The 137,894-nt window shown below is 47.6% G+C and overlaps 10 protein-coding genes and 1 long non-coding RNA gene across 22 annotated transcripts in view; 3 read left to right on the top strand and 8 right to left on the bottom strand.

The window, feature by feature from the left end:
* The window catches only part of Rpp25l (ribonuclease P/MRP subunit p25 like), a 1,593-nt gene extending 1,277 nt beyond the window's left edge, over positions 1-316 (bottom strand). Inside the window, exon 1 of the mRNA XM_034501867.2 lies at positions 1-316. This exon is cut by the window's left edge and continues 27 nt beyond it. Within this exon, the coding sequence (XP_034357758.2) occupies positions 1-228 (228 nt within the window). The 5' untranslated portion in view covers positions 229-316.
* Positions 317-1,305: 989 nt separating this feature from the next.
* Dctn3 (dynactin subunit 3) lies at positions 1,306-9,141 on the bottom strand. The gene is made up of 7 exons (XM_034501866.2): positions 8,954-9,141; positions 7,122-7,206; positions 6,156-6,242; positions 3,576-3,659; positions 2,616-2,674; positions 1,778-1,837; positions 1,306-1,619 (listed from the first exon to the last, which is right to left on the bottom strand). Exons 1-7 carry the CDS (start codon positions 9,047-9,049, stop codon positions 1,530-1,532), a joined length of 561 nt encoding a protein of 186 aa, XP_034357757.1. The 5' UTR covers positions 9,050-9,141; the 3' UTR covers positions 1,306-1,529.
* A 461-nt stretch (positions 9,142-9,602) lies between these two features.
* Positions 9,603-16,964, bottom strand: Arid3c (AT-rich interaction domain 3C). 2 transcript variants are annotated; one of them, XM_034501862.2, is made up of 8 exons: positions 16,830-16,964; positions 15,679-16,059; positions 13,892-13,964; positions 12,011-12,194; positions 11,624-11,913; positions 10,880-11,062; positions 10,597-10,686; positions 9,603-10,214 (listed from the first exon to the last, which is right to left on the bottom strand). In XM_034501862.2, exons 2-8 carry the CDS (start codon positions 15,985-15,987, stop codon positions 10,114-10,116), a joined length of 1,230 nt encoding a protein of 409 aa, XP_034357753.1. In that variant the 5' UTR covers positions 15,988-16,059; positions 16,830-16,964; the 3' UTR covers positions 9,603-10,113. The 2 variants fall into 2 exon arrangements, with proteins under 2 accessions (XP_034357753.1, XP_034357754.1); XM_034501863.2 differs by lacking the exon at positions 10,597-10,686 and having other exon boundaries at positions 9,611-10,214.
* An 8,304-nt stretch (positions 16,965-25,268) lies between these two features.
* On the bottom strand, positions 25,269-28,256 carry Sigmar1 (sigma non-opioid intracellular receptor 1). The gene is made up of 4 exons (XM_034501861.2): positions 27,944-28,256; positions 27,607-27,807; positions 27,381-27,473; positions 25,269-26,345 (listed from the first exon to the last, which is right to left on the bottom strand). The coding sequence occupies exons 1-4, from the start codon at positions 28,092-28,094 to the stop codon at positions 26,119-26,121; spliced, it is 672 nt and encodes a 223-aa protein (XP_034357752.1). The 5' UTR covers positions 28,095-28,256; the 3' UTR covers positions 25,269-26,118.
* A 13,017-nt stretch (positions 28,257-41,273) lies between these two features.
* Galt (galactose-1-phosphate uridylyltransferase) lies at positions 41,274-44,624 on the top strand. 6 transcript variants are annotated; one of them, XM_034501849.2, is made up of 11 exons: positions 41,274-41,439; positions 41,752-41,921; positions 42,139-42,214; positions 42,305-42,353; positions 42,477-42,606; positions 42,730-42,786; positions 42,946-43,068; positions 43,278-43,410; positions 43,512-43,595; positions 44,028-44,182; positions 44,448-44,624. In XM_034501849.2, the coding sequence occupies exons 1-11, from the start codon at positions 41,358-41,360 to the stop codon at positions 44,523-44,525; spliced, it is 1,137 nt and encodes a 378-aa protein (XP_034357740.1). In that variant the 5' UTR covers positions 41,274-41,357; the 3' UTR covers positions 44,526-44,624. The 6 variants fall into 6 exon arrangements, with proteins under 6 accessions (XP_034357740.1, XP_034357741.1, XP_076791263.1 ...); XM_034501850.2 differs by lacking the exon at positions 44,448-44,624 and adding an exon at positions 44,288-44,441; XM_076935148.1 differs by having other exon boundaries at positions 41,277-41,469.
* Positions 44,625-44,778: 154 nt separating this feature from the next.
* Positions 44,779-55,991, top strand: Il11ra (interleukin 11 receptor subunit alpha). Of its 2 annotated transcripts, none has more exons than XM_034501844.2 (13): positions 44,779-46,714; positions 49,864-49,963; positions 50,104-50,164; positions 50,968-51,137; positions 51,264-51,378; positions 51,536-51,568; positions 51,645-51,811; positions 52,373-52,536; positions 53,871-54,012; positions 54,353-54,475; positions 54,586-54,682; positions 54,906-54,988; positions 55,621-55,991. In XM_034501844.2, the coding sequence occupies exons 1-13, from the start codon at positions 46,568-46,570 to the stop codon at positions 55,659-55,661; spliced, it is 1,443 nt and encodes a 480-aa protein (XP_034357735.2). In that variant the 5' UTR covers positions 44,779-46,567; the 3' UTR covers positions 55,662-55,991. The 2 variants fall into 2 exon arrangements, with proteins under 2 accessions (XP_034357735.2, XP_034357737.1); XM_034501846.2 differs by lacking the exon at positions 44,779-46,714 and adding an exon at positions 48,579-48,670.
* Positions 55,992-55,993: 2 nt separating this feature from the next.
* On the bottom strand, positions 55,994-60,686 carry LOC117708314 (C-C motif chemokine 27). Of its 5 annotated transcripts, XM_034501855.2 has the most exons (6): positions 60,617-60,686; positions 60,257-60,324; positions 59,987-60,046; positions 57,631-57,728; positions 56,365-56,497; positions 55,994-56,171 (listed from the first exon to the last, which is right to left on the bottom strand). In XM_034501855.2, the coding sequence occupies exons 2-6, from the start codon at positions 60,301-60,303 to the stop codon at positions 56,015-56,017; spliced, it is 495 nt and encodes a 164-aa protein (XP_034357746.1). In that variant the 5' UTR covers positions 60,304-60,324; positions 60,617-60,686; the 3' UTR covers positions 55,994-56,014. The 5 variants fall into 5 exon arrangements, 4 of the variants coding, with proteins under 4 accessions (XP_034357746.1, XP_076791264.1, XP_034357751.1 ...); XR_013110712.1 differs by lacking the exon at positions 60,617-60,686 and having other exon boundaries at positions 57,631-59,872; positions 60,257-60,610; XM_076935149.1 differs by lacking the exon at positions 60,617-60,686 and having other exon boundaries at positions 60,257-60,610.
* Positions 60,294-116,405, top strand: LOC143442469 (uncharacterized). Its single transcript, XR_013110713.1, has 4 exons — positions 60,294-60,410; positions 84,017-84,146; positions 109,339-109,583; positions 115,858-116,405. It is a non-coding gene; the product is annotated as an uncharacterized LOC143442469 (long non-coding RNA).
* Ccl19 (C-C motif chemokine ligand 19) lies at positions 77,533-79,478 on the bottom strand. Its single transcript, XM_034503601.2, has 4 exons — positions 79,173-79,478; positions 78,128-78,260; positions 77,865-77,958; positions 77,533-77,777 (listed from the first exon to the last, which is right to left on the bottom strand). The coding sequence occupies exons 1-4, from the start codon at positions 79,231-79,233 to the stop codon at positions 77,739-77,741; spliced, it is 327 nt and encodes a 108-aa protein (XP_034359492.1). The 5' UTR covers positions 79,234-79,478; the 3' UTR covers positions 77,533-77,738.
* Positions 95,607-96,765, bottom strand: Ccl21 (C-C motif chemokine ligand 21). The gene is made up of 4 exons (XM_034502702.2): positions 96,602-96,765; positions 96,392-96,512; positions 96,116-96,298; positions 95,607-96,032 (listed from the first exon to the last, which is right to left on the bottom strand). Exons 1-4 carry the CDS (start codon positions 96,666-96,668, stop codon positions 96,002-96,004), a joined length of 402 nt encoding a protein of 133 aa, XP_034358593.1. The 5' UTR covers positions 96,669-96,765; the 3' UTR covers positions 95,607-96,001.
* On the bottom strand, positions 113,210-119,759 carry LOC117708786 (spermatogenesis-associated protein 31F1B-like). The gene is made up of 4 exons (XM_034502642.2): positions 119,531-119,759; positions 118,897-118,942; positions 117,606-117,666; positions 113,210-116,943 (listed from the first exon to the last, which is right to left on the bottom strand). Exons 1-4 carry the CDS (start codon positions 119,672-119,674, stop codon positions 113,376-113,378), a joined length of 3,819 nt encoding a protein of 1,272 aa, XP_034358533.1. The 5' UTR covers positions 119,675-119,759; the 3' UTR covers positions 113,210-113,375.
* Positions 119,760-137,894: the final 18,135 nt, after the last annotated feature.

Below are 137,894 nucleotides of genomic sequence, written 5' to 3'. Positions count from 1 at the left end.
CGCGGAGTAGTCAAGATGGCGCGCAGACCGAGTGCGCGCGGAGCCGCGGGGCCGCGCACGCAGGGGGCGGGGCTTGAGGGAACCTGGGCTGCGGTTCGGCTCTGCGGAGTGAATGCTGGCAATTGGCTTGCCTCGAGCGATCGGCGCGACGATCCCGGAGCATCCCGGTACCTTGAGGGTCCACCCGGGAGAGGAACAGCTATCAGAGGAGCCCTGCGCCTGAAGCATGTAGATTTGTGCCTTTAAAAGATGTATGCCGTGCGTCACCTGTTGATACGCCGCAGCAGCGAAGGCGAAGCCCCTGGTGCACACAAGCAGGCGAGACCCTTAAGTTACAGAGTTCTGAGCTTTATTCTCATCCTGGGACACTGGACAACCCCGGCGGTTTGCAGTAGGGTCTACGGCATGGCTTGTGCATAACTTATTGGCCACAGAGAGTTGGCGTATAAGCTGGGTGGATCCGGTAGTGGGGACAATAGATACTGGTGACCCTGGGAAGGGGCTGTACTCAACATCACTGTAGCGAATCGGCCGCGGGGCTGTGCCCACAGAGCCTAGACCAGTATCCAGAGTAAAATAGGCCCTCCAATATTTGTCTAATGATATGTTAACCACCAAGAAGAATTGAGAAGTGGTAGAACACTTGATAAAAACTCGTATGAAGTTTTGGGGAAGAGTGGGTAACTATTCGGGTAGAATAGTCTAGGATGACTGCTAGTTTCAGATCAGTTTGGACATGCTGCAGTTTGGATGCCAGCAACTCTACAGGTTAAGTGCTGTAAAGGTAGTTGAAGGAGCTAAGGCACTCCCTCAGACCACAAGGGGGCAGCATACACTTGGTGGAGCGCGGTACTTAACCGTTTCCACCTTTCTCATCTAGATACCCTGATCTTCCTTCCCTCCCTAACATTTCCTATATCCAAACCTCCTGGCCTCCCGCTCTGACTACTGGTATTATGTAGACACAAGGCTGTGTTGCCTTGGCTCTGAACATCCCTGCCTGCTCCCCCATGGCCTCTGACATGTGGGCCTACCTGGTCTTCCTCAAACTTTGTGTAGAGGAGTACCTACCTGTGACCCCCTTACTTACCATAGGATATGATATTTAGAGGGTAACTGGCGAATATGGGATAAGTAAATATACAATGCCCCGATGTACCAGTCAAATGATGTGAGAACTCTCTCTCTCAGCAAACCAGATCAAGGGTATAGCTCCTGGTCCCACCTCGTGGGGTTGACAGCTCTCCCCTTCTCCACCCAGATCCTCATGCAAGCCCATCCTACATCAGCAAGCCAACACACTCCTTTTGTGGTCTCTGCAGTTTACTGTCACTGGAATAAATACATTGACAGGGAGTACAAATCATGACTCTAAGGTAAACATGACCTCTGACCTCAGAGCCCCCAGTTGAACACAGACAGGTAGTAGTTGAATTCAGAGACTTGCTGTCTCTGCCTTATAAAGACAGGCTGGTGCGAGGCCCTGGAGCCTGCCTGCCTTCCCCTGGTGGGGACATGGGGAACAGCTGTCATTCTTCTGCTGGCTTCACTTGCTTGGCAGCCTCTAGCTGGCAGAGTAGCTCATCCCACTGCACAAACTGCTTGGAGAGCAGCATTGTCTGGAGACAAGTCAAGGTGACAAAAGGAGTGTGAAGGAAGAAGCGGAGACATTGCATGTGTCCAGAGGGGTGGGGGCAGGGGAAGAGCCTGGGACGAATGTGTGTGAGGGTGGGGGTGGGGGGGGTACCCATTAAGGAGCACAAAGCACAAAAGATACAGTCTTGTTATACTCCTCCAGGAGAGCCTTGGACTCCTCAGTGATCTCCACACACTGGTCCTGTAAGCCAAAGTATAGCTGAGGAGTTGAGTAAAGGCCCACGTCCCACTGAACTTCCTGCCTCATTATTCCCTCCAAACCTAGAAGAGATGGCACTTGAATAACCTAGAGTAAAAGGGGGCAACTACAAAACAGGCGCTCTCCATCCTAGGCCTGGTCCCAACACAGCCGCCCAAAGACTGACGGGGGGGGGTGCTTCCACACATTAACACCCACCCCTCTTCTGTCCCTATGTTTTTAAGGCTTTATTATTTATATTTTATGTGTATAGGTATTTTGCCTGTTTGTGGGCGCACCATGTATATGCAGTACTCAGAGATGACAGAAGGAGGCATCAGACCCTCTGGAATCACAGCTACAGAGGAAGGTTGGTAGTGGCCATGTGGGTATTGGGGACTGAACCCATACCCTAAGGGCTGAGCCATCTCTCCAGCACCTCAGTCTCTATTTCTAAAGTCTTTGAACTTGAGAAAAGATATTTCACCCGCAGTCAAAAACAGATCCCCGGCACGACTGCCTTCCTCTCAACTTCAACCTTCTAGCATCTCAGAAAAACTGTTCTGGAAGGCAGGAGACCTGCGGGTGGCTCCAGGCAAGTCCTTCCCCCTCCCTGAAGGCATTTGGAAATAGAGGATAGACCTCCATGGACAACACAAAGGTCTAGAGTCTTGGTGTGGGTGACAGTGGGCAGAGGGTGTGTGACAGTGGACGGTGGGGGAGGGGACAGAGATGACAGGATGTCTCATCATGTCTCCCTTCTCTTCCAGTCTTTCCATACCTGCTGTTGGATGTGGATCTGCGCCAAGCGCTGCAGGCGGGCAGCGTGCTCAGGAACGGCTGTAAAATACAACGCACACGCCTGATGATGCCTGTGCCCTCCCCCGGGACTGCTCAATAGTCTATTAGGTCGTCTGCAGGATTAGAGTATTGAGTGGAGAAGCTAAACAAACGCCAGGCTTCATCGACCGCTGTAGCTGGAGGGGGTGGTCCCTACCTGCCCCAGCTTTACTCTGAGACCTATGAGGGGGGTGGAAGTGGGGGTGGGGGTGGGTAGACCAGGTGCCCAGAAGACAACCTTAAGGTCCTCAGTACTGCTTGCTATAAGGAGGGCCAAGTGAAGAGACTTTACTTATTACAGGCCCTGCCCCTTTGCTGTTAGCCCAGCAGGGCTAGCTTCCTAGCCTAATGGATAGGGAGCTTGGGTGGGCCAGAAATGAATCCCAGGTCCTACACTGGGCCCTTGGACTCCCCCACACTGACAGCCTTGCCTGAAGCTTTAGGCTGTCAGATACTCAAGCGGGTAGCTGATCAGGGAAGGGACGGGAGCTGAGAGAAATACCTAGAGACAGACAAGATGGATATCTGGATTCAATTAAAGCCACTGCCTGCTTGTCAAAGCCCAGGCCCAGGGACTCTTAGCAGTGCAGCAGGAAAGCGTCACAGGCCTGGCAGGAGTTCTGACGGTAAGATGTGGGCTCTGAAGCACCCTGAGAGACGAGGAGGGCGGGAGAAAGCAACAGGGGTATCTGGGGTTGGGACTGCCAGAGCTTATGCTTGTGTCTTAGGCCAAACTGCCTGAGTTCCTGGATCTAGGCTCTTACTTGGGAACTGTAACCATTCAGGTAGTGGGTTCCCACAGGGTAGAGTTATAAGGAACAGATCCAGCATTAGTACAGGGAAGCCTTGGCCCCACCCACCCTTCCCCCAGCACTAGTGAAACGCAGCCCCGCCGGGGTACCTTTGATAGAAGCGCTGTCCAGTACGGGCACCAAGGTGTTCACCTGTTCCAAGAGTGCCACCTGGGAGAGGATGAACTGTTCCTCTGAAGCACAAAGATAAGATGACAGCAGGGAAGCAACCACGGGCATTGCTACACCTATGTGTGGAGCTATGCACCAGCAGGTAGAAGGCTGGGCCGGGGAGCTGAGCAGCCGTGTCCCACTGGTCCCCTTCCCTAGGTATTCATTCCCACCCTACCCCACCTTTCCCGGATGCTTCTGCCTGACTCATCCTGAGCCTGAGGAGCATCTTGGTCTCTACAAATCCCCGCCCTTAAGTTTTAACTCCATAGCCTCCTTTTCCACGCTTGTCAATAACTCAGCAAGTGTTCCTGGTCCACAAGAGACAGAGTACTTCAGACTTGGCTTCCCTAAGCCAAGGGCCCCAGGAACAATCTGAGAGGAGACATGTGGCAGACTGTATCAGGCAGGTTCTGCTCACTGGCTCTCAGAGGCACAGGTAATTACAAATGACAGGGGAGCTGACACAGAATGGGAGAGGCCAGTGTGGACAGAAGCAGGATCTGGGTTCTCCATATACAAGGGGTTCCAGTGTATTAAGATCTACAGAGTGGAAGGTGTTCAGGAACAAGGCTGTAGTGTGCAAACAGAGGAAGGGATACTTGTCAGTCAGAATTCACTGAGCTGTAGGGGAGGGCAGGGCCCAGGAGACTGAGGCTAAAGTGTTAGGATCTTATCCTAGGAAGGAGAAGACACTGGGGCTCCTAAGTAGGCCAAGATATGGAAATGCCTGCAAAGATGTGGTGTGCAGAAAGGAAGGGCTGATCTGAGTGTATGACTGTCTCTGTGTAAGTGGATGCATGCTTCCTGAGGCAGAGCACAGGAAGGGGCGGGGAGGCTGCAAGAGTCCTTGAACTTGGCGTGTGAGCTATGGCCATGATCTAGGAGCCCTTTGGGAACTCTGATAGCTCCTCTGAGCAGGAGCTGTCCCTCCTCCCCAGTCCTCAGTGTCACACAGTCATCATTCTCTCAGTAGGTGACAAGCTCAGATTCCTAAAGCAGGGACAACTACCTGTACTTGTGTTCATAAGGTCAAAGACTTTCTGGTTCACCACTGTATGACTTGTGCCCAGAATAAAGCCAGGTTCACAGTATATGATCAAGTATTTCCTGTTTCACTTTATAATTTTTTTTCCTTTCTTATCCTTTTTTGAGATGGGATCATGTTATATTGACCCAGGTTAGCCTTGAGTTTGTAATCCTCTTCCTCAGTCTCCCAAGTTCTTATGACTCTAGGCACATGGCCACTGTGCCTAGCTTGGTTTCTACTGGGTGAATGCATAGACAGAGGAGGTCAGAAAACTCCGCCTGCAGAATGTCAGACTGACTAGAATGCTGGAGTCCCAGCGATCTCTCCCGGAAGAGAGAGACGCTGAGCTCTCAGTGAGAGCCACCATCTTCATAATCTGCCACAATGGCAAACACAAAAGGGAAAAGGAAAGGAACCTGCAGTATGTTCTCTATAGAAAGCAAGCACAGGGGCCGGAGAGGTGGCTCAGCCGGCGGGAAGGGCATCCTGTGCTTCTAGAGGCCCCTGTTCAGCTTCCAGCACCCATGCTGAGTGGCTTGCAACTACCGTTAACCCCAGCTCTGGGGTGATCTGATGATTCCGACTTCTTCCTCTGTGGGCAACACACTCATGTGTGCATGCCTTTCCTCAAACACACAGGTACACATGGTTACTCAATAATAAACCTTAAAAAAAAAAAAAAAAAAAGACCCCACTGATAAGTTGTTCCTTTGGCCACATATATGTGAGTCTGTACGGGTGACATTGTAGACATCGGGGGAACAGGTACAGTTCAAAAAGGAATACCCTGTGTTATGGCAAAACAGGCCACAGTGCCTCTCCACACTACTGGCGTTGTCGTGGACAGTTAAGGGCAAAGTTCTTAAGGAAGAGAATCAACATGTGACCCACATACGTCGTACTCTTAAGAGCTGAGTCAGGTTCCTGAAATGAGTAAAGGGAGAGGATCTTAAAAAAAAGGCCCCTGTGTGAGTGGAAGCACCAGGCTGCCCCACCCAGGGAAGCTCACTCATGAGAGCAAGAAAGGAGAGCCAGAGCAGCTAAAGCCGGTTCCCCATAAATGTATTGTGACTTAATGTACAAAAAGAAAAGATATGGACCATGAAAAACAAAGGATGACTCTCATGCCAGTATTCTCCCTTCTCCAGGATGGTAATGCTCTTTGTGCCTGCCCCTTCTGGGAAGGTCCTCTGCCCAGTGAGCACTGAGGAAGAGTCTAAAGGAAAACCCCAGGGAGGGGCCTCGGATAGAACATTGAAGTAGTGTCGATATGCCTGGCACTATGGTGTGTAGCTGGCCCAGAGGTATATACTACTACGCCCAGTGCTGACTACAAAACCCATGCCGTGCCTCAGTCCAGAGCCAGGCCAGAACAAGAAGGTAGTTGACAGGCTATATGTATATCACAATAGCAGTGGGGAGCCATCACTGTGCCCGACTCCTCCACCCCTGACATCCACAGTGCTTGTGCACCGAGGTCTAGCATTACCTGCTAAGATGAACTGCAACTTGGAGGCCTCAGGTATGGCAATGCGATCAATGTACTCAGGATCCAGGTATTTGATCAGGTCTTCAACTACCAAAGAAGCAAGAAAGGAAAAAAAAAAAAAAAAAAAAAAAAAAAAGACTTAGAAATGGAACCTTATTTTATAAAGGAAGCTTGGAGGCTGGCAAAATGGCTGAACGGGTAAATGTAATTGCTCACAAGTCTGATGACCTGAGTTTGATCTCTGGGACCTACATGATGTAAGGAGAACTGAGTCCCACAGACTGCCCTCTATCCATACATACACAAACACATACATGCACACACACTAAATAAATGAATGGTAAATGACGTCTGGGGAGTATTAATCCTTGAATTATGAGCTGACCACACAGTGCCGGCCGGCGCAGCAGCATCCACTGGTCCCCTACTCCCCAGATTATTCAGTTATCATCATCTGCTGGTTGATCTCATGTTTTGGGGCCTAAAACCCAAGTGGTGCCACCACTCTGCCCTGCCCCACCTCCAGCATTCCCACTAACCTATTTTCACCAAGGTAGAAGGTACCTTTCTATTCAATGCCATATGACAAGCTAAGGTCTTGTCTAATATCTAATTAGTTACTAGCTTTGATAATTTAAAATGTTTAGCTAAACCAACACTGGGGCTCTGAGTGATTAATTCCCTTCTCAAGCTTGCCTAGAGAAATGTCATACCCTATCCCTCAAGGGGATACCCTATCCACCAAGGGAAGCTTTGAAGAAAAAGTTTTAGCCTCCAACTCTGGACAATAGGCATAAGCTTAGGATTTAGCTGCAAGAAAGCACACCCAATTTACCACATCAGCAGTAATATGCCTTCAATCCTTAAGGGGCTATTCTACTGACATACTGGCTGACAGGCGGGGATGGGCTTCAGGGGTACAGACATGGGAGGCAGTGCAATCAGACACCTAACAGAAGCACTTACTCTTTTTGTAGAGAATCTTCACCCTCTCCCTCTTACTGGCAATGTTCCCTAAAGCCACCTGCACCTTGACCAGACCATCAGCCACCTGAAAGGAAGCAGAGGTTAATTCCAAGGTATACCACTTGGCTTAAGACTTAAAAGAACTTGGATGTAGTGCCACATGCCTTTAATCCCAGTACTCTGGAGGCAGATGCAGGGAGATCTCTGTGTGATTTAGAGGCCATCCTGGTTTACATGACAAGTTTCAGGACAGCCAAGGCTATTTAATAAAGATTGTGTCTAAGAAAAGAAAGAAAGAAAGAGAGAGAGAGAGAGAAAGAAAGAAGAGAGAAAGAAAAAGAAAGACCTGGAAAAAAGAATCCTTGTGTCTCTCTAAACTTTCAAGCCTTTGAAGGTCTCCCTTCTCTTACAACAGAAACAGTCTCAAATTTAGGTACCCATTAATGTGAGAGGGAATGAATCATGTTCCCCTTTGCAGGATGGGGGTGTAGGTATTTGTCTGCTTAGGGAGTTAATGAACTGATTTAGGCTTTAATGGGACACCCTTACATTCTATGTATTTCCTGGTTCCTAACCCCTATATTTGGGCATGAAATATGCAAATGCCCTCACCCAGATCTCTCTTAGCTCAAGGTTGGAGAACAGACTGGTTGGCCTACTTCTAGCCCCATACCTGCCATATCAAGTCTAGTATAGAAGAAGGAACACTCTCTAGGATCCCAAAGACAGTACAATCCCCATCGTAGAAAATACAGGGAAAAAAATCAGTTTAGAGGCAGAGGCAGAATACAGCTAAGAGCTTAAGGGTTTGAGCTTGAGATGTCTGTGGGATATCCCGGTGGAGGAGACCAGCAGGCAAAGCTCAATCGGGTTCTCAGATAGAAAGTCTGGAACAGAGATACACACTGGAGACATAGGATGTGAAATGAGTCACTGAAATCATGGCAGTGAATGAGCCTGCCTAGGACTTAGTACAATATTCTACCAGTCAAGAGTCAGCTGGAGGGGGAGGCTGAGGAAATGAATGACTTCACTCAAGGCTTTTGTAAAAGGTGAATACTAATATTTAAGGGACTAATATGCAAGGAAAGGCACACAAATAGATGCTAAAGGGGGAGAGTGTTTCGAAAAGTTGGTTCTCAAATTGGAACAGAATGTGCTGGTGACAATTTTACAAAAAGTACACAGACACATCGTTACCTTTGATGTCCTTAGTTCCAGAACATTCCTAACACCACCGGAAGTGCTCAAGTAAATGGTTTTCACATCGTATAAAGGGATTTTAGGGCACCTAAAGTGTCTGTCAAAATTCAGACACGATGTTCGCCCACATCTGAACACCTAGGGTTCAATTACTAACCTTCCTTATCTGGGCCTGCTCAGACCTCACCGTTCACCCCCTGGAGCCTTTATCCACCTGTGTTCTGCCTCCTCTAGGGCTCCTGTCCCCGCTCAATTCATTTAGCAATTAATTTTGCAGGGCTCTAGAAAGACACTCCGCTGCGGGCTTCAGCTCTTGCTGAAACGTCCATTAATCTGTTTTTAAATGCGTCTGGTCTCCTTAGTACACCTGTGAGCGCAAGGGTGAAGTTTTTGTGAAAGTTGTCACTGAACCCATCTCAAAAAGGCTTAAGTATCCACCCCACATCCCAAACCCCTTAGGAACGGATCTCGAGGGTCCGATTCATACCAGGAGGTTCAAGATCTTTGTTATTTCAAAGCCTGGGCTGGGGACATGACAGAAGTGGTAGCATCAGACCCTAGGGCAGGGTCAGTGGACCGCTCCTGTCCTGCCCTCACCCAGAAACGGATCAATAGACCAAACCTCTCACCTTCCTAGAACCTCGGGTCCCGCCCGGCCCGTACACCCAGCGCTCCAGCTCCTCCACTCGAGACTGTAGCCGCTGCACATCGGTCAGAGCCGCCATCGTTTCCCCCGCCTGCCCACAGCAGCCCGGAACAGCCTGAGGGTGGGACGTCCGCCCAAATAAGAAGACTGGCCAATCCGAGAGCACTGTCGAGCCCTGTAGGAAGTGGCGTCACTATTTAGTCTTTGGATGTCGGAAGTAACCGATGTCAAAGCAATCTGGTTACCTAGGTAACGTCCGGGGATCCTAACCCTACCTGGTTTCCAGGACCTGGTTGTCAAGACTTTTGGGTTCTAAGTCCAGGATACAAAGAGATTTTCCTCCCACCCTGTCCCTGAGGGTGAGCGTATAAATAGACCTATTATTCCAAGATTGGTTCATACCCACAGATCTGTAGGCAGCTTCCTGAGGGAGACACCATAAATTTTTTAAATCTTTTAAAGATCAAGTGAATTGCACCTAAGCCTCTTATTGTCAGGATTTACTTCCAAAACAGTTTGACTTGAGACAGTGCTCTGGGTGGCACTAGGAGAGAAAGGAGAGACAGGAGGATGACTAAGTTTGAGGCCAGCATGCTTTACACAGTGAATTCAAGACCAGTCAGGGAACAACACAGAGAAAGCTTGCTTCCCTCCCAAAAAAGTGCTCTTCTATTCTCACGGCGCTTTGCTCTTGTTTTCCACTTGGACAGCTCAGGGTAGTCTGTGTATCCCCCACCTCCCGGACCCAAGCAAGAGGAGGAGGCACGGGAGACACAGGAGGTACAACTTTATTTTCCAGATGCAACCCAAGGGTCATCTTCACATTCAAATCCAATCCTTCCCCTGCTTTCTGAAAAGGAACAGAATTGACTCAAAGAGGTGGGGTACCGGAGGTGACATCAACATAGGGGTCACATGAGGGGATGATAGGGGTAATTGGGGGGAAAGCTCTTTGGTAAATGCTGCTGGAATTAGCTAGGGAGGCAGTGTCCTCCTTTTACCGTGAGGTAGATGGAACGTAATAATAAATCCCTTTGGTGTGGAGGTGGCATGCTGACATCTCCCGGGACTGGATCCCAGAGTAGAATAAAGATAGGAGGGTGCCTTCTCCCCCCACCCCCCATTAGTTCTTGGTAGCTGCTTTCAGGGCAAGGTGCTGGAAGGGGGCCCTGTAGAAGGTGGAGGTGGAGGATTGGATGGACCCAAGGAAGCTGGCACAGGCTGGCGTCGAGCAAAGAGGATACCTGATAAAGGGTTGAAGAGATGTAAAATTCAAAAATAAACGAGAAAATGTAGGAACCCCACAAACCACTGACGACAAGTCCCCTCTGTTCATTGAGAAACTCCCATGCCAACGCGGATAGCTTGAAGTGGGTGCACAATAAATACTAACGCTCACAGAACCATGACAAAGCAGATAGCCCATGGCAAACGTGTTGCACAGACCATGCTGGGGCCCCATGCCGTGTAGACATTCTCTTGAACTCATTTTAATGTAACAATACTCTAATCCCTCATGCATGTTCAGATACCCCTGGACCTCATGCTAGCAGAGAAAATTTAAAATCCCCATGCCAATGTAACCCCCAACTTCATGCCAATATAGACAGCCTATAATTCCCATACCAGTGTAGACCACCCCATTGATCTCTAGCGCCATGTTGATACTGCTGATGCCACTGCCTGCCAGATTGAGGGGCCCATCCAACCGCTCTTCTGTCCAGAAGAAGGCAGGGAAGTCACATTTGGGGGAATCGGATTTCACACTTAGACTCTTTCCGTATTCCTGCACTTGAACCCCATACTATAATTACGTGTCTGTCTACAAAGGGATCTGTCTGTACCCTCCAACATCCATCTTCCCTCAGCACACTAGCCCAAAGCCCTTCACTAGCAAGCTCTCCCTCACCCCTTAGGGGAGCCTTGCCACGGGGCAGGAAACTGGGGGGTGCTCCCAATCGAGCTGGGTCCACGGGGCTCATCAGCACAGCCTTCTTTTCTGGAGGCTCTTCCGGTGCCAACTTCTCCCGTGCAGCCTCCAAGGCTAAGCCCACAGGTAGCGCCAGACGAGGGGGTGGGATTCCACTCTCCTCTGGAAAAAAACAAAACAAAACAAACCAAACAAACAAACAAACAAAACAGGCCACTCTGGTCCAATCAACCCGTATTTGATTAGATTCTTCCCTAGACCTGGGACCAATAGAGGTCGTACAGGCTGATAAACCAGGTTCAGTCTCTCCTCCCATCCAAAGACTCTGGCCTAGAGACTGAAGATGTGGAGGAAAAAGGGCCAGCATATAGGTCTTTGCTGGTTTAGATCAGAGAATGTGTAAGTTTTCTTTGCTCTTTGCTGTTAAATAAATCACAGAGGTTGCAAAACTACATCCAAATGGGACCCCTATATGGGCAGCTGTGCAATAAAGCTGCTGTGGATGAAGGGCCTTTTCCTGGATTTGAGACTCCACAGGTTTCTTGACCTCAAGGCTCAGGATCACTAACTTAGGGTTCCAAACCCCCTGAGCCTCATCAGATCTTGCTGCTTTCATATCGCAATGCCTCTCACATCTGAGTCCCTACATTTTGAAATTCCCTATGCACAGATCTCAGAGACGCCATGCCCCAAAATCCGCCCCCTATCCCCCACCCCCCGCACCTTTCTTTACTGGGCTCGGGCTCAGTTGAGCGCAAGCGCGCGCTGGTAAGCCAGAAGCAGAACCCTGGGTGGGCCCGGGGCAGTTCGGGGTTGCGGTCGGGGCGGGGCCATGACTCGAGGCGGGACCAGGAGCGCCCCGAGGTGTGGGCCCTGCTAAGTTGAAGAGCGGGACCGCGGTGTAAGCCTGGCGACGGCCCTCACGCCGGTTGCTGTCTATGGCAGCCTGGAGCTCCCCTGGGGAACTGAGTGCCCGCGTCTCGCACTCGTATGGGTACAAATACTTCATGTACCTAGGGGAGGATGGATGGGCGGTGGGAGGCTGGACCCAGAGGATCATCCCACCCCCTCCCCTCCCTTCACACCCCTCTGGTCCTTTGCTGTCCTCACTGGGTACGTAGTGTGAAGGCGGCAGAGGTGATGGTGGTGGGCAAACTGAGGCCACGTGTGACTTCTCGCCACACTTTTCGGTTGATGACTTCCACCAGACCTCCCTTGGCTGTCACCAAGCGAAACAACGCATACAAATCCAGCACCTGTTTGGCCATGATGGGTACCCGGTTCACTGGCGTCCCTGGTGTGAAGTGGGTAGAAAGTCAGAACAATAAGATTAGGCCTCTGAGGACATCTTAGGTATGTCCTTGGGTAAGGACGGGTCTCATAAGAGGACTGCGGAGGAAGGGTAGGATTACAGGCTAAGGACCCCCCCACCCCCCAGCAGGAAGGACTGGAGACTAAGACAAGTAATCAGCGTGGTTTTCCTGTAAAGGGCCAGAAGGTAAATATTTAGACTTTTTGGGCCAAAGAGTACCTGTTACAAATACCCAGCTCTGCAACTGTATCCGAGAACAGTCTTAGATGATATCTAAGAGGATGCACGTGGCTATTCGCCAATGAAACTTTATTCACAGGCGCTGAGATTAGACTCTCACAGCCTGGAAATGTTATGTCTGTTTTAACTCTGTTTTCCAGATATGTACAAAGGAAAAGCCATTCTAATCTACCAGACAGCCAGATTCGCCTGGAAGCTTTAGTTTGCTGGGCTGACTGGAGGAAAGACTTCCGTATGTGTTGAAGAGCTATACTCCCCAAATCGGCAACCCCAAAAGGCTGCAGGCAGCCAAGAGACAGCAGGTGCAGAAGAATCAGATCCTGCCTGGGCCAGCCAACCCCTCAGCCTAGCCACCCCCGCCAGCCAGTCCTGACAAAGGGGCCTGTCGGAGCTGAGCGATGGGACCCAGTTAATTCCTTACCGATCCCAGCCCCTTCCACCAGCGCCTTTGGACCCGAACAATTAGCTGCGGCCTGATTAATGGGGGGAAATTATCGGCCCCGCGAGACCTCCTCCCCCTGCAGCTGAGCAGAGGGAGGCAGAGCTCGGGATGTGGGCTGTGCTGTCAGACCACGCCACCCCATTACCAAGAGAAAGAAGGTCCCAGGAAGGTGCAGAGAAGAAACACTGGGGTTACCATGATTAGATCTCCTTGGGGAGCAAGAAAACCTGGGGGTCCTCACCCAAGGCTCTTGGGAAAGAAGGGACCAGAAAACATTGCTGAGCGTTGTGCTGGGGACTGGGGAGACTTGGGCCAGAAGCTGTCCTGGGAGGGGGCAGTGCAGCCAGTTAATTAGCAGCTTATCAGGCTGTGCTCTGAGTGAGTTAATTAGCTTTGTAGAGAGAGATAATGAGTCAGTGTTCAGACCCATGAATCTGGGGAGAAGCGGAAGTGATGGACTGCTGCCCGCCCTCGTCCCCCCTGGACCCCTTCTGTATGCTCTCAACACTGAGCTTTTCTGGAGAGAAATCCCTTCTCTGCTACCCGATTCACATGGCCACAGCCCATCCTTTAGGAAAGCCTTCCTTCAGTCTAACTCTATTCCGTCCTGTTGCAGTGTAGGTAGGAAGTGCCCTGGGCTAACGCAAAAGGAAATGGAGAAGAAAGGAAGCTGGAAGAAGGGTGCACTGTATACATCCAAGGCATTCCTGGGACCCTCCTGTCTCAAACCAGTCCTGACCAGTCTCCCTCCCACCTTCCTAATTGATCTCACACTCATTAACCTGCCTGTGGGTCCACCACTAATTAATCCCTGGTGGAGAAGGGGGGCAGGGTCAGAGGTTAAAGATGCTATTGAGGGGCCAAAGGAGAGGTCCCACCAACCTCAGGACTCTACAGGGAGGACCTCACCTGGGGACTACATCCTGAGGTCTTCCTTCCTCAAAACCTAGTCAGGAGAAGAAATGTCTGGGTATTTCCCCCACATTCCTTTGCTTACCCCTCTTCTGCATGAAGCTAAACAGGTCATCCAGAAATTCCTTCCTCTTGGGGTCCGCGTCGAGTTCATACAGCTGGGGAAGGACCAAGGTTATTCTCCAGCTCCACTGCCCCCCTTACCCCTGGCGCCCCAATTTGGGTAGTACTCCGGGCAAGAGTATTTGGTGAAAGTGTGAATGGAGTTTGAATGTGAATCCTCTGGCACCGGGCCTATCCCCAGGGGCAGGCAGGGCGCCTTTATCTACTACATCTAGAGACCTATCCCAGCTATCGATGCCTCTAGGCAGTTTAAACCTTGCGTGTGGCAGATACAGGGAGAGAAGAAGCAGGAAGGTGCTTCCATGGCTCAGCCTGCTCTTCAAGACAGAGTCTTGACTATCCTGAGGATGGACATTCAGAGCCGCAGGAGAGAAGGCAGGCTGGGGCTGTGCTCCACACTGAAACTGATGAATACTTATTCGTTCCCTTTAATCTGTATAAGGGCTTCATGCAATTCATATCCTTGTGGGCCAGGACATGAACTAGGGTGAGTTCAGGCAGGCAGGGTGCTGGGGAACTCCTTATAGGAGCCATCTTGTCTGATCTCCTTCCAGGGGTGGTTACAGTGTCTACTACAGAAGCTATCACACAGGCACTGGCCACACAACACAGAACCCGAGATGTCAGAACACTAGGCATCTGTTGGTCACCCCCCCCCCCTCCAACATTGCCTCCCAAGTCTAAAACGAACAGTTCCAGAATAATGGAGTCATTGACCCAGAGTAACAGACTCTCAGCCTCAGCTTGCTATGAGTCACACTTATAAGTAACACTCCATCCCTCAATAAGAACCTTGTAAAATCCTCCCATGGGCATCAAACCCCCAGAGACCCAGCTTTGGAGCCACACACACATGACCCAGAGTTCTAAGTCTCACGTGGGTATCTACAATGATACCCACACTTTGTCAGTCATAAGCCCAGAGCAGTGCCCTGGAGAAACAGTCCCTAGAGCTGAATCTCCAGAGTGACAAGACCCTGAATGACATTCATGGTCTTACACAGAACGCTAGCTACATATTAGCACTTCTAAAAAACACCCCAAACCAACACCCTATGAGTAATACCACTAGAATGCCACGGCTGGAGATCACAGCCCCGAGTAACAACATGGTGACAGCCTGGTCTCCTGTCCCTAGTCGGGAAGGGTTTGGATCAAGATCATGTACATAAAGACGCAGTTTGCACAGAGAGGTGGTGGGCCCTCAGGTACACTGCCGCTGAAGTAGCCAGCACAAGCTGGGAACCGACACTCGTGACATTTAGGCCAGGTGAGAACACTGGATGGCAGAGCACTGTGGCAGGAAAGGGGATGCATGTAGCAGCAAAAGGAGCTGCAACCTCTATCCCCCCCCCCCCAAAGGCCGTAGCCAGCCCGAGACACTCCCTTTGGTACATGTGACTTGATACGTGAGAGGGTAGATGGGGTAGTGTTGCTATGGGGTCCTTGGATTCTGGATCCCCTTCTCTCAAAGACCCTTACGCCCTTTCAGGCTCATCAATGGCCTCCTATGGTGACCAATGGTCAGTTCCTGTTTGGAGGATCTCGGCTACCTCTTAATGAATTCCTGTGTACTTTCTACATATCTGGGTGTCTCTGCTGACTCATCACTATCCTTCTTTCAGTCTTCCTCTCTCTCTCTAGGTCTCTGTTTTTACATCCTGCAGAGGGTGGTAGGGACGTGTAGACAAGTTTTGCCAGAGGGAGGTAGGAGGGACAGCCTGGCAGTGATGGAGAGAGGGTTCCTACCTGCTTGAACTGTTCCTCGTACGTCCACTCGTGTGGTTGGATTCCAGGGGACTGGCTGGAAGGTGAATTGGAACATCGGGCTCCTGGATGGCTCTGCTCTGCTGTCTCCTCTTCTGCTAAGGGTGTCTCTCCCTCCTCATCTTCAGCATCCTCCTCTTCTTCAGCCCCAACCACTCCTAAGGCCCCCTCAGGAGCCTGTAGGGTCCGGGCGCCAAGCAGAGGAGGCTGTGGAAGCGGTAGGCGTGGAGGGGCCAAGGGCCCCACCCCTTGGGCCAGCCGTGCTGCCTGCTGCCTCTGCAGGGCCTCCATTACAGCTTCCAGGCGCAGTCCCCCTGCTGGGGGGCCTCCTGGTACCAGGCGAGGGCCCGAGGAAAGGGCCGTCTGTGGGGGAAGGAATTATGGGTGCAGGGCCTTGCTGCACCCACACCCTACAACACAAGGGGAGATGCTCATGGACATACATGCTCAGGGACATACATGGAGTTATAAGGGAAGGATTAATAGATCAAGAAAACAGAAACAGAGGGATAGAGGGAGCGAAAGAGACAGAGACTATACATAGCGAGTCAGAAACGGTGGCCAGGGAATGAGGATAGGGAGAGGCCAAGCAAAATGGAAAGAGTGACAGATACCAAGAAAGAGTGGCGCAGGAAGATGTGACACACAAGTACACACAGAGACAACGACAACGGCAGGGAGATAGAGAGACAGAGACTGGAAGAGAGACAGGAGCAGGGACATAGAGACTGAGGAGGACCAGGATGGAGAGGGACAGAGGGAGGGAGAAAGAAAGGGAGGGAGAAAGGGAGGGAGGAAGGGAAGGAGGGAGGGAGGGAGAAAAAGAGAGAGAGAGCATACCTATGAGAGAGGGACAGACAGACACCTGCAAAGAGACAGCAAGAAGGGTTGAGAGAGACGCTGGAAGACAGCCGCAGAAGGAGAGAGAAAAGACTAGAAAGAGACAGAAAATTGAGGGCACTGTTGTAAAAGCCGGGTAAAAATATAAAAAAGATAAGAATCAGGAATTCAAGAGGTCCGGGAAAGAGGGTAGCAGTGTCTGGGTCTGGGACAGGAACAGGACCAGATGGGCATGAAGTGGCAGGTCACTGAGCCTGGATCCCGGGCTCTGGGTCCCCTGCAGCTACACTCACCTGCCTGGCACCGCCCGAGGCCCCGGGTCTCTCCACGGCGGTCCGTTTGCTCTACCGCCTTTCAGGCGGCTCCGGTCTCAGCTGGGTTCCCTGCGCAGGGTCCCCGCTGCGCGCTCTTGCCGCCCTGCGCTCTTCTGACCGCGGTGCGCTCACTGGCGGTCGCTTGGCTGCCTGCGGTCCCGGGGGCGGGACCCGAGCCCTGCTGGGCGGGCGCGGGCGGGAGGGCGCAGCGGAAGAGGCTGGGGTGGGCTCGGCTCCTCTTAACCTCCCAACAGGTGTCTCCCACCTTCCTTACAGCCAGATTCGAGGGAGGGGGCGCCGGAGAGCTATGGGGAAATCACACGTGGGAGAAAAAGGAGACCACAGCCAGCCTTACAAGTCGCGTCCCCCAAACCCACACTCAGAGCCCGCCGTTCACACATTAGCACACCTTGTCACAAGTTCGGGCCCAATTTTACATATTCCGTTTAAAGGTCACTCGAGGGGTCAAGAGCCTGAACAAGCTGTGGTCACACTGGAATCACTGTGCAGAATGGTGGGATGAATTCGGAACACCTGGCCAGAACAGGGCTTTGCCTTCATGCCTTGCCCACATGCTATCTCCATCTGCACATGTGTGTCAGTTTATGTACAGGTATGTACACGCCAGTGGCTTCATGTCTCTGCATTTACATACACAGAGGTCTCTGAGTCTCCTTCATGCACAACGTATGAGAGATACAGGCATGCGCACCTCTTTTATTTTGTTTTTTGAGTCAGGGTTTCTCTGTATAGCCCTGGCTGTCCTAGAACTCACTCTGTAGACCAGGCTGGCCTCAAACTCAGAAATCCGTCTGCCTCTGCCTCCCAAGTGCTGGGATTAAAGGGGTGCACCACCACTGCCCAGCTGCACCTCTCTTTTTTTTAAAAAAAAAAAAAAAACCTCATTTGACGTTTGTTCTTTTAAGGATTTCTAAGTATATGTGACAGAGTGAAGAGCATAGTGACTCCTGGCTTCTGTTTGTCCATCCACGTTCACGTACATTCTCCATCCATGCGCCCTGACTTCCAAATTTGTGTGTCCAGAACTCCTTGAGCCAACTGGGCCTATCTATACCACCAATGCCCTGATGCTGTTTCTGTTTTGGGAGTCCTGATTAGCAGGCCAGTTTCTCCTCTGAGTAGCCTGACCCCATTCCTCTCAGGTGCCCCATATGTTCCAAGCCTCTCTTTGTGGTCAAGGAGACCTACTTGCCAAAAGCATGAGGACCGTCATAAGCTAGGTGAGCAGCAGGTGTCTGTAGGGGTGACATGTGCATGGTTACACCAAACCCCTTGCACCCAGTGGGACACATATGCTTCAGGACAAATATGTCCCTACATGGCAGGAGTCTGGGCATGACCTTTGTCTTCTCCCTCATCCTCCTCTGGTTCATTAGCTCCTCCTAGTCTCAGCTTGCCCTGGGCTAGACCACATGTTCTGGTGCCACCCCTGATCCCCTGCCTTTTCCCTCCACCCCACTCTGAAATCCAGATTCTGCTGCTGCTGCTGGACCTAGCACCTGTTCTCTGTGGCGATCCCTGGATGGCCTGGTGTTCACCATTGTCTGTCCTCAACCTTTCCTCTTCCGTATCAGATCTCGTAGCCAGTCACAACCCCTTCCAACTCCTTCAATCCTTGATGATCCACTCATCTTCAGTACTGAGATGCCCTCATTCCATACTCACAGATGTCTGAGGATGCACACTCTCTTCCTGCAGAGCTCACCCGCCCAACCCCGCCATGCTAGGATCACAGAGCGGTGAGTTAGTGGAACTAATAATGCATGCACAGGGGCAGACGGTCATGTCCTGGAGTGTTGTGGATCCCTGGAGGCTAAAGGGTAGAGGTGTAGGTACAGAACTCTGTGGTCCAGCTTGCTCCTGTCTCTCCTAGCTGCCACTGGCTGTTTGGAGGTACCCGGAGAGAGTGATGTACGATTCCTCCAGGGAAGTAGGTATACTGACTGACCTTTGGGATCTGGGCCAGAAGAGTACAGCGAGGAAGCAGTGAAGGAGGGGCTAAGGATGACTGGAACCTGGCTTTAAAGGAAGGCTGTCCCTTATCTCTCCATTTGACCTAGACCTTCAGAAATGGACACACACTTATTGAATGCGTTATGGCAGGCACTGTAGGCCACAGGCCCAGATACAACAGTGCCACGGTTATATGGTGTTATTCTAGTGGAGGAAATATAAACTGTGTCAGATGCAGGTATTTGTCATGGAAAAATGCAATTGGAGCTGGGTGGACCTGGTGGCACAGACGTGCAGCCCCAGCTACTTGAGAGGCTAAGGCAGGAGGAACACCAAGCTAAAGGCCTGTCTGGGTAACAGGGAGTTCAAGGCCAGCCTGAGCAACTTGGCAAGATCTGTTTGGAGATAAAAGGAAAAAGAAGACTGGAGGTGTAGGTCGGTGGTACTTTGCTAACATACTAAGGTTCTAGGTTAAATCTCAAGTATCAGGAGGGAAAAAATTAGTGCTTGCATTTGAAGACTAGGAAGGGAAGGTGTTACCTATGTGTCGTATAGGAGAGTATCATTCCAGTTTAGAAACGAAACAAGAAGTGGTTGTCTTCTTATATTTTTGTGGACAGGGATTCAAGAATGGTTTAGCAGGCAGGGAGTTGTAACTCGTTGCTTATGAAGTTATTTTATTATTTTATTTTATGTTTATGGGTGTTTTGCCTGCATGCCTGTCTATGTACCACATACGTGCCTGATCTCTAGGGGGCCAGAGAGGACATCAGATCCTCTGGAACTGGAGTTACAGACAGTTGTGAGCTTCCATATGGGTGCTGGAAATGGAACCTGGGTCCTGTGGAAGAGAAGGCAGGGCTCTTAACTTTCCAGTCATCTCTCCGGCTGCCTTGTGAGGTTCTTATTAGTTATCTTCTTGGTTACTGTGACAAATACCTGATAAAAGCTTCTCAAGGGAAGGGTTTGTTTGGCTTTCCCTGAAAAGGTCCAGTCCATCACAGCAGGGAAGTTACGGGGTGAGTGTGTGGCAGCTGGTCACACTGTGTCCTCAGTGAAGAAACAGAGATGAGGAGCCAGAGAGATGGCTCAGCTGTTAAGAACACTGGCCATTCTTGCAGAAGACCAATGGTGGATTCTCAGCACCCACATAGCAGCTAGGGGAACTGAGAATCACCATGGAAACATACCTTTGAGTGTGCTAATGAGGGTTCCCAGAAAGGTTTAACAGACCATCAGAACATACAAGACCAACCATGAAGGTAGCCGCCATTCCATGACCTGGGGCTCCAGACTGAATGAAAGAGGAAAAATAAGCTGAATAAGCATTTGTATCTGCTGCTGATTCTTTTTAAATTTTAAGTTTATTTTTACTTTATGTGCGTGAGTATTTATGTATGCTGTGATTGTTTGAATATGCTTGACCCAAGGGGAGTGGTACTATTAGGAGCTGAGGCCTTATTGGAAGAGGTGTAGCCTTGTTTGAGGAAGTGAGTCACTGTGAAGGCAGGGCTTTGAAGTCTGATATATAATGCTCAAGTCTGGCCAGTGTGATCTAGAGCCTCTTCGAAGCTGCCCGTGGAAGACAGTCCCCTTCTGCTGCTTTCAGATTGAGAGGCAGAGTTTCTGACTCCTCTAGCACCAAGTCTGCCTGCACGTTGCGGCTGCCGTGATGACAATGAGCTAAACCTCTGAAACTACAAGCCAACTCCCATTAAGTGTTTTCCTTTAGAAGAGTTGCCTTGGGATGCTGGAGAGATGGCTCAGTGATTAAGAGCACAGACTGCTCTTCCAGAGGTCCTGAGTTCAATTCCCAGCAACCACATAGTGGCTCACAACCATCTGTAATGGATTCTTGGTCATGTTGTCTTTTCACAACGATAAAGCACAAACTGCATGCATGTACTGCATTCGTGCCTGATACCCTCAGAGTCCAGAAGAGGGCATCAGGTCCCTGGTGTGGGTGCTGAGAACAGCTCATGTCCTCTTCAAGAGCAGAAAGCACTCTTAATCATGAAGCCAGCTCTCCAGCCTTTAGGCTTTAGCTCTTGAAGGAGGAAGTGTCAAGAATTATTCTCAGAGGGTGAGAAGCTAGGGAGAAGCGAGCACTGCAGAAGCATGAGGACCAGAGTTCAGTCTCCAGAACCCAAATGTGTTGGTAACCCAGGAGTGTTGGTACATGCCTGTAATCCCAGCCTAGTGGGCAGGGGCTGTGGGTGGGGTCAGACAGGAGGATTCCTGGGACTTTCTGGCCAATAAGTCTGGCTGAATTGGTAAGCTCCAGGTTCAGTGAGAGGCTTTGCCTCAGAAAATAGAGACTGACTGAAAAGCCATCCAAAGTAGACCTCTGACCTAAATACACACACACACACACACACACACACACACACACACACACACACGCGCGCGCGCACGCACGCGCACAGACAGACACTCAGATGTACACCCATATTTATAAATATATACCTCTCTCCCATCATGCAGACTTTTACTGAGGGAGCTGGAGGTGCACCTCAGTGGTACAGAATTTGCCTAGCATACTTGAGTTCAACCTTTAACACTGTACACACACACACACACACACACACACACACACACACACACGTGCGCATGCACACACATGTGCTGAAGTATTTGGAACCCACCACAGGAAGGATGTTACATATTGCCATGTGTTAAAGGAAAGACTCTCTGGGAGAACTTGAGGGAAGGAAAGATGTGTGACCATCTAAGTAAGAGCTTCAACATTAGAATAGCCACTGCAGATATGCTGAAGTGGAAGGGTGTTTGATGTATTGAAAGAAAACACCCCAGAGGCCATGGGGTAGCTGAGGGTGAGCAGTTGAGTGTTTGGTCACAGGTCACTTGGGCCTTGGAATAGATTTCGGGAAGGAAAGGACCCAGTGATGTGGAAAGCCAGTGAAAACACGTGAGAGTGAATGTCTGCTTCTGGGTTTTGTGGGCGCCTCCACTAAAGAGGCAAACACGACTGATGGATGACGGTGCTCTGAGCCAGACTGTAACAACAGCAGAGGCAAGAGATGCTTAGAACCTAGACAGTTTTATTGTTGTTTGAAGACAGGGTTTTTCTACACATCCCACCACAGCTCAGAATTCACTGTGTAGGCCACGCAAGACCTGAACCCACACGTCTGCTGGGATTACAGGCTTCTGCATGACCACCATGTGCCACCATGCCCGGTAAAATCTGGATACATTTTCAAGATAAAACTGAGGACTTGTGGATGGATTGAATGTGAGACCATTAGGTGTATAAGAATCTCAAAGTGTAGTCCAAGACGGTAAAGACTGCGTGGTGGTGGGGTCATGTAGCTTGGGAAATAAACCAGTTTGCTTTGGACATTTTAAATTTGAGACACCTATACCTATTAAATAACCAGGCAGAGATCTTGAGGAGTAAGGTATCCAAGGCTAAATCCTGGGGAAGAGATTTATTTATTTATTTATTTATTTATTTTTAAAATATTTATTTATTTATTTATTTATTTATTTATTTATTTAATGTATATGAATACACTATAGCTCTCCTCAGACACACCAGAAGAAGGCATCAGGTCCCATTACAAATGGTTGTGACCCACCATGTGGTTGCTGGGAATTGAACTCAGGACCTCTGGAAGAACAGTCAGTGCTCTTAACCACTGAGCCATCTCTCCAGCCTGAAGAGATTTATACTAACTCATATTTAGGAATCAAGATATGTAGGTGTAGTTCAGAGAACCTCTCGGAAGAGGGAGACGAAGGAGTGTAGGAGCCAGAAGGGTCAAGGACACCAGGAGAACATGGCCCACAGAATCAACCAAGCAGGTTCATAGGGGCTCCCAGAGACTGAAGTGACAATCTCAGAGCCTGTATGGGTCTGTGCTGGGTCCTCTGCATACACATTATGGTTGTGTGACTTGATGCTCTTGTGCAACTCTTAGCGGGAGGTGGGGGCTCTCTTTGACTCTCCTGCCTGCTCTTGGGACTGAAAACATCCTACTAGGTGCCCTTGTCCAGACTAGATATGAGGGCTTGTGTCTAGTCTTATTGCATCTTGTTATGCTGCATTTGGTTGGTATCTCTGGGAGGCCTGTTCTTTTCTGGAGGGAAACAGAGGAGGAGTGGATCTGGGGGAGAGGGGAGGGGGGGGAGGCTACTGGGAGGACTGGAGAGAGGGGAAACTGCTGTCGGGATGTGTTTATTGTATAAGAGAAAAACAAACAAACAAAAAGGAAAAAAGATATGTAGCTGGGCAGTGGTGGCGTAAGCCTTTAATCCCAACACTCAGGAGACACAGGCAGCCTGGTCTACAGAGTGAATTACAGGACAGCCAGGGCTACAGAGAAACCCTGTCTCAACAAAAACAACAACAAACAAACAAAAAGATATGTAGATACTACTTATTTTGAGTGTATGTTGTACACACCTATGCTGAAGCCAGTGGAAGACCAGGGGTCCTGCTCCAACACTTTCCGCCGTATTTCCTTGAGACAGGGTGCCTCGCTGAACCTGAAAGTAGGCCATGGACTAGCAAACCCCAGCAACCCCCATCTACACCCTGCAAATCACTGGGGTTATAGGCACATAGGTGGTACTGCTTAGCCTTTTACATGGGTTCTGGGATCTGACTTCTGGGTCTCATGTTTGGTAGCATATACTTTTACCTATTGACCCATCATCCTGTCATCCCTGTAGATGGCATTTAAAGTTACAAAGACATAAGGATCTGAGAGTGAGGAAATAAAAGAAATAAAGAGGCAAAGTATTAATAAAGAAAAAAAGAATTGGGGGCTAGTGGTTAAGAGCACTGACTGCTCTTCCAGAGGTCCCGAGTTCAACCACATGGTGGCTCACAACCATCTGTAATGAGATCCAAAGCCCTCTTCTGGTGTGTCTGAAGACAGCTACAGTGTACTCATATATAAGTAAAACAAAGAAAAAAAAAAAAAGAGTGCTGAAGCCCAAATTTGTTTTAGGAGATATTATCTGTATCAAAACAAAGTCGAGGGCCATGGGACTAGATCAGTTGTTGAACACATGCTTAGAGTGTACAAGACTTCAGATTTGAGCCCCAGTACCAACAATGAAAGTTAAAAACTATGGAATGTCCACTGGCTTTAACAGAAGAGATGGGGGCATGGAGGATAGTCCTTTATAAAGTGGGTGATGGGACATTTGGGCATCCCTGATATACACATGTCCCTGGACTAGAGGTAGAGCTGGGTACCATGGAGAAGTCATCTATAAAGATCAAGAGGCTTCAGCTAGGGCTTGTCACAGCCAACACGGTGGTACTGAGGGCTCGGGAAGGTATCAGGATGGCTAGTTTTCCTGGGTTTCAAATTGTTCATGCTTTTTGTTGTTGGAGACAGAGTCTCATCCTATAGTCCTGGCTGGTCTACACTTACTACATACACTTGGCTGGCGTGGAACTTGCACAGATCCTTTTGCCTCTACTTCAGAAATGCCGAGATTATAAGCATGAGCCACTATGCCTGGCTAGACCTTTGATGTCATTGTCAGATAAGGCTATGCATTTAGTCTTTTGTATTTGTGTTCGTTAGAATGTTTAACTAGATAACCTTGTTTTTTTTTTCCAATATTAGTTTAACAACTCCAAGAAATAGGAGTGGTCTGGACCTTATTCAACCTAAGTAGAACCAGGATGAAGATGGTGTGACTTGGTGACTAGTGGGCAAAAAAGCCATGAGCAAGGTCCTTTAGAATGAGGGCACTTTTGACTCTATCTGCCTTGTGCACCATGCCTGGTCCTGCCCCAGGCAGGAGCTCCTCAATAAGTGCTGGGTCAAAAGCAAACCAGAGCAGAACTCCTGTTCCAGTGAGTGGTGTATTCTATACTCTGTGAGCTCCTAAGAAAAGCCAGCTGAGAATGTTTCAGCACAAATGTGGGAGCACAGCGCCACCTCATGGCCGTGTGCAGTTAAAGTCTCAGGACCACCATTAGGATAGAGCTAGCAAAGTAGACAGACATACAGGTCTCAATTTCTCATATTCAAAAACGTATCTCTATAGGTGCAATCCAGCCAGCCAGAGACTCAGACGCCTTCTAAGGGTGTGGTTAGCATAGCGCTTGCCCAGACTGCACAAAGCTCTGGCCTTAGTTATTAGCCCTAGGAAGTGGGGGCAGGAGTATCTCAAGGTGAATTTCAGCATTACATAGAAAATTCTAGGTCAGCCTTATATTGGGAAAAAATCTGGGTGTGGTGGTGGTCACCTCTAGCCCCAACACTCAGAAGGCAATGGCAGGCAGACCTGAATCTAGCCAAGGTTTTACCATCACTACCCCTAGAAGGCTGACTCCAAAGTAATTGTTAAACACACTCCCTTCTGTCTAAAACTAGTCTTACAACCTGGATTGTACAGGCCTTGAAGTGCCCCAGGAGCCAGCAGCCTTCCCTGCTGTTTAGACACACAAGGAAATGGAACTCTTTAATATGTTTTTATTAACAGAGAGAGACAGGAAGACAGAGATTGCAACAGAAATGTCTGGAAACTGATAGGGTGTGCACAGACACACACACACTAAAGGCTTCTTTTGGAATGGGGTGGCTCCTTGGACCCAGGCTTATTTCCCCAGGTCCTCTCCTTGGGAACTGGCCCTGGGGCATAAGCCAGCTTTCCCATTACAACCCCAACCAGGGTCTCCGTGATGGAGGATCTTCCTTCCCTTCATCCTCTACATTCCTCTGCTTTCCCAGCTGGTTGCTGGGGGCATGGAGGACAAGCCACATGGGCGCTTGCATAGCAGGGGAGTGGAATGGCAATAAGGCATATGGTGAGGAAAGGGATGAAGGGAAGGGCATCACAGCTGTAGGTGAAGGGGGCCTCCGAAGGGCAGCTCCTCTTTCCCTTCACCAGAGATTACTATTGGAATGAGGCATCAGAGTGAGGCAGAGTGTGTAAATTCTACCTCAGTCTATTCCCAGAGCCCTGAATGCCAGCAGGAAGCTCTAGAAAAGCCTGAGTCAAGCTCATGGTATGTGTTCAAACATGACTGGCCCCCTGGAGTATATGTAGGGGACCCTCTATGGATGGATGTGAGTGCATGATCTTATAGTACATACAAGTCTTAGCATCTCTGTGTCTCATTTGCTCCCCAAGAGCCACGTCTGGATGTATAAGTATGTATGTCCTTCCTCAGACAGGAGGAACTTAGTATCTGCATGGTATATACGCTGCTGTCAGTGAACATGAGTTCCAGCGAGTAGAGAAATGGATGTGGTCCTGCCCGCTCCTGTCCATCCACAGGTCTTCCTTCAGGCCTGGATGGTCAGGAGTTCTGGCCAAAGAGGTAGGTGGTGAGCTCAAGCCGGAGGCCCCGGGCATAGGCTCGAAGGGTGTAGAAGAGGGTGAGGAAGTCCTGGGTGCTGAAGACAGTGTCGCTAAGTGCAAACGCCAGCGTAGACGGAATCACACCGCGGCCGTACTCCACCATCCACGTGTTCGGTCCCCACTCCACAGCCGCTGCCTCTCCAGGTCCATGCACAACTGTCTCTCCTGGGGGACAGACAGGGTAAGAAGCCTCATGAGGAGCCCAGCTCTGCCCTGGCTTTCCACACTGCATTTTCCAGGCCTATGGGCTCTCTAATGTAGAGGAGGGGAATGAAAAGACAGTTTCAAGAACAGAAACGGTTCTACCCCACTGGCCTAGCTGTTTGATCAGAGGACAATGACCAAAATGCTTATATATTTTATGGCATTACCTGGCCCCTGGAAGGCTACCCATCCCAGCTACAGGCTAATGTATAGAATTCATGGCATCTGCATTTCCAAGCCTCAATCCTATCTAGCGGAAATTTTGTGTGGTTACAAGGCTTGCTAGGCTGAGAAATGGGCCTGTTCAATCACAAAGATTGCTGCTTAACCTTACACCAGCAAGTCCGAACTTTTTCTTTTAAATGGATCCAAAGGTCCGTTAAAAAAAAAAAAAAAAAAAAAAAAACAAACACCTCAGGAGCTCCCTAGCTAGATGGCTCCGTTGTTAAGAGCCCTGGCTCCTACTCCAGAGGACCCAGGTTCATTTCCCAGCACCCACATAACAGGTTCACAACAGTCTCAGGGATCAGATGCCCTCTTCTGGCCTTTAAGGTACCAGGTACTGAAGTAAGTGGTTGGTGTTTGTGTGTAGGCAAAACACCCAGACGCATAAAAACAAATAAAAAAATCGAAAACGACAACAAAAATATAGAAATACAAAAATACAACCCTCCCCCAACTGCCTCACTATTTTAAAAACGATGGGAAACAAACGTCTGTCTTAACTTTTGGATATGACTGTCTCCCAAACAACTGCTGGAATAACGGCTGGGTTAAAGAAGCTGATAAAATCAGCTCTCTATGACCGGAAACTGCCATGTTCTGTTTCCCTTAACAGTCGAAAGCATCAGAGTTCCTCAGCTCGACCCTAACCAAACACCTGTGGCACCAGGGAGAGAAGGAACTCACCGGTAGGTCTTCTAAACACACCCTATCCACATCTTATGCCCTTCGCTAGCTAGAGGGCGCCCCTTCGGACAGAACTTCCATACTCACCTGGATAGTAGACCTCACTTTTCGTGGTGCCCTCTCTCCACTGGTGGAAAGTGCCAGAGATGATGGTGTCAGAAATCTCAGCCCAGTATCGTCCTGATTGACAGTAAAATAGACACGGACCATCAGGGAATCCTTGTCAACACACGGCCCAGCCAAACCTCGGAATGGAGGGCACCGGCACTCGAACAGTCCCAGCCTCCCAATCCGGCCCACCGCCAACACTGACCCGAATGGCCATGGGAGCCCAGGGCGGTGCCGAAGAGCAGCACGTACTCAGACAGCGAGGCGTGCAGAAGACACATGGCGCCCATCCAGCCGCCCGCGTTCACAAACACCCACTGCAGCTCCTCATCAGGCAGCACGTGGCCTGGGTGCAGCCTCCGCAGCTCCACGATCAGCCGAGAGAAGGCCAGTTCATGATCCAGCCCTGGTGCAAAAAGGAGAGACGTGGGTGAGACCAGATCGCGGTCCGAGCTTGGGGAGGAAGGCGCCCTCGGAAAGCGCAGCTCCGCTCGGCTCCGCTCCGTATCGGCCCACCCCTCTCCCCGCCCTCACCGGCTCACCCGCGTACTGTCGAGCAATCTGCGCTATTTCTTCTCTCTGGAAGACGAAGCTCTGAGGACCCAGCCACAACCAGACGACCTGGATCAGAACCGCGATAATAGTCAGAAGCAGGGTGATCCATGCCCACCGTCGGCCCACGGCCCACGGCATCCCAGCGGGCAGCCTGGCACCACCAACGTAAGACCGAACTAGGGCCACAGGCTGTGGGTTCAGAGACTCAAAAGCCGCTGCCCACAGTCGCCCCCGCCACCGTGGTACGGCTCGCCCGGGCCAATCGGGACGTCCGGGTCACCTAGCACCGCCCTCTGGATTGAACCATTTTCTAGAGGGGAGAGCATAGGGTTTGGTGGCGCGGTCCATAGGAGAGATGAGAGGCGGGGCCTCGCCTTCTGGATGCCACCTTGGAGTGTTCAGTCCTGGTGTCCCCAGGCCAGGAGACCCAGAATGGACTGGCCCACCTGAGCTGGCACAGAAGCGTGTTGAAAATAGTGCCACTGGGAACCTTAGGGAAGGCCTTTCAGAAGCGGTGATATTTGAAGTGTCCATGAGAGAGGAGAGCTGATGGGAACCCATTCCAGAAGTCAAAGAGCAGAGGAGTGTGAGACAGCATACGTGTATATATATAAAATACTTTAGACAAGGTTTCACTATGTAGCTGGCCTATAGATTAGGGTGGCCTCAAACTCACCGAGATCCTCCTGCCTCTCCAATACTAGGATCACAGGCATGCACCACCATGCTTGTTTAGCATAGTGTTTTCTCTGATCCTACGGTTCATTCTGTGTTCTGAAGCACAAAAATGTGAAGACCTTGAAACCCAATAGATTTATCCACTGGGGAGCTATGGGATTAGATTTTGCCACAGAGTGTTTCTGGGCTACATAGAGGAGTGGAGCAAAATTGGACTAAGATCTAAGGAAGAGAGCCCATATGTGTCAGCATTTAAGAATATGTATTGATAGATTTATCTATAACATAGAATAAAATTGAAAAAGTATCTGCTTCATTATGTATGGTTAACAGTAAATGAATTAAGTAGTGCCTGTCACATGGTTAGGATCATATCTGTTAGTTAGAAAAAGACATCATCTGCCAGGCAGTGGTGGCGCACGCCTTTAATCCCAGCACTTGGGAGGCAGAGGCAGGGGGATTTCTGAGTTCAAGGCCAACCTGGTCTACAGAGTGAGTTCCAGGACAGCCAGGGCTACACAGAGAAACCCTGTCTCGAAAAAGAAAAGAAGAGAAAAGAAAGGAAAAGAAAAGAAAAAGACAACATAAAACATTTGTTGCTTGTAATTCTGGAATGTGGGAAGTAAAGGCACAAGGATCAGTAGTTCAAGGTCACTTCAGCTATAGTCAGCATGGGCCACAGGAGACCATGTATGTCTAAAGCAACAACAACAACCAAACCCATAAAGGAACTAGAAGAAACTAGCTTTACACACAGAACTGATGGAGTGAAATCCATCAGTCAAATGTAAGCAAGGGACTCACAAAACATGGGGCCATTAGGTTTTTCAGTAGGCGTCTTTTTATGTGGCAGAGACATTTCCTTTTGCTTTTGAGGGATCAAAGTACATTCCATAATCTCTGTAGATGGGGCCATGTACCCATTCTGGACAATAAAATGAAAACAGAAATGCCATATGACATTTTCAGGTCTAGTTTCTTTCTTTCTTTTTTTTTTGTTTTTTGTTTTTCGAGACAGGGTTTCTCTGTGTAGTTCTGGCTGTCCTGGAATTCACTCTGTAGACCAGGCTGGCCTCGAACTCTTCAGAAATCCGCCTGCCTCTGCCTCCCAAGTGCTGGGATTAAAGGCGTGCGCCACCACCGCCCGGCTCAGGTCTAGTTTCTAAACTATGTGAAATCTTGGGGCTGGAGAGATGCCTCTGTGGTTAAGAGCTGCTCTTCTGCTCTCCCAGAGGACCCTGATTTGATTCCTAGCATGTATACAATGGCTCATGACTGTTTGTAGCTCAGATCCAGTTGGTTTGACTCCTAACCTCTGTGGGAACTGTACACACATGGTACACTGTCATACATGCAGGCAAAACACCAGTACACGAATTAAAATTTTAAAAAAGGAGTCTATCCCCTCTCTTTTCACCTTTCCCAATTACAGAAGACTTTTTGTTGTGTGACAAAATGTTTCCTGAGGAGACACAGCACACATCAGATAGGGAACCCATGGCAATCTAAAGTACGTGTGCCACCAAAATCCAATTTGGTGAACCAATGAGTTTTACTGGGGTTACTTGCTGGACTGTGGGTGAGGGGTTACTTATAAGAGCAGAAATCAGAGTCAAAGACAGCTGCGTTACCAAAGCCCAGCCCAGCATGGGTGACAGCTCACAAAAGCTGGGAACCTGGAGCACTCTGCACAGCCTGAACGCAGCTCTACAGGTTTGGAGAGTGTCCTTTCCAAGAGACCCTAGTTCAAACCTCTTCCAAGCAGCTTGGCTGGTCTCTGTTTCTTCTGAACAGCTGGTCTGGTCTCAAGAGACTTTTTTGCAGTTTGGCTTCACTTTGTCTGAAAAGGACTCTTAGCATTTATTGTTTACTATGGCAGGGATGGACTTAGTAAGTTTGGTCAGTTTCAGGTACTTCCTGAAGCTGTTTTGAGTTGTTTACCTTCTTGCTCATGGAGTTTCTTTCAGGATAGGATGTTTCAATCCTAGGAGGATAATGTAATGGCTCTTCTTGGTTGTCAACTGGACTACATCTGAAACTAACTAAAACCCAAATGACTTGGCACACTTGGATTATTTTTTTTTTCTTAATTAAATCATTTGATGTGGGGAGACCTATTTCCAAGCCAGATCTTTGAGATAGGAAGATACATTGTTCATTTGGACCACACTTTCTGCTGGCAGCCTATATAAGGGACATGAAAGTAGGAAGCTTGCCTTCTCTTTGCTGGCTTGCCTTTGCTCTTGATGGCAAGTCCATTCCTTCACTAGCATTAGAGCCTACTTCTTTGGGATTCCAGCATATACTGAAGACGAGCTGAGATATTCAGCCTCATGGACTGAACAACTACTGAATTCTTGGACCTTCCATTGGTAGGCAGCCATTGTTGGACTAGCTGGACCACAGCCTGTGAGCTGTTCTAATAAGTCCTTGCTCTGCTGCCTTTCATTTGCCCATGTTGCAATATATTGTACAGCAGAGAGCAGAGGCCGGGGAGATGGACTGTTGTGTCTTTGTTTGTTTTGAGTAATCTAGTGGTGTGTGAAAAGTTGAGGAAACATGTTTTGAAACAGTGGCTGGCTTTTATGTCATCCCTAAGTTGACAATTTTCTAAAACCACTGAGACCCCTCTAGTTCAATCCTCTTTCATATTCCATCATAAACAAAGTTTCTCATAAATAAATAATCCCATCCTCTCAGCCTCAACCATTAGCTGCATGATAGTAATATGGCTCCAGTCTATACGAGTATGTAATCTTAGTTGCTGTAGCAACTCCTCCTGAAATGCAAACAATACCCAGAACTCAGAGGGCCTTTCTGAGGCAGGCTTCTGCCTCTCCACACAGAAACATTTTTCTGAGAAGCCCATCTCTGATCTTTCAGCCACCTCCTCAAACACAGTCCAAAAAAAAAAAAATCCTATGGCTTTGAGTGATTCCAGGAGGGAACTAGGGGCATGAGAATAACAGCCATCTTGTTCAGTTGTCACAGCAGAGGTCCTATATCTGGGGTCTGGGAGGAGGAGCACCAGGTTGGCCCTATCTAGACCGTTCTTCTCTTCCCCCGACAAAGACACAGAGAAAGAAGAGAAATGTCTCCCGAAGGGCATCAGGAGTCGGCATGATCTAGGGAGTGACAGTGAAGTATGGGTGTCCCTGCAGAGATGCAGTACCACAGTCTACTCACTGAAAGACAGCAGTGAGGACTGTCTGTCCTGCTGTCCTGCCCTCATTCTCTGCTGTACTTTGAGCAGCTACCCCATTGCTAAAACTAATATTTCAGTTCCTACTCTTTGCCCTCACCTAACGGCCTCTTCAGATTTCAGCCTGAGGATTCTAGGGCAGAGATCAATGACCAATGACCTAATTTTTGTAGCTTATCTGCCAGTGTGCCTGGCTCCGCTTAGCCTGCAAAAATAGAATGGTGATACCTACCTATAATACCAACAGTCGGGAGATGTAAGCAGGGAGCTTAGAGGTCTAAACTTGTCCTTTTACACAGAGTTCAAGGCCAGTCTGGAGACATATGACCCTGTCTCAAAAGGAAAGGAAATAACAATGCCAAAAAAATCACCCTCCTAAACAAGAAAAACCCACCTCCACCTCCCACAAAACCTTCTTAAGAAAATATTTCTGAGGGGTCCTGGAAAGATGGCTCAGTGGTTAAGGGCATTTATTTTTCTTGCAGAGAATCTGGGTTCAATTCTCAGCACCCACATGATGGCCCACAACCATCAGTTAACTCCAGTTCAAGGATGCACGGACATAGATGCTAGAAAAACATTCTCACACACACCACACACAAGAAAATAAATCATAAAAAGAGAAAATACACATGATGCCTTCCAGATAGAGGCTACTTTACAGTCTAGGGATCACCACATTCATTTATTTATTTATTATTTATTTATTTATTTCTCCTTTTGTTTGAGACAGGGTCTCTCCTAAGAAGTTTTAGCTGCCTAGTGTTGTGGTAAATATTTAATATTAATTTGGGGGTTTCTTCCCGCCTTGGATCATTTAGTCCCCAGATATGTTGCCTGTGCCCTGGACTACTTGCTGCCTGACCTTACTCTTGGGAGGTGGGTGTGAGGTGGTGCAGAGTCAACGTCACAAACTCCGAGAGCAGTTAAGAGCTGCAGCAAGCTCTCTGAACACTGCTGCAAGCTCCTTTAATACTCTCCACCTACGCCCCATTGATCCCAAGAAAGCATCTCTTCTAAACAGCAGTTCCTGATTGGCTGGCATTGTCTGCACCAGCAATCCTGTCCTCAGGATCTCCTAATTGAGGCAGTCCTCAATTAGGAGATGCTTTTTTTTTTTTTTTGCTGCACAGCCCCCAGCATTTACATAGAGGCAGCCCTGCTGTTCCTGCTACATATCCATCCTTTTGATTTTAGATTTTTACAGTCTAGTAGAAGCCGAGGTGTCTTTGCCTTGACATTGTTGACCCCACCTCAGAGGATTCCCAGTATAGTGGACTGTGTCTGTCTTAGGTTGTCCTGTCTTACAGGATTTTACCCATCATGGACTGCCAGCCCTCAAAGAGCTCACTCTGGAGGCATGTCCCAAAAGAGGGAGATGAGGAGCAGTCTATGTAGTGGTCTCACAGATCTCTGCCATCCATGCTTTGATCACTTTCTTTAAGAGGGCACAAAAATCAGGATTTTTGAGAGCCATCAGCACCTAGAGGGTTGCCTTATTTATGGAGTGCTGCCTGGAGATGTGTAGTGAGCCGCTGTTTCAGTGGCTACACACGTGCGTTTTCCAACATGGCGCTGGCCACATGTTTTCCCAGCAGTAAACAATCATTCTGCGCAGCTGCTAGGCAGAAAGAGCGCCAAGCCACTGGCCTATCCCGAGGCGTAATATTGGGTAGTGAGTGAACAGCCATTCAGAAGTGAATACGTCACTCTAGGGTGTATTTAAGGGACCCTCTTCCGGTTTCTTGGGTCTTTCCGCTTTATTGTATGGAGCAGTAAAAAGTTCCTCGTGGCAGTAAACCCGACTACCGCCTCCTGTCTTTATTCGCGGGCGAAAAGGGATTTTGGGGGCGTTCATTACAGAGATGTGCTGTGCGAGACACTTAAACAAAATAATTATAAGTATGACAATTCCTCCTATCATAGCATACTGGCTATCCATGAGGGGTCAAATAGCATCTTAATATTGTCCTACATTTTTTCCCAAGAATCCGGCTTCTAGGGGGAGCACAGATACCCTGATCACATTGAGGTTGGCTATGTTCTCCATTATTGGCACAGAGTAGTTAAGGAATTTGTCTGACCAGATACCATTAAGATACTGAGCCAATGGTTTTAAGGCTTCAGTGGTGTTATGTACCTGGTAAGGGGTTATGCAGATTGAGTGAAACTTGGGGTCACATGCCAATAGAGACATGTTCCTAACAAAGGCCAGTGTCTTGTCTTCTGCCAGTAAGTCAATCTGTTGTAAAATGTGATGGCTTGATAAAGATGCTGATTTAGTACCTCCTGTGCTTGCAGCGCCTCAGCTGACTTAGAGAGTACAGCATTAATAGTCTCTACCATAGTGGCTGTCAGGGTCAAGGTAACAGCAGCTGTTGTTACCCCAGCAATGCCTGCAATGATGGCCGCAGTGAAGGTAGCTATAATACCAAAATCCCTCTTCCCCCCAGTGTAGGGGTTGTAAATGAGTCTGGGTCATCAGAGTGACAGCATGAAAGTGGGTGGTATTTAACATAGGCATCCAAATGGAGGCTGGATTCTTGGGAGAAGGACAACTTGTACTGCATACTGGCTATCTGAGAAGATATTAACTGGCTCCTGTTGGCAGCACTCAAACATTTTCAGGACTCCACATAATTCACCTAGTTGCACTGAGCCAAGATTTGGGAGAATGTGAGTTGTGTCCTCCCCCTGACACCCCCTCCCCCGTCTATAAATAAGAACCCCATATCTGGCTTTATTAGTATCAGAAAAGGCCATAGTTGTATTGGGAATGGGGCGAGAGCTAGATATGCTATGGGGTTTAACTGTAATTGGCAGCTGAGACAAAGCAGTAAGACGCTTGTCTGGTGGCATGTGATTATCCAACGAGCCTGTGAACTCCACTACCATTTCCTGAAAGCTGATGGAATCTGCCAATAATGATTGAGAATATCGTAAGGAGAATGGTAGAATTGTTTTGTCTGGTTCCCTGATATAAGTTCTCCTTGCTAAGCCTCTTGCCTTAAAGACAAGGCAGAAGGCAATGTCAAACTTTGAGGTAACCTTAAGTAGATCAGAATGGGCCTGGTGCAACCACATGAAGGTCTCATTCTGCCATAACACTTCTAGGACCCTCTCAAAGGAGCACGGAATTATGGTCAGGAGGGGTTTCCATGGATCATGCCTTTCCAGAGTTGATAGAGAAAGGAGTGCCATAACATTCAGTAGTAGGTTACTAGCCCCAGATGTTAGTTTAACTCCGGTGGAGGGGCTGCTAGACCCCCCAACACAAGAGAAAAAAGAAGTGCCTCATCTCCTGGTCTGGAATAGACAGGAAATGTTTGAGCCAGTTAACAGTTCACACAATTGTCGTAGTTCCACAAGGGAGTAGGATTCTTTTGCTATGATGGAGAAGGTCAGGGGCTTAATAATCCTGTCAGAGATAGAAAAGCCCAGAAAGGCATATGGGGGAACTCTCTAAATCTTTTCAGAAGCAACCTTCAAGTTGAGTTTTTCCAAGTTGAGAGGACACCCTTTTAAGATAAGTCAGGCTAAGATGTGCAAGCATAATATCATCCATGTAACGAACTACAAAGACATCCCAAGGACTCCCTGTATGGCTTTAACCACATATAGCTGACAAATGGGCAGGCTATCTTTCATGCCCTGAGGCAGGACTGTCCTCTGATATCTTTTAGCTTATTTATTCATATTAGGCTCCCGTACTGTGAAGGCAAAACAGCATCTCTCCTGGGGAGCCAGAGGGACCTGGAAAAAGCAATCCTTAATATCTAGGATCACCACATGGTATTTGGGTGGGATAGCACTAGGACGAGGTAGTCCTACTTGAGTGTTCCCCATTTTTAAAATATGTTCATTAATGGCTCTCAGATCCTGTAGAATTCTATATTTCCCTGACTTTTTAATAACAAAAATGGGAGTATTATGTCTGTTGGTTGAGGGTGCCACATGACCCAAAGCTAGTTCCAAAACCAGTTCCTTGAGAGCAGAAAGCTTAGGTTACAAAATGGGCCATTGGTCCACCCAGATATCTGCTCCAGACAGCTAAGCCAACGGTATAGGGTTAGGTACCTTGATGTCAATTGGCACTGGGTGGGCAGTGGTCAATAGAATTGGGGGTGATCCCCAACTTTGTGACCTGTGAAGTCTAGTGGGTCAAGTTGCATAATGTCATCAAAAAAGGTATGACCATCTCTAGTAAGGACGGCACCCATGTCTTCCAGAATATCTCTTCCCCAAAGGTTTCGGAGAACATCAGCTACAACAGGTATAAAAGAGCCCTGATTGCCATCCAAGTCCTGCCAATGGACAAGTCAGTTAGTCATTTGGTGGACTGGTGGCTTCCAACTCCCATAATGGAGGGACCAGACCAGAATCTCCAATAGGGGAACCCCAATGATTCTTCTTTTGTTATTATAGTGACATTTGCCCCTGTGTCAGCCAGTCCTTTAATAGGTAGACCATCTAAGTGTACAGTTATCATCTGGGAGTGAGGAAACACAGGCAAAGTCCAAAAGACTCCTGGCTGAGCAGGGCTCCCTCTTACTGGTGGGGCTGAGGGGTGCCCCTTTTGGAGTTTAAATTGTCTTCCTGTTTTTGAGAATGACGATCCTTAGCCCGATGGAAACCTTTGTTATAACAAGGACATAAGATCTTGGGCCTAGCTGAGGGGCAGTCCCGTCTGAGGTGACCAGGCTTGCCACAGCCCCAACAGGTGCGATCAGGGGGCCCTTCAGGGGAAGGGTGTATCCTCTGTACATGCTCCATGGCCAAGGCATCAATGGAAGCAGTCAGGGCTGCAATGGGGCCCACACCAGGGTCCAAATCACCAAGGGCAACAACCCTTTTATGAATATCATCATTCTTTACAGCTGCCACAGTATTGCTAGTCGGAGCATTAAGGCATTCCCATGCAAGCCGCTTGAGCATTTCTCTGGTTGGGCCAGCATCAACTCATCTTTCCACTGCCCAAGTCACATGGGACAGGAAGTCCGTGAAGGATTCCCCAGACTGCTAGACAAGATTGAGAAAGTAAGCAGATGGATCCCAAGGGGTGCAGGCCTTAAAGCAACCTGGTTAAAGTAAGCATGCAGTCCAATAGTGGCCTGAGCGACAGGATTAATGCATGCCCCGTGGCCAGTTAGCATATCGAAAGTAATGCTAAGGTTATGTTCCAAATTAATCCTAGCCTGATTCTCAGCCAAGTCATGATATGCAGCCCTCCAATTGAGAAACACAGTGGGGTTGAGCACTGCCTTAAGGAGATTATACTAATCGTAATAGGTCTGGAGGTGCATGGCCCATTGCTTCAGTGCTTGTTCAGACTAAGGGGAATCTGGGCCAGAATTGTTGGCAGCTTTTGTGATTAGTGCCAAGTCTGCCAGAGGAGTGGGAATCCAAGGCCTAGTCAACACATCAGGGCCAAAAGTGACAGGGAAAGCCTCATGATATACCTGAGGAGAACGAGGCCCCCAGGGGAGAGGCAGTCCAGCATGAGGGATGGGCATCTCAAAAGCAACCACACCAGGAGTAACTGATGGAAGACAAAGTCCCCCTAAGTCAAGACAGGCATAAGCTGGGGGTACCTCTGATGGAGCAGGAGTGGGAGGGCCCATGAATAAGGGACCTGGGACAGTGGGGCTAGCGGACAGCTTGGAGTCTGAGGGCTGGAGGACTGGAGCAGAGGCATCAGTAACGGAAAGGTGAATATGAGCCTGATCCTGGCAGTGTTTGTTATGGGCAGCCACCACTTCTCTGGGGAAGAATTCTCAAGACTGGCAACGACTGCAAGGAGGATGGGGACAAAGAACAAGGGAGGGGTAATCCCACACTGTACTTCATGCTTGTGGGCGAGGAAGAGAACATTCATCCAGAGGTCAGGATCCCACATGGTTCTCTGGGGATATCCAGGGGGCCAAAATAGCAGCTTTTTTCCCCAAAATTGGTCCAGGTTGTGAGTCTTAACCTTAAGACCATGAGTAACCAGAAGGATTTTCAGAGCCCTAATCTGGGTTCCTTGATGGTAGAGGGGACGAGCACAAAGGAAAAAAGCATGATGACGAGCACAAAGGAAACAAACGATGAACAGATGTGACAAATATGACAGAAGAAGCGACAAAAGTCACAGTGTATTAAGCAGGGGACTCCCTCAGGTATTGTAGCTCAAAGGCCTTATGTCTGGATGGTGTACCTGGGATGGAAAAGGCATTCGAGAGCCAATCCCTGCTACCACTACCTGGGAAACCAACCCCTGTGTCAGGTACCAGGATGGATCCAGACCAAAAGTGAAAATAAGCAGACGAAGACAAAGAAGACAGAAAATACTGTCCGCTGCACGCTCACCACAGCATGTTTACCCAAAGACAAAGAAAAGCGAAGAGATGGCCGCTGAAAGCTCGCCTTTGAATTGAACCGAGATCAAAAGCTAGGTCAATGAGATGGACACAAGAAAAGACAAAGAAGGCAGAAATGAGGTCCAAGTGCTCACCTTCTCAAGATCCACAACATAAAACACTAAGGGGCCAACTCATTGAAGAAGCAACCAAAGGGGACACCACAGCAGCATCGTGAGGTCGGACCACCAGCACAGTCCTTGCAGCGGCAGACAAAATCAAGCCTCAGGAAAAGGAGGTTCCCAAGCAGCCACAAAATGAGGATGATGAAGTCGTCCATCGACCACGCTGGGTGCCAGATGTTTCCCGTGCCCTGGACTACTCACCGCCTCACCCGACCTGCCCTTGGGGGTTGGAAGTGAGGTGGCGCAGAGTCAACAAAACAGATTCCAGGAGCAGGTGAGAAACGCTGCAGCAAGCTCTCTGAAAACTGCTGCAAGCTCCTTAGTACCCTCCACCCATGACCCATTGATCCCAAGAAAGCGTCTCTTCTAAACAGCAGTTCCTGATTGGCTGGCATTGTCTGCACCAGCAATCCTTGGTCTCTCAGGCAGTCCTCAATTAGGTCCTCCTGCAGGAGGTGCTTTTCCAGCTGCACACCCTCCTGCACTCCACCCCCCACCATTTTCCTGCCATACAGATAAAAAAAACACTAAACCTTTATATTTGCAATAAGCCAAATATAGCAGTAGAGCTGGGCAGATATCAACCCTCTGTGGCTATTTTGTCTAAATTCAGGGATATGACTTGCTATGTTCTATTTGGGCTGCTCTTAGTCCAACTGGCCTGACCTCATGGCCAGTTCTCAGGATCCCTTACCCCATAGTGTCTTTCCCTCTCTCCACCCTCTCTCTCCCTTGTGGTCTCTGCCACATATCCCCAAGGAACTGAAGTCCTGTCTACTTCTCTTCTGCCCAGCCATAGGCTGTAGGCATCTTTATTAACCAATCAGGGATAAGGAGGGGCAAGGTTCCATAGCATCACTTGGTGTACATGAGCATCTCCTTGTCCCCGGGGGCGGCCAGGCCTTGGGAGCCAGTATTTAGTATCACAGTGCATAGCAGCAGACCACACCTCAGCAGCCTAGAGCTCTATGTAGCCAGAACTCTCTGTAGCCAGGCTACTGCTCATTGAGACACCTGTCTCTGCTTTTCAGACACTGATGGCCTATTGCTTGTTTTTGAGATTAGCTTCACTATATTGGCCAGGATGGTCTAGAACTTGTGGGCTCAAATGATCTTCTGCTTCGGCTTCTAGAATAGCTGAGGCTATGGGCAAACACACCACCGTGCACACACACGGTTTACTTATTTATAGATTGATTCTTGCTATGTAGAACTGCGCAGACTGAACTTGAACTTGTAACTTTACTATCTCTGTCTCTGGAGTGCTGGGATTACAGGTGTATACCACCACCACACCCCATACCACCACACCCCATACTTACTCGGTTCTTTTTTTTTTTTTTTTTTTTTAAGATTTATTTATTTATTTTATGTATATGAGTATAATTATAGCTGTCTTCAGACACACCAGAAGAGGGCCTCGGATCCCACTACAGATGGTTGTGAGTCACCATGTGGTTGCTGGGAATTGAACTCAGCATCTCTGGAAGAGCAGTCAGTGCTCTTAACCGCTGAGCCATCTCTCCAGCCCTACTCAGTTCTTTTTATCTAAGCTTATTTTTGCTGATGAGGATAGAGGCATAGTTACAGTAAAGTACTCACACCTCCAGGCTGCAGGCCTCATCTATAGTATGATCAAGCCTGCCCTCTGCCCCGCACCCCCCCCCCCCCAACTTGCATCTTCACCACAGCTGTTCTGCAGGTGACCCAGGTCATTATGAGTACAGAATGCTGTTATTCTCTGCACAGGACAACTCTATGCTCCAAACAGAACCTAAGTGCCTGGCATACGGTTAAGATGCTCAGTTGAACGATATCTTCTGAACATGACGGCCATTGCACACATGAACTTACTGCACCTGTGGTTACCTGCACAAAACTTGAGGATGGACCCATTAAGGTTTCATATCGGATTGGGGCAGTGGGGGAAGGACTCACGAGGCTCCCCCCTTTCTGAGGGACTATTGGCAGATAAAGATTCCTGGCAGGAGTGTCCTTGAGTGATGAAGCTGATATGTTGCCCATGCTCCAATAAATAGCCTTAAGCTCATGCAAGCAACCCTAAAATGGACACGAAAGTAGGGGTGCTTATGTGAGAACAAAATTTGAAAGCAGCATTGTAACAATAACAAAAATTCATGGTCAGCAAAGACCACCAACAATTTGTTAAATATAGTCATAATAAAAATATTAAGCTCCTGCAGGGGCAGGGTGACAAAAAAATAAAGGCATGCAAGGGCGTGCCCAGACAAGTCCAAACAAGCCCAACTGAGTAATGGGCTATCTGGTGTTTACTTCTCTCTCCCTCCCTTTTCTGGGAGGTCCGAGTTTCTACAAGTTCTGCCAGTTCTGCAAGTTGCTGATGTTTGAAATATCCAATCATGTGTAAGCGCGCGAAAATGCCTTCCTCCCCCCACCCCATGCTATAAAAGACCCTTTAACCCACCACACGTGGCCAAAAACCCTGCTCTTGGAGCTAAAGAGCATGTCGTTTTTGACCGCCGGCTCCTCCCCTAATAAACCTCTGCTGATTGCATCCAGGTATGGTTTCTTGTGATTTTGGGGGGGTCGCGATTCCGGAGGCTTGAGGAAGGGTCTCCCGAGTATGGGGCTCTTCACTTACTGGGACGAAAGGTTTCGGCGGATGAAAAGGAGATAGTAACAAAGGAGGGTGGCTATGACCAAAAGTCATTATCTACGCGTATGAAATTTTCGCTTCCCCTCCAGTATATATCTGCTGAATCCGTGGCCGGACGAATGGATTCAGCAACCAGTTTTCACAGATGCTCTATAGACAAGTGACTCCAATCCAGGGAGCAGGAGAATCATCTTAACAACCTGGTGAGGTATGTGGCGATCCGGAGTCCCGCCCTCAAGTGGCAGGCTGTCGTCACGTGTTGGCGGCCAGCCAATCAGCCAGGGTGGGCGGGGGAACTGGAATGGTGAGCTTAGCCCTGTGTACCATTTTTATTGACCTTAGGTCAATTCGTGTGGCCTTATGTCGCACAGCGGAGCCGATCCTGAGCAGCGCCAGCAGGCTTCAGAGACGGACGCCATGGCAGCGACCTTCCGGGCAAGCGGTAATTGCTGGGCGGCCTGGACCCACTGCGGTGCGGAGCCGAGCCTTCCTTTTCCGTAGGAAGTTCTAGTTCCAGCGTCAAGGTCGGCACTCCTACCCGAGGCCAGGGTGGCGGGCGAGGGAAGGAAGGACTTGCAGGACATGTGGCACTGAAAGCGTTTAACCCTTTAATTCCCCTCCGCCAGCCTTTAGCTTCTAGAAACACTGCTCAGACCGAGCGTCCCTGAACTTGGGCCTGCTAGGGCAATAGAACCATTCCGGGAAGAGGGAGACAGGGAGTTTTGCTGACTGATCCTTGATTGACTGTCCCCAGAACACCAGCATATTCGCTACAACCCGCTCCAGGATGAGTGGGTGTTAGTGTCAGCCCATCGCATGAAGCGACCCTGGCAAGGACAAGTGGAGCCCCAGCTTCTGAAGACGGTGCCCCGCCATGACCCACTCAACCCTCTGTGTCCCGGGGCCACACGAGCTAATGGGGAGGTAAGCCCGAATACACAGCCACCAAGTGGAATAGGAGGAAATAGTTCTTTCTTATTACTGCCCTTCGTCCACAAGAGGGAGCAGTGCGCCTCCTTTTGGGTCATTTCCCGTCAAGCGATTTTGATCCTTAGAGTGGGCCTTCCTCGCCCCCCTTGCAGCCCCGGTAACCCTTGAATTCCGTCAGGTGGTAGTATTTCTAGCCTATTCTTGTCAGTAGGTGAACCCCCCCTATGATGGCACCTTCCTGTTTGACAATGACTTCCCAGCTCTGCAGCCAGATGCTCCAGATCCAGGTACCCTCAATTTAACCACTGTTGGAGAGAAGGGAGACTGCATCTGACCGGGGAACCTGTGCTGCAGAGAGTAATACTCCTTTATTCCAGGACCCAGTGACCACCCTCTCTTCCGAGCAGAGGCCGCCAGAGGAGTTTGGTAACTATGGCTTTCCCCTCTTACAGCCTCCAGCCCCGGGCTGAAGACTAAGGCCTGGGCTTGGGCCCTGCCCTTAGCACCCATTCCCTACATCTCTCTGTCATTTCTGTCCTCACTACCTAGTAAGGTCATGTGCTTCCACCCCTGGTCGGATGTGACGCTGCCACTCATGTCTGTCCCTGAGATCCGAGCTGTCATCGATGCATGGGCCTCAGTCACAGAGGAGCTGGGTGCCCAGTACCCTTGGGTGCAGGTCTGTGAGGGGGAGCTGTACCTTTGGTTTGGGGAGGGGTAGCAGTACTGCTTCCACAGGGTATGGTGAGGAGGGGTTGACTTGATGTCTGTGTGACTAGTGAATCTCTCTCATACCCAATAGATCTTTGAAAACAAAGGCGCCATGATGGGCTGTTCTAACCCCCACCCCCACTGCCAGGCAAGTATGCGACAGGCTGTAATGGCTTTCTTGGCTGAGTGCACTGACATCGTGGACAGGATAACTAGATTAAGGGATAGGTCAAAAGAAATGCATTGGTTTGCAGAGGCTTAGAGATAATGGACTCACCTGTTCTTCTCTGTGCTCGCCCCTTGACAGGTTTGGGCTAGCAGTTTCCTGCCAGATATTGCCCAGCGTGAAGAGCGATCCCAACAGACCTATCACAGCCAGCATGGAAAGCCTTTATTATTGGAATATGGTCACCAAGAGCTCCTCAGAAAGGTGGGAGAGAGCCAGGCCTTGTGTCCCCAGGGAGTCTCTAGCCCTTTCACCCTCCCAGCGAGACATGCTTTAAAGGGGGATAGGACATTAGCAGCCATGCCAATATTAGAGAAGGGTGGGAGTGCAAGTGGAGAGACTCAGAATCTTCCGCTTTCCTGCCGCTTGCCCCCTTTCCCATGCATACTTTACTTTCCATTCTGTGCGTTCAGGAACGTCTGGTCCTGACCAGTGAGCACTGGATAGTTCTGGTCCCCTTCTGGGCAGTGTGGCCTTTCCAGACACTATTGCTGCCCCGGCGGCACGTGCAGCGGCTACCCGAGCTGACCCCCGCTGAGCGTGATGGTGAGTCTCCTGGGTAGGACCATGGGACTGGGTGCTGGATAGAATAGCCCTGATGGGACCAGCATCTATTATCCGGGGTGAAACTCAGGCTCTGATTCCAGATCTAGCCTCCATCATGAAGAAGCTCTTGACCAAATATGACAACCTATTTGAGACATCCTTTCCCTACTCCATGGGCTGGCATGGTAAGGCTTTTGGTGTTGGGGTAGCCCCAACAGTATTTCTGGGCTCTTAGATTCTGGCTTAGGGAACTATAATCTCTACAAGGCCTTAAAGCACTTTTTGGCCTTAAAACAACTGTCCAGGCAGGGCAGTGGTGGCGCATGCCTTTAATCCCAGCACTTGGGAGGCAGAGGCAGGCCTGGTCTACAGAGTAAGTTCCAGGACAGCCAGGGCTACACAGAGAAACCCTGTCTTGAAAAAAAAAAAATTGTCCAGTACTGGGACTGAGAGAAGAGAGATTTGGTGACACTGTTTCTGATTGCTCCCTGATGCTTGAGCTCCCTGGGAAAATACCAGGAGATGTAATATTCGGGTACCTGGCCTAGCTTAGAGGAGGGGCTAGACTGAAGGCTGACAAAGGGCCTCCCAGATCATCTCTGTCTTCTTGTTGTCAGGGGCTCCCACGGGATTAAAGACTGGAGCCACCTGTGACCACTGGCAGCTCCATGCTCACTACTACCCCCCACTCCTGCGGTCTGCTACTGTCCGGAAGTTCATGGTTGGCTATGAAATGCTTGCCCAGGCCCAGCGTGACCTTACTCCTGAACAGGTCAGGACTCACATCCTGGGTCGTCATATCCTTTCACCTCATTTCCTCACGGGATCTCAGCAGTCATGACCTTGAAGAGCCTCATAAAAACCTCTGCATTCCTAGAACTCAGAGTCGCTGCTCGACTCCACCCCCTGGTGACTCCAGCTATCTTGAACTAATCTTCCCATCCCATAAGCCCTCCTCCGTATTTCCTGGGCCAGACCTCGTCTGCATAATTCCAGGTGACCCTTACTCTCCTTGATTGCTTATTGTCCCCTCATAGGCTGCAGAAAGATTAAGGGTGCTTCCTGAGGTACACTATTGCCTGGTGCAGGACAAGGAAACAGCAGCCATCGCTTGACTGGGATCACAGCCGGGCCTTCAGTCTTTGTACGTGACAGACCTGGGACCTGGAGTTCCAGCAGATGTGACATCAATAAAACTGCGACTCATATTTTAACCATGTTTTCTGACACCAGAGGGGTGTGGACTCTTACATTCTGGAGTTTGGGTAAAGGCTAAGTGTGACTCCAAACACTCTTACCTATGGATTTTCAAAAATTAGATGCAAGAATCCCCTTCACGAAGCCAGACATGATGCTGCATGCCTGTAATTCCACCACATTGGAGGCTGGACTAGGATTCTGAGTTTGAGGCCAGTGTGGGTTACGTAGCAAGACCTAGTCTCTGAAACCAAAGCCAAGCTGGACCTCATGTTGCAGGTCTGTAATCCTGGCTACCCAGGACCTTGATTGCAAATTCAAGGCTAGCCTGGGTAGCTTGGTGAGACTGTCTGGTACAAAGGACCCAAGAAATAGGTCAGTGATAGAGTGTGTGTCTGACACGTGTAAGACCCTGTGTTCAGCCCTAAGTCTAGAGAAGAAATTCTACCTCTGCTCTCTGAACAATATTCAGTATTGTTTCACGTGTGATATAAACAGCATGCTAACTTAGGAAGATATTTTAAAATCTTGTGTCCTTAGCTTGGCAGAGTCTTCTGGAAGGCCAGGGCCCTTTGTATTTATTACTGAGCCTGTTGTCAGCTCACCAAGCCTGAGTCTCAAAGTTTGGTAGGGAGAGGGTGAGCAGAATCCTAGTCCCAGTGGTCACCCCAGACACTGGGCTGCTGGCCAGAACCCTGGTTTTGTGAGTGGCCACAGTTAGACGCTGCTCCAGACCACAGGGGCTAAAGGGGCGGGTTGGGAGCGTGCATGTGGCTTTGTGTTCTTGGATTCCTCGATTTCTTTGTGCAGCAGATGTAGCTTCAGTACCGTACGTATGCTGCAGAAACTGCGTGGAGCAGAAAACACTGCTAAGCTTGGCAAGGACAGCCAGAGATAGCCGCAGGGCCTAGAATGTTGTTGTTGTTTTTTGGGTTTTTTGTTTGTTTGTTTTGTTTTTGTTTTTTGAGACAGGGTTTCTCTGTGTAGCCCTGGCTGTCCTGGAACTCACTCTGTAGACCAGGCTGGCCTTGAACTCATAAATCCGCCTGCCTTTGCCTCCCAAGTGCTGGGATTAAAGGCTTTCGCCACCACCGCCCTGCCGCAGGGCCTAGAATGATCGTGTGTCTAGCTTCCCCCTGATCTGTTTTTCCCTGTGATAGTAGTGGAGGAACTACAGGGCATTTGATATTTGAGACCAGATACCACTCGGTGGTCTCCGAAGTCTGAGGCAAATGTAAGAGCTGTGACAGACATTTCAGGATGGTTAGAATGTTTTTCATCCATTCTTTTTCAGGGGAACTGAGTCTTAGGGTTGAGAAGTCACACTAAGCCTGGACTAGTGACTGGGTCTGACTGAGAAAATCTTGCTTTCTCTTCTTGCCATCCAACCTGGGGCCATTCTTCTTGAGACCTTGGAAAGGGGATGGGTGCCTGGGATTGGGAATTGCCTGGGGTCAGAGTAGGCACTGACCTTGCCACCTAGGTAGGTGGTTGGTTTCTTAGGGCATACATAAACACACACACACACCCTAATCTTGCCAAATTTTGGAAATGCCTGGAAGTTTTCAAAACAGCACAGGAATCTAGATGCAAGGAGAAGAGATTCTGCTTTCACTGGCATGGGATGCGACCTGACTGTTTTAAGGGTATAAGAGAACTAGACCAATCTTCCAGCTTCCTATCTTATCTAGAGTCAGGGGCACCTTCATTGAATACAGTCAGCAAGCGGGCTCCAGTGGTTCAGTAGGAACCTGAGGCTGTGTGGACGGCAGGGAGAGGAAGGGCCTGGGCACTTCCAGGCCTGCTGTCCCTGGGAAGCCAGGCCTTCCTTCAGGAGAGGTTCGAGGAATGCAGTTTCAGGTTTTGTCCTCGGAATCCTACTCTGACACCCTCCTCTAAGTTCCAGACGGGACAGGAAGTGTCCAGAGGAGGTGGAAATGATTGGCAGTTGGAGGCTCCAATGGGCCGAGAGTCCCCCTTGCTTCACTTCTCTCGTTCTATTGGCGCTGGGAGGAGCCGCCCCCATTGCCGGAGCTCAGCACTGGAGGGAGTAGAGGCCGGGGCAGAGGGTGAGGGCGGAGGGCGCTGGCGGCGGCTGCCGCAGAAGGTGAGGCCTGCTGGGACCCGGGTGTTGACTCCCAAGTCCTGCCAAGAGGGGGCGGGGCAGGGTGGTGTGTGATCTGAAAGGCTGGGAGTAACTGATGGACTATGAGTGTGTCTCTGTGTGTGTCGATGTCAGTGTGTGTGAGGCTCTGAAACTGGTGTCCTCTGGCGTGTCTGTCAGTGCAACTGCGTTTGAGAGTGTGATTCCAGCTGTGTCTGCTGGTGGTACAGCAGCTGGGGAGATGCGTCTGTCAATGGGTAATTTTTCTTTAGGTGTTTGTTTGGGACAAGGGCTGTGGCCACACCAGGGAATGTGTTTTGGGAAGCTTCTGTGAGGTCTAGATTTTGTCTGCCAATGTGGCTGGGTTTTTTGTGTACTAATGTGTGACTTCAGTAGTAGAGCAACAGTGAGACTTGTGACCGTGATGTGTCCTGTGTCCTAGCCTAGACTGTGTGGGAGTGAAGCTGTGTTCCTGTATTCGGGAACTACTTAAGTTGTCGAGGGAGACTGGCATTCTACCCAGCCTGCATCAGTAGACAGATCCACCCCTCAAGACACATGGCTTTCCCTCTTCCCCTGTTCAAGAGCTGATGGGGACTGAGAATGGTCAGTGATAGAGCACTTGCCCCGGGTGAGCCAGGGCCTGGGTTCCATCTCCAGGTCTGAGACAGTAAGTCCCATCACTGGGCCACATGTATCCTAAGCCTCTGGATTCCTGGGGTTGCAGATGTGGCACATCTGTTTTTATATGTTGCTGGGCATCAAAACTAGGGCTTTGTGCATGTTAGGTGAGCTCTCCCAGCTGAGCTATATCCCCAAGTCCCTGATCTTCTGGTGTTTCTGTTTTCATGCCTGATTCCGTGTCTTTACATTTCTTTCTCTGTTCCCATGACTATCTTCCTGGGGAGGTTTTTTTTTTTTTTTTTTTGTCTTTTCACAGCTTTTCCCCCTTAGCTGTCTCATGTTTCTGCTTCTCTAGTTCTGTCTACAAGCTGTCTGTCTCTCAGTGTCCCTCTGTCTGAGTTCCCTGCTTACTCTTTGTTTCTGGCCACACAAGGACTTGTAGCCTTGATAGAATGTTGATCTGTCTTTACTAAGAGCTCCTGTGAGCTCCTCATGGCGAGGAGCTGCTTTCAGGGATTATAGAGTAACCCCCCCCCCCCCCCCACATACATACATAAAGTGCATGTCTCTGTGTCAGTAGGACCTCTAGTAGGCTAAGCTGTTTAAATGTGTCTGAGTGTGTGTATCTGTGTGTGACTCTATCTGAAAACACGAGTCTGAGGGTAACTGTGTGTCTTGTATATCTGACACCAAGGGATCAAAGGCATTTCCTGGTGCTGAGGCCCAACCGGTGGAGGGGGAAAATAGAAATAACTGGGACTTCCAGGGAATGGGGGAACTGCCTTTCCTTATATTCTCCAGTGTAAAGTCTGTTTTCCCCCTGGAAACACAGCCAGCTGTGCCCCAAGGAAACATTGTTGGAGAGTGGAAAGAACAGGAAGGAGTGCGTCTGTGTGTTAATTCTCTTTATTATGTCCACATGTGTTCAAGTGAATATCTTTGTGTTAGTTAACTACCTAGTGAGGCCCTGAGTAAATAGGCTTTGGTGACTTTGTGAAAACAAAGGAAATCTAGCCACAGCAAGGAGCAGACGCTGTCCTCCTCTCCTTGCTGGTCCTGGCTGTGTCTCTGGCTTCCTTTCCAGCCTAAGGGGGGAGGCCTCTTTCCTTCCCAGGCCCTAGGGTGGGAGGGAATGAGAGAGGGAAGAGGGAAGAGGGAAGAGGAAGAGGTGGAGGAGGGGGCCTGCTCAGCCCCAAGGCCCAGAGGGGGCGGGGCTCGACATGGGAAGGAGGGGATGGTTCTGGGGTCCCACAATTCAGTGGAGCAGGAGACAGTTCTTAGCCTGTAGGAGGAAGTCTTGGAGGCCATGGGCACTCAGTCACTGTGATTATCAAGGTAGAGTGGGACTAACCAGGGTAAATGGGGCTGGGACCCGGTGTGGGGGGCAATAAGACAGTCAGTTCTGTCCTTCTCTGGAGAGGTCTTGTGGCACTTTGAGGGCTTGTCATCTGTCCCTTTCTGACTCCCTTCAGTCTGCTGCTGCTCTTCTCCACCTCAGCCCGTCCTCCTGGCACCCCACGCCTTCCCTATATGTTCATTTCTCAAACTTTGAGTCCCTGCTGCACCGATCCAGACCTCTTGCATATTGGCCTCAACTCCATTGCCTTTGGTCCTGAACACTTTTCTTTCCCCGCATTTGGTGCTGTGGCCCCCACATCAGGCGCCTGCTCCTGCAGGCTCCCAGCTCCCCTCCCTGCTCAGCCACCCCGTCTCCATCTCCATCTGCTGGCTCCTCGCCCGCTCCCAGCCTCTGGCAGGAGCTAGGGCATCTGGATCCGCTTAATTCTGCAGCCCCAGCCTGCACCCTAACTCCTTCCAGCCTCACAGGCTTGAGACCAACGAGATTTCAAGCCAGGCCCATATAAGTGGCCCAAGTACGAGAGTACGAAGGCAGGCCTAGGCCAGAGGCTTGGCAGCCAGAGCAGAGCTGGGCCTCATTGGGATTATAGGGGGTATTTGGACCCATCATGCCAGCTCCCTATCTAAGGGTGATGAGGTTTGTTGTATGTTGGCCAGAGGCAATAATTAGCCTTGGTCAGGTTGTGGGTGAATGCCAGAATTCTCAAGCATTCTGAATCGTATGGGTTAATGGGAGTGGCTGAGCTAGTGCCAATCTTTGGTGCCAGGGGTGGGCGCCAAGGATGGTGTGTTGTGTTGTGGGGTGGGGGTGGGGCGTGAATGCTAGCACAGTCTGTTGCCTCTGGCTTTTGTTCTGGGCCCTAAGCCCAGGACTGGGATGAACGTGTGTGTGTGTGTGTGTGTGTGTGTGTGTGTGTGTGTGTGTGTGTGTGTGTGCTTGTGTGTGGACACATACACAGGACAAATACAGCATTGGGTATAAGGTGGGAAAGGGGAGTTCAGGTTAGATTCCTCGGTCATTTCCAGTAGCTTCATTTCTCTTGATGCTTCAGTTTTCCTTAAGGAAGTCCCTTAAGGAAAGTTTCCTTAAGGAAGTCCCAGCTTTGGAGAGGGTAAGCTAAGCTTCAGGTCATGGCTGGGTAAGTTCTAAGCATCCTCTTTCTCCACAGATGAGCAGCAGCTGCTCGGGGCTGACCAGGGTCCTGGTGGCCGTGGCTATAGCCCTGGTGTCTTCCTCCTCCCCCTGCCCCCAAGCTTGGGGCCCTCCAGGTAAGAAAATGCCTCTCTGGCTCCCAAGTATAGCTTCCTGCTTTGACACAGTGACCCCCACCCAGAGCTTGGAAGCCTGCTCCTCTGTCGTTCTCATAAATGGGAAGGGGTATGAAAGAAGTAAAGTCTACCTTTTACAGGGGTCCAGTATGGGCAGCCTGGCAGGCCCGTGATACTGTGCTGTCCTGGAGTGAATGCTGGGTAAGTGTTCATCTACCTATTAATCTCATACCCACAGCCCTATCCTGACCCTGCACAGACCTTATGTTCCCTCCTATACTCGATTCTTCTGGTTGTAATCCTTGCTTGCGTGTCCTAACCCTCCAAATGTACTTATTCAATAGAAAATGCAGCCAATGTTGGGATGTAGCTTGGTGTACAAAGCCTTGGGTTTGATACCTAGTAACAAAAGTCATCAGTCAACTAGCCTGTATGTTTAAGTACCTGCTAAGTGCTGGGTTTATCGTAGGCTCGGAGATACCGCAAGATGTGTGTCTTCAAGTGCTTTCATCCTAGTGGGGAAGGCAGGAGGCAGCAAACATACAAGAAATGGTCAAAAAGGAGCTCAGTGCACAGGTTAGAGTAGATACACTCCTGACGGAGGCAGCAGCTTGTGAAAATGCCCTGAGGTGGGAATGACCTCAGTGCTAAGGAACAGAAAGAAGAGAATGCAGCCTGTGCAGAAGGAAGTTGGGATGATAAAGGAAAAGAAGGCAACAGTAGACCACAAGGGACTGTGTGAAGGGAATTTGGGTTTGGGTTTAGTCTCCTTTCTTGTTTTTATTTTATTTATGTATTTATCTTGGTGCCTAGGAATGGCCTGGAACTCACTATGTAGCTTCAACTGGCCCCAAACTCATGAACCTCCTTCTTATGATTCTTATGCACCACCATACCAGGCACCAAATCGTGCTTTGATTGCATGTGTGCTTAGATGCTCTCAGAGAACAGTTGCATAGCCTGACCTCGTCTCTCCCTGCTTTATCTCCTCACCTCTCCTCCAGGACTCCAGTGTCCTGGTTTCGAGATGGGGACTCAAAGCTGCTCCAGGGACCTGATGCTGGACTAGGACACAGACTGGTCTTGGCCCAGGTGGACAGCCCTGACGAAGGCACTTACGTCTGCCAGACCCTGGATGGTGTATTTGTGGGCATGGTGACCCTGAAGCTGGGCTGTGAGTTAGGGAAGATGGCTGTGAGGGACCATGAGATTCCCAAGGGGACCTGGGATCCGAGCAAGCCCTCTGGGATAGGATGGAGCTAGGGATGTCTTGATCTCCAGCTGTGCCCTCTGTCTCCAGTCCCCCCAGCTCGTCCAGAGGTCTCCTGCCAAGCAGTAGACTATGAAAACTTCTCCTGTACTTGGAGTCCAGGGCAGGTCAGCGGTTTGCCCACCCGCTACCTTACTTCCTACAGGTATGTGTGGGTGTATCTGGCATATGTGCCTATGCAATTGGGGTTGCTGATGTGATATGGGTATGGGTGGCAGGGAGAGGTTCTGACAAATTCTCAAAGAAGGTAGGGGCCCTTTTTCTTCCTGACTTCAGCTGGCATTCTTCCCCCCCCCCCCCAGGAAGAAGACCCTGCCAGGAGCTGAGAGTGAGAGGTAGGACATGAGAGAGAGTCTGGGGACTCTAAGTTGTGACCTATTTCCAAACCCAAGATAATATCCTCCCTTCTAGGGAAAGTCCATCCACCGGGCCTTGGCCATGTCCACAGGACCCTTTGGAGGCTTCCCGATGTGTGGTCCATGGGGCAGAGTTCTGGAGTGAGTACCGGATCAATGTGACCGAGGTGAACCCACTGGGTGCCAGCACGTGCCTACTGGATGTGAGATTACAGAGCATCTGTGAGTACCCCAGGCTCCTTCCAGACCCAGAGACTCCACACAGACTTACACTCCCCTTGCCCCAACTTCCAACTGGTCCTCTCCTTTTCATAAAGACGTAGTAGTCACAGATGAGTTCTGTATGTACCCTAGAGGCTCCTGTCATTACCCACGTGTCCAGCCCACCTGCCTAGCTCACTCCTGCTTCTGGACTCTATGCTGAAGGCAGCCCATTCTCATGCTCTCCCTGCCTAGGGGAAAGACTTGGTCCCTTTTCTTTTTTATTTTGACCTGAGTGTGGGAAGGGAGAAGGCAGTAAACTTAGGTTGGAATTTGGGTCAGTGAATCTTCTGTGGATGGAAAGAAAAATCCGATTATCACTCAAAGCTATCAAAGTTCTGTTTTTGGATTGCTACTTGTCTTATAATAAGGACAGACAGGACCTGAGGCTCAATGAGTGATCAAATTTAACATTTCCCCTCCTTCCTGGGATGTATCTGACTAAAGCACCTTTACATACACACTGTGGGAAGGGATGAGTATCCATCACTTACCTTGAACTTTGTGTCTGGCCACCCCTAGTGCGTCCTGATCCACCCCAAGGACTGCGGGTAGAATCAGTACCTGGTTACCCAAGACGCCTGCATGCCAGCTGGACATATCCTACCTCCTGGCGTCGCCAACCCCACTTCCTGCTCAAGTTCCGGTTGCAATACCGGCCAGCACAGCATCCAGCCTGGTCCACGGTGAGATCTGCAGTGTGTTTCAGTCTTGATCTTCTGGTGCTGTCTCTGGTTTTGAGAGCTCAAACATTCTGTGTTGCTTCTAGGCACTGGCAGGTCTCAGAAGACCTGATTCTCTCTCTAGATAAGCGTTCCCAAGGTGTTGAGCTGGGTGCTGGAGTTGTAGCTGGTAGGACTCCTATCCTGGGTAACTAACCGTAATGCAAGCCTGTCTGTGGAAGGCGGAGATGGCTTTTTAAAAAACCCACTTCTAGGGGTTGGGAAACTGGCTCAGTGTATAGACAATTGTTGTCTAAGCACCGGGACCTGAGTTAGAATCCTCAGCATCCACATAAAGCCAGGTGAGATAGCATAGTTAGTCACCCGAGGGCTCCAATAGCAAGAGGGGAGTGGAGGCAGGAGAATGAATACCTAGAAGTTCTTGGGCTAGCCAGGCTGCTATGCAGCTGAGAGCAGCAAAGAACCTGTTTCAAACAAGGTAGAAGACAGAAAAACTTACTCCTGAGTTCGTCCTCTGACCACCACATGTATGCTGGGACACACTTCATCATATGCATGCACCCATACCCACCCACACACACCCACACACACATGCATGTGCACACGCACACACATCACACACACACACACACACACCACATCACCACCACCACATACACACACATCATACACACACACACACACACCACATCACCACCACCACATACACACACATCATACACACAACACACACACTCCCCACCACACATACAACCACCACACCCGAGAGAGAGAGAGAGAGAGAGAGAGAGAGAGAGAGAGAGAGAGAATAACTTCTAGGAAAGGGTGTACCTTCCCCCCACCCCCACCCCCAGGACCCTCCATATACACACTCCTGTGTCTAGGTGAAAATAGTTTACCTCCACATCCAGAAATGCCAAAGATTGGTTGGCATCTGTCCTGGGAAGCCGCCCCTTTAGTTCATAATCTGCATTCGGGGCTGTTTGTCTGCAGAGTACCTCAATACACATTTGACATGCTAACTCTGTCAGGTATAGTCACTCCTATTTTGTACAGGTGAGGAAGCTGAGACATAGAGGGTTCCACAGTCCATTCAGCAAGCCACTCAAAGTTTTGAACACAGACTTCCCGACACCATAGACCCTCTAAGTAGCCTCTACATGCTTCCATTTTCCAAATCCAGACATAGATTTTGTCCCATCAGCCACCTAACATGGGGCCTAGACCCTCTTTGCCAGGTCAATAGGGATGGCAGCATGGGAGAGGACTACTCTTCACTGGCCAGGGCTGGGCAGGTTCTCTACCCATGGCTTTGAACACACCATCTTTCCCTCCAGGTGGAGCCCATTGGCTTGGAGGAGGTGATAACTGATGCTGTGGCTGGGCTGCCCCATGCGGTGCGAGTCAGTGCCAGGGACTTTCTGGATGCTGGCACCTGGAGTGCCTGGAGCCCAGAGGCCTGGGGTACTCCTAGCATTGGTGAGAGACAAAAACAAAGACAAAGGGCGGGGCCCTCACCCCAAAGCCACCATCTACTAGACAGTTTTACACATCCCCTTTAGGGGCTTTCAGCACTGCTGTGCTGTCCTATTCGATAGCCTTGCTGGCCTGCAGCCCTACCCTGACTTTAGTCTCTCGCCTCCACCCCTGCACATATAGACCATATGTCTGCAAGTGGACAAGCCAGATCCCCAGAAGCTGACCACACCCTTTGAAACTGCCTCCTAGGCTCCTACCTTAGACTTAGGTTCTAGCCCTGCCCCTGCCTTAGAAAGGCAGAAGCTTCTACGTACACCTCTCGGGTGTCATCCTTCTTCAGGTCCCCTGCAGGATGAGACACCTGATGGGAGCCAGGGACACGAACAGCAGCTAGAGACAGTAGCTCAGGAGGACAGCCCCACTCCTCCAAGGCCTTCCTTGCAGCCAGACCCAAGGCCACTTGGTAAGTTTGATGGACGGTCAAAGCATGTGGAGGATGAAAGTCCTAGACAGAAGGCGGCCTCAAGAATGGCCAACATTGCTCTCCCAGTGACATGTGGCCTTTTCTTTCAGATCATAGAGACCCCTTGGAGCAAGTGGCTGTGTTAGCATCTCTAGGAATCTTCTCTTTCCTTGGCCTGGCTGTTGGAGCCTTGGCACTAGGGCTCTGGTGAGTGCCATTGGTTCCTTAGCTGTGACCCCTATCAGCTGCTTTGATGCCCAGGGACCACGACCATCCCCATCCTCTGCTGATTGCCTGCTGAACCTGCGGGATTTTGGAATCACTTCTCCCCACCTGGCTGTCCTCTCTGTTATGATTCCTCATGCTTTGCTAATAAATCCTCTTGGAGGAGACATGGTACCAGGGAGACAGCTGCCCTTTTATGCTTCAGGCTGAGGCTGAGACGGAGTGGGAAAGATGGACCTCAAAAACCTGGGTTCTTGGCACCAATGATTCCAGCGGAAAAGCTTCCAGGTGAGTAGCACTTGGTAATCTAAGTGCTTGATTGGGTGTCTGACTTAAGAACCGGATGCCCTATTCATTTTGTGGGTTCAGGGAATCACTGGAGTTGGGTCTTCTTTTATATCTAGGCAAGGGGTAGAGCAGGTTAGACCTTTCATTTCCGAGTCCCTGTTTTCAGAAATGGGTCTCTTCCCTTAGAGTATTGAGAATTACAGTAGCCCCCTTTATTTTCAAGGTGTCAGAACTATTATTACCCCCTCCCCCTCCCTTAAATGTCTTGGATCAATGCTTGCTTTTCTCCCTGATTTGAAACATTAAATCGTATTACTGTTGTGTGGTTTGTGTGTGCATGCTATGTGTATGCAGGCACACGTGTCATAGCATGCATTTGGAGTGGTTCTACCTTTGCATGGGTTCCGGGACTGAACACAGGTCATTAGGCTTGCTTGGCTCCGAGCATCTTGCCACCCTACCCGTTGGTCCAGAGCTATATCTACTTCCTTATCTTTAGGGTGTTAGGGCTCCTTCAAAAAACGGGCTCCTCTGTTCCACCTTAGAGTGCTTGGCTTGGAAATGTCCCCCTTTGTTTTCGGGATGTCTGGATCCAGTCCTCCTGTCTCTTGATATGCTCCCTGTTCTTTTAGGAATTCCAAACCTGCAGAGGACCCCGGAGAACTTCAGCTGATTTCATCTGTAACCCTGTCAGACTTGGGTGGTTAAATGGACAGGCAGAAAAAGGCAGGGCAGTGGATCCTATGGATGGAGGCGTCAGCTGGGATGTGGAGCCCCTTTCTTTGACATCTATACTCCAGACTTGCTGCCGGCTGAATGCTCTCTGGACCTCTGATGTCGTCCTTGAGGTGGAAGTCCACCTGAGGAGTGTGTATAGAAGTCTGTGTTCCTGTGACCGTGTGTGTGTGTGTGTGTGTACAGATGATTGAAGAGAGTGCGGTCTTTGGCTTGGCCCTTCTGGGGAGTGTGAAGAGGTGAAATAAAAGAGACGGAAGTTTTTGGACATTATTGTCTAATGTTGCTTTATTAGTTCTGCTGTTGGGGGCTGGAGTACATTTTCTTTTGTAGTATCGGATTGAAACTGGGTACGGTGACCTGGAGCCTTTTCCCTTTGCGCTCTAACCACCGAGCCAGGCTGCGGTTCTCGGGATGAACACAAACACTGCGCCGAGCCAGGTGAAGCCTGGAAGGGAAAAGTCCAAAGCTAGGCTCATATGTGGGGGATGAGTTCAGGTAGGGTTCAGGGGTTAGGGGTAAAAGCCAGACGAAAATCCAAGTAGGTATTAGAATTAGTAATGGGGCTAAGGTTGGGATGAACATCAGAGGTTTGGACTGAGAGTGGAGTTAGAGGGATCAAGGTGGGGGGCAGAGCTCACACAACAGCCTGAAGGTGACAGTCCCCATCGGCCTCCTGCAGTTCCACACGGACGATCCTCCTCAGCAGCCGGTTTGGGAGTGGTTGTCTATAGAGCTGAGTACAGCAGCTAGTGCTGGAGGGCAGTGGCAAGGCTGGAGAACAGGGCAGCCTTCAGAAAGGTCTAGACCCACAGCTGCTCTAATTAGATAGCTAGAGGTCCAACTTTCTGAGCCCTGTTCCTTCTGGTCTGTTCAGCATTCTATGCCCTCTGAGAACTTACCTGTGTCAGGAGCTGGGCTCAGAAGCAACAATATCAGCGGGAGGCTGCCGGTGGGGGAGAGCCCCTCCATGCTGCTCAGCCTAGAGGTTTCCTCCTTTCTTTCTCCTCTGCTCCCCCAGCTTTTATCTAGCTGTGCTTTGCCTCAGGCACTAGGTGAGTCAGACCCAGGTGGTGATGCCTGGCTTATCTTGTGATGCTGGGCTTTCTAACCCTTGGCCTGTTGCCAGCGACCTTATCCCCTTCCAGGACTGCCATTTCCCCCACGGGCTTCTAAGCCCCAACAGAGAAGATGGGAGAGAGCTAGTGAATGATGTAGGGGGCTGAGGTTACAGAAGCTCAGGACAGCCATGATCCACGGTGGCATCTCCTGATAGTCAGTTGCACTCATACCCATTCACAGTCATACGTTGGTCATGTAACCTCATACAAGTCACACCCATGAATGTATACTCACAGACAAAAATTACACAGATCCAGTTATACCCAAAAGCCCCCACTGTAATACATTTGCATTTCCACAGTCATCCCACTGCAGCGTATTAGTACATCCGCACTTCTGAGGGAAGCTTGTGAGTAGGTAGGAACAGAAGGCAGACCAGCACTGACCTGCCTTCATCTTCTCCTCCCTACTCCCTGCCCTGCCCTGCATTTTCTAATCAGGAGAAGTTGATCAGACTGGGACCCTAGAACAGACTCTTCTTGGCTAATAGGGAGTCGTTTACCATGAAGGAGGGAAACTGAGGCAGATGAGGAAGAGAAATAAAAGTTCTTTGGTGGGTGCCAGGTTGCTGGTGTTAAAACAGGTGAAAAGTGGGTGGGCATATGGTGGCACGTCTTTATGGCCAGCATTCGGCAGGCAGAGGCAAACCAATCTCTAAGTTTGAGACTAGTCTGGTCTACACAGTGAGTTCCAGGCCAGCCTGAGCTACCTAGCGAGATCCTGCCTCAACAAACAAACAAATCAACACAACTCCCAGAAGACAAAGCCCCTCTCCCAAATCTCACCTTCTTGCTTCTGCTTAGTCTTGTTCCACGGATGCCAGCTTGTCAGCGGGAGCCTGGGGGGTTCCAGACTTAGCCTCTGGCTTGTTGGAGACATCGGACTCAAGAACAAAATTAGGTCGTCTCTTTTGATTCAAATTCTATCGTCTTTCCATTCTGGGCTTGAGGGAATATACCCTTCCCAACCCAGTTTCAGAAACACCCATTTTCCCAAACTCAAAGCACCTGCATCCCGTCCTATGCTTCCTTCCATCAGAAATTACGCATGTACTGATATGATTCAGTGGGAAGATTGTGGAAATCCAAATCTACTACAGTGGGGCTTTGGGGTATAACTGGATCTGATGCAAAATCCCTACTCATCTTGAGTCAATGCTTTCTGGAAAGTTGTAAACTGCCTAGGGTGGGGCGTGTTTATTGGGCTAATGGCCTAGACTCCTAATTGGGGCATTTCAATTCTCAAGTTCTGCTCTGGATTTAAAATATAAACTGAGTCATAACATCAAGAATCCATCCCTTATCTGGATATTGAATTTCCTGCTCCGAGGCCCGTCATCCTCTGTGGAGTAGAGATCTTGGGATAGGGCTTCCACTACTCTGAGAAGCTTCTTCGGCTATAACTATACTGAAAACCTAAGCCCTGCTTCCTCCTGACCAGGGTAGGACCCATAGGCCCCTTCTGGACATTTTCTCAGATGTCTTATGACAGTATGGGAAGATGTGGACCCAGGGCTAGTCAAAGCATTTGAAGGGGTCTTTGATGTAAACATTGTTACAAAAAGGCTAAAAGTTTGTACACTTGAAGGTAACCCACAAGCCGGACACCACCCATCCTGAATTTTTGGTACCAGAAGCTTCAGGGCACCTCTCTTACTACCAGTCTAGATCTTTGTCTCGGGGCTTGGGTGTTTCACCAAAAAAGAAATTCTAAGGAAATGCACCTCGCCCGGCCCGCTCACCCAGTTCCATCATCCTGTCTATGTGCTCTCTGCTGGTTGCTTGCCATTTGTGAGCTCTCCTGCACTTGTCAATCCAGAGATCTTTGGAAGGCAGAAACTTTTTCCTGGCTCTGTACCTTTCTCTCTCTTTTTGGCTTCTCCAAAGATATGGAGGCCAAGTCTTCTTTCCCAGCACAGTGTGCTATGGCAAGGGCAGTGCCAGGCTGAAAGTCAGCTTTGGGCTCAGCCAGGATCCAGTCTGTCTCCGAAACGTAATCCTCAGGTACCTGTTCTGGAGTGGCAGTCAGTGTCTATGTGGTGGTGCTGATGACAGTCTGACTCTCAGTCACTGTAAGGGTTAACTGGTTCCAGAGTGATTTGGGTGGACCAGGTAAACACAGGGGGTAGCAGGGTTCTTAGCAAACTGCTAGTTCTTGCTGATGCCAAGGACTTTTAAAACTGTGATGGGGCTGGTGGGATGGCCACTGGTGCCAAGCCTGAGACCCTGAGTTCCATCCCTGGAGCCCATATGGTAGAAAGAGAAAACCAACCCTTACAAGCTGGCCTTTGACCTCCACATGCACATGCATTGTGCTGGGCACACACATACAAACACACACATAATAAAAATATTAAATAAAAAAAAAACAAACAAAAAATTGAGATCAGACTGGGGGAGCCAGTTTGGGGTTTTAGCTATAGGAAGGACCTTGGACCCTCAACCCTTGTCACTCTCCTGGGGTACACTGATGAAGGCAGCTTCTAGGAACTGGTCCTTCCTCTCACCGACAGCTGACTCTGTAACTTTGGCTAAAATGTTTTAGATCCACTCCTAGGAAAAGAAATTTTTCCAGACATCTGGCAAAGTTACAGCTAGAGGAAGGTGGTAACAGCTGAACTTGTGGGGACACTGGTAAGTGGGGAAAAGATGTGGCCTACTCTCAGTGTTGGTGCTTTTGGGGAGGGTGTGGCAGGGAACCGGTCACCGATAGTAATTGCGAGTCGGACCCTTAGGAGCAATGGAGGCCTAGACATGCAAGGGCTTCCTACCGGGGAGGGATGCCCTGTGGGTTAAGAAACAGCAGGTGTGGAGATTCCCAGCACCAAAGGCGGCTGCGGCGGTAAAGTCAGGAAGGCAGTGGGCGTGACTTTAAATCTTTAATGCACCGGCTGTCTGTGCAGCAGCGGTGGGGGTGCGACAGAGGAGACCACGACCTGAGCGCTGGGGAGCAGGCCTCAGGCCGCTCGACAAACAGCTCATTAGGCCCCGCAGAGGCTCCAGCTTCTGCTCCCGGGGGTGCGCCGAGCTGTAGGGCGACCCGACAATGACATGAGGCGGGGCAGGGGCGCCTGGACTCCCCCACATCCGTCCACCGACACCGAACCTCGTTCATGCCCCCAAGAGATCGCAGCCCCCTCACCTCCGCTCCCTGCGCCACATTCGCAGCCAAGGAAAAAAGTAGAAGCAACCCCAGTAGATCCTGCAAAGACAAGGCAGAGCGGGACCGGGAGGGGCGGGGCTGACCCACAGACCCCACCTCTGGAACCTAGCCCTCAAGAAAGCCCCGCCCCCAAGGGCTGGACAGCAGCAGCCCACGCCCCTCGAGGGCCCGCTCCGCCCGCCCCGGGACGTCCACCTTCCCCCACCCCCGGCCTCACATCCCTCCTCCGCATCTCCCGCCTCCACTCACTCCTCCTCTGCTTCCAGCGCCACCTCGTATCTCCTCAATCGCGACATGTCCCGGGCTCCGAACGGTTCCTGGGGAGCAGCATGATAGGAACACTTATTTCCAGTCGCAAGTCCCTTTCTCCATCATTCCCAGGACGAGTCTGAATAGTCCTCAGGTACACTGAGGCAGGTGGGCCCCCGGAAGCCAACTGTCACATCGGGATAGGATGGGATGGATGATATGGAAATCACTAGAAGTTACAGCGTTAGGAGGACGGTTATCTAGGGACCAGAACGTGGAGTCACCAAGGAGAGAGGTCTAGCGGCAGGGAAGCTGGGACGTTTAGGCCCTGGATGGAGATTTTAGAGGGGCTGGAGTCACCTGTAGGGGGGCTCAGGGGTCGACACAGCCTAAACTCCCCGCCCTCCCTGGCTCCACCCCGGAAACGGACCGTTAACAATTACATCACAGGGATACCTTCGCACTCTATGGGTGGGGCTTGCGTATCACCCGGAAGGGGAGGAACCAGGTTTTCGTCAGAGGAGGTGGGATCAAAATGTGACGTTAAGAAGTGGTATTGTATTTTTGTTGCTTAAGGGGAGCAGTCGGTGTTTATTCAGATGCCAGACACGCAGGACCCTCTTTTCTGTGATGGAGTCAGATTTTAGAGTTACACAGGTTGGTAGACTGTGACCTTGTCTCGAGACAGCAGTAAAAAGTGCTTTGGGATTCTCTTCACAGTGCCTCTCTCCCCTGCGCCCTCACTTGTCTGATTTTTACCTTGTCAATTGTTTTCTTGCTTGCCCAGTTCTTGAATGACCTCAGACGAGAAGGAATAGGCCACCAGCGAGAACACAGCCTAGAACAGGCTACAGTATGAATGTATTTCTTGGCTCAGTGGCCTTGGCCAAGTCATATAATTATTTTTACGCCCCATTATTATTGAATGTCAAGGAAATGCCGTGCCCACCTTCTTTATATCAGATTTTTAGCTCGTTGAACAGGGTCTTGGGAACACTTCTTGTCCCCTTAAATCTATGAAGCCTGAGGCTGTGAGTGCAACTGCCGGGTATGAATGCACTAAGAGCTGGTAACCATCTTTCATTGGGTGCATTTCCCACTTTCTTCCTGTTTTGGGGGGAAGGGTCCCTTTTAAACTTCTTTAGAAAACTTTATTTTATGTATATGAATACACTATAGCTGTCTTCAGACACACCAGAAGAGGGCAGTGGATCCCATTATAGATGGTTGTAAGCCATCATGTGGTTTCTGGGAATTGAACTCGGGACCTTTGGAAGATCAGTCAGTGCTCTTAACCACTGAGCCATCTCTCCAGCCTCCTCTTAAACTTCTTAGTAGCAGCATTAGTTCTTGCTTGGTTTCTGTTCTGACAACCACAGCAGTCAGGAGTTTGGTTAAGAGGTATGGTGGGAAAGTTGGCTTAGCCTCTTGTAGAGGGCCAGAACTTGGTTCCCAGCACCCACATTGGTGGCTCACAACCATCTGTAACCCTAGCTTCAGGAGGAGCTGACGCCTCTGGCCTCCAAGGGCACTCGCTGTCATGTGCACATGCCACCTCATAATTAAAAATAAAATCTTTTATAAAAAATTGTCATTCTCAAGGGTAGGAGTCAGGGTAACCTTCAGCTGCCTTCACTTGCTGTCATGACAGACAGCCTGTGCCTTGAGCTGTGAGCTAAAATAAACCCTTTCTCCCTTGAGTTACTTCTGTCAGAATATTTTATGACAGCAACAGAAAAGAAGCTCAGATCTTGCCTCTTCCCTGTAGCTTTGAGTTCTGTGAGAGTTGGAGGAGGAGGGAAGATACAGCCCCTCATATTCTGGGGGCACAGTCACAGGGGCAGGGCAAGGCTAGAGGAAGTCACTTCTCAGATTCCCCCACTGTCTGCCCACACTCACTGCAGGGCCTGCACAGCCATCCTCTGAGCACCACTCCTGCGGCTTAGCAGAGTCAACAGAACGCTCTTTCAAAGTCAGATCTCACCCTTATGTCTTGCATTTCTGGTTGCCAAGATTTTTCCTCCTGGCCTGGCCATTCCTACCCTTCTCCTGCATTAGATCCATTTTTCTGTCCTGTAGCTCCCAGAATATCGAGAGATAAAAACAGTCCCAAGCACCCCTTTCTGCCACCCCTTTCTCCCTTTCTTGAGGATTGAGGGATTTTTGAGGCAGGATGTTGGTCAGTTCACAGAGAAGCCAGGGAAGTAGGTATGAGAGACCTGGGAAGCAGGTCCAGGATGCAACTTGTCCGAGCCTACTGAGAAAAATGTATAAAAACTATGTAACTCGATTTATTAGAAATAGAGATAGATAGAAAGGGGCCATGGAAGCCTGGGTTTGCTATGAACCAGGTCCCCAAGGCTGCCCTTGCCTAGGACATTAAGGTTTCTTGTCTCGTACTGCATTTATATGGCAGTTGAGAGGCCAAAGAAGGAAAGCCACTCTGAATTTTATACTGAGGTGATGTAATTTGCCATGCCATAGCGTGAAAGGCTTTCTTTCCTGTTTCTGGAGGTGACTGTTTCTGGTCTGCTTGTCTCAAGATATCTCATTCCTAGCATGAGGAGTGGAAAGCATGCAAGGCTGAGGAGGGGAGGCATGCTGTGAAATGCAGTGTTCTGACCACAAATGATGTGTCTAGCCTACTCATGAATGCACAGAAACTATGATTATCTACATAAGACCTCCACAAGATCAGCTAGCTAAGACTCCGTTATCGACGGGGTGGGTGATCTCTCGGGCTGCCCCTTACTGAGCAGCTGTTGGCAGCTGACAGCTGTGAGGTATTGGTGGTGGTGGTGGATCATTGTTTTTGGAGGGTGTGGCTACTGGCTGGTTTCTCAGGCTCCAATGGATGGCCCCACACCCATGTACATATGGGCAGCACTAACTAGACTTAATGGGTTATAAGAAAGAAAGAAAGAAAGAAAGAAAGAAAGAAAGAAAGAAAGAAAGAAAGAGAGAGAGAGAAAGAGAGAGGGGGAGGGAGGGAGAGAGACAAAGAAGAAAGTTGGGAGGGTGATGTGTTGGAAGGATATGGGGGAGTTGGAAGAAGGAAATGGGGATAGATATGATCACATTTCATGGTATGCCTATTTGGAAGTCTCAAAAATAAAGAGAAATAAAAACAAATAGGGGAGTTAGAGAGATGACTCCAGTGTACTGCTCATGCAGAGGACCTGAGTTTGGTTTTCAGCATCCATGTCTGATGGGGCTCACAACTGCTTGCAGCTGCAGCTGCAGCTGCAGCTCTAAGTAACCCATCACCTCTGACCTCTGAAGGCATCAGAACACATGTCCATAATGCCCTGTACACACAATTAGAAATAAGAACAAAACTAGATCTAAAATAACCCTTTAGACCTCAGGTGTCTAGTGGCCACGTTTGCTGCTACTCAGAGATCAGTAAATGACAAGAACATCCTACCATAAGAATAAGACTCAGTGCACAGAAGGCATTAGCGAGGAATGGCAGTAGGCTGCAGAGGTGAGAACACTTGAATCCTTATATTACTGGTGGTCAAGGTCTGGGCTGGGTCCTTCCAGGTCCTTGACTTCTTTTTTTGTTTGTTTGTTTTTGTTTGTTTGTTTGTTTGTTTTTGTTTTTGTTTTTCGAGACAGGGTTTCTCTGTGTAGCCCTGGCTGTCCTGGAACTCACTCTGTAGACCAGGCTGGTCTCGAACTCAGAAATCCACCTGCCTCTGCCTCCCAAGTGCTGGGATTAAAGGCGTGTGCCACCACTGCCCGGCCGGTCCTTGACTCCTTATCCAAAGAATTGAAAGTGGGCACTCACCCAGATTTGTACAAGTAGCCCATATTCAGAACAAAGCAGTCGAGAGGATTCAAACACACTGCAAGAGGGAGCCAGCCATGTGAGGGAAGATCCGAAAGGCCCCAGGTTTCTTCTCACATACATTGCATCCTGGACACACTTTCCCTCCATCCCTTCATCCAGTCTCTCCCCCCATTCCTCCTGTCCCCTGGATGCACCCTGTTCTGTCTCTCCTCAGGAAAGAGCATATCTTCTAGAGACATCCACCAAACAAGGCATAGCAAGCTACAGTAAGACCAGGCACATTCATCTCATCAAGGCAGGACGAGGCAACCCAGTAGGAGGAAAAGGACCCCACGAGTAGGCAAGAGAGTCAGGAACTGTTAGGATTGAGTAGCTTGGTGTTCTTGAAGGGTCTCAGTTTTTATTTGCACTTCTTTTTATGGGGTTAAAGAGGAGTTTGGTCACAAGCAGTGTAGTGGGGAGGTTTTCTGTTGTTACTGATAGATTAGGCTATATGATCATTTTCCTTATATACATATACCCTTTCCATAACGCCCCAACTTTAATCATGTGCACATCCCATTGCACACAGGAAGAAGATGGTAAGTAGGGCATTCTCCCTCAGAGTTTACTTGAAGACAAGGTTTGAATTATTCCATATACTCCCCAGATTGATTCAGGCTAGATCAGCCTTTCTATCTTTAAACTGGATACATTGGAGATACAGTTGAATGGATAGGAACCATCTAAATTTGATTGTTACCAGGAGCTGAGACATCTGTTGTTCAGAGAGGGAGGTGTACTGGTGGATCTCTGAGGGTGTTCTGTAGTTGCTAAGTGCATTGTTTGGAGAGGGCATACGTGTACAGTACACACAGGTAAAGGAGCTAAGGTGCCAAGTACATTATTACTGGGGGTGGGGGTGGGGGGTGAGGAGGCGATGAATAATCCAAATTGAGTCCCAGCTTACTAAATTATTTCCTATGTTTGCCTGGCTCACCTGGATTCTATCAGGATTGAAGGCCATCTTGTTCCTTTCTGAGATTTATTCTTAAAAATTGGTTTGTGTGTGTGTGTGTGTGTGTGTGTGTGTGTGTGTGTGTGTGTCCCAGATACTATATCAGATCCCCTGGAGGTGTAGTTACAGGCGGTTGTGAGTCACTTGACCTGGATGCTAAAATTGAACTCAGATCCTCTGCAAGAGAAGTACGTACTCTTAACCACAGAGCCAGCCTCCAGTTCTGAAGACAACATTTTGATCCTCCTGACTCTGCTTCCCGAGTGCTTGGAACTGCCCATCACCGAGCCCCTGGCTCATGTCTGTAGTTTTAAATATTACTACTTCAGTGCCTGCCCAGTACGCGTGAAGTCCTGGTTTCGGTTCCCACCACCACACAAGTCAGGCATGGCAGCTTGTAGCCCCAGTGCTTGGGAGTGGAGAAACAGGAGAATCTGGAGTTCAGTTTCATTCTCAGATTCGTAGTGAGTTCCAGGTTTGTCTGGTCTATGTAAGATCCTGTCTCAAAAACCAACCAAACAACAAAGACAACAATAATAACCAGAGCAAAAAACCTTCTACCGCAATCTTTTTTTTTTTTTTTTTTTTTTTTTTTTTTTTTTTTGGTTTTTTGAGACAGGGTTTCTCTGTATAGCCTTGGCTGTCCTGGAACTCACTCGGTAGACCAGGCTGGCCTCGAACTCAGAAATCCGCCTGCCTCTGCCTCCCAAGTGCTGGGATTAAAGGCGTGCGCCACCACCGCCCGGCCGCAATCTTTTTTTAAAGGATGTATTTTTATTTTATGTACATGAATGTTTTGATTCATGTGTATAAGTGTACCACATGCACGCTGTACCCGTGGAGGACAGAAAAAGGGTATCAGAACCCCAAGAACTGGAGTTACAGATGGTATGAGCCACCATGTAGATGCTGGGACACAAACCAGAGTCCTCTGCAAGAGGAGTAAATGCTTTTAGTCTCTGAGCCATCTATTTCAATTCTTATCTGCACTGTCCCAAACCTAAAACCAGGTGAGTACTGAGCAAAACAAAGGGCTTTCCAGCCAATAGGCTCCATTAGACTGCCCCGCTTATTAAGTCAGTACCTCACTGTGCTTTCCAAGTAGATTCGCACAATATTTCTCCAAGTATTCCTCTTAGGAAAAGAGAATTATGGTTGTGTGTGCAAATCGTGTACATGTCTGTTTAAGTCTGTAGTGTGACAATGCATTTATACATCTCTGGCATTTTCTCAAATGAATACATACATATTTATGTACATATATACAGTATCTATCTATATATATATAGTGAATACAGACATATATATTGTGAATATATGTATATATATATATATATATATATATATATATATATATATATATATACACAGTAAATATATACATTGTGAATGTGTATCTACGTATGTATGGAACATATTAGGGTCCTTTGAAGGTGTCGACACTTTTTCTGGAGGCTTTTTTTCCTTTCATTTCTCTCTCTCTCTGTCTCTGTCTCTCCCCCCCCCCCCCATCAGCGTCTTGCTATCCTGAAGTTCATTATAGAGTCCTGAGCAGTTTCTAACAGTTCTAGCTCTCCTGCCTTATTCTCCTAAGCGTGGAGATTACGGACGTGCACCACCTCACTGGCCTCCTCTTTTCTATGCTTAGTTTACTACAACTCAAATGAATGTGATAGAGTTCACTGTGATGAATCTTCCACATGTACACGCTGGGACCTGATCACGCCCACCTCACTTCTCTGTGAGGCTAATTTCTCTTCTCTGCTCTTTTCCTAGCACCCTTCCAAGTCCTTAAATAATCTTAATTTCCTCCCATTCTCCTTTCTCCACCCCTAGTGACCAACACTGCAAGGATTTTAAAAAAAGATTTATTTATTATGTATACAGCATTCTGCCTACATGTATGTATGTATGTCTGAAGGCCAGAAGAGGGCACCAAATCTCATTACAGATGGTTGTGAGCCACCATATGATTGCTGGGAATTGAACTCAGGACCTCTGGAAGAACAACCAGTGCTCTTAACCGCTGAGCCATCTCTTCAGCCCAAGAATTTCTTTATTTTGTTTGTTTGTTTGTTTGTTTGTTTGTTTTTTAGATAAATGTCTCACTCTGTAGCCAGGCTGGTCTGTAACTCATTATGTAGCCCAGGATAGGCTCAAAGTTACAATTCTCTTGCCTCAGCTCCTAAGTGCTGGTATTATAGATATGTGCCTATCCTGTACTTCTACACAATTGCAGTTTTCAGAGCTGAGTGAGAAAAACTGGGATTTGTTTTTCTGTTCCTGGCTGTCTCTTGAGAGAAAATCTGAGGATGCTCTTTTTCACTTCATTCTTTTGTGGAACTCAACTTCACAGGGCCTGCAGGGGACGTTCTATGCCTAGGAAAAGGACACAGGGCTGGCTTAAGATGCAACTCTGAGGCCTGCAGAGGGAGTCAACTGATTAAGCTAAATGAGGTGTGAGGCTCCAGGCCCTGTGGGACATTGGGTTCTGGCTGTCCGAGGATGTAATATTCCAGGACGAACTCAGCAGGAAAGCAAGTGACTCACTCAGCTTCTGAAAGTCCCCGGCCCTGGGGAGGGGTCCATTTCACTTCCCATGCTTTTCCAAATCTGATCATGTCCAGAGGGTCTTGGAGCAGACCCAGGGGCAGAGCTTGGCCCTGCAGGCCCTGAGTGGGTGGACTAGAGCTGGAGTTCCAGGAGTGCCCGGACACCAGGATGGGGGAAGTCTTGAGCAACAGCACAGCCCTCCTTCCCTGTCTCCATCCCTCTGGAACCTGAAGTGGTTTCATGGCCAGAATTTTGTTTCTTAATTTCTTCCTCCTTCAGTACTTGTTGTCTAAGCTACTCAGAGCCCCGAGGTGTATGAGCTTGGACTGAGCTCGTTCGGGAGAAAGTCAGAAAACTGGGGCTCCTGGGAACAAAGCAGAAATGATCCAGGCAGCTAGCGAGGTGTTTGCTGGAGGACTAGAGAGAGGTAGGGGATGGAGGGAGCTTTGAAAATGAGTGGGGCGCCAGGAAGATGGTCTAGGAAGGTTGAATAGCAAGCACCAAGACTCAGAGACACAAAGGAATTGTAGTTATCCCAACGTGGGCAAGTATCGGGAGGGGCAGTGGAGACAGAGGCTGCGGGAGATGGGGGCCGAGGGAGCTATTTCTGGTCACATTCCTGAGGGTGAAGCCAGGGGATGGCTGATCCAACGCCAGTGTGCAGCCCTGGATGCTAGGCTGAAAAGCAAGTGCCTGGACTACTGGGCTTTTAAACGGGCAGTAAATTCAGTGCTGCAACTGCCCTGCAAAGGCCGGGGGGGGGGGGGGGGGGGGGGGGATGGAGGGGAAGTGGGGTGGAGTTGGGGGGCGCACGGCTGGAGGCAGGGACACACTCAGGGGTTGGAGAGGCTGTGCAGACCCTGGAGACAAGTTAAGAGTAAGAAACCCATGACTTCAGCCAACTGCAGAGGAAGAAACAGATGGATGAACCGGGGGAACAGAGATCCACTTCTGGCTTCCAGGTTGTGGCGCCAACTGCCTATTTGGGTTTTCTACTTGGCATTCTGACAGAAGTCTAATTCCAAAACGTCTAGATTTGCAACTCTTTCCTCCCAGCTTGTCTCCTCCCCCAGTCACCCAACTCTGAGAATGTCACCACCATCCATCCCTCCAGTGACTCCGGCCTGAAGCCTGCTGTCATCCTGGGTTTTCCTTTTCCTTTATGCTTCATAAATAGAACCTCTCCGCTCAATCTGTTGCTCCGTTTCATACGTATGTCTCTTTTCCAACTGTTCCTCCTGGCTTAGGACAGGATCAGCTCCTTCCAGGCCATGACTCTGACTTCTTCACTTGTTTCTATATTATCCATTTTCCAGGCCACCAAGAGGGGCTTTTAAAACTTTAAATATGATCATATTACTCCTTGGCTGGAATCTTCCATAGTGCTTAAAATCCCCCTTCCTTCCTTCCTGTCGCCTGTAAAGCCATGGATCACGTGTCTCTGGCTTCCTAGGCTCACCTCATTTTATATGCTCTCCTTCTTCCTTCTCCTAGACCTTATCCATACCAGTCACTCCCCCCCACCTCTCTCTCTCTCTCTCTCTCTCTCTCTCTCTCTCTCTCTCTCTCTCTCTCTCTCTCCCTCTCCCTCTCCCTCCCCCTCCCCCCTTTTCCTTTAGGCAATAGCTTAAAATTCTCCTCACAGAGGGGTCCCACAAGGCGTTTTATTTTAATGGTAATAGTAAAATTGGTGACAGTGCCCCTGTCTCGGCCCTTGAACTCAGAAGTGCTCAAAGTGTCTGTGCCAAGTGCCACACAATAAAAGGTTAACAGAAGAAGAGAATAGCAAACACCAACTAAACCCTAGGACCAGCTTCGAACTCATGATTATAGATAGCTTTTCTTTTTAAAGAGACAGAGTCTTAGTATGTAGTTCTGGCTGACCTGGAACTTGCTCTGTAGATCAGTCTGTCCTTGAATTCTCAGATATCTGCCTGCCCCTTCCTCATGCGTGCTGGGATTAAAGGTGTGTGCCACCTCATCCCACCTCATCTGTGCTTGCTGGCTTCCCCTTCTCTTTCACCCTCCTTTGGTCCGCCCTTGATTGTAGCTTATTATGGCACAATTATTCCTCCCACCAAGATTCAAATTTAGTCCTTTCCTGGGAGTTTGCTCTTGAAGTCATGTGACCTGCTTCTGCTAAAACAAACATGAACAGAAGTGGCACATGTCACTTGCTGTCACTTGCAATCAAAAACATTTAGGGAAGTGTTCTCTCTTGCTGGCTTCCGTGCCTTCCTTGATTGATCATGGGATGTGTGTTAAGATGGTGTGGGTGGGGGGATGTGTGTGTGCCAAGAGATCAAAGCAGCTGGGAATGCGCTGCCACATGGGGCACAGATGTGTTAAGCGCTTGCCCAGACCGGACCCAGTGCTGCCCAGAGTTTGTGTGGGAGCAGAATTTTGTGTTAAAGTGCTTGGATTTTGGTGTCACTTGTGAGCACAGTGTAACTCAACCTATCCTGCCAATCAGAGGCAGGTTAGTGATTACAGAATAGAGAGATAAGATCATAAGAAAGCAAGCCAGAGGAAAGAATGACACCCTGAGATCTTGGAGTTGGATATTATTGTAGACCGAATGAATCATGGCCCCCTGAATTCATATGATAGAGTCTTGTTTGCAGTGCAACCATATCTAAAGACAGGATTTTAAGCACCTCCATTCAAGAGGTGGAGACAGGAGGATTAGGAGTTCAAGGCCATCCTCAGCTATATAATGAGTTTGGGGTGATTCTGGGCAAATGAGACCTTGTCTTAAAGACAAAAAAGAGTTAAATGAAATCATAAAAATGGGAGCTTTAATACAATGGGAGTGTGGCCTATAAGAAAGTATTCTCTCTCTTTTTACACACACACACACACACACACACACACACACACACACACACACACACACGAATGAAAACGATACCAGGATAAAGAGCCCTCACCAGAAACTATATTAGTACCCTGATAGTGGATTTTCAGACTCTAGTATTGTGAAAAAATAAATTTCTATTGTTTAATTTGCCTCGTCTATTCTATTGTGTATGTTTTAGTGATAACCTGAGCTTAACAGATGTGCTAGTTGCTAGGGTTTTGAGTTGGCTGTCTTGGGGAAGGTTTTTTTTTTTTTTTTTTTTTTTTTGGTTTTTCAAGCAAAGGTGATACTATGTTAAATTTTTAAGTCAAGGGATGAAGAAGATAGGGATGTATGCCCATGTTGGATCGCTGACTGTTGAGACATTACTCTGCCTCACTGCCCACACACTTCACCCTTTTGATGTTTGAGGAATGTCCTCCTTTGTTAGCCTTGGTTACTGCTACAGCTTGTTTTGCACCATAGAACCCAAAGGTCATGCACTTGTTTCTCCAGCTCCATCTGAAGCAGAGACACAGACACAACACAGGCTTTGCTAATCAGAAGTACCTTCCAAGGCCCACAAATAGGAAGCTAGACCCAGTGAATAATAGCAGGGTTGTCAGGGTATCTGCTTTGTAGGTGGTAGAAGTGATGACAGAAATAATGTCTATCTTGCAGGGCAATCAAAGCTGTCATAACAGAGGTGACAGATGGTAGGCTGGCTATCTGTACTAGTGAAGGATCTGTTTGTCTAATCTGTCATCTGTATATCACTGGGGATCTATATATCACGTGTACTACCTCTGAGCTATTGCCCTGGTCTGTCTATTTAAAAATACCACACCAAGTGACTTCTTCTCTTGAAAAAATATGCTTTCAGAACAAGCTGAAGGCCAAATTTGAGTTTGGACTCTGCATCTTAGAAGTCCCACGATGAAATGAGTGTCAGTTCGCTCTCTGTGGCTGATAACACACTGTCACACACTGGTTACCTTATGAAGAAAGGAAGTTTTTTTCGTGGCTTATGGTTCTCGTCCCAGGCTAATGGTCCTCATCTGGCAATGACTTTCTGTCTACAAGAGTCCTGTGGTGATAGCAAGGTATCACTCAGCAACAGAAGTGGACCCCTCTGGTCCCTCTACCTCTTACAGTTCAATCATAGGATTCGACCTTGATGACCTTCCCCAGCCCTAATCACTTCACAAGGACCTCACCTCTTAACACTGTAGCTTGGTTGTTTCTGCCTTCTCATCTGTCCGTGAGGATTACATTTCTACACACATTTCATAGGAAACCATTCTCAAGCCATTGAGAGGAGAAGGGAAGGGCCATTTCCCCCTGATCCTTGTTCCTTTCCTTTCCCTACTCGAATTCCTATCTTATTCTGGTAAAGGGTCTTATAAGGGCAAGCATTCCAGTCCCATACTTAAGCACAAGGTCCACATTCCTTACATAGAGCTACCTCTCGGCCACCCTCTGGACCTACTATATCATCAGTGACCTGGTCCATCCTAGGAAGAACAGAAGAAGAGGCCCATGTGGGTAGTCCTGGAAGCTCCTTCCAGTGGGCAGAGAAGTCACTGGATTTTAGTGCTTTGAATATAGATCAAGAATAAAACACATGAGATGTGAGTGGGCATCCATGTTCACCCCGGGGACTCTATCTTTTGTCTAAAACTATGACTGGAGAAGGGTCAAGGCACCATGTTGTCTTGTCTGTATTCGTCCTAGCTGTATGGCATGACTGGAGAGTGGTCCTTCTGTGTCCCCTCATCTTGCTGGTTTCTGCATCTTCCCAGGGCCTCCATGGAGAGTCTCTGACCCTCAACACTGTCACACTGGGAGGTGTCACTAAGTAGGCTCTGAAGTGATGGCCCTGGAGTGGAACAGAGTTTCTGTCCTTTCTTGTCTAGCTTGTGTATTTCTGAGGGAAGTGGTGGCCTGGTGACCATGATAAGAACTTGATGTTAATGATGGTGCTGTCACTGATGAGGTTACAATAGAAGCTGGGTCTTCTTGTCATGGTGGGGTGTTTTTTTTTTTGTTTTTTTTTTTTTGTTTTTTTTTTTTGTTTGTTTTTTTTTTTTTTTTTTTTTGGTTTTTTTGAGACAGGGTTTCTCTGTATAGCCTTGGCTGTCCTGGAACGCACTTGGTAGACCAGACTGGCCTCGAACTCAGAAATCCGCCTGCCTCTGCCTCCCAAGTGCTGGGATTAAAGGCGTGCGCCACCACTGCCCGGCAAGGTTGGGTGTTCTTACATTGCTGAGATCTTTACAGCGTTGGGATCCTGAAAAGAGAGGCTGACTCTCTTTTGGGGAGGATGCTTGAAATGATTGCCTGGTGGGCATGAGATTATAGAGACAGGGTGTTGATAGAAATAGACTCAGACTTCCAGGTATGGAGAGTCTGAAATCCAAAGCTCTGGGGGTCTAAGTGACCTGGAACTCTGACATCACTGCATCTGGTCTTAAAGATTTCCCTCTGCTACCAGATCAGAGGCCAGGAATGGCTCATGTTCTCTCCCACTGGGGTCAAAGGATAGAGTTCAAGGTCCTAGACACAGAAACAGCACAAGGTCTCCCTGGTCCTCAGAGGTATTTCCTGCATCCTGCCCTCTGCCTGCCTGCTTGAAACCCTTCAGGAAGTAGAAATGGTCCTGCAAGGACCATGTCATCCAGGAGACATTACCAGTCCACTGACAACAAGTACTTTGTCCTTTAAATCAGGTCCTGTCAGGTTAGCACAGAGGCGCTCAGCTCCCTGTCCAGTGAGTGGGCTGCCCTGCCCCTTTCTAGAAACCGCACACATGGAACCCCTAGTCCTCCGGATCCCCAGTCCTGCTCTTCCATTTTCCTCTCCCCTTAGCTTCTGCAGGTCCTGCCTGGCCTTGGGAATAAGGAGAGGGCAAGCACCGCATTCTAGTCCCGCATTCCATTGTGCTGACGTCAGGAAGGCTGAAGCCTGAGCCTGTTTCCTTCCTCTTTGAAGCTCTGGAGAATCTCACTGCCCTTCAGCTGGAGAGTGTCAAGAGGCTGGATGCTCTCCAGAGGCCATTTCTATTTCTGAGTTCAAGCACTGCCTGGATCTTCCAGACTCACTTCTTCTTGTTTTCTCCACTTCAGGTCTTCCTAGCAAAGCCAAGGCCTTCCACCCTAACTAGACACCAATCATAACCCTCTGGCCCTTGGTTCAAGTACTGCTGAACAGGCCCACGTGGCCTTCAATCTCGGCCTGCTGCTTTTTGTGGACTTGAGAGGGCACGGCCCCTCCTCTGTCTCACAACCTTGTAAGTAAAATGACAGAAGTGATCCCTACCTCGTGGGTTATTTGAGGGTGCAATGATATCAGATGGGCAGATGAAGGCCTGGACCTGGGGACTGTTGCACGCTCACCCTGTGAAGTAGTGGTTAGACCTTCAGATCTGGCCTCGTCCTGCTGTGCTCTGTTTTTATCTTGGGGATGGGCCAATTCAGAAAGGCGGTATGTGTTGTGGTGCTCTGGAGCCAACTGCCCTGCAGGAACCCTAGTTCTGACATTTTCCTAGCTGTCTGGCTTGGGCAACTCACCTCTCTTCTGTGCCTCATTTTCCCCATCTACCGCATGAGATTGGTCCCAGTGCTTACAGCAGTGCCCAGCACCTAGAAAGCGCCCATAGAGAATTAGCTATTACTATAGAGCTGCATTCATCCACATAGACAAAGTCTGGGGGAGAGGGCATCTAGAAACGTTGGTGTCTAGAGAAATGCCTGCTTTTGGAGGAAACTCCTCAGTTGGAAAGCTTGCTCCTTTGTGAGACCATTTCCAAGACTTTCTGCTGATTCTGAATTTCCCGGAGGGTAGAAGGGGGTGGCATGGGGTGGGGGCTTGCCGAGAAGTTGAAATCAGATTATCAAAACCTTATGGAGCTGACTCTAGCCAAATACTCCCCGACTGCCTTGAGAACTGGATGTGTGCTCTATGTTCTGTGTGTTGTTTCTCTCTCTCTCTCTCTCTCTCTCTCTCTCTCTCTCTCTCTCTCTCTTTCTCTGTGTGTGTGTGCATGCACATGCGTTGGGAAAAGACTATTCTCGATTTGTTTTGTTTTTTTTTTTCTCTTAACTACATGTTGGGTCTTATTCTGTGCCAGCCATGCAAAGCAATACTGGCAGTGTGGGTGGATAAGGCCCAATCTCTTCCCCCTGGGAATTCTCAGCAGACGTTAATGGCAACAAACTTGTCTGAAAAGGCTGGAGCTCCCTGAGCAGGGATAGTAAGGAGATATTAGCTTCAGGGACCATGGACCTTCAAGGACCATGAGTCTTTAAGACAGTAGATATCAATCCATGTGTGCCGTGTGCCCAGGGAGAAAGGGTCCATGTAGAGGTATACAGTAAGCCTCCTAGCCTGTCTGGGGAGTTAGGAGTCCATGCTACCTGTCAGAGAACTAGCATCTTCGCCATTGTCAGAGACAGACAAGCAGAACTTGGGATAAATGGAGACGTAATCTTTGTCAGTGAGTTCTAGAGAGACTGGAGACAGCCGGACCCACTGTGCCGAGGAAGCTTGAGCTGGAGGAGGCGAGCCCCCGGTTGCTAGAGAGATAAGAGAGTAAGACCCAGTGCTAAGCGGGGAGGTCACTGCAGCTTGGGCGTAGGAAGCAGAAGACGCTAATGACTAGGGGAGGGTAGTTGTATACATATTTCTAATGGGGTGTCCATTCCCTATATTTCTAATTTCCTAGGCTACATTTCTAATTCTCCTAGTCAAGCAGGACTAGGTATAAGGTATGTATGGTATAAGGTGTGCCATTGGCTCCTAGATTTTTTTTTTCCTTAGCAGTAGCCTTCCCTTTGTTTCCAGAGGGTAGCCCCTGGGGAGCTAAGAATCGGAGCATTTTTGGATATGTTGGATGTTGGGGGAGCCTGGACAAGGCTGGAGGCTTAGTCTGAGATCTGAAGATCCAGGAGTTACGTCTTTGGAAGGACTCAAAAGTCACCCCTTTCCTGCTATCAGACACATGGCACAGAAATCCTGGGCTGGAGAATGTTGAAGGAACTTGTCCAGAGTCACTCAGTGATAGGGTGGAGATTGGGTTGTGACACAGGTCCCGACACTGGGATCAAGACTTGCCACGGAGATAATAATGTCCCAGGGCCTCTGTCCTGCTAGTACCTTGGGCAGGGATCCCATGCTTGCCCCTTCTACTCTTTATATTTCTCTGAGACTGGAGGCACCAGAAGGAGGATTTATGTCTGCTTCGAAAGCAAGTTGACTTCTTGGTTCCCCTGAGACCTGAGCAGGATCTGAGGCAACATCCCTCTCCCCTGCCCCCATGTGTCTTAATCTTTTGTCTGTGGGAGGCAGAGTTGTCCATGGCTGGGTTACTTTACACATGGATTAATGGGTTGGTATAGGGAAGGGGGTATGGGGGTGGTGGGTGGATGGAGGTCAGCCGGCTAAGTGCATGCGTGGATGCATGAATGGGTGGGTAATTTCCCACAAGCGGTGGAAACAATTTTCTAGCCGTAGCAACTGTTCTGGGAAACTATCCCCATCCATCCCACCCTTTGTGACCCTGAGATTTGAGATACTTGAGGTTTTGAACACCTGTCTGTAGGAGAAGAGGAAGAGGCTGCCACAATTCCCATAGCTCTAGGCGCTCTGCCCCTCCTCTTCATTCCTTTGTGACTCCCCCCTGCCACCTCTCCCACTGACACTTGAGCTCTCAGACACCTGGATGTTTGAACACCTGTCTGGGACAGCAAAGACAGGGAGGCCTGAGACCTGGGGAGGGATGGGAGAGCACAGTCCCCCTACAACTTCCTTTTAAAGGCTTGTCCAGACAGGCCTGGCTTGGTTACTGGCTGATGTATATAGGACATAATGATGGCTTCTCTTCCCAGACAAGGGAAAAAGAATCTGTCCTTCTAGCTGACCTTAGCAACTCAGACTTGACACTCCCACCGGACAGGCCCTTGGAGGTCACACCCAGGAAGCTTCCCAAAGCACAGACCATTGCTGTGGACTGTTCCAAGACCCACAGGGCTTTGCCCTCCAGACCCAGGAGACTCATTCCTTAAGACTCAGTGTTGTCTGTAGTCCCAGAGCCTGTGTGTACTGAAGGCATTTCCATGGTGAACTGTGCAAGCCTCCCCCGCTGTTCTTTGTTCTACCCTGAGGGCCTGTCTTCCTTCTCTGATCCCTGACTCCCCGTCAGTATCTTATTAGGTCTGGCGCTACGATTGCTCTAATAGGGCTGAACCCTGCTCAGTCTGAGATGGGGAACTGCTCTAGAATGGATTTAGGATGGACAGTATAGAAGATGGGTCTATCCCACGGCTGCTGATCTCTTTCTCACATATTTGTTCATTCTCTAAGCAAATATTTATTGACTCCCTATCTTGAGCCAGGTGATCTGCTGGAAACCAACACAGATATGACCCTTGTCCAGGGAGAAGGACAAATGAGCAAAAATAGGTTACTGTAATGAAAGCTGTGTGTGTGTGTGTGTGTGTGTGTGTGTGTGTGTGTGTGTGTGTGCTGTAGGTAGGCGGTATGTAGGAGAGAAAAATGTGCAGAGCCATAGGAATCTGGGAGGAAGCAAAGCTACCTAACCCAGTCTGAGCCAAGAATGAGCCAGACTCGGAAAGGAAGCCAGTAGGACACAGGATGGAGAAGAGGGTGAGAGGGAGCAACTTGGGAATGAGGGTGGGGTGAGTGGGGAGTGTGGGGGAATTGAGAACTTCTCCTGGAGAGTGGAGCCATGCCTTCTGCCCACCCATCCTCACAGGAGCTTCCCTACTCCTCATCCCCCAGATACCTAGCTGCTTATATGCCTGACTAGGTGGCAAAGACAGAAAGGTCTGAGGCTTCTTATGAACTTTGCAAACCGATGCAAGCTTTGTGTGGCTGAATAGAGTGTGAGGAGCATGGGCCTGGGCCAGATCCTTAATTGTGGGACTGGTTCTGGGAGCATCAGGGTGTTAGGTGGAGGCTGGGGAACAGATTGCTCAGAACTCAGGGTGGGAATATATCCCGCCATTCCACCTCCTCCTTTCCTATTCCTGTCCTCCTGGGGCGAGAGAGAACAGACAGCCAACAGACAGATCCATGGTACCAAGCGGCTTTATTGGAAGCACTGCAGTCTAGCCATGGAGAGGCCTGCTCTAGCACACAAACTCTGTTTACACTCACATTCACATCGACTCTCTAGGCACAGACTTGGCTGGATTAGATCTGTGGCAGAGCATCAGAAGGCCTGATCCTCTCTTCTGGTCCTTGGTTTCCTGGGCCAGAGGGATTTACATCTCTTTACTCAAGACACAGGGCTCCTTCTGGTGCGGTTGCCTTTGTTCTAAGGGGAGGGAAGAGAGGCAGGGTCATGGGCTGGAATCTCAGGGGTTTGGAGGGTGGCGGCAGGGCTAAGGAGGGTCAGGCTTGCCTTGGCAGAAGATTTCTTCAGTCTTCGGATGATACGTTCCACCCAGGGCTGGTCCAGGGGTGCACAGAGTTGGTAGCCCCTTAGTGTGGTGAACCTGTAGCCAGAGGTCACAGAGAATAAAAGCCTTGAAACCCAGTTTCCTAGAAGGCTCTAGAGTAAGGGGCTTCCATGAAAAGTGGGCTTGGCCGTGAGTCCAGGGTTAACTGGTATCAGCAAGGACTCATGGGGAATGGGGCCAGACATTCTTTCCAGGAGCAACTCACACAACAGCAGGCACCCTGCAGCCATCTTGGATAAGAAGGTAGCGGAAGGCTTTCACGATGTTCCCAGGGATGGGACGCTGGGTCACAGACAGGCAGCAGTCTTCCGCATCATTAGCACCCCCCAGAGCTGGAGCTGAGATAGGAGAAAGAAGGGGAGAAGACATGGAGACCATGAGGAAGGGAGGCCACAGCTCTACGTGGCTTTAACAGCATCTCTCTGTGTGTGATTGCTGGACCTGATATTCATTCAGCCTTGTGTGCCACTGTGGCTTTATCGGCTGCGGAACATATTGTAGTCTCCTCAGTTTTTACAGTGTTTCAGCAAATGGAGAGTTAGCAGTAGTTAGGGTGCTGGGTCAGGGGAGGCTTGCCTCAGCTAAGAAGTCCTCAGGCTTAAAAACTACTACAGCAGATGGCTGCCTTGTCCCAGCTACCAGGAGGGAAGCTGAGACTCAAGATCATATGAGCCTAGGAGATTGAGGCTAGCCTGGGTAACATGGTCAGAAAAACCAAACTAAACCAAACCAAACCAAACCAAATCAAACCGAGGCCCCTAAAAAAGCAACACCAAAAAGGGGAACAAGTTACCAAGCATGTCTTCAGTGTTTCTTGTTGTTTCAGACTGAAGCAAATACACAGCAAAGCTTTAACCCCCAACAACCCCAGTGGTGAGATTGAAACCAGGGTTTCACACAGGTGAGGCAAGCACATCGCCCACTTAATTATAGCTTTAGGTCCCTCAAGGAAGAGGTACTGTTCCTTCCTTCTGCTTCCTGGAAGCTGAGGTATCAGGACATGGAACCCACAGAGAGGGGAACAGCTATAAGCCCCAGGATATGCCAGAGTTGAACCACATCAGAATTCATGGATACCAGCATGCTCGTATTGACGGGCATACACAGAAGGTACAGGGAGCCCCTAGATCCACTGACTCTGAACTTGCAGAACTTGCAAGGTCTTTCATGACCATTGTAACAGTCCGAGATCTAGACATTGTCCACAGGTCACTGTGACCCCCCCACCTTAGTCATCTCCCAAGCCTTACCTGGGAAGGTCCAGAGAACCAGTAGGCTGAAGGCCAGTAGTGGGATCACACGGAGTGCCATGGCAGGCGATCTGAGGCAGGCCACAGAGAGTGAGTGAGCCTGAGAGACTGTGTGCAAGAATCTGAGAGGCTGAGGCTCTGACGGCTTTTCAGGGGAGTGATGGGACACTCAGACGTCCTCGTGTGGAGTGGAGGGGTTCAGGAGCCAGAGCAAGTGAGATTGTGTGAGCCAGTGTGAGCCTGTGTAAGGCTGCCACCAGCTCCAATTTATCCCTTGAGCTTTCACTTTCTGCCCAGAAATTCCCCCTCAATGGCCCATTCTGGGTCTTCCCCTTTACCCCTCTCTGCCCCCTTTTTTTTTTCTGGCAAAACATGACCTTGGCTTCCTCCCCCTCTCCCCCCAGAGTCTTCATCCTCTGCTTTCTTTGGCTTTAGCTCTGAGAACTGCAACAGTCTGGGAAGAAAAAAAAAATCTGTGTCCTGTCAGTTCCAGAGAGGGGTTGCGTTGTCCTCTGGGCGGTGGCATTAGCTGGGATAGAGTTAGAGCCGACTGGGCTTCTCTACAGCCTCACTACTTTCTTCTTTCTTATGAAGCCAGTTTTGAAGCCAGCTCCATGGCACATTCAGAACAAGCGTGAGAGCCTGGACAGCATCTCCTTGTCCTCACAGTGCCTTCCAACACACCATCTGGGGGCCAGTCTCTCTCTTGGAACAGGCCCAGCTAGAAGAGAAGGTTCCTAAGGAGAGGGCCCAGGACCCCTGCCCACAACTCAGGTCCCTGCATCTGCAGGCTTTGTTCATTTTCTCAAACCTAGTGCCTAGGTCAGAGGAACAGCTGGAGGGAGCATGGTCTGGAATGACCCCCTCCATCTTTCCCTTCTCTCAATCCTGGGAACCCAGAGGGGATTTCTAAGGAGAGGGGCTGGCCAGCTCCTTCTGAGACAAATCCCTAAATTTCAAGGAATTGACAGATCGGGAAGGAATAAATGATTTCCCATCCTTGTGAGAAAGACCAGAAGAGAAGACTGCAAAAGAACAGCTAATATATGGGGTACCCACCCAGCCCTCTGTACCCATGCTCGGGGTCCTCCGTTGTGTGTGTTGGACGGAAACAACCATGTTCATGTACACGCCATGTAGAGGCCAGAGGCTGATATCAGGTGCCTCTCCCATGACTCTACACCTTAGTTTTGTAGACAGGGTCTCTCACCAAACCTGGAGCTCACTGATTTGCCAATACCAGCTGTGATCAGCTATGAACTTCAGGCTCCCTTTTTGTCTCTGCTTCCCCAAGCATAAAGATTACAGGTGTGTGCCACTGTGTGCCTACTTTTTGAGGTAGGTTCTGGGGATCCAAATTCAGACCCCCATGCTTCATACCAGCCCCTTCACTGCCAGAGCCATCTCCCAAGCCATTGGCTCCTCTTTCTCACCAGGGAAGGCAAATGTGTTTTTACATCCCTGACCTAAAAATAGCTTAAAATTACACCTATTTTTTTGTGTGCATGGGAAGGGGTGAGTACATGTCACAGCACAGGAGTGGAGGTCAGAGGTTAACTCTTGAGGGCATTGGTTATCTCCTACGGCTGTGGAGATTCCAGGGATCAAACTCAAGTCATCAGGTGTGATGGTTTGTATATTCTTGGCCCAGGAAGTGGCACTATTAGGAGATATGGCTTTGTTGGGGTAGGTGTGTCACTGTAGGCGCATGGACTTTAATACCCTTGTCCTAGCTGCCTGGAAGCAAGTCTTCTAGCTTCCTTCAGAACAAAATGTGGAATTCTCAGCTCCTCCAGGCCTACGTATGGCTGGATGCTTGTGGGGCAGAAATCTCGCAGGCTGGGGCAAGGGGGGAGTCCAGCGACAGAGTCTCAGTCCGACACCAGGGCTTCCCGCGCCGCCAGCGGAGGATCCCACATTCACGCAGCTGTCGGTGGGCGGGCCAGCGGCTGCATCGGCAAGGTTCCAGGGTTCCAAAAGCTGGGAATTCGGCGGAGAGACCATGGACACGTGGAGTCCGGTTTTCCAAAGCTTTTATTGTTCATAGCATGGTGAATGGGCGCAACTGATACGCGCTTCCCCCGCCAAAGGCAAGGGGACTCTCATTTTATAGGGAAGGAAAAAGAGGAGGGAATAACTTAATTAGCTACGCCCCTGGCCTTTTGATAATTCATTAATATTTAAATCTCTGGAGGTAGAGACTTGTTAATCACGCCCCCTACCTGTGCCTTATGTGACTGAAGGTAACAGGTTAAATGGAGTTACCTCGTTCAAGGCCCAACAGATGCTGCCATGCTCCTATCTTGATGATAATGGACTGAACCTCTGAACCTTTAAGCCAGCCCCAAATAAATGTCGGCCTTATAAGACTTGCCTTGGTCATGGTTTCTGTTCACAGCAGTAAAACCCTAACTAAGATACCAGGCTTGACAGTGAGTACCTTTACCTACTAAGCTGACTCTGCATTTCTGCATTTATCAGTTTTCATTCATTAATAATAATAATAACAATAGCATTCTGACTGTCTTCTGTGCTCTGGATCGATCCCTCTGCCAGTCATATCTTGCATACTGTTCCCAGGCATCCTATGACACATGCTTGTTGTATTGTGATTCTTGTTTTACACATACAGAGAAGGAGGCTCAGAGAACACAATCACACAGCTAGTACTACATGCCCACCGTGCCTGTGCCAACTATCTACTAGGCATAGCATGCAGTACAGGGTATGTAGCACATGATGGCGGTGGAAATCAGCACCATCCCCCTGCTGTGTGGCCAGGAAAGTAATGATCCTCACCATAGTCAGACCTAGTGCTGCCAGATTATCCCACCAGAATTTTAAATCCGGATTTCACTACCTCTCAAATGGAAGTTTTATTAAAATCCCTTTTATTATTTTTAATTTTTAAAGACAGGGTCTCTTATGTAGTCCTCACTATTCTGGAACACTCTATGTAGACCAGGCTGGCCTTGAACTCGGTGTGCACAACCACATGTAGCTTTGTGAACCATCTTTTGAAATATAAATTTGGGACTGGAGAGATGGCTTGGTGGTTAAGAGCATGTATTATCCTTGAAAAGGACCTGAGTTTGATTCTCAGCGTCTACATCATAACAACCCGTAACTCCAGCTCCAGAGGGTCTCACCCCTCTGACCTCTGCAGACACACACACACACACACATACACGAGTAATAACAAAATAGTTTTAAAGATTGTTCTTTCTGTTTCCCCCTCTCCACCAGCAAATAGTTACTAAAATCTTTGAACTCTCTATAGTAATGTGAGTCTTTTATACTGCTGAGAAGGGATAAAAGGGCTGGAAATACCAGCCCCCTTTACCCAAGAGAGACCAGAGGCAGGATAAATTGATAAACCTATAGCAATAATGTCATCAGTTATGACCACATAGTGAAACTTCAAAAGGACCAAATTAAGTTTCTGAATAGCTGAGGAGAGTGGAGGTTCCTGGAAAGGGAGCAGAAGCTTTGTGCTCCTTCTCACACACCTGTGAAGGTCTCTTTCAAGACTTTCTCTGTAGCCCTTTGTGGTAGTTTGAATAAGAATGATCCCCATGGGCTCATATATTTGAATGCTTAGTCAACAGGGAGTGACACTACTTGAGAGGGATTGGGAGGTGTGGTCTTGTTGGAGGAAGTGTATCACTGTGAGTGGGCTTTGAGGTTTCAAAAGCCCGAGCCAGGCCTAATGTCACAGTCTCTCTCTGTTTATGGATCAGGATACAGCTCCCGACTACTGCTCCAGTGTCTGCCTGCAGGCTGCCGTGCTTCCCATCATGATGATCATGGATTAAACCTCTGAAACTTTAGTCATGCTCCCAATGAAATGTGTTCTTTTATAAGACTTCCCTTGGTCATGGTGTCCCTTCTCAGCATTAGATCAATAACTACATTCTCTCTGTAACATCCTTTATCATGAACAGTAAACGTGTTTTCCTAAGTTTTATGAGTTGTTCTAGCAAATTAATTCAGCCATATGAGAGGCAGGATGTAAAGCCAGAGAAAACTAAGGGATGTAAAGCAGGGAAAGGAGCCCGTTACCCCACAGTCTAGCTTGCCTGTCCTGCTGGCTGAGTGAAGAAACTTTAGCATAACCAATAAAGCAGAGATTGCCTGCAGAGATAGGGTTGCTCAGGACAGGGTCAAAGCAACAAATGAACTCGCTCAAAATGTTTGTGTTAGCATTCTTCTCTCACCCCCAAGTCTAAACATCTAAACGCACACCTGATAGAACCACCTCACGTTTGCGTCTACAGAAGGAAGTTCTTGTAAGAAAATAAATCTGCACATACAATCTTACTTACATTTTAAACTTTGCTTAATCTTTGACCATTATTGTAAATTACATCTTTTTTTTTAAGAATGCGATTAGGACCACACATGAACATATAGGAACACACACACACACCACACACACACACACACCACACCACACACATACACACACACACCACACACACACACCACACACACACACACCACACACACACACCACACACACAGAGACAAGCACTCATGCACACATGCACATACATACTGGAAAGACACCTAAGAGTGACTTTCAAAATCCCACATCCCTTGGGGTGTGTTCTGTTCTTTTCTATTACTACTCTGATGAAAAAGGAGCAGGGAGCTTGTCAGGAGGCGGGAAAGAGAGTAGGGTTCTGCTTCTTGTCTCCACCACCGACTCTGTCTTTGCCAGAAGGCAGAAATGTCCTTAGTTCTGTGGGAAGTTCTGGCTTAGCCAAAGGCCAGAAATGACAGGAAGGTTTAGGTGCTGGTTTGTGCTCTGGTTTCTTATTGTCCTTCTCTTCCTTTTACAGAGCAACCTAATGGGTATAGCCACCTGGATTCTATTCATGATCAGAGATTTCATTGGCTTTGAATCTGTCTCCAAAACTCCAGTTCAGCCATGAGGATGCAGAGGTGCATGGTCATCAACCATCAGTCCAGGTAGACCAGCTGGACCAGCCAACGTGCTTCCCTATGCTTCAGCTCAGCAGAGTCTTATCGCCCTTTAGACAAGGGCCTCGGTGCTGACCCTCCTGCTGTGCGGGAGCGCCCGTGCCTTCTTCCCCTTGAGCCCTCTTCTATAACAACAGTCCCTTCTAAAAACTCACCATTTGCTTCCCCTGAAATCTTTTCTTCCAGTTCTGGAGACAAAGGATCTAGAAGCTTTGGTGGCTGTTGATTGTCAGGGACTCTAGTCTCTGGAGTTATGCTCCATCTAGGTGAGAAAGCCTTTACATCACATGCAAAGAACCCCTGCTTTTTCCAATTCTGTCCTTTGCCTAAGTACTTGATAAGCTCCAGTTTTGCTAAGTTCTAATTTTGGGTCACTTATCCATTCTGGAATTCCTTGCAGTACACTCTGATGGAGGTTCCTGTGGGGAAGGGAACCCTTTGGGCCACAAGGGGCTGTGTTGAGCTGTGGCTTCCTGGTGCCCCTGGCATCACCACCTGCGGCCCCTCAGTTGAAGACAGCATTATTCCAACAGTTGTAAGACTCAGACCCCAAAGATTGCTTCCAGGTTCAGATGCCTGTTACAGGCACGGGTTGTGACTTGTGCTTCTGACCAGTGGGCTCCATATGCAGGGGCTCCTATGTCCCTTTTATCAGTCTGCAGCTGCAAGACCTACCCAGCACTGCCACCAACAGCCTGGGGTAGCAAGAGTCTCCATGTATGGTAATCAGAGGTTGTCCAAGCCCTGAGTAGTGAGTGGAGAGTGGGGAATATGTAACTTTCCTATATCCTTACAATGTGCCACCCATTTTCTGTCAGAATCTCCATATACTGTAAACTTTACCAGAAGAGACTGCAGAAAGTAGATCCCCCCAAACAAATCCCAATCCTGGGATTGGTTGCTTGTATATATGAATACATAGGCAATCTCTCTGTGTGGAGAGAGAGGACCCAGGACACTGGGAGGATGCACAAGTGTCACAGTCACTCTGAATAGTGACACACAGGATGGGACTTGACACCAGGATCTCAGTATTTATTTATTTATTTATTTATTTATTTATAAAAAGATTTATTTATTTATTTATTTATTTAATGCATATGAGTACACCACCATTGCTGTCTTCAGACATACCAGAAGAGGCACCAGATCCCATTACAGATGGTTGTGAGCCACCATGTGGTTGCTGGGAATTGAACTCAGGACCTTTGGAAGAGCAGTCAGTGCTCTTAACCACTGAGCTGTCTCTCTAGCCCCAGGATCTCAGTTTTAAACCTTCCCTTCTCCCCAGTCCCTGCACTCTCTCTTGAAGGAAGTCCCAGGAGACACGGACAGAGAATAGCAGATAGGCAGAGGTTATTGCCGAGTAGAAGCTCAAAGGGGACAGCAGACTGGGCAGAGACCATTGCTCCTATCTATGTTGTGGGCAGGTCTTAAACTGTTTTCTAAGGACTCTATCATAAACAGGCTTTCCCAAGGGACTTGGTCCTATCTACACGACTGAAGCCCTGATTGTTCTCTATCAGAAAGCCTCTTGCTGTCTTAAAAGACTGGGAGTTTCTAGAGCCTGGTTTGGATATTTTTCCACTGACAATCTTTTAGTCAGCTCAGGATGTCACATCTCTTCCCAGGGCCAGAGAGATGAGTTTGTCTAGTTCTTCTCACTGACTCTTAAAGTTTTACTCTCTCAGTCCTTGGTTTCATGGATGTCTGCCTATGAAGGAAGGAGCAGCCTGGATGGGGCCGGAAAGATGGCCAGTTAAGAGTGCATGCTGCTGTTGCAGAGGACCTGGGTTCTGTTTGCTGTACCCATATTGGGAGGCTCACAACCACCTGGAACCCAAGCTCCAGGGGAGCTGGCACCCTCTTCTGGCTTCTAAAGCACCTGTACACACACACACACACACACACACACACACACACACACACTCACACACCCATTCATATACACACTTAAATAAAAACAAACAAGCAAACAAACAAGAAAAAAACAAAAAAAACCAAACCAAACAAAGCCCAAACAAATCAAATCAAACCAAACAGCTCTTTGCCCCAGGGCCCTGGTAGGAAATCTGGACTGTAGTTCCCCAGTGACAATGTGACCTAAAGGTCTTGTCTATTCTACAGCACCACCCCTAACTGGATGTGCACACAACATGCACATGTAAGAGAACAGAAGTTGAGGGGGGAAAGCACAGGAAGGGGGCTTGGCCTTTAGCTTGTTAAGTTTTGCATCTTTCTCTGATCATAAGCTTCATGGAGACATTCTCTAGAGTTGAAAAATAGAGAGAAATGAATGGTCTTCATTTTCAGGTGGACCTCTAAGATATACAGGCACCAGAGGAACTGGCTGCCTACAGCTGCAGGAGTGGCCTTCAGGATGATAAAGATGTGAAATCCTTTCAAATGGGCAACATTTTCAGGCAGTACCTTTAGTGTGTACTTTGTCCAGCAGAGAAGGCCCAAAGTTTGGAGCTATGCTAGTTTATGTGCAGTGGCTGTCTGCCCTCGCCTCAGTAAAGGTGCAGCCATAAATCCATTCTCACTAAGCCTTTTTGAGTATGCCTTTGCCTCCTGCCAAGGTCCTAGTCACACAACAGTACAGTGCAAAGCTGACATGACTTTCAATTATTTCATTACCATCTGCCTTGAGTGCCTGTTGGGAATGATCCCAAGAATCAGCGGGAAAGAGTGCAATAATTCAGAAACAGCATTCAGGGCATCTGTACCACATTCACATAGTGAGTATATATTGAGTCCTCCTCTATGCCCGGCTGTTCTTCAAATCTGGGGAACAGTAGCAAAGCAGAAGCCTTCATGTTGTTGCAGCGTTTCTGTTCTAGTGAAGGGGACAGACAATAAGCAAACAACAAAATCTATAGTCAGATGGCAACAACTGCCATGAAGAAAAATAAAAAGGTCAAGAGTGGGTAACTGGAGGGATGGCCCAGCAGTTAAGAGCACTTGCTCTTCTCCCAGAGGACCAGAGGTCTGGGCCCAACACACACATCAGGTGGCTTACAACTGCCTATAACTCCAGCTCCAGGGGATCTGACTCCCTCTTCTGGCCTCCCTAGGTAACTTCACATGCATGTGCATACACATACATATATGCAGACATTCAAATAAAAATAAAAAGTTATTTTAAAAAAAGAAGGCAAGAGGCTAGATGTGGTGGCACATGCCTTTGATCCCAGCACTTTAATCCCAGTAAGAAGAGCCAGGGGCACCTAGTTCCAGGGCGGACAGGGCTGCATGGTGAGATCCCAACCCCCATCCCCCAAAGGCAAAGATGGTAGCAAGTGCAGGGTGTGTGTTATTTCAAATCAGGCAGCCAGAGGAGCCTTTAATGATATAAAAGCAGAGAGCTGACACAAAGAAAGAAAGAAAGAAAGAAAGAAAGAAAGAAAGAAAGAAAGAAAGAAAGAAAGAGAGAGAGAAAGGAAGAAAGAAAGAGCCACACAGAGACCTGGGAGAAATGTTCTTGGTAGGGAAAACAACAGATTCAAAGGCCATGAAGCAAGAGTGTGAGGAATAGCCTAGAGGCCAAAAGAGCAGAGCACAGCAGACAGACAATAAGGGATGTCAGGGGATGGTTGTCAGCCATTGTAGGTTTCTACTTCACCGAGTGACTTGAGGAGCCATTAGTGGGATGAACAGAGCCCTGACACAATCCGACTTAATGTTCAAAAGATTTCATATAGCTGTTAAATATAGACTAAACCAAAGTAGCGTGGAGCAGGGGGGTTGTGGCTGAAGGCTATTGCAGTAATTCAGGGGACACCAGTGGTGTTTGGAGCTGCTGAGACATGCTCAGATCTGGAAAGAATGTAGAGCCAGAGGACCCGGGCTCAGCAGAGGGCACGAGAGAAAGCAGAGGCAAGAATCCCACAGGCTGGAAGAAATCAGTGGCTGGGACAGCTATTGAGATGTGGATGGTTGCAAAGAAGACGGTTTGTGGGGGATCAGGAGCTGGGTTCTGACTGGTAACATTGAAGCTGCACTCTGGATACATAAATGGAAATGTTAAGTAGGTAGTTGGCATGTGTCTGGAGTTCAGGGGGAAGATGTTATCTGAAGACACATATTTGGAAGCATACGGATGGTATTTAAGGCCTGAAGACAATGAGATCACCAAGAGAGGGGGCGTAGGTAGAAGAGGTCCCAAGTTCCAAGTCTCGAGGCTTGCCAGCATTAAAAGACCCAAGGTGGGGGAAGCTGGTGAGATGGTTCAGTTGGGAAAGTGCTTGCTGGGCAAGCATGAAGACATATGTTTGCACGCCCAGCACCCACACAACAGGCAGGCATAGTAGTATGATGCTGGAGTCCCAGCATTGTGAAGGCAGGGACAGCTGAATCCTTTGTGCTTGCTAGCTAGCCAGTCTAGACGAGTCAATGAATTGCAGGGATAGTGGGAGATCTTGTTTCAGAAAATAAGATGGTAGCTTAGTGGATATGAATGTTTGTTGCTGTTGTGGAAGACGAGTTCAGTTCTCAGCACGTACGTTAATTGGCTCACAACTGTTTGCAACTCCATATGGAGGGTATCTGACAGCCTCTTCTACCTTCCCAGAGTACTTACACACTCTGTCTCTCTGTCTCTCTGTCTCTCTGTCTCTCTGTCTCTGTCTCTGTCTGTCTCTCTCTCTCTCTCTCTCTCTCTCTCTCTCTCTCTCTCTCTCTGTCTCTCTCTCACATACACAATTTTGACGTAATATAAGGTGGCAAGTGGCTGAAGAAGATAGCCATTGTTGGCTTCTGGCTTCCACACACACATGCACAAGTGACACACAACCAGATACACAGGTGCAAATGCACACATACAATTGGAGAGGTGAAGAGGAATCAGAGAAGGAAGGGGTAAGTGGGGATGGATAGAAACTGCCCACTATTATGTCAAAGAGAGAAAGGACACAGGCGCTGTGATGGTTCATCTTGACTGGATGTGGACTCTACTTTGAGATAAGCCTCTGTGTATACCTATGAGGGTTTTCTGGGTTAGACTTATTGAGCTGAAAAGACCCAGTCTAACTGTGGGCAGACAGCTTCTTCTGTTGCCGGGTCAGATCCCAGGAGGACCCTGGGAAAAGCTTTTATAAGAAGCCTGCTTGCCTATGGGCCGCAATGCTGAGTTCATCTACCTGGATGCTGCCATATTACCCTGTGGCCAGAGAACTCAGCTTCTTCAGCCTTCCCCTAGTATGGCAGCTCTCTAGGAATTTCCCAGCTCTTTATTGCCAGGCAGAGGCTGCAGAAGCACCCAACCTGGTCCACTGAGCAGTTAGCTCAGCTGGTTCTCAGTGTGAAGACAACATTGCTGGCCTCCCCTGACGATCTTATGCAAGCGGATGTATATTAGCCACTTTTTTCATCCATACTCAGCCATTGCTTTGGATTCCATTTAGAGTGTGGGTGAAGGCAGGGGCACAGAGGCCTGAAGATCACAGAGGTAGGCTTGAAATGTTTCTGACTGTATGCCTGGAGCCTGTGCACTACCACCTCAGTAAGCTCAGCCTCGACCAAGCCAAGTTGCCTTTGTGAGGCTCCTGGTTCAGGACGAGTCCTAGGAAAGTTGTCCTAGATTAGGAGACTTCAGTTGGGTTTAGCTCAGCTTCCTACTCACCAGGGAACCCCCACGGTCTTCATGCATCCTACTCTGACCAAATCCTTGTACCAGAGCTGGGAGAATCGGAAGAGGGGGCCTTTGTATTTGGGATAAGAAACTCTCCACTCTTCCTTGAGTTTGGGAAGTCAAAGTTTGTTGTGGAACTGGGGATGCAAGGGGGTGAATGGGAGAGGACCCAGGCTGGATGTTTGAATGAGTGTGTGTCCTGGAGTTGTGACACTGTGTGCTATTAGCCTGTGCGTGGGATGGTTTAAGTTGGCTGATGTAATCAGTATCTCTACTCCCAGGCCTGCAGGGGGCGCGCCGAGCCTGGAAAGGATGGCTTTAGACGCCTAGGTCCAAGCTGATTAGCTGAGGCTGCGCAAGCCGAATAGCCAAGCCTCCAAGGTCTTCTGTCGCCTCCCAGCTCCTCGACTAGGGCTCACTGAACGCCTCCGGGGACTGGGTGGTTAGGCAGAGGGTGGAGCTCGCATTCTAGCATGGGCTCCTGTGCCGAAAGTCCTAGTGCCAGATCCCTCATCCAGGCCTTTGAGGTCTACGAGTATACAACTAGGCGAGAGAGTGGCAGTGAATAGAAGGCGTTTATCTCCATGGTCCGCACCCAAACACCCTCCCTGGTGTACCCGAATCCATGGCGCCAAATGTTGACACGAAATAACTAGTATTTGACTTAAAGGCTGAAGGAAGTTCACATCACCTCCAGCGTCCTAAATGACTTAGCAGCCGAACCCACTCTAAGAAAACGTTTATTTCCCCAGAAATTTCCCGAGAGACTAAATGCCGCTCTGTGCCTGGTGAAAGGCTTGAACTTGACGAGCGGAAAAGAAATTTGTTCTATTCTTAAATGGAAACAGATAAATGAGTAACATTTTTTCTAACACGATACACGTCAAATAATAAAAACAAATTAGTTCCACAAAAATGAAGCGCGCAAACCAGGGCTGTTTCTTCTTTAGTCTACCTAGGACCGCGGTGATGATGCTGCCCCCTGGTGGCGGGCCCAGAGGCGTGCCCCTCCCCTCGCCCGTGGCAGGGAGTGTCCAGACAGAAACCACTCTGTATGGTTTTGAACCATACAGAGGTTCAAAAGAGGTGTGTCTGCTTAGTCTCTTAATATTGAATTGATTTATGTTATTACGCTATTATCACAACCAATGTATCTAAAGCAAAATTAATAGTATCAACAGAGTTCTGGGCGTTTCAGTTGGCCACTAGATCCTAGTACCCATGTAACTAAGCTGGGCACCTCATGTTTATCTGTAACCGCAGCTCTAAGGGAGAGGAACACGGGAAATTGTTCGGGATGACTTCCAGCCTGGCCAAGAAAACATGAGCGCTAGGTTCAGGGAGAAACCTTACCTCAAAGAAATAGGTGGAGATTGATTAAAAACCAAAACCAAAAAGGACATTTGATGTCCGGTTTCTACCCTCACTGTGTGTGTTGAGGCTCATGCACCTGCGCATGCGCATGTACACACACACACACACACACACACACACACACACACACACGTGGCGTGCGCGTGCAAATGAATTAAAAAATACAAAAAGCATTAAATGTTTTTTTTAAGCCAACTACGATGACCTATACCTATAATCCTAACATTCAGAAGACTGTGACAGTGTGTGGTAGTGAGCTCAGGCAAGCTTAGGCTTCATGGTGAGTTTACGTCTGGCCTGGGCTACATAGGAAAACCTCATCTAAAATTTACAGCAACAAATGGGTCCAGTAGGATGGATCATTAAGGAAAGATTTTTACTGTCAAACTTGAAGACCTGGTTTGGCACCTGCAACACATGTGTCAGAGAGAGAGAACTTTCTTGCAAGTTGTCTTCTGTCCTTCACATGCATGTCATGCCATCCGTACCCAAGTGCTTGTGTGCGCGTGTACACATACACATTAAATAAATACATATAAACAAACAAACAAATCAATAAGGTGCTTTAGTATTTCAGAGCTAAAATGACAACACAAGATTCCAGAGATTACAAAGTTCTCATGGTTAGAGGACAATTCTGTAAAGTTTAGAGAAAATTTAGTGATTGTTTTCCCTTTTATATTTTCTGTTGCCCATTGGCACAGTGTTCAGTAAAGTAAGTACAGTTGTTGTATACAAGAAGAAGCCATGAGAAACCCTTCAGATTTATAATTTCCTTTCATGGTTTGTGAATACCTCTTTGCTGAAGTGTTTCCTTTTCTAACCAGCAGTTTAGTGTTGCCTGTAAAAATAACTTTTATTCTCCTGGTAGTAACTGTCCTCTCTGAGGCTTCCTGCCTCCCTCTGCTAACCTAGGCCTCATCCTGGAAGCATCTAACCTCTGTACAATCTAATCTAGGCCTAAAAGGTTTTCAGCCTCTGAGACTTACTGCTGAGTAAGCTCACCCTTCCCAGTTCTTTCTGAACTCTGACTGGCTCAAACTCATCTTCAAACTGTCTGATTCAATCTGCCTTCTCTCCCAGCCTCTCTTGAATTGCTCTGCTTGGCCTCAAACTAACTCTGGCAATCTGTTCTAATCTTTTGGCTCTTTTCTCACCTCTGGCTCATTCTGTCTTCACCTGTGTCTAGCCTGTTCTCTCGCTGCACAGTTGTCTCAGTAAACTTGTCCCCTTCTCCCTCTCGGGGCTGCTCTACTCTCCCTCTCAACTCTACTGCCCTGATCTCTGCAAGCTCAATTGTATTCCTGTACTGTACTCTCTTTCTGTGCAGTCTGTCTCTCCCTTAAGTAGCTTCCTTTCCTCTCTCTTTTGGTGAGAGCTGGGTATATCCTATTCTGTCAAATCTTTCTCTGATTTGTCATTTTGTCTGCCACTAAATTACACATCACTTTCAACCATGGGTGCTTCCTTCTATAAATTAATTTTACCTTCATGTTTGAGGTTAAAGGTGTGTACTAAGGGTGTGTCTGTATTCCAGCCAGAGGGATTAAAGCTAAGGGCTGAGCCACACCACAACTAGAAACAGGTTCAAGTATCTTGTAACACTCATCTTTAAAAGAAGATATATTTTTTAATGTATGCATTTTTGTGTATGCGTCTGTGTGTATATGTGTGTGTATGTGTGTGTGTGTGTGTATGTGTGTCTGTGTGAGTTATGTCCCACATGTGCAGGTGGCCCATGGAGGCCAGAAGAACACTATAAGAAGCTCACAACTGCCTGTAACTTCAGCTCAGGGGGTAATGTCCTTTTTTTGGCCTTCTTGAGCACTGTATGTGTGCACATAAATGCACACACACTAAATTGAAAGCAGATTTAAATTTTTCTGATGAGTATGTACACTGTAGCTGTCTTTAGACACACCAGAAGAGGGCATTGAATCCCATTACAGATGATTGTGAGCCACCATGTGGTTGCTGGGAATTGAACTCAGGACCTCTGGAAGAGCAGTCAGTGCTCTTAACTGCTGAGTCATCTCTCCAGCCCCAAATTTAAATCTTAAGTAAAAGAAAAACAAAAAGCCAGAAGTGGGGTGGAAGAGTATTATTGTGACGGGCACTTGGCCAGAATGTCTGAGGTCCTGGTTCAGTCCCCCAAACAGCTGGAAAAGGCATAAAGAGAAGGGAAAACTGAGTGAGAGAAGAGGGGTAAGAAGTAAGTACAGGTCACTCCTTGTTTCTCAGTGAGCGGATGTCTGCACAATCCTAGGAATGTAAACAGACCGTGGTGTGGCATTCCACAGCAGCGGCATGGCAGAGAATTAGTGAGAGAGTTAAATCTTCACTTTTAGTGAAGTCTATTGGTGACACTCAGCATGTGTCAACCAATAGTTACAAGAATTTGGAGAAGTGAAGCAGACTCCCAGAAGAAATGTCTGAAGAGTTAAAAGTTGTGGGGGAAAAGATACTGTTTAGGACAAGACTCTGACACTTTCTTGTAAGGAAAAAAAGTGGTTAAAATTCTTTTTAAAGCCATGAGTACATTTGTGTGATTGAAGAAATATTTTATGAGAGTAAGGGAGAACTGGACAAAATTGTTAAAGAAATAGACACATGGCCCCTTGTTCCCTGAAGGGGGAAAAAAAAAAAAAAAAGGAAGGGTTGCATGTTAATTGATAGCGGGTCGAGGTGGGCACCAGTCACGTGGCTATGGCAAGTCACTTAGCTTCTACTCTTTTCTCCTCCTCTTTTTCTTCAGTATTAGATATTAAGTCCAGGGCTTCTCTTATTCTAAACACACATTCTACAACTCAGCTAAATCCCCAGCCCTGTATTTTCCTTAAAAAAATTTCTTTTAAAAAGTTGGGCAGTGTTTCCTAGGCTAACCTTGAACTTAACTCGCAACCAAGCAGGCTGTTACTGTGTCATCATCCCAAAGAGCTGGGGTTACAGTCCTGGAACAACAGCCTGGCTAGGTTTTGCTTCTGCCTGATTTTCCTCTCGCTTTAGAGCAGACTTGAGTTTGGACAGGGCTGGGAATAAAGGGTTCTAGATATGAAAGGCCCCTTTGCCTTTTGTAAATGTCTGACTCTAAAGTAAACCTGGGGAAGAGGGAGTAACCTGGAAGTTCGGGAGAGGAAGGGGCTTCTCCAGACTGCGGAGGCGACTGTCCTGCAGGTCCAGTCACTGTGGATACTGGGCTCTAATTCCTGGCAGCCAGGGAAGTGACAGGCAGATGGCTTCAGGGGTGTGGGGAGGCACTCAGGTCAAAGTTCAATGGCTCTAGTGTCAGAATTCCCACATCTCAAATTTGGCAAATATCTGAAAAGGCGTAACTTGTGGGATCCACAGGGGTCAGAGTTCTTCTTGGCTGTGTCCCAAGATGGCATGGCCATGGGGTTGATGGGTGCAAGTAGGAGGTCTCACCTGGGGTTCAGTGTTCTAGGAACTCCACACAGCCTCTGATCGAGGGATTCCCTCATGAGTGAGAATCTGGTGTCAAGTTTTTTGCTATCTTTCAAGTATAGGGGCTTGGAGTAGGAATCACACCAATTAAAGAGCCATTTTATAATGTACTTTATAATGTATGGCATTTTATAATATGTTGTGCACATCTGAGTTTGTAGGCTAAGATCACCCATGATTGCACCAAGACTAGTAGGGTCCCTTGTCTTCACCATTCCCACGAGGAGTGAGGGGTATATGCAGATGCTTTGATGACTTTGTAAGTGATAATGCTGTGGCCAACTTGGGCTATGTGGAGAACATGAGCTTCATCCATTGCTAGCTCCCCAGGCCCCTGCCTTTCTTGTCCATCCTCCAGAATCTGCCTCCCGATTTCCCACATTGTCATGGCTCACCAGTGGTTTTCTTTGCCCCTGCCTGGGGATAAGTGTGTCTCCTCTCTAAGAAGAGGTAGAGGGAAGCCTGGCTGGAGTCTTCTTGAAGGGAAGATGGATTTGTGTCTGAATCTTGAGCTTTCAAGGACCTGTCCCTGGAGACTTGTCCTTGGCTTTGAGAAACTAGAGGAGAGGGTTGAGGAGATGACTCAGGGGATAAGAACACTTGCTGTGAAATCAAAAGGACCTGGGTTCAAATCCCTAATACCCTGGATTTTAGGATTACAGGGTAGAGACAGTTGGATCCTAGCAGCTTGCTGGCTACCCAACTTATCGAAATGTGAACCCCAGCTTCAAATGAGGAAAAGTCTTTTAAAAAACAAAGTTGAGAGCCAAAGAGGAAGACTCCTGATATCCTCCTCTGGCCTCTTCATGTCCCCCCACAAATGTGAATATAACACACATATGCGCACACGCATGCACACATGCACTCTCGCACACACACGTGCAGATACTCATATACACACCCGCGCGCGCGCGCACACGCGCGCGCACACACACACACACACACACACACACACACACACCAGCAACTGAGGAATTCGGTTTGAGGCTGGAACAGTTTTTTATTCAGTTAAGTATAAATCATAGGTGCAAGGAAAAGGGTAGGTGCCATGGAGAGCAAGTGCAGGTCTTGGGACCTGTGTGACCTCCTAGAAGGGACAGTCCTGCTGTCTCCTTCTTCATTCCCTGGGAGACACTCCTTCTTCTGACCCTCTAGGTCTATCCCAGGGAAGGCAACTCTGCCATATAAGAAAGGGATGGCCATGCAGATGTGCTGGCTGAAGCAGGACAAGGGTGTGACGAGGCCAGCGTGAGGAGGCTGTTCAGGGCCCCTGAGTCTTTCTGTTTTCCAGCTCCCTCTTTGCTGTGAGTTGGACTGTGAAGAACTCAGCTTGAAGTTCGTGGAGGATCTCCTGGGCTCCAGGCAGGTCACTGGGCTACCCTCTTGTAGTCTGTGTCTGTTCAGTCCTGGGAGCACAGAAGGGAAGTGTTAGAGGCAGGTGCAGGGAGGCTCCTCTTTGTTCCCCTTCCCATCCCTTTAGCAGCCTCACCCCCTGCAGCCTTTGGAGCCCTTTCCTTTCTTTCCAGACTTAGAGGCTCCTCGGTTCTTCCTGCAGCCCTGGCTTTGTTTCCCTGGGGTCGGAGGCTGGTCCAGACGTCGCATCAGCTTCTGCACCCAGCCTTCCGCAGGGTTTGCGCATAGCTCAGGCTGAGAGAGCTTCTGGGGTGAGAACCTGAGGGTTGGAAGGCAGCAAGCTTTCTTAGTCTGGCCCATCACACCTTTCCAACTAACCACCATCCTGTACCCACCCCTTCGGTGCACTTACAATATTGCGGGGATGGGGCAGCCTAAGCTTGGTTCCTGCTTCCTGTAGCCTCGGACAATATTGTAGGGGATCTTCTTCTGGCTGTACTTAAGGCAGCAGTCCTGACCCCCTCCGTCACTGCCTGCAAGGTAGGTGCACAGACCCAGCGGGCGGCTTATAAGGTGTCTCTATGGTCCCCTTCCCCAGCTAAAGCCTCTCCCTCCTTGGTACCTTGGGTCCAGGGGATGCAGAGAGCCAGGACCAGGCTAAGGAGGCTCAGAGCCAGTATCTGAGCCATGGTTGTGGTTGAGTTGAGGATGAGACCAGAGCTGTAGGTGAGATGGACAGCCGCAAGTTGGGGTCTGTGTGTGGGCTGCGACTGGCTTGCTGCCTATTTATGCAGTCTGAGACTTTCGCTTCCCTCGCTCCCCCTCCTTTTCCTGAGTTGGATCGGATGGCATTACTGTGAGCTTCTCTTAGCTTACAGTCAGCTCCTAGCTGTTGCGCCTCATCTCTCCCTGATCCTTCCAGCCACTGTCCCCAAAGCATGGGGCCTCCTCACTGCCCTTCAGGCTCCACACATCTCCTCTCCTTTCAGCAAGTAATCACCCAGCTGATGATTAAGAGTTCTTTATCTCTCCCTGACAATAGGCCTTAATTTAGACACACGATATGCGGATGTATCTTCTCATCCTATGGATTTCCTGATAGTGGTGCACAAAATTTAAAAGTTTTATGAAGTCCAACTTCCCCCTTCTTTCCCTATTAACTGTGATGTTATTACAGCACCACGTTTAAAAGATCATTACCAGGTCTAAGCCCACAAAAGTTTCTTCTGCTTAAAAAAAATAAATGTGTATTTCTGTGTGGCTGTGGGTGAAAGTGGTAAGCGAGGGTGCAGGGACCTGAACTCAGGTCCCCCGCAAGAGCAGCTCCTTAAATGCTGAGCCATCTATCCTCCCCTCCCTTATGTTTTATTTATTATTTCTTTTAGCTTCTGAGATTACAATGTAATTATACAACTGCCCCTTCCCACTTCTCCCTAGGGATTCCAATAGATATTGTACTAAATGTTATCGTTATCTTTGTAAAATTAAAAAATTCAATCCATGAATAAGGACTAGCTTTCTCTTTTTTCAGGCCTGCTTTAATTAGAATGTTTTGTATTTTTCAAAGTATAAGTCTTATACCAATTGGATTAAGTTTATCTGTAAGTATTCTGTTTGATGCTGTTATAAATGTAATTGTTTCCTTGATTTCCTTTTGGGATTTTGTTTTTGTTGTTACTTTTTTGAGATACAGTGTCACATGTAGCCCTGGCTGTTCTGGGACTCAATTTGTAGACCAGGCTGACCTTGAACTCACAGAGATCCACCTGCCTCTGCCTCTGAGTGCTGGAATTATCAATTGCTAATGTATAAATGTCCAACTGATTTTTTTTTTTTTTTTGGTGTGTGTTTTGGTTTGTATCTTTAAGCTTTGCTGAATTACTATATTAAATGTGTGTATGTGTGTATATGTGTGTAGTTCTCTCTCTCTCTCTCTCTCTCTCTCTCTCTCTCTCTCTCTCTCTCTGTGTGTGTGTGTGTGTGTGTGTGTCTTATAGCTTGCACTGTTGGGTTGCAGTAAGCGTGGACATCTTGTATGTTCCTGACCTGATCTGAAGATCGTTCAGTCTTCCCTTATTGATAGACACCCCTTATGGGATTCTCATAGTCCTTTATTATGTTGGGGTCGTTTCTTTCCATTTTCAGTTAATGGAGTGTTATTTTCTCCTCCTGAAAGGACACTTTATCATTTGATAAGATCACTTTATCATGTGATAAGATCACCTTATCATGTGGTAAGATCCTATGGGTTTCCCCTTCATATTGATGTGACCTTTTATCTCGAACCATTGTTGTAACCTGAGAGCAAATCCCACTTGGTCAAAGTATCTAACACTTCACTGTGCTGCTGAATTTGTTTGTTAAATATTTTGTGTTTTCACTTCTGAGGGATGGGGGTTGTTCTGCTGTTTTCCTGTGCCCTCATTTTCCAGCCCCGGGATCAGGTGAAGCTGACCTTGGAGACCGTGTTAGGGAATGCCAGCTCTTCAGAGTTTTGAAAGCGTTGAGAACAGTTGATGCTATAACTGTTGTAAATAAATGTTCAAGAGAATTCACACATAAGCTGTTGGACCTGGTGTTTTCTTAGTTTTGGTATTTCACAACTTTATTCCTTATCCAATGTTCTTACTTGGTGTGAATCCATTCAGAGGGGTATTTCTTCTCTAGTTGGTATTGGTGGATTTCGTGAGTTTGGAGTTTATCCATTTCACCTTGGTTGGAACACAATCATACATAGCACCCTCTTTTTGTTGTTGTTGTTGCCGGTTTTTTTTTTTTTTTTTCTGTTTTTTGTTTTGAGACAGAGTTTCTTGTGTAGCCCTGGCTGTCCTATAACTTGCTCTGTAGAGCAGGCTGGCCTCAAACTCAGAGATCCACCTCACTCTGCCTCCCAAGTGCTGGGGTTTAAAGCTGGCACCACCACACCCGGCTATTGGATCCTTTTTATTTATGTCAGATTATAAGTGATGTCTCTACTTTCACTTCTGCCTTCAATGACTTGATCTTTTAAATTAAAAAAATATTTTATTGCATGTGTATGGATGTTTTTGCCTACGTCTGTACATATGTGTTCAGTGTTCTTGGGGGCAGAAGAGGGTATCAGATCCCTCAGAACTAGAGTTACAGATGGTTGTGAGCCACCATGTGGGTTTTGATAGTTGAGGCTGAATCCTCTGGAAGAGCAACCAGTGCTTTTAACCACTGAGCTGTCTCTCCAGCCCCTGACATTTGTTAATTTATATATATATTATGTATATATACACAGTCACTGGCTGTAGCCCTGGCTGTCCTGCACTAGGCTGGCTTTGATCCACCAACATCTTCCTTCTAATGATTTTTATTATTTTAATTGTCTTTTGATTCTTTATTTCATTTATTTTTGCTTTCATCTGCATCATTTCCTTCTGTGTGCTGATTTTTTTTTTTAGCTTACTCCTCTTCTTTTGTTCTCTTAAGGACCTTACACTCTGTCCTGACAGCTCAGACAGACCCCCGGGTCCGTCCTCACACCTGGGTGCATGTCTTACCCGGCATCTCGCTGCACAGCCTGGGCCCAGCCTCGTTCCGTAGTGCAGACTGGCCTTGAACTTGGACGGCCTGCTTCTGCCTCCTACAAGGTGCATTAAGGCTGTGACGTTCTCAGCCGTCTCACACACGGCTTTATAAATCCCCTATGCCCAAGGATGTATGGTTCCTAGATTTCCTTTACTTTTCTGCCCAGGGTTCCCTTCAGCCACCTGAAAGTAGTTAAGTAACAATAATGTAAACTTCTCTGGTAATGTGCCCGATGTCTGGGTTTTCTCAGTGATGTTTCTCTTCTCAGTGTTTTTGTTTGTTTTTTGTTTTTCTGTGAGTGAGCTATATTTTGAATATTTGTAGCTTCTTGATGACTATGGGAGACCATAGTCATCAAGACCATTATAGTGAGTGTGGGATCTTTGGACATCAATTCTTATGTTTCTCAGAGGCTGATGACACCGTTCAAACTTAGATGTAACCTGCCTCTGCCTCCCGAGTGCTGAGTTTAAAGGCGTGTGCCCCATGCCTGGCTGATGGCCCTTGTTGGGGACAGTGCCATCTACTTGTGACTTTTCCAAAGCGATTTTGCTGAGTGTGCTGTCTTTGCTGTACAGGTAATATTTAGGGATTTCTTTTGTGGGGGAGAGGATGCACTGGAGATGGGTACTGTTGGGGTGGTTGACAGGGAAGAAGGACTGTTTTGAGAGCTGGGAGGATAGCCATGTCCTTGGAGCTGAGGTTTTCCAACACCCTGAGACATTACGCAGGGCATGGAGTGTCCTTGCTAGCAAGGAGGTAGTTTTCCTGGAAGATGACTGGGGAAAAGTAAAAGATAAGATGTCGTGAATCAGAAGACACACACCTTTAATCCCAGTGCTCAGGTGGCAGAGGCAATCGGATCTCTGCGAGTTTGAGGCCGGCCTGGTCTACACATTGAGTTCTAGGACAGCTAGGACTACATGGTAAGACCTAGTTTCAAAACAAAGCAAAACAAGATGTCTTAGATTTTTTTTTACCTAGATTTTGGCACCAGACAAATTTAAATTTCCATCTATTTGTCTCCTCTATGGAGGTAACAAAGAAGGTAGTAAGTAGCTGTGGTGGTCCTCTCTTCTTTCTTTCTTTCTTTCTTTCTTTCTTTCTTTCTTTCTTTCTTTCTTCTTTCTTTCTCTTCCTTTTGAAACAGTGTCTCACAATGTAGGTTGGCCTGGTCTGTAACTCATTATGTAGACCAGGCTTGCCTCAAAGTCATAGAAATTTGCCCGTCTCTGCCTCCTGAGTGCTAGGACTAAAGGTGTGTACAACACACTAGAGTTGTGTTTTTATTTTTTATGTGTATGGATTTGTGTGTGCATGGATGTTCTAGAGCTGGAGTTAGTTATAGGCAGTCACAAGCCACCCAGAACAGGTGCCAGGAACTGAACTCTGGTCCTCTGGGAAAGCAGAAAACACCCATACTGAGCTCTCAGTAGCCTCTCTGATGGTTAATTTTAGTTGTCAACTTGTCTGGATCTGGAATTAAGAGATAAGCCTCTGGTCACACCTGTGGGGGGATATCTAGAATAAGGTTAGCCTTTGGGAATATCTATAAAGGTTTTAAATTTTTTTAAAATTAATGTGTGTGTGTGTGTGTGTGTGTGTGTGTGTGAGAGAGAGAGAGAGAGAGAGAGAGAGAGAGAGAGAGAGAGAGAAAGTGTGCATGCATGTGAGCTCGCATGTGCCACAGCTCAAGTATGAAGGTCAGAGGACAACTCTGTGTGACAGTTCTTGCCTTTACCTCGTTGTGGCAAAGGTCTGTTTCTGCCTCTGTTTTTTACTATGGAAGTGCTGGGTCTACAGATGCACACAGCTGGACCTGCCTTTTTCTCATGGGTTCTGGAATTGAACTCAGGCCGTCAGGCTTTCAAGATAATTTTTTTTACCCATCAAGCCATTGCTCCAGCCCTGGGATTTTCCTGACTGCAGTGGGTAGACAGGTCATAGACATAGGACTACCCATTTGAAGTGGGTAGCTCCTTCCAGTAACTGTCCAACTTATAAGAAGGTCAGAGGGACAACAAAGTTTGACATTTTGCCTGCTTGCCTTGTGTCTTGCTGGTGAGTTTATCTACTCTGTGGCTGCCACTGCCTTTCCTTGCTGATATCGGAACCTTGATTCTTCTGGCTTCCAGCCTTAAGACCAGTGGCTCTCAGGGACTCCCCTAGGCCATCAGGGCCAGACTGGCATGCTAAGGTATTCAGCCTTGTGGACAGCAGCTGCCAGGGTCTCAGCTTCTCCAGTGGGAAGACCATGGTTGTGTAGCAGCCTGGATGGTACTGTATAAGCCAGTTTAATAAATATCCTTTTGAATATGTATCTATTTATCTGTTTGGCTCCCCTAGAGAACCCTAAAGTAGTAACTTGTCTTTGAGTTTTCTGAAAAGGAGATAGCAGGGCCTAGAGCAAGGTATATAGATGACAGTCATCCTGCATTCGACGCTTTCCCAAACTGGCTGCACCAAGAATCCCCTGGAAAGCTTGTTAAAAATAACGAATCTGTCATTATCCCAGATCAACTTAAATAGACTTTCAGAACAGAGCCAAGTCATCTATATTTTTACCAGGTTGTCCAGGTAATTCTGAGCATTTGATGGGTGACGCTGAAGAACCACCTGGGCCGGTTCTGCTCCCATCCCACACTCCAGATGGGTAAAGAGCTTGTGGGAGGGAACAAAGGTGACCAGAGAAAGTGATGTCCCCATTGCCTCTCCAGAGGAAAGTTACTTTCTAGCCTAGCACAGATAATAAAGGGGGGCAGGGATGAAGAGTAAAAAGGGGATCGTATGGATTCCACACCTAAAATATCTAGGTGCTTCTCTCTCACCCCAGATCCTGCTGTGCCCTAGCCTTTATTTATGGTCTTATTTGTGGTGCATGGTTCCTCATCAGGTTCCATCATTGCCCACATTCCTGGATCCTGAAAACTCCTAGCACAGACCAGGAACCTCTCCTGTCAAACTTGAGCCTGCAGAGATAGAACAGCCTCAATGAGATGTTCCATCCTGGGGCTGCGGGGGGCAGGGATGGGGTGAGGTGGTCTTCCTGTTTGTTCCTGGGCTTAGCGTCTAAATGATGGGCCTTGTAGGTAACTGAAGATTTGATGGGGCCAGAAACCTTGCTGGGAAAAAGCTAGGGAAGGAAACATCTGTCTTGAAAACAAAGGAGATGGATGGTACCTGCCCCTATTTGGTCTGTGACTAGACCTGGGGGCTGAGAAGAGACACTGAGGTTTCCCAGGAAGGAGCAAGGCAGGCAGGGAGGTTAGACGAGGAATGCCTTGTTACTTTTCTCAGGACTCCAAGGACCCATGCCCAGCAGTTCTTATGCCTTGAGCTGCCGGCCTCATCCTAGCCCACAGTCCCTCTGAACCCTAACATAGACACGGAGGTCTAGAGTTTACATCCTAAAACCGATCTGGGTCCCTGAGCCAGACTGCATGTAAACAGTGTGGAAAGGACACAGAGGCCAGTGGATGCCAATCTGAGAGTTGAGTGTCCACTTAAGTGTTCCAGTCCTTGATGTGAAAGTTTTGACTCCTTAGGTAACCTGGTTACTGATTGGCAGCCCCATGGAGGTCCAGAAGCAGAGGATTCCTACATTGGTACCTGGATGTAAGGAGTGGGGCAGGCACTGTGGCTGATGCCAATGCTAACAATGAGACAGCTGACACACAGAGTCCCTGGCGAGTGGGAGAGGAGCCTTGTGCATTGCTGCCTCTCTCAGCCTCACTTTCATCAGGTCTACTACCTGTCTGGGACTGGTACCTGGGGCCATTCTGGGGTAGACATCTTAGGTGTTGCAAGAGTCTGGAAATCCCCATATTGGAATAGCCACATTGGCTTCAGCTCTGTGCCTGCCTGCTCCTGTCTACTCGGGGGCGCCAGGGCAGCAGATGCTCCCTCTAAGTTTGGCAGACAAAAGCCGAGGGGAGGGTATAGTGGGAATTTCTGCTCAAGGGTTGGGGCTGATCCTGGAAGAGGCTTTGGGGTGGGCCAGGACACATGGCATGTTCATCCAGGGTCAAACGACGGCGTGGGTGCTTTGGTGCTCCTGGGTTCCCGGCAGAGCACTGAGCGAGCCATCCAGGAATAAGACGCCTCATGGACAAAAACAGTAGTGGCATGCCAGTGGGAGCCGTTGAGTCCCTGACGCTGTGACAGTTGTGTGCCCAGCATAGAGGTGTATGTTACCCAGTGTGCAACTGTTCAGGGTTTGGTTTGGAATTAGATGGATGCCGAAAATGGTGTTGATGGGAACAGATTAGAATAGGGTTATGGCCAGCACAGGGAAGGATTCTGCTGATGTTAACATGGAGTTTTGAATTGGGTTGTGATTCTTGCTGATAAAGGCTGGTATATCTCGGATTGGTATTTTGAAGATGGAATGGAGTTGGACACTGAATTTGGATCTGAGGTTAAGATCAGCCAAGGAGTTTGCATTGTACATTGGAGGTTGGTTCTGAACTTCTAAGACAACAGAGAGGTTCTGTGCCATGTGCAATTCTGCTATGGGGTGGGGAGGAGTTTGCTGGGATGCTTTCTAGGCTTTCTGTGTGAGACTGCAAATCTCCCTAGAGCTATCCAAGTAGGACAGGTGGCCATCCAGGTCCCAGGGAGAAGGAACCCCACAGCCTTCTATGTCAGGCTCCTTTGGCCATTCAAACATCTTGTTGATATTTACCACACCACCTTTCTCTTTCTGGGAATAAGGCTGGAGTTTGGTTTAGGAGTACGCCTGTGAGGCTGAGATTGCAGTGGGATTGCGGCTAACATTAAAGCTTGCCATAGATCTATAAAAGGGATCATGCCTGTGTTAGGGGCCCCTTCCTGGGCACCTGGGACTACGATGGTTCCCTAAGGGTGGCCTGGATCAGGCATGTCCGCCTGGTTTGTTCTTCCTTATACCTGCCGTGTCAGACTTCGGGGAGGGGGGAGTTAGTAGTCTGCAGGCATGGGGCCCTGTGTAAACTGAGGCTTTTCATGGTGATGCAGATTCTAAAGAGGGTTGTGAACTCGTACTACTATGAGTACGAGTTACACGACGTGCTAACTTTGGTAAGTCTTAAAAAAGAGTCTGTCCCTGTGAACAGTTTCTGGCATTCACCTATCTTTGACATCATTAACTACTGAATATTCTCAAGTATTGGGGTCATTGCTGCTCTGAATCTTTTTTCCTGTAGTACACAAGATCGAATCAAAGGCCTTCATATGTGGGGCAAGTGCTCTGCCACTGGACAAGACACTCCTTTGGTGAATATTTAAGACCTAACTATCAAGTTGTTGAAACCAGGATACATACATAAATTTAAGGCTATGTCCCATTAAGGACAGGCAATAGGATAAAAGTTACAAACCAGATTTAAAGGAGTGAGAAGGGTCAGCATGGTGTTATGCCTTTAATTCCAGTTCTCTGGAGGTAGAGGCAGGTGGATCTCTGTGAGTTAGAGGTTGACCTGGTCTACAGAGTTAGTTCCAAGTCAGCCAGGGCTACATAGTGAGAACTGGTCTCAGCAGAGAAGGAGGGGTCAGAAGAGAACTAGAGGCTTGCTCCGGGAGAGGTGCTTAAAGGGTGGATTTGGACAGCATTTGTATCTGTGGTTCTGTGTGACTAGCTATATAGTTTTGTATGCAAGCCTATCTTTCTGTCTGCGTGACTGTCTTGCCTGGGTCTGTTCCAGCATGTCAGACTTGGGGTGTTTATGAGTCTATGTAGGTTCATTTTCTAGTCAAGATTTTTCATGGTCTGCTTCAGTTTTGAGTGGCATGGTTGACTTTGTCATATGAACCTGTGTGGTTGGGTCTCTGTTTCCATGTGAGTCTGCTTCAGCCTCTCCTTTCGACACCCCACCCCCCTTTCCCCCTGACATGCCCCAGCTGCCAGCACTATTTACTGCAAATAATGGCTTCCCTTCCCGCTGTCTGGATTCCCACGGGTCAGGCTGCCTGACTAGGCCCCTGGCCCTCTGGCCTCTGAAGCAGGCTTGACCTTGGAAATGCTACACTCTGGAAATCCCCCATGCTCCTTGCCTGGGCAGGGGCTGAGAGAAGATGTGTGGAGAGGGAGAAGGCAAGAAGGGCAGCCGTTGGCAGCGCCCACCCTCCTGGAAACAGTATCTTTCCCGATTTTTTTCTCAGGCTTCCTCTTCTCCCCATGCTCTCTTTTCAACCATGTGCTCAGGGCCCTGACTCAAGTCTCTGGGCATGAGAAGAGACAGTCCTCCCAAGCTGGGTCCGACTAGGTGTAGTTCTGTGCTGTGTCCCGGGGTCTGAGCGCTGTAAGAACTCTCGTTCACACTGACCTCAACTTTGTCTTCCTTTCTTCCCTCTCTTTGAAATGAACAAAGGAACCATTTTTGTTTTTTGTCAGGCCTGGCTCCAGAGTCCAGTTGGAGATTAGGCCCTAGGGGGTCGGCATAGTAGCAGGAACCGAGCACAGCAGCCCCGGAGTAGCAGTGTACTTGTTGTAGCCACGCCCACTGTTTCCTATAACTCCTCCAAGACCCACGCAAAATCTGTATCCATCCCTGCCTCCTTCCAATCTCATGTCTCCTTTAAATCTATTTTATATCCCATTGAGTTCAATTTGTACAGCCCATAAACTAAGTATCATGGAGCTGTCCGCTGGAATTTAGTTGATTTACCAAGGGCCATGTCCTTAAAGGAAACTCTCTTTCCTTTCTAGCAGCCACCAACTGTCAATAACTCTTCAGCTAGGAGTGGGGCTTCATGGCTTCCAGGCTATTTTGAAATGTTCTTCTTGAGAGCCAAAAGAGAATGTTCTAGAAGGTCAGTGACGTTTATCATGTCTGGAAGTGCTAGAGTGACCTTTCGCATTTCTAACCAAGCACTGATATGTTCCTGGCATCTACCACTAAATCTAAGCTGTAAATTCTTGAGTTTGTGCCTACGTGAGGCTTTTGCTTCTTCAGAGTTTCCCTCCCTTAAGTCTAAGGAGAGGGAAGGGATGGGGCTGTGCTAGGATTGTGGGAAGGATGGGAAGGCTCCGTCCTCCATCGGCATCTTGCTGAACCAAAGGCTCTGCCTGTCTTCTAGCTCACTTCTCTGCCGAGAATTCAGGATCCCGAAAGTCTCTGTTGCAGTTCATCTCCCCAGCCCTTTGCTGTGGGAGGATGGTCAGCAGCACAAGCCCATGGTGGATTGTGACAGGCAGGAGCCTGTGGGGAGCCATCGGAAGGACCTGCTCCACCCTAAACCAGGATGTGTGCATGGTAACCCACCTTCCTACCTTGGGCCACCATGACGTTTGAGTCAATTCTCTTTATTGGCTTCTGCCCCAGACTTCTCCATGTGTGGCTCTCTGCCTGGCTCCCACCAGGCAGAGAGGATGTGCCTGTCACAAGACCTCCTTTTCGTTTTAAAGATGCTTCAGGAAAACACCTGGGAGAATGTTGGCTCAGCTGGCCTGGTCTTGTGCTCTCTGCCCTCTGGACCAACTAGGGCCTGGGCCTGCTTCCGTTATGTGCAAGATCATCTGCCATGCAAAGTAGGGACATTGTCCGTGGTTTTGCCATGTGGGCTTCCTGCTGTGGACATGTTACACCAAACAATCGTGTTCTGCTGGATTTGGTAAGCCTTGTGTCTGCTTCTTATTGGTTTGATGAGTTGGCTACTGAAGATGGGTTTTCTTAAGACCAAGAACATTCTCTTATCCCTGACTCCATATCATCACTAAGGCCGGCATTTCCCTCCTCCATTAGACTTCCTGGCCTCTGTGTGTCATGTTGGAAGGACAAAGCAGCAGCAGCAGCAGCACATTCTAAGGGTTCTCTGGTGACCACTAAGCATTGATGAGAATACTTTGTGGACCCAAAGATAGAAAGTCTCTCCCCTAAATAGTTAGAGTATGATGTATGACCTTGAGAGGAGGGTGAGAATCTAGGGAGGGAGGGACGGCCACTCAGGGTGGAGGGACGGCCACTCAGGGTGGAGGGACGGCCACTCAGGGTGGCCTCGCTCCCCTCCTCCCTGGGTCTCTCCCCAGACAGCACTGCTCCCTGACCCTCTGCTGAGCTCTCTGGTGCTCTCAGGCTCTGGGCACGCAGTACTTTCCCTGGATTCTCTCTTGCGGCTCCTAAGATCCATGAACACCTGCTTCAGATGTGCGAACAGCAACTTCAACTGCCTTCTCGTCTGTTCTTATCTGGGCTCTTGTGCTGCTGTCAAATGTTTGTGTCCAATAGAAACTTCTACACTAAGTTAGAGAGGCCCTTTCTGCCTTCATTCTTTCCTTGGCTTGGCTCTCCTGGGAAGCCATGGCCCCTTCCTAGATCTCCCCCCTTCTCCCCCCCTCCCCGCTCCAGTCATTTTCCCACACACTAATTGATGGAGAACTTTCTTCTTTTGGCCTACGAGGGACTCCCTTTAACTCTCTGTTCTATGTGTGGGAGCAAAGCCTGTTCTTTCTCTTTTCTCTCTCTCTCCCCTTCCCATCACTTCCTGCCCTCACTTCTTTCTGCTAGCCCCAGCTTCTCTTGACCTCACCATCTTCCCTTCTCAGCCCCTGAATACTGGACATTTCAGGCATAACCCTCTATTCCTAGCTTTCACTCTTTTTTCTTCTTGAAACCTTTCCAGCATGTCTGTGGGTTCACTCACCCAGTGCTGTCTTCTCAAGGCTATGACTAATCTTTCTGCAGCTAAATCAGCTGTCTGCACCTTCCATGGCCAACAGGTACCCCTCCAGCACTTCATCACTCTGTTCTCGAAAAGCTTCGGTCTTCACTTCCAGAATGACACAACCTTTTGTTGCTTTTGCTTCCACAGGGACTACTACGTTTCAATGTCTTCTGCATATTGGCTTCTCCTCTAGTTTCAGATTTATACCCCACCCCACTTCTAGGGGGCCCATAACAGCTCAGGCAAGCACTCTACTGCTGCACTGTACCCCAATCCTCCAGTTTCTTAAAGTAAAAGCACCTCAAGGCCCAGTCCTTATACGTCCCCACTTCACTCACTCCCTGGATGGCCTTACCTGGAATCACTGTTCTGTCACTGAGATCATAGCACACTGTCCTGGTGACCTCGCTGGACTTCTATCTGCCTCACCCAGTCTTGTTTTTGAGGAGTAAGGTGGGACATGATTGTGTTCCCACTGAAAGGTGACTTCTTGTGAATATAAAGCTACTAACCAGTGAAAGAAGGAGCGTGTGTGTGTGTGTATGTATGTGTGTATATGTGTATGTATGTGTGTATATGTGTGTGTATGTGAATGTGTGTCTGTGTGTATATGTGTATGTATGTATATATATGTATGTGTGTCAATATGTGTATGTGTGTATATGTATGTGAATGCATGTGTATGTGTGTGTGAATGTGTATATGTGTGTATATATGTGTGAATATGTGTGTGTGTATATGTGTGTGTATGTGTGTAGGAAGGTGGGGGATGGGAGTTGCTCTCTGCTGTTGTTTCTGGTACTCACTGTAAGGCAGGAATGTGTTACCAAGATGATGTAGTAGACGGTCTAATGCGGGGAGGCCAAGAGATGCCTTTGTTGTGAGATCACCCGTGACAGGATGCAGGAAATCTAAGTCGTAAACCTGAGGCTTCTGGTGGAGAACTGGTGATCTTCAAGTACCTTTCTGGAATCTTTCTGGTGGCAGATGAGGACCTTCCTGGATTTTTTTTTTTTTTTTTTTTTTTTTTTTGTATTAGCACCAGGATTTGGTAACCTATACATCCTGTTACCATGTTTATCTATACAACCTGTCTTAACCTTGGTGTTTTCTTTCATCTAAGTGTTTTTTCCTGTTTTTTTTCTTTCCTCTCTTGTACTGTAGATGACCACGTCTCAGATCCAGGGCTCATCAATCCCAAAAATGAGGAGACAGCAGAGCACTGGTTGGTGAGCCTCTGTGAGACAAGCCCATGGCTGATATTCGGGCTGGAGAAATTGGTTTTGGGGGAAGTCTCTCTGCTTTGTACACCAGACCTACTAGGTTCTCACATCTGTGTGGTTTCCCCTCTGCCTCTGGCCTGAGAGACTATGGAGAAGAGCTGCAGAGCACTCAGGCAGGTGCTTTGGGTGAGTAAGACAGTACTCGGCCTCCACTGAAGAGCTGATTAGAAAATGAGTCATGCTAACCATCGACTCTACCTACACAGGTCTCTAGAGTGTGTCTACCTGCTGTTTTAGTTAGCCATTTAAAAACGGACAGCAATGGAGCTGGAGAGATGGTTCAGTGGTTAAGAGCACTGGCTGCTCTTCCAGAGGACTCTGGTTCAGTTCCCAGCACCCACATGGCAGCTCACAACTGTCTGTAACTCCAGTTCCAGGAGATCTGACACCCTCACATCAATGCACATAAAATAAACTAAATTTTTTTTAAAAAAAAAACTCACAGCAAAAGACATTCCCCGTTGAAAGGGAATTGCCTACTCATTAGCTCTTACATCAGAGGTAACACCCACTTACAAGCTGTAAAACACTCCCACTTGCTGACCTATTCATTTCTACTGGGTTTTGATCCAAGAATTTTTAAATGACGTTTTGACTAAGCTCAGTGTTTTTGAGTAAATTTCTACTAAGTTGTATTGCATTTAGAAGTGCAGATTTAACCACTGAGCATGGTGGTTTAATGATTTTAATCCCAGTACTGGGGAGGCAGAGCCAGGAGAAACTGTGAGTTTGAGGCTAGTCTATTCTACCCAGTGAGTTCCAGGACAGCCAGAGCTGTCAATAAGACCCCATTAGGGGGAGGGGTTGAAAATGGATAAAACACTGTGTACAGTGAAAGCAATCCAGTCTATGGTCTTTTATGAATGGCTGTGTACACCCGTGTTCAGTATGCATGCCTACATATATTCTTATGTTTTTATATTTGCATTATACTAATTGTATTATAGTTTAGCAAGTGTCCATGTAAGTTAAAACAAGTAAATCAGCCCTAAATGAGGCCTGGAGAGATGGCTCAGTGGTTAAGGGCAGTGGCTGTTCTTCTAGAGGTCCTGGGTTCTGTTCCTAGCACCCATACAACAGCTGACAGCTGGCTGTAACTCCAGTCCCAGGGGATCTGATGCCCAGTGTGGGAACCAGATTCTCACATGGTACATATACATGTATGTAGGCAAACACACATACATATAAGTTTTTTTAAGTTAAAAAAAATCAGTCCTAAATGCTATTGGGTTCATATAATTTTTTAAAAATCTTTGACACTATGTTAAATTTATTGGTAAAATAAAAATTAAAAATATCTTGAAAATTAATGTCTTTACCTCAGTTGCTAAGTCAATAAAGATATTTGTATTTTTTTTTACTGGGTCTCAAAAGAATGTTTATTTGTTTTAAATCATCATTTCCTAGCTCTGGCTAAATAAACACTTATTATTTTAGCTTATCATACTATATTTTACATTTCGTATCTAGTATCTAGACGTGCACACACATCTGCAGGCTTCATTTGCCATGCATCTGAGCCTCATGCAAATGTTATACAAAAGTCTGACTAGAAAGTTAGACCCTGCAAGGAAATCAGTAAGTGCTGTATTTTGTACCCACGACATTTGGAGCTTAAATCATCATTAAACTCTTGGCATTTCTTCTGTTTGTATTTAATGCCATTCAGAAACAAAACACATGCATTAGAAGATCCTGCTTTATCTAGTTAAAATCTGATCTTTGTTTTGTTTTTCATTTTAAAGGATTAGAAGAGATTTCTTTTTCTTTTTTCTTTTTTTGGAGATTATTTAACACGTGTGTGTGTGTGTGTGTGTGTGTGTGTGTGTGTGTGTGTGTTTGAGTGTATGGTTGTGTACCATGTGCACGCTGTTGCCCCTAGAGGCCAGAAATGGGTACTGGATCCTCTTAAACTGAAGTTATAGCCAGTTGTGAGCCAACACACCCAAGTCCCCTGGAAGAGCAGCCAGTACTTTCAGCCACGAAGCCATCTCTCCAGCCCTGAAACCTGGCCTTTATCTGCTTGCTTTAATCATTTTTACCAGTGTGTGAGATGAAACTGTATCAGGGAAATGTACTATGATCATCCCTACTGTTTTCTAAATATATGTTTAAAGCTAATCTATATAGATCCATCAGAGAAAGAAAAAAAACCCTAAAAGTTCTTTTGGGCCAGGATTCCCAACTCTACATTAAAGGTAAAAACTAAGTTTATATAAGACCTGTGGATCTGCAATACTTCTGGTTATTAGAGTTTTTTTTATATAGAGTGCATTCTCCTAAAATGCTGGAGAGAGAAATACTGAGCTGGTGACCTCCAGACTGAAATTGTATGAGTAGCTTTCTCATGCTCATGTGCTCCCGATGTATTATGATCGTCTCCGTGTGCTCTGTGTGCAGTGATGAGCAGCAGAGGGCAGGGCAATAGGCCCGAGGCTGTATGCATCCTTGATGGTAGAGATAACAGGATTGGCTGGTGAATTGGATATGGACTCTGAGATGAAAAAGGCAAGGATGGCACGAGTATCTGTGGCAACACTACTGGGAAGATGGGGTAGCCATTGGACTTTGTAAGAAACACTGACTGGTGCGTTTGTTCCAGCTGAGCAGTGGGGGTGGGGGACTCAGGAGTTGTCTCTGCAGAGTCGGAGGTGAATAATGGGATTGAGTAGGCAATCTGGATATATAAGAAGGACTCTAGCCAGAGTTCAGAAACTCTGTCTTAGCAAAGGCCATGTCTTGTGTTTAATGTAGTCTCTGGCATAAGAGAAAAGCACCTGGCCCACAGTCAACGTGTTTGTTGAGTACAAGGTTTTTCTCAAAGCCACACTTCCAGAGACCTCATCCTCATCCAAGTACTTTGTCCTGTGTCAGGGCTCCATACCCTATGGCACTGATGACCCTAAAGCAAAGTGATGCCATTAGATACCGGCCAGAAGGAATCCATTCCTGGGACAAGTTTTCATACTTTTCAGCCTCAGCTGGCGCACGTGACAGTTGAGAAATAGTCATTAGAGCTAAGTACATTTTTATAAACTTTGAGGAAAATATTGTGTCTCATGATGGCTATAGAGAGAAGGTCAGGATCATGGGTGGAGGCGATGTTCTGGGAAAGGAGGAGAGTCTCTCTGAACCTTTTGTTGTTGAGACAGGACCTCACTGTGCAGCCCTGGCTGGCCTTGAACTCATTAGGTAGGCCAGGTGGGCCTCATACTCACTGAGATCAGCCTGTGTCTGACTCCCGAGTGCTGGAATTAAAGGACCGCACCACTACACTGGGCACCTAGTTTCTTCTAGATTGACTGGATTAACCATTCAGAATGTTCCTGCATAAATCGGGCTCAGGAATCCTGGTGGTGATGCGGTTTAGGTAAAGGCCCCAAACCATGAAGAATCTTTTTTGATGGTTTTCTGCAGTTGCTAACTAGTTCTTTTTCATTCCAGCCTTTGACTTTCATAATTAAATTGAGAACATCACAACTTTCCCCTTATTACTTTACCTTTGGCCCCAAAATATGAGACAGGCAGATTTTGGTGAAGGAATTCAAGCCTGACTTTCATCTTTAATGTATATTACACAAGAGACTTCCTTTCTGGTCAGGCATTTTAATTCACATTCTAGGTTGGGGTAAGGAAAACTGACTTGTCTGAAGTAAGCTTAAGTCTCCTTCCTGAGATGAGGGCATTTTCGTTTCCTTCATACCTTTTCTTAATAATGTACAGCAGAGACAAAGAAGACAGACAACGCATTTGGAGATAAAAAATATATTTTGGGTAGTGCAGTCCCCACCTGTTCATCAAAGAAAATGACAACAGTGTGTTCTTAAAGGGACACAGAGGTTGGGGAGCCTAGAAACTGTCATCACGTAGGGCGTTCTCCATTACCAGAAGAACATTTCTGAAGTAAACCCTGGGGAACTAGGGTTGGTTTCTGTGTTGAGTGGCATAAGCCAACCTAGGACAGTGGCGAGGGCAGTGACGGGAGTTGCCTAGCATTGAGACAGGACCAAGCTGCCGAGAGTGAGGGCAGAGCTTACTGTCTAGAATGTGGGGAGCAGTTAACAAGGAGGTGATCACTGACTTCTCAGAGGATGAAGACTGGGCCTTGGGCCCTCTGGAGTCCTCTGACTTAGTTCTCTTGATGGGGATCTTGGTTCGAGACGGACCCCTTTCAACATTTTCTTTACTAGTTTTGGCCACTTTTCCAGGTGTAGAGACCATGGATGGTTCTGAGTGTGTTTTGCTCTTTATCTTGGGGTTAATAGAGTGAAAAAAGAATTTCATCTTATTTTTCAAGCCAGTCTCTGGAAGATGGCCGGGCTTAGTATAAGGAGAGGCTGGCATCATATGCCCTGGTGAAAAGTGACTTGGACAAGTTTGGCCCTGAAAAGGCTTTCTCTGAATTGGTGAGCATGGGAAAGGAAGGCCCTGGGAAGCCTGGCAGACCACAGGCTGGGGGACTTCAGGAATCCTCGCAGGTTCCAGGACAATGTATTCCTCGCTTTGACTGTCTTCTGTGTCCTGCTCAGAGTCTGTCTCCATAAAGACTTCTGAAGGTGGATCTGGGAACTCAAGCTCAGGGGGTTCGGGGTGGCTGTGTGGACAGACAGCCTCAAGATGAAAGTTATGGCCCTGCTGTGAGGATCCCTGGGGTCTGTGCAGGGGCTGCCTTTCTGGCTCCTGCTCTCCATCTTGGTGTGTCTTTTGACTGACCAGGGAAAGCCCAAGACCTGCATCCCCTTCTCCGAGGTCCCCCACTGTCTGGGGTTTTTCTAGGTTGTACTTTTTCCTTCCAGCATCCATGTTGACACAGACTTGTGTCTTCATCATATCCCTGTGGAACTGAGAGGCCTTGGAGCCTTGCTGTGCAGGACTCTGGGGCATTGCTTTGGAAGTAAGTTGCTTTTGCTCCTGGCTCACAGCTTGTATTGCAGGAGCTGCCTGTTTTTTAAGCTGGAACCTTTTTGCATTTGGGGCTGGAGGAGATGGGCATGCGACAGGATGCTCCTGTAGCAGCCTGCTCTCTGGGATGTGTAGACTCCTGAGAAATTCCTGGATGGATTCGCTCTCTAGGCCAGCTGTATTCTCTTTGTACTCTTTCCTCTCCTTTTCAGAAATCCCAAACTGCATTGCTAGGACCTTTTTCTTCAGGTGGAAATTCAGTTTGGCCAAGATATGTGTGTTTAGTGAGTAGGGTCTGTCTTGGGGAGACTGGCTCTCTGGAGGCACCTTCTCGGTCCTTCCATCTGCCTGTACAATGTCTGCAGACACCACACTGTCTTCCTGAATGCAGGGCTCAAGTGGGGTAATTTGAGTCAGAGTTTTTGATGGGTTTTTGATAGGTCTGGGAATCTTCTCTCTGAGTCTTGGTTGGCTAGTGACTGCTGGGGATACAGGCCTAGAGAGAGCCACACAGTAAAGGGCAGGCAGGCCTGATAGGAAGGCCAGATACTTATGATGTAAAGTTGTCTCCAGTTTTTTAATGGTTTCCTCAGACAGGGCTTGGGGTCGCTTACAGTGTTCAAAGAGAGCACCAGATAAGGCCTGTGTCTCCTGGCTGAGGGCCTTTGGTTTCCAGGAAACAATTTTGTGATGTAGGTTAAGGTCACTTTTACTTTCTGCCTGTAACTTTCTGCATTGGCCTTGTGGAATCCAAGGGAAGGGAGCCATTGTTGCCAAGCTTCCAGGAATTCTGCATTCCCAAGAACTCCAGACCTGGGCTGGGATCTTGCCCTCATGGATCTGTTCACATTTGAAATCAACATGGCTTTTTAACATTTCCCTTGCCTCAGCAAACAAGTGTGGCATGGGAATTGACCCTTTGCCCACTATGGGTGAGAACATGTCACCAGACCCATCGGCCTCTGGCTGCCCTGGCTGTGAAATGCTCATATTGGGTAGCCTATTGTCTATACAGGACAGGGACTGCTGGTCAGTAGAGGAGAAAAGCATGTGAATAGAGTGCTGGATCCTCTGGGGCAGCCCCCAGCGAAGGTGAATCAGCCGCTTCTGTAGGTGGAATTCTAGCAGCCTGCGCGCATGCTCTGGGAAGCTTTCCTTGGTGGAATATGAGATGGGCTTCTTTGCCAAGAAAGTTTTTACTGTCTTAGCTTTAGCGTGTGCTTCCCACGACATTCGGCTCTGGGTGTACTGGTTTTGTAGGAGGAGAGCTGGCAGGCCCCATTGAAACTTGAGTTGCTTCTCTAGGAGGTGGCGTTCCAGTGCCTCACACTCAGCCAGAGTCAGGAATGGGACAGCCATCTGTGCTCCTTCATGCTCATAAGGGGTCTTGCCATTTGGAGAAGTTGGGGAAGAGGGCAGGGCTGACTCACGTGGTGTTTTGGGTAAGGAAAGGCCTGAGGGATCTGTGGAGGGCTTAGACGTGGTTTTTTTCTTGCAGATACCTGGAAAGCTCAAGGAAGTAACATCCAAGGACTCACTGTGAAGAGATGGAAGGCCACAGAATAACTGGCTATAATATTCACTCTGAGAATTGTCTCCTGAGTCATTAGCTTTTGCCTCGGGGAGTGAATAAAAATTCCTTAGATGTTCAGCTTCATGAGAGGGCAAGCAAGTATGGATTTGGTGCCAAGGCTTTCCTTGTTTCAGGTTTATAACAGGCCATTCAGAAACCCAGAAGGTCTGGATGGGCTGGTCTACCAAATATAAGCTGTTGGTCTTGTGGGAAATGATCCCAGTTTTGTCCTTAGTGTCCTTAGAACTACTGTTCAGAATGCAGGAAGATTGATTTTCTCTAGATCGACAAAATAATGTTGGGTCTGGCATAAGCTGCCTCAGGGACTCCTCCACACGTCTGGGAAGACCCCACTTCTGGAAATGTATCCATTTTTTTACATGTAGTTCAAGAAGCCCACGGACTTTAGGACTAAGTAATGGCAGGTGGGAAGACAGCATTGAGTCCATACGTAAGGACATCGTATGTGTCAGGTTAGGGATCTTTGGATCCAGGGATAGTAAAGACACAGAGGACGTCACGCGATGAAGCTCTTGGCTTTCCTGGTCGAGCTTTGTTTTGCTTTGCATTATTTTTTCCTTAATCATTAAAACCATAGGTTCCTTGAGCCCTGAAGAAGCCATCGTCTCTGAGACCATGGGCATGTTGGCTAGATGAAATTTTTCATCTAGCTGGAGGTGATCAGTCCAGTATTCTTGGACACCGACTGTGTTGGTCAACTCGGTTAAGTGTTCAGTTAGTTGTGTTAGTGTTTGGTTTTCAGGCCCCAGGGGAAGATGTCTGGTGTGCCTGGAACGAAGCTCCATATTTTGTTCAAAAGACATGGGCAACATCTCCAGGTGAGCAGAGTGAGCAGAGTCCTGTGGCAGTCCCAACAAAGCAGGGGAGAGCTGGCTTTTCTCACTCTGCAGCAACTGCTGAATCTCTAGAGTCGCAGCCTCACAGATTTGGCAGCCGGGATCTATACACAGGAGCTGCCGCACATTGCCCTCCTTGGGGAGCCAGCTTTGGCTTGGAAGAGAAAAAAAGACAACCATTAATGGACAAATTACATCTGCCTCTTTGGAAGAATGTGTCTGGAGATTTCTGGGCCCCTTTCTCTAGTCCCACAAGTTCTAACCCTATTCTGTAGAAAATGAGGTCCTTATTCAAAGCATGGGGTGTCCCTGCTGCTATATCCAGAAACTCTTGGGAATCATTCCTGCTCTCCAGAAACTAGAGGGTAAGATGATGGGGCGATGGCCTCCGGCAACTGCTCCCCCACCCTGAGGACAGACAGGAGGTAATATCAGCAGGATCCAACCAGACCCAGGGCTCTGCCCTTGAAAGGCAGCAGAGGGAAGCCCATATGACATGGTGACCTCTTTATGCTGAATTCACTGTCTTGACAGCTTGGTGTCTGGGTGCAACCCCAGCAATGTCCTTTACAGAGTATGCGCTAGTCCGTTCTGAACTTCAGAACTGCTGAGACCCTAACATACAGAGTGGGTATGGGGTGGCTCTTTCCTCCTGTTGAGATGTGACCCATCCCTGGCCTGGCAGTCCTCTCAGCTGGTGAACCTGCCTGCACAGTGTGTCTCTCCTTCCCTCAGTTACCCCTTTTCTCACCCCTAGCCCAGATCAGGCCAAGAAATGATCTGAGTTTAGACCACCCACAGAGGTCAAGAGGTCACCTTTGCATGATAGAGAGCAGCTCCCATGGCTTCTCAGCTTCTTCTCGGGAAAGTCTCCTGGCTGAGGAATCAGGACACAGTGTTATGTGGTGAATGAGCACATTAGGGTATCCTACAGGAATCTGAACAGTAAACCCTCAGCTCAGCAAGAGGAAGCTGAGCACCTAGACTCTATGGCGTGCTCTATGGCGTGTCCGTGCAGAGCACCACCATTTACAATGCACTGTCTATGCCCAATTTCATTTGGTCTTCACAGGCAAGTGAGGGTCACCAGTATTATGCCTATTTTGTGGATGACTGAATAAGTTAAATTTTACAGGGTTATAAAACTAGTTCTTTTTTTTTATTATTATTCACTTTACATCCCATTATCAGCTCCTCCTCCTAGTACCCCATCACACAAGTCCTCCCTCTATCCCACCTTCCCCTTCTTTTTTAAGAAGAGGAAGTCCTCTTCTGGGTATCACCCCTCCCCCCCCACACACACTAACTCTCACCCCATAAAACTAGTTCTTAATCTAATTTCTACTTTCCTATGACAAAATACCTAGTATTTTGTCAAGTTACTTAAGGGAGAAGAAGTTTGTTTTGGCACATAGTTCCATCCATTGTGGCATGAAAGGCATGGTGACTGGATGCCTGTGAGTAAAACTGAGAGAGGCCCATGTTATGATGGAGGTCCTAGGATAGTGGGGGTGGATGCCAGAGATACGGAAAGTTGGACAAGGAATGCTGTCTGTACCAAGCATCACCAGTTAGAAAGAGCCTAGAGAGAGCGTGTTGCAAGCACCAGGTCCCTATAGGAGTGGGCCTTTAAGGATTACAGCCCACATTCTGTTCTGCCTGCAACTCTGCTTCCAGATGTGCCCTGATGTGTACAAACCATGCTCAAGCACTTGCTGCTATGAGACAAAGCACTCAGTCGCTATGCCTTTCCCACTGTGGATGGATGGATAAGCTCTGAAGCTGTAGGCCAAAAGAAATCCTTCTTTCTTTGCTATCCTAGGCATGCCATCCCAGTGTGGGGAGGGGAAGTAGTGACTGCTAAGTGATCCCTTGCTGCACAGTAATCTCCATCACGTTCTTAACTGCTTAGTGTCAAGGGATTTAGGTAGGAGGTTTCGGAACATTCCCAGTTCCCACCCACCGCAGTCTTCTGCGTAAATCCCAGGTTGTAGAATTCAGAGCTTCCCAAGTTAGAACACCTGGCTCTAGGCAGCAGGGGTTCTGAGGAGCAGAGAAGGTGGGAGCTCTCCCAGGGGTGAGGAGTCAGGAGACATTGGGACTTTACCTCTTGACGCTGCATCTCTAGCGCTTTGCCTGACTTTTCGGTGATGCTTAAAGAGAAAAATATTACAGTGTAAAGCCAGGACTCCATTCTCTTCTTCATGTCCCAAATGAGAGACAGATCATATACATCTCCCTGTATTTCTTAAGCTCCCTACATCTCTGACTTTCTTTCCACCTGAGCATTTTCCCTCTCTGCCTATCTTGGATTCATTTGAGGGTCTCCATGTTCTTCTTCATGTCTCTACTCTCATACAAACTTCTGTGGGAAGGACGGCACAGGGGGAAAGGCTGAACAGACTCAGACACTTCTGACAGCCTGAGGACTTCTGCTCACAAAGTCCTCCAAGTGGAGCCCTCCACCCCCAGAAGTTGGGAAGTCTTCTGAAATCCAGGGCAGTAGTTTATTATCTATTTCTCAACTCAAGACAAACAGCGAGACTGTTGGCTTTTCAATCAGAGTACATTGCAGGTGGCACAGGGGTAGTGGTGGTAAGGAATTATTTATAGGTCCTTTGTAACCACTTTCTTTTCTAAGTCCTTTGGCACAAAATGGGGACAATCTGGAGAAGCATTTAGAATGTAGAAGTTACTTATCTAGGCTTAAAGTAGTTCAATGAGAGTCAGTGTTTTCCTACCCGGTAGTAGCTCTTTTTAGGTTCCAAGCTCAATCTCTGGTAAGTCCGTCTTATTTGCCAGGCAATTAGGAGAATGATGAAGATGGAGGTGTAGGTACATAAAAGATAACTGATGTCCCAGAAAGAACATGCAGGGCTCAACATGGCCTAAACCTCATTAGCATGAGGAGACCAGTCATCTCTGTATTAGTCGTTCAGGGGCCTACGTGCCTAATGACTCAGAAGCATTGGACATTGTCATGGCTGCCTCACAGAGGATGGAATTAGGGCACCAGACTGCATCACAAAGCCCTCTGTTCCACAGAGGTTGCTCCAGTGGTGTTTCATTGGTCATCTGTAAAATCTATCTATCATCTATCTATCTATCTATCTATCTATCTATCTATCTATCTATCTGTCTATCTACACACACACACACACACACACACACATTCCCCCCCAACTTTACTTCCTGTGTCTCCCCTCCCATGCTAACCTCTTTGTTCAGCTTCTTCTTCCACAACTGTATGGTCACTTATCTTCAGAAACTTGAGTCTTTGGCACACAAAGTACTTGAGAGAGAGTGGCTGGAAGAGAGTAACCCACACTAACTCTACACCTGACCTGGAGACACACAGGAGCTTAGAGAGGGCACAGCATGGGTGTGGCTTGGATGTTCCAAATAATGGGTGACCAGAGATCAAAACTACAAGAAAGAATAGTTATGGCTGATGTGGTGAAGCCATACATCCAACCATAAGCAATAAAGCATTGGCAGCCAGAGACAGAAATGGCCACTAATCTCTTCCTTGTGAGTATTCATCACCCTGAGCATGCAGGCTTTCACATGGGTAGAAATTCAAGTCTTGAATAGAGTTTCACCAGTGTGCTGTATCTGTGTATGGTGGAGGGGTATTATGTTTACAGCTGCTTTCTATCCACAGACAGGACTATCAGTCGGGTACCAAGTCTTCAAGTACATGAGCCTATGGGGGACATTTCTTATTCAAACACCATGTATATTTCAACAAAATATTATTATGTGGTAGTCTTTCTGTTGAATGGGTAATTCAACACAGAGATAGGATCAAGTAGACATTCTGAAAACAGAAAATATGCTAACAAAGATTGCTTGCCAAGACAGTCTTGACACTGGAGAAAAAAAAAATCAGTGGCCTAACAATAATTCAGTAGACATTTTCTAGGGTGAAATACAAGTGAAAACCAAACCAAAACAACAACAAAACAAAACCAAGCATCCAAGAGTTGTGACATGTATCAAAAAGTCTATTATATATGCAACAGACATCCTAGAAACAGACAGACAGACAGACAGAGACAGACAGACAGAAACAAAAGAAATATTAGAAGAAATAGCCAATAATTTTCAAAGTTAATGAGAAATCAATTAAAAATCAAGAAGCGCCACAATTTTTGTGATACTAGTAAATAACATTCTTATTTAATAACTCAAATCTTCAAATAATTTACATGATGAAAATGAAAGGTGATCTAAGCTTACAGTATGGTATTTCCATTTCCCAAATGCTTCTCTGTGTCAGAGAGAAAGAGTTCGAATTACAGAAATGATGCTTTGTCATACACTGGGGTTTTGAAAATCAACTGTCAGATGAATCAAGGGGAAAGGGGCTGAGAGGCCCTGCTCTGTGGAGAAGATTCTGAGGAGCTACAGAAATGACTCAGCAGTTAAGAGCACTGGCTGCTCTTCTGGAGGAAGCAGGTTCAATTCCTAGCACCCTCATGCTGGCTCACAAACATCTGTAACTCCAGTTCTTAGTTATCCAAGGCCTCTTCTTGCCTCCCTGGGCAGCGGGCAGTGCACAAACATGCATGCAGGGAGAACACCCATGAACATTTTAAAAAGAAAGAGCATATTTGGGGTCTGATGTGACAGCTCAGAGATTAAGGCAGTCACCACCAAGCTTGGCAGGATCCATGTGGTGGATGAAAGAAGAGAATCCACTTTTGAAAGTTCTCTCTGTCTCTGTCTCTCTCTTTCTCTCTTTCTCTCTTTCTCTCTTTCTCTCTTTCTCTCTCTCTCTCTCTCTCTCTCTCTCTCTCTCTCTCTCTCTCTCTCACACACACACACACACACACACACACTATAATAAAGGGGGGAAAAAACTGATCCTGCCAAGATTAGATAATCTTTGGCCTCGGGATGTTCCCAGTAGGTGGAGGAGGGATATCTGTTAGGACTTTGGAAGGTTTGTTTTTTTCCAGATCCATGACAAACTCATTAATCACTTACTCCACCAGCCAGGTGTTCAACAGGAATCTAGGGGTTAGTTACAACTTGAAAGGAATACATTAGCACCAGAGAGAAGAGATAGAGTTACCTCCTACTCAACAGCCTTGGGCAGAAGCTGCCAAGACTGCTGATATGGGTGCAAACAGAGCATGAGGGTGTACGGAATACACAGAAATGGAGAAGGGAGTAGAGGAGAGAGTAGCTATCTGGTAAGCCATCCTCATGACCCAGGAGCCATCACATGAGGGCTGAATATCAGGTTCTTGAACTGGGGAAGTGCTGATTCTGTCGATGCATTCACTTCCTGCTCCCCCATACCTGTTTTTTGTTTGTTTGGTTTGGGTTTTTTTTTTTTTTTTTTTTTTTTTTTTTGGCATGAAAAACTTCATGTGTTAAGACTTACCCACACTAAGAGCAGCAGAGAGGATGACTCTCCTCTGTCACCTTCACAGAGTAGGTAACTAGTTCGCTGGAGAGAACAAAGTAGCTGCAGGTCTCTTGGGAGAAAAAAGAATTTCATAGCTCTTTGGGAAAACGATATTGACAATAATATGTAGCTAAGTGTCCTGGCTAATTTATTGTCAACTTAACACAGGCTAGTGTCATTTAGGAAGAGCTCTCAATTAAGAAAATGACTCCACGTTACTAGACAGTACTCCATGGCCTCTGCATCAGCTTCTGCTTCCCGGTGCCTTGAGTTCTTGCCTCAACTTCCTTGGATGATGGACTACAAGCCACAGGATAAAATAAGCCCCTTCTTTCCTTGTTCCCCTTGGTTGTGTTGTTTTACCATAGCAACAGAGCCCCTGTCTAAGATGATAGGTTAAAATGCTAGTTAGAATAAAGTCGGGGGGGGGGGGGGCAACATGTGAAACTAATTGAGTTCTACAAGCCTAACCATGTGAAAACGAGACCTTGAGAAAAGAGAACAGAAAGAAATACCCCTCACTGAACCAGTCGGCTATGTGTGTTTTGACTCATTTTGGCATAATGCATGTTGAAATACAGTTTCTATCATGAGATGGGTCCTATTAAGGGAAGGGATCACAAAATAAACAGGGAAAAGAAGGAAGGCTGGGGCGAGGAGGAAAGGGAGGCACATGAGATATCAAAGGGTGACCATGTGGAACTGGAGAACCATTTGCTATGAACTTCCCTGAGGAAGACCACCTCTCCCAGCTTCCCTCAATTGCCTGTATTCCTTTGTGTAGGGTTGATACCGTGTGGACTTTTTCTATCCACATTGGCATATTCATTGGTGAGCAGGTTTTATATATGTATATACACATGTATATGCACATATATACATACACGCATATGCCTGCAGTAACAATGAAAAAAGGAGTCCATGAATCTGAAGAAGAACAAGGAAGGTTTACAGGAGGGTTTGGAGGGAGGAAGGGAAGGGAGGAATGTTGTAATTATATATTAAATATATTATATTACAGTCTCAAGATTAAAAAGTCAAAAAGAGGTGGTTGAGTTATGAGGGCTCTGTCCTAGTGAATTTACTAACCCACTCATAAATTAATGCCAGTGAATTAATAAAAGTTGTTGCTTGAGTGTTTTGTTATAGTCAAGATCTTTGTCTTAGCTTCACAGATGCCAGGCAGATGCTGCTGCCAAACTCCAGAACTTTGAGGAAATAGATGATTTCTTTATAAGCTTTCCTCATAAATTATTTATTCTTTTGTTTTGTTTTTTGTTTTTTTGTGTGTGTGTGGTGTTTTTTTTTTTTTTTTTTTTTTTTTTTGACAGGGTTTCTCTGTGTAGTCCTGGCTGTCCTGGAACTCACTCTGTAGACCAGGCTGGCCTCAAACTCAGAAATTCGCCTGCTTCTGCCTCCCAAGTGTTGGGATTAAAGGCATGCGCCACCACTGCCTGTTCCTCATAAATTATGTCATCTGTGGCATTGTTATGGCGACAGAAAATGGACTATTCTATGGTTTTAGGAAGGTCACAACAAATCATAAAGCTTCTAGAATATAACATAGAATGTCTTCATTTGTGACCTAAAAAAATAGTGCGGGAAATCTAACCCAGGGATTGAGCACACCAGGCAAACATTCTCCCACTGAGTTGCAACTCCAACCCTTTCATTAGGAAATTCTCGATGGAAAACAAAATTCCTTTAAGAGTTACAAGGCACTAATCATAAAATGAGATTGATACATTGGACTGCATTTTAAATACCAATTTCTTTTTAAAAGAGTGGTGTGGTGGTTTGAATAAGAATGACCCCCACAGATTCACACATTTGGATGCTTGGTCATCCGGGAGAGTAATTTCCAAAGGAGTGACCTCCACAAACAAAGGAAGCACAGGATTTTATTTGGGGGGGGGTACCCATAGTCATATAGGAAAGCACGGCAGGAATGAGCGTGTTTCTGTGTGTGCTCAGTTAAGGAGCATGCTCTTGAGTAGTTACAGTTTAAGGTCATTGTTTTTGTTAAAGTTTCTACTGCTGAGATAAAGACCTGACCAAAGCAACTTGGAGAGTTAAAAGCTTTATTCAGCTTATACTTTTAGGTAGCATTCATCACTGAGGGAAGTCAGCCCAAGACCTCAAACTGGACAGGGACCAAACTGATACCGAGGACATGAAGGGGTGCTGATAACTGGCTTGCTCTCCATGGCTTGCTCGGCTTGCTTTCTTTCTTTCTCTCTCTCTCTCTCTCTCTCTCTCTCTCTCTCTCTCTCTCTTTTCTTTCTTTCTTTCTTTCTTTCTCTCTTTCTTGCTTTTTTATTGGATATTTTATTTACATTTCAGATGCCATCCCCTTTCCCCATCCCCCCCCACAGAAAACCCCTATCCCATGCCCCCTTTTCCCTTTTGCTTTTCTACACTTTTTAAAAATGTTAATCAAAGGCTTTATAAGTTTGGTAATGCTCAATCAGAATTGTAACCCAATACCCAGCCTAGATATATCAACTATCTTTGACTGGTGGAGACACGTGAACATCTGCTTCCATATCCCCCCTCTCTTTCTCTCTGTTTCTCTCTCTCATCACCTAGCTTCTCCTCTCCTTCTTCTCCTCCTCTCCTTACTCCTTCTCTTCTTTTCAGTACCCCTCTCATTTTAGCTCCTCCTACATATCACCCTTCATTCTAAAGCCAAGAAAAAAGCCAGGTCCAGAACTAAGTGTTTTAGTTAGGAGAGATGACAGAGGTTCTGATTTAGTCAACAAAATGATGGACTGTGTATTAGGACTATCTTGTACCTCACTGGTACAAATTGGCATAATTATGCTCTAATTGTATTTTGAGAGAAAAGTTTTATTTTAACAGGTTGGCTTGCTTTCTTATACCACACAGGACCACCTGCTCAGGAGTAGCACCGTCTACAATGGCTGGTCCCTCCTGAATCAGTAACTAATTAAGAAAATGCCACACACGGTTGCCTACAGACCAACCTATGGAGTCATTTTCTTAGTTGTAATTTCCTCTTCTTGGATGACTTTAGCTTGTGTCGAGTTGATAAAAACGAAACAAAATGAAACAAAACAAAACCAAACCCAATTAGAACAGTTCAAGGAAGAAGGACAGTTGACAGGTTTTGGTCATGGTTCTGGACCATAAGTTTAAAAGGTTAAACAGGTAGACATGAGCATTTGGGGGTGTGCCCCACTGGGGTCCTAGGGGTGGCTGACAGGAGTGCCTCTAGGCAGGTGACTTTGTCAGGGTTTCTATTGCTGTGAAGAGACACCATGATCACCGTAACTCTTATAAAGGAAAACATTTAATGGGGGCTGGATTACAGTCTATAGGTTTAGTTCATTGTCATAATCGTAGCATGCAAGTAGGCATAGTGCTCGAGGTAGATGAGACGGCTACATTTTGACCCACAGGCAGCAGGAAGAGAAGAGGTTTGAGCTTCCTGAAACCTTCAAAGCACTTCCTCCAACAAGGCCACACCTCCTAATAGTGCCCTCCCCCATGGGCCAATGGGAGCCATTTTTATTCATGCCACCAGAGTAGGGTCGGTTGTTTCCAAGTTTACTTGAGACCTTTCACTTCTGCACCTTATTGCTCCAGTATGGTGAATCCAGAAACCATACTTTGACATACATATTTGACAAATATTACAGATATATTATAGGATGCAAATGTTTATAATCTCTCAAACTTTAAATCTCTGGCAGAGGGGGCTGGAGAGATGGCTCAGTGGTTAAGAGCACTGACTGTTCTTCCAGAGGTCCTGAGTTCAAATCCCAGCAACCACATGGTGGCTCACAACCATCTGTAATAAGATCTGATGCCTTCTTCTGGTGTGTTTGAAGACAGCTACAGTGCACTCATAAATAAAATAAATCTTTAAAAAAAATCTCTGGCAGAGATCTCTTTCAGTCTTTCAGGACCTCTCTGAAGTGTGTGTGTGTGTGTGTGTGTGTGTGTGCGCGTGCACACATAGGAGGCTAGAGGACAACTTTGTCAATCTAAAGATGCTATCTACCTTGTTTTTTTGAGATAGATTCTCTCACTGGCCTTGAGCTCACCAACTAGGCTGGCTGGCTCATGAGCCCAGATGTCTGTCTACCTTTGCCTCTCTAGTGCTGAGATTACACGTATTTGCCACCATATCCTGTTTTTTAAAATGTAGGTTCTGGGGCTCAACTGCAGGTCCTCGTACTTTATGAGGCAAGGCAACTATTTTATGGACTGAGCTATCATCCTGACTCTTATCTACCAGTCTTTGTGGCTAGACATCCCTGACCAGGCTTCTTTTTAAGACAGGGACTCCTTTAAATCTCCAGTATTTCTGGAATAAGCCAGGGCAGAGGTTATTTTCAATTCCTGCCAGACTTGGAGACCAGCATCAAGGCTTCAGGCTTCAGGCTTCAGGCTAACCCCCATGTGCTTGCTTTCTGATCCATCAAGTCCTTATTTTGTTCTCAAGACTCTTGTGGACAACTCGGGGTCCATTCTCATCTGTTGATTTTGTGAAATCAGTGGAGTAGCTTCCAAGTTCACCCAGAAGATGCTCTTGTGCAGGGATCAAGTCAGGAAGGCTGCCTTTCTTCATTGACTCTGTGCCAAACTGATATAAGGCTATTCAGCACGGACTGGAAACAAAACAGACACATGGGCAAAGAACCCCAGCATGCATTTCTTGGAAATAGGCCTCTGTCCTGACTAGTTTTAAGTTCACTTGACACAAGCTAGAGTCATCAGAGAGGAGGGAACCTCAATGGAGAAGACGCCTCCGTAAGATCAGGCTGCAGGCGAGCCTGTGGGGCATTCTTAATTAATAATTGTCGGAGAAGGGCTCAGCCCTTCTGTGGGTGGGGGTGGGGTCACTCCTGGGCTGGTGGTTCTTATATCTATAAGAAAACAGGATGAGGGAAGGCTTGAGGGACCTGAAGAGGATAGGACCCAACAGAGTCAACTATCCTGGACCCTTAGGGGCTCTCAGAGTCTGAACTACTAAGCAGGGAGTGAGTATGGGTTGGACATAAGCCCTCACATAAGTGTGGCAGATGTGCAGCTTGGTCTTCATAGGGGTCCCCCAACAACTGGAGTGGGGGCCATCCTTGACAACTCTGTTGTCTGCCTGTGGATCCCATTCCCCTAACTGGGCTGTCTTGTCTGGTCTCAGTGGGAGAGGATGCACTTCGTCCTGAAATGACTTGTTTGTGTGTGTGTGTGTGTGTGTGTGTGTGTGTGTGTGTGTGATGATACCCAGGAAAGGGATCCCCTTCTTAGAAGAGAAGGGGAGGAGCGAGTGGGGAAAGGATCTGTGAGAGAGGTGACTTGGAAGGAGGGGCTGATATTGGGATGTAGAGTGAATAAGTTAATAAATTAATAAAAAAAAGATTAAACTATAGGGAACTAAAAAAATAGGAAAGAAAGAAAGCAGGCTGAACATGCTACAAGAAGCAAGCCAGTAAGCAGCACTCCTCAATGCCTCTGCATCAGCTCCTGCATCCAGGTTCCTGCCCTGTTTGAATTCCTGTTCTGAATTCCTTCAATGATGAACTATGATGAGGACGCGTAAGCCAAATAAACCTTTTTGTCCCTAATTTGCTTTTGTTCACAGCAATAGTAACCCAAACTAGGACAGCTTCTAAACCAATTAGAAGGTTCTCAAACTCATAAGAAGTCACAAATCCTAATAGCTGAGGCCACATGAAGTTACTACTCAGGCCTCCGGAAAAGACAGGTGACTGCCAGGGAGGAGACGATAGGGACCACAACAACTACCCTGGGCTGCTCTTCTGTCTCAGGGCTGAGGAGTTAGAACCATGTGCTAGGGCAAAACGCGTGCTTGCAGACGACCCTGCAGCGTAGGTTTATGTGCTGGTTTGGCACTTGTGGGCAGAAGATGCCTGTGTGGAGAGCACTGTGGGCTCAGGGTCCCTGAACAAAGGTGCCGTTCATACAGTGGACACAGCGAGACCATTTTAGTAGTGCGCGTATGGATCATCACGTCTGTCCTGCCTTCTGTCTGAAGAGGAAATGAGATGAAGCCTATGACACGTCCCTGTGGACTCTGAGGATGGGCCACAGTAAAGAACCCTTACGCATTTGTTTCTAGAAAATAAGCTTCAGGCGGCCCCTGCTTCCATTGTCATGCCCCGAGGCAGCTGGGGGGTCACAAGCCTTGTAAAGAAAGCGAGACAGAAATGACTGGCAGCTCATGCAGAGCATTTACATGGGCCTTCCTGCGTCTTCTGCTCATAAAATACTAATAAATACCTAGAATGCACTAAAGTTCTCAGAACAGGGATCTTGGGTGTGTGTGTGTGTGTGTGTGTGTGTTTATGTTTTAATATACATGAGTATCTTTGTTATGACCCGAAGCCCAATATTTATGTAACTTCAACAGGAAACCTTGGCATAGCATAGACAGGGAAACTGCCTGAGCTTCAGGCCAATTAGTTCTGTGCAGGGCGATCACAGACGGAAGGCAGGGTGCGCTAGAGGGCGGCACCCTCACATCCTGTACTCAGGCGCCCAGGCTGCGCATTGGCTGAAATCTTTTGGGTCCTGTGGATCTCAAGCCTGGCTTTTCATCAGAATCACCAACGGCTTGTTAAAAACAGGGCTGTCTGTATTTTTTGCAGGCCAAGGAGAAAAAGAAAATGTTTGTAACATTCCAAATGGGCAGCTGGCAAGCCACTCGGGTCCCCTGGGGTGCTCATGTAACCTCCTTAGGTAGCTTAAATCCGAGTCCTGTGGAAACAATGATTCAGGGATAGATGGGGTGTGTCTCAGCGGCAGAGCACCTGCTTAACATGCGCAAGGCCCCGGGTTCAGTTCCATGGAGGTGGAAGGGAAGAGGAGGAGAAGCAGAAGGGGGTGGGGGCAAGGGAAGGAAGTGAGAGAAGGGGAAAGAGGAATATTTTAAGGACTCTTCACAAAGGGGAAAGAAATACACACATATAGGAGTCAATTTCCTATATATTACCAGAATTAAGTTAGAATAGATCCGATCAGAGATATAAGAGCAACCACTAAGAACATATTGTAAATAATGAAAAAAACATGACAAATTAAAATCCTACTAGGATTATTCACTAAATGCAAAACAAGGCATTAAAGAGGGACACCAAGAAAATCAAACGGTGAGACGTAAGTTTAACCATAAAAACAGCATTGGAAGACTATGGGGCAGATTGTTACTCAGATAAAGAATGAGAGCTGAGGGCTGGAGAGCTGGCTCAGCAGTCAAGAGCTCTTACAGAGGACTCAGGTCTGACCCAGCACCACAGCTCCCACGGTCTGTAACTTCGTTCCAGCAGACCTGATACCCTCTTTTGGCCTCCAAAGGCACCAGGCATGCTCATGTATATATACACACATACAGGCAAATCACCATACACATAAAATAAACATAAATAAATCTTTAGTAGAATGAGGGGCTGGGCAATGATTCAGTGGGTAATGTGCTTACTGTGCAAGCCGAGGAGCTGAGTTTGTATCCCCAGTACACATATAATAAAGCAAGGCAGCCTTCTGTGGTCATGTGTGCCTGTGGTCATGTGTGCCTGTGGTCATGTGTGCCTCTATGCCCAGTGCTTTGCAGGTGTGCTGGCTTTTGTCAACTTGGCATAAACTAGAGTTACTTGAGAAAAGGAGCCTTAACTGAGTAATTACTTTCATCAGTTCGGTCTGTACTCGTGTCTGTCAGGCATTTCTTGATTAAGGATTGATACGGGAGGGTCTGATACCCCCCGGGCAGGTATTTCTCAGTTATATAAAAAGAGAAGCTGAGGTTCAATCCACAGAGTGAGCCAAGAAGTAGTGTTTCTCCATGGTCTCTGCTTCAGTTCCTGCCTCCAGGTGCCTGCCTTGAACCTCTGCCCTGGCTTTCCTAGGTAAGATGGACTGTTACGTACAAGTTTCAGATAAACCCTTCTCTCCTGGTTGGGTTCTATAAGTATTTTATTACAGCAGCAGAAAGGACAGTAGAACAGGGTCTAAGATCACTGTCCTTTTTATCCAAAGATTTCTATTACAATCTTTCAATCTCTCTCTGTGTGTGTGTGTGTGTGTGTGTGTGTATGTGTGTGTGTGTGTGTGTGTGTATGTGTGTGTGTGTATGTGTGTGTGTGTGTGTGTATGTGTGTGTGTGTGTATGTGTGTGTGTGTGTGTATGTGTGTGTGTGTGTATGTGTGTGTGTATGTGTGTGTGTGTATGTGTGTGTGTGTATGTGTGTGTGTATGTGTGTGTGTGTATGTGTGTGTGTGTATGTGTGTATGTGTGTGTGTATGTGTGTGTGTGTGTGTATGTGTGTGTGTGTGTATGTGTGTGTGTGTGTGTGTGTGTATGTGTGTATGTGTGTGTGTGTGTATGTGTGTGTGTGTGTATGTGTGTATGTGTGTGTGTGTGTGTATGTGTGTGTGTGTGTATGTGTGTGTGTGTGTATGTGTGTGTGTGTGTGTGTGTGTGTATGTGTGTATGTGTGTGTATGTGTGTGTGTGTGTGTGCGTGTGTGTGTGTGTGTGTGTAGGCCGGAAATTCACATCAGGTATCTTTCTCAATTGCTCTATTTTTCAAAACAGTATCTCTCAATGACGTATGAGCTCACCAATTCTGCTAGGCTGGCTAGCTGACGGACTCCAAGAACCTCCCTGGGACAGCATCCCTGGGATTGCAGATGTGGGCCTCTGTGTGGGTGCTAAGGATATGAATTCAGGACCTCATGCATGTGTAGGAAGAACTTACCAGCTAAAACATTCCCTAGCTCTCTATATTTCTGCCTTTAATGACAACTCCTTCCTGTGTACAGAGCACTTCCCTTTTATCACCTCTCTCTCAGTAACAGATGTTTATCTTTCTCCTTCCCTGGGACTATACTGGGAGGATGGCTGGAGGGGAACATGGCTTGATAGGGGGAATGATTGTGGAAGGGATGCCAAGAAAAATGTAACTTAATTCACTATTAGTATATTAAAACTAGGCTGGATGATGGTGGCACACACCTTTAATCCCAGCACTCAGGAGGCAGAGGCAGGTGGATCTCTGAGTTGGAGGCCAGCCTGGTCTACAAGAGTGAGATCCAAGACAGCCAGGAACACACAGAGAAACCTTGTCTCAAATAATGAAACATATATACTTAAATTATTAACTTAATTTCTATCTCTACTACAAGATGTGGGTTGTAAGACTTCTGAAGTCTCTTCATCTGCTACTGTTTGGTCACCAACATGTAGCACAGGACCTACTATCCAGTCATCAATTGTGGAAAACCAATGAAGAGGTGAGAAACGCAGCATATGGTGCTGGGATCCTTTGAAGGACCAGGTATGGAGGCTATGGTGTCTTTTCAAGCTGTCTCAGTCACTATAAGTAGCAGTCTGTATTGTTCCAAGTAGCAACTGTTAACTACCAAGTGACACAGCATAGGGATAAGTCACTACTGTAAATATTAACTCCTGAGAGGACTCAAGAAAGATTTATGAAGTGTGAATTACCCCAGGTCCCCTGAATTGTTACCCTCTTACCACTTTCCTCCTGAACACCGGGCTCTTTAGTGAGCCAAACTAGGCAGGCAGGGACCCTGTCCCAACTTAGGCTGAGATTGAGACACCCAGCCTGTTCTACTGTGATATTTGCATTTCATACTAAATTTATCTATAACATTATAAATTTCACACTCCTACATTTCTGTTATAACATCATAATCATAAAATGACATTTTTGTCTTCTTTTTTGCAAGTCAAACGAACATTTCCATATATAAACAGAGAAGAGAAATTGCTGGTCATCTCCTTAAATGGTTTGAGGGCTTGCTACAAGGATGAGGCTTATTGCCTGGAGGAGCCATGTCCTGTGTGGGTTCTCAGCTATCCTCATGGCCTCTGTGCTCCCCTGGCTGACTTTTCTTTCACTAAAACTGAAGGGACCTGAGATGAGACACACAGTTTTACAGTTGTCCTGTGAAATGTTTACTATATATTATTTCTAACTACTCTTACAGGATTTCTGACAGAGGAAAGCTGTCTCACTGAAGAGTGTGTGTGAAGTCCTACAGACCTAAGATATAGAATAAAGAGAGCTGAGGAGAGGGACAGAGAGAAGAAGGGGAGGGAAGGGAAGAGAGAGGAGGAGAGAGGCTTTGTAGCTAGTGCCTCCCCCACCCATGGAGCAGAAAGAATATGTGCAGAAAGGAACATTAGGGAGCAACACAGCCCAACACAGACTTCTCTAAAGACTGGGGTCACTTCCTGACATCATGTATGAAGATTTCTAGTAACCATATGACTATAATATGGACTCCTACCACCAGGAAGCTGAATCTGTAAGCAAGACAAAGAAACTAATGAACACCTCTCAGACAGGTCAAGGACAGGAAGAACTAGCCCAAAGGACCTTGTTAATAGGTTCCTCAATTTTATAACTCCAATGATAGCCTTTTAAAAAGACTCACAAGCTTCTGTGGAGGTCTGAAAGGTGAGAGGGAAATCGGGAAACAGCATTCCAACAGGAGATGTGTCTAGGCAAGAACCCAGTCAAGGAAGACATTGTCAGTGGCTGGAAAAGAAGCCGTGTTCTCTGTCCGAACAATTCCAAGTCAGTGCGGCGTTTCAAGGTTGTCTTGGAGGGACTGTGGCTTTGCTTTCAATACATAGGCGAAATCCTTAATGGCAAGAAAATGTAGGTGTTTATGTTGTGGGGTTGTAGGTTTATGTTGTGGGGTTGTAGGTACTTACGTTGTGGGATAACGGCAGCTATGTTTAATGCTTGATTGTTTTGGAGCTGGTTTTGTCAGTTATGGTTGGTCTCTTCCTTTGCACCCATTTCTCTCTTGTGTTCTCTTTCTTGTCCTTGTCTCTTGATTTCCTTCTCATTCCTACTTTTCTTTTGCTCTTCCCAGCCCCCTCCTCCTCCTTCTTTTTTTCTCCTTCTTTCTCTCTTTCTCCTCCTTCTTCATCTCTTCTTCCTCCTTCTTCTTCTTTCACTGTTCTTTTTTTTCTTTCTTTTGAGACAACATCTCATATGTATATCTGCTTAGCCTGATACTGGCTAAGCTGTCCTTGAACTCACAAAGATCTGCCTGCCTCTGTCTCCTGAGTGTTGAAATCAAAGGCAATGAACCACCACATCTGCTCTCTTTTCACTTCTTACTTACAGTTTTCTGTAGCTTTACTAACCCTTAAGATCTTTGTGAGGTTCAAGTTCCAAACCCAGGAAAGGATGAGAGTCACGGGAGGGCAGAAGGTTAAAGAAGATGCAGGGAGCTACAGACGGGCACAGCATTCTGTATTTGCCCAGGCAATGGCTGTCACAGGCCACTAGGCACATGCTGGTGCCCATGGGCTGTACATGGGAAGGTAAAAACACATGTAGACCACATCCAAGATGCAGGTAGGTAGGCATTCAGATGCCTACAGATGGACACATGGGCAGGCTGGTAAAAGCTCAGGCAAATGCCCTTCACCTCAATGCCATATTCATATAAAACCCCCACAAAAGTGGAATTCTGCCAAAAGTAGTGCTTTAGTTAGGGATTTATTGCTGTGAACAGACACCATGACTAAGGCAACTCTTATTAAAGAAAACATTTAATTGGGACTGGCTTAATTAGGAGGTGTAGTCCTTTTGGAGTAGGTGTGTCACTGTGGGTGCGGGCTTTAAGACCCTTATCTTAGCTGCCTGGAAGTCAGTATTCTGCTAACAGCCTTCAGATGAAGATGTAGAACTCTCAGCTCCTCCTGCACCATGCCTGCCTGGATGCTGCCATGTTCCTGCCTTGATAATGGACTGAATCTCTGAACCTGTAAGCCAGCCACAAATAAATGTTGTCCTTATATGAGTTTCCTTGGTCATGGTGTCTGTTCACAGCAGTAAAAACCCTAACTAAGACAACTAGTGTCCACCATTTTGTGCTGACTCTCAGCCACTCTCAGCCATCTTGGGTCCTGCCAGATATCTATAGCAGTGACATTTGTTTAAATATAAACTGGCCCATCTGGTCCTCTATTCTCAGTAGAATTCTCCTTTGTTTCCTAACTCTATTGAGGATGTAACTGAAGTACCCAGGTGCTTTTTGCTGCATTTTCCTACCAAATCTGTTGTCAACTCGTTATCCACATTATTGCCGTCTGCTTCTTTGCCCAGTGTCTTTCAGTTTGGGGTGTTCACCCCATCTTTCTATTAGATCATTTTTGTGAGTCTTCCCATGTAAAATGACCTGGGTATAGTAGTGTATTCCTTAAATCTTAGTACTCAGGAGGCAGAGGCAGGTGAGTCTCTGTGAGTATGAAGCTAACCTGGGATAGAGAGAGTTCCAGGAAAACCAGGGCTATATATAGAGACTCTATCTCAAAAAATAATTAAATAAAAAAATTGAAACAAACATATGAAAACAAACATGCTCTCCTAGGAGGAAGCAGCCCTGATACCTCTACTTTCCTTGGGATGTTTTCAGCAGATAAAGGTGCTTCCAAGCCTGAAGGACTGAGTTTGATCTCTGAGACCCACATGGCAGAGGAAAGAAGCCACTTCTACAGATTGTCTTCTGGCTTCTACTGGTGGGCTGCTGGTGTGTGTGCTTCTGTATTCCCAATGAGTAAATAAAATGTAATAATAATAAAAAAAACAACCCTCAAATTCTAAAGAGGGGAAGGGCTGCAGAAATGGCTCAGAGGTTAAGAACATTGACTGCTTTTCCAGAGGTCCTGTGTTCAATTCCCAGCAACCACATGATGGCTCATGCCCATCTGCAATGGGATCTGATGCCCTCTTCTGGGAGTCTGAAGACAGTGACAGTGTACTCATATAAATAAAATATATAATTAAAAAATAAGTAAATAAAAAGGGGAGATTCTCCCTGCTTCCTTAACTTTGGTGTTACCAGGGACACAGAGGAGGGGCTTAAAAAGCTAGTCATCATGCGGGTTCCACACCCTCAATGACCTTCAGGTCTGCTCACTTCTGGTTAGCTACACAACAGCACTGTTCACGATAACCAATGAACTCATCTATGCATCCATTAAAGAGGAAAAGATAAGATGTGTTGTATGTATATATACAATGAAGCTTTATTCAGCCATGAGGGAGACTGAAACACCATCTGCAGAAAAATGAATGGAATTGGAGACCATATGAAGTGGCATGAGCCAGACCCAGAAAGATATTAAAATCATTAAAGGTTTTCTTTCATAAGTAGAGCCTGCACATATCCATATGACATGAAAATAGAGGTAAAACTACTTTGCAAGAGGAAAGGAACCATCAGGAAGGGGTAAAATGCAACACAGGAGGGTAATAAGGAATGGATTTCATCAGTGAACTTGAACAAAAATGTCATGGAGACCCATGGCTTTGTACAATGAATATATGCTAATAAATAAAGGAGCTGATATTAACTTTAGCCCCCGTAATAGTTACTTATATCAACCTCTGTGTTTAACCTAATAGCTTCCTGACCTTTCAATGAAATTCTTGTAGTGTATTGGCATACTATACTAATCTATAAACCAAGACTATGGTAAAAAAAAAAAGGGGGGGGGGCTGGGGAGAAGGCTCAGTTGGTAAGCTTGACATAAGTGAGGGCCCGAGTTTGATCCTCAGCTGCTATGTAAGAGAGCCAGGTATGGCACTGGGAGGTGGGGCTGGTCTACTGAGTCAGCTAGCTCCAAATTCAGCTAGAGACCTTGTCACTGAGGAGGACACCTGATACTGACCCCTGCATTTATATATTTATATACATGAGCATTCTCTCTCTCTCTCTCTCTCTCACACACACACACACACACACACACACACACACACACACACACAGTGAGGTAGGGAAGCATAGGAAACAGTTTAGTAAGCAGAGATTCCACTTGGTTTGGGTGATACACAGACCTGTCTTCTTAACATGGTCAGCAGCCTAGGATCTTCACCTGCATGTACGATGCACACATCTGAGCTCCTAGCAACACGCTAGCAACCAAGACCCTCCCTGCATCAAGTTGCCTGCATCAAGTTGCCTGCACAAACTTCTCTCCAAACAATGGACTAATTTCTTCTCCCTCTAACAGCCATCAAACACAGGCCATTTCTATTCAAATGTACTGCGGTTATACTTAGGAACAGGGGTAGGAGGACCAACGCAGGCTGAACTAGTTTTAGATGCATGTACAATAGGGCAGGCTGTGTCCTCTGAGTGAACAGGGGAAGCTCATATTTACCATCTCATGCCTATGCATGTTTGGGTGTGCATCTGATTTAAAAATCAGATGCATTGTGGGAAGATTCATGTGCAATAGAAGAAAAGGTTATATAATTCAAATCTGTCAATCAAGAAGAGAACCATCTAATTGTGCCTTGTGGTAGACAGCTCCTTTGCTCTTTAGACCCTGTAAAAGATGCTCTGGATGTGAACATGGGACCCTGAGTGTTCTCTCATATGGCCTGCTGCCATTTCTATTAGCAGACTTCCTGTCTATTCTATCATCTTGATTTTGAACAGTTTCCTGGCTGCTCTACAGTCTGTATGTGCTTATTTCAATTCCTAGAATATGATGTCAAGAATCCAGAAACACTCAGTCAAGACACAGATCACTGGTAACACAAGAATATGATAATATACTGGGGCTGGAGAGATGGTTTAGCAGTAACAAGCACTTTCCATTCTTCCAGAAGATCCAGGTTCAATTCTCAGAACCCATCACTGCTGTCTGCAAATCTAATACTAGGGGATCTAACACCCTTTCTGGCTCCCATGAGCTCCAGGCACACATGTGGTGAGTACATGGACATGCATGCAGGCAAAACACTCATAATGAAATAAATTTAATAAAAGCATAAACATCTAAATCCTGCAGAAGTAATCTCTGCCATCTGAAGACCCCACCTGTGAAGTTTCTTTGTTCTGTTACTATAAAAGTTCGTACTGTGGATATGGTGGAATATGCCTCTAATCCCAGCCTTTGGGACGTGGAGGCAGGTGGATCTCTGTGAGTTCAAGATCATCCTTGTCTTTGTAGCAACTTCCAGATGAGCTAGGATTGCACAGTTGTAGCATGTAGTTTTGACTCCTCTGCTTTAAGCTCTGTGTGGACCACACTACCAGCGTGGTTCTCTTAGATCCATGGATGAAAGGCACACACACATTTGCTCATTTTTAACCTGCCTTACAGTTCAATGGCTGGGCTCTTCAAAGCCTCCAGTGGCTAGCGTGACTTTCCCTTTACTCCTTGCTCAACACTCTTAATCTGCCCTCAGCTTAGTTGTGTTTCTAATTTCCCTTCTGCTATCTGAGGCCCAATCGGAGTAGCAGCCAATGGCCACTCCACCTGAGATCTCACATGGCTGGTGGCTCCCTCTCTGTCCAAAGCATGGTGAATTTCCTTTCCTCCTCCTGCATCTTCTAGCCTGGCTGTGGGAACCTGGAAGTTTTGCCTCTTCCTCCCAGCCATTGACCACTGCTATCGTTATTGATCTATCAAGAACCAGTTGGGGAACAGGACCTTCAGTGTTTCCATGCAGATTCTAGATCAAATCATCAGAACTACTCCATACACACAGTGAGATCTTGTTTCAAAAAAAAAAAAAATTGTATAACTTCTTCCATGGTGGAACACACCAACCAATATGCTTTGCATCTGTGTTCCCAGACCAAGGTTACTCAGACTTTGTTGATAATCAATTATTTCATTCATATATATTGCTATAT

Source organism: Arvicanthis niloticus, chromosome 5 (genome assembly GCF_011762505.2).
Source record: "Arvicanthis niloticus isolate mArvNil1 chromosome 5, mArvNil1.pat.X, whole genome shotgun sequence".
NCBI lineage: Eukaryota > Metazoa > Chordata > Mammalia > Rodentia > Muridae > Arvicanthis > Arvicanthis niloticus.
This window is presented reverse-complemented; position numbering and strand designations above follow the sequence as displayed.

Coding starts and splice junctions, on each gene's coding strand:
- Dctn3 (XM_034501866.2), bottom strand. CDS start 9,049: ATGGCGGCTCTGACCGATGTGCAGCGGCTACAGTCTCGAGTGGAGGAG. Junction 7,207..8,953: donor GGACCCGAGGTTCTAGGAAG/GTGAGAGGTTTG, acceptor GCTTCCTTTCAG/GTGGCTGATGGTCTGGTCAA. Junction 3,660..6,155: donor GTTGCAGTTCATCTTAGCAG/GTAATGCTAGAC, acceptor TTTGTGCTTCAG/AGGAACAGTTCATCCTCTCC.
- Arid3c (XM_034501862.2), bottom strand. CDS start 15,987: ATGGAGGCCCTGCAGAGGCAGCAGGCAGCACGGCTGGCCCAAGGGGTG. Junction 12,195..13,891: donor TAGCTTCATGCAGAAGAGGG/GTAAGCAAAGGA, acceptor ACTTCACACCAG/GGACGCCAGTGAACCGGGTA. Junction 11,063..11,623: donor CCCGAGCCCAGTAAAGAAAG/GTGCGGGGGGTG, acceptor GTTTTTTTCCAG/AGGAGAGTGGAATCCCACCC.
- Sigmar1 (XM_034501861.2), bottom strand. CDS start 28,094: ATGCCGTGGGCCGTGGGCCGACGGTGGGCATGGATCACCCTGCTTCTG. Junction 27,474..27,606: donor GGGCTCCCATGGCCATTCGG/GTCAGTGTTGGC, acceptor ACTGTCAATCAG/GACGATACTGGGCTGAGATT. Junction 26,346..27,380: donor AAGTGAGGTCTACTATCCAG/GTGAGTATGGAA, acceptor TCTGTCCCCCAG/GAGAGACAGTTGTGCATGGA.
- Galt (XM_076935148.1), top strand. CDS start 41,358: ATGTCGCACAGCGGAGCCGATCCTGAGCAGCGCCAGCAGGCTTCAGAG. Junction 42,607..42,729: donor CCCAGTACCCTTGGGTGCAG/GTCTGTGAGGGG, acceptor CATACCCAATAG/ATCTTTGAAAACAAAGGCGC. Junction 43,069..43,277: donor ACCAAGAGCTCCTCAGAAAG/GTGGGAGAGAGC, acceptor CTGTGCGTTCAG/GAACGTCTGGTCCTGACCAG.
- Il11ra (XM_034501844.2), top strand. CDS start 46,568: ATGGGCCGAGAGTCCCCCTTGCTTCACTTCTCTCGTTCTATTGGCGCT. Junction 49,964..50,103: donor CCAAGCTTGGGGCCCTCCAG/GTAAGAAAATGC, acceptor TACCTTTTACAG/GGGTCCAGTATGGGCAGCCT. Junction 54,013..54,352: donor CTGGGGTACTCCTAGCATTG/GTGAGAGACAAA, acceptor ATCCTTCTTCAG/GTCCCCTGCAGGATGAGACA.
- LOC117708314 (XM_034501855.2), bottom strand. CDS start 60,303: ATGTCGCGATTGAGGAGATACGAGGTGGCGCTGGAAGCAGAGGAGGA. Junction 60,047..60,256: donor GCGCTGGAAGCAGAGGAGGA/GTGAGTGGAGGC, acceptor TTGTCTTTGCAG/GATCTACTGGGGTTGCTTCT. Junction 56,172..56,364: donor TGTCACCTTCAGGCTGTTGT/GTGAGCTCTGCC, acceptor TTTCCCTTCCAG/GCTTCACCTGGCTCGGCGCA.
- Ccl19 (XM_034503601.2), bottom strand. CDS start 79,233: ATGGCACTCCGTGTGATCCCACTACTGGCCTTCAGCCTACTGGTTCTC. Junction 78,261..79,172: donor GGTTCTCTGGACCTTCCCAG/GTAAGGCTTGGG, acceptor CTCCTATCTCAG/CTCCAGCTCTGGGGGGTGCT. Junction 77,959..78,127: donor TGCAGGGTGCCTGCTGTTGT/GTGAGTTGCTCC, acceptor CTCTGGCTACAG/GTTCACCACACTAAGGGGCT.
- Ccl21 (XM_034502702.2), bottom strand. CDS start 96,668: ATGGCTCAGATACTGGCTCTGAGCCTCCTTAGCCTGGTCCTGGCTCTC. Junction 96,299..96,391: donor TGCCCCATCCCCGCAATATT/GTAAGTGCACCG, acceptor TCCAACCCTCAG/GTTCTCACCCCAGAAGCTCT. Junction 96,033..96,115: donor GGCTCCAAAGGCTGCAGGGG/GTGAGGCTGCTA, acceptor CTGTGCTCCCAG/GACTGAACAGACACAGACTA.
- LOC117708786 (XM_034502642.2), bottom strand. CDS start 119,674: ATGTTGAGCCCTGCATGTTCTTTCTGGGACATCAGTTATCTTTTATGT. Junction 118,943..119,530: donor CTAAAAAGAGCTACTACCGG/GTAGGAAAACAC, acceptor TTTCTCTTTAAG/CATCACCGAAAAGTCAGGCA. Junction 117,667..118,896: donor TAGAGATGCAGCGTCAAGAG/GTAAAGTCCCAA, acceptor CTGATTCCTCAG/CCAGGAGACTTTCCCGAGAA.